Genomic DNA, 142,025 nt, shown 5'->3' on the forward strand with positions numbered 1-142,025 from the left:
ACTCTACCAATGAAATTACACTGGATTTTTTTTTATTGTTGTCGTGATTAAACTTGTTCCCCTTCAAACTTATTTTTCTATACACTCCATATTATTTAAAGTTGTGCAAATATATTTCTTGATAAATTATTCTTTCGAATAATATTAGATTCCAATCTAATATTGACTAATATTGTCCCAAAAATAGCATTTTTTTTGCATTAAATATTATAATGGGAATTACACGAATGACCGTTTTTAACCATGGTCAGAAACTTGCACTAACAAATTAAATTTAGTTCATTGATATTAAAAAGAGAAAGCGTTACAAATAAGTATGAACTTAAAAATAAAGGGAGTTAATGAAGAAATGAAAGAGGAGTTAAATTCAGGGATTTACATTGGTTTAAATTAATCTTTTCTAATTTTTATTTATTTATTTTAAGTTTTTCAATTTTATAATTCATTAAAACCTATGATGTTTTTTTTTCTTTTATCGATAATTTTTTTGTTTCAATTTTTCACATAACAGATTTGAGATTATAAAATTAAAGAATATTTTGATATATCCTACATATATATCTTTTCTTTAAAATCATAAAATTTATTTTTTTTATGTAAAATCAAAATTAGATAAATAAATTAAAATATATATTTTTTATTTCTTACTTACCCGACCTCATATCCTTATTTTCTATTAATTTCTAATTATATACATTGCGCTCCAATATGATATTATGGTGCCTATATAAATCAAAATTTTATTATAGTTCAATTCTGATTGAAGTAATAAATATTGAGATTTTGCAATATTTGATTTTAATTTTTTTTAAAAAGATGGAAAAAAAGTACACCTACTACTTTACAAATTTGGGAAAACGACAAAAGATGAGGCATTTGGGATATTTGTTTTGTCGTTTTCTTTGCTGTCGTTTTGTGTCCTAAAAGCCGCCAAAAATCACCGGATTAAGGTTGCTGCAATCGAGACACGTGTCTTCCTAGAATAAGATTCTTTCGCGTGGTGACACATTAATACATTTTTTTTCCTTGATATTTATATCACGATCTCGATAATTTAAATTTACGTCTGATAAGATTCATTTAAAAGAAAAGTGTTTCTTAATAATAAAAAGGGTTCATACATAAAACTCAAACCTAAGGTCTCACCTGACGATTTCCATTCATATTGAAATATGATTAATTTAAATTCGTATTGCACATGATTAATTTAAGAGAAAAAAATATTTTTGACTGAGTTTTTTCTTCATACGTAAGGTTCAAATATGAAGTATAACTGAGTATTTTATATTTGTATTGAGATCTCGACTAACTTATATTCCTATCGAATAAGATTCATTTTAAGAAAAAATTGTTCCCTAAAACAATCATATATAAAATTTGAATATGAAACTTCTGATTAAGAAAGATGAATCTTATGCATATCACTACCAATTTTATTGGCGAATTAAATTGAAATATCTAACTAAAACAACATATTATTATATATATATTTTAAAATGTAATTAAAAGCCTTTTTATCAAAAAATAAAAAAACTTATATGTTCAAAATTTTATGACATTTTATAAGATTCAAATTTCAATTTAGTTTCTTAAATTTTATATGATGCTAAATTATGTCACTTAAATATGTTTTTTTTTTTTGGTTAATCAGTCCAATGGATGGATGAATCCATTAATAATCTCAAATGGAACATAATCAAATGTACACTATAAAACCCACTCCATAGTCTAGTGCGTCCGTTTCACGTGATCAAATTGAAGAAGTAAATTACTCCCTCAATTTTCTATGTATATGTCATTATTTTAGATTTCACGTGCATTAAAAAATTAAGTAAATTTACCATTCTGCTTTTATTTAACATTTTTTTGAAGTCAAGTTATCTAAACATGAATTAATTTATTTTAATTAATTAATTTGATAAATGAACATGAATTATTTACTTAATTTTTTTATATTGGTCAAATGTATATTTTCAAGGTTAATGACTCACAGGGATAAAACAAAAAGAATAATGTCATTTATGCATTGATTTTGTGAAATGACAATTATTAAAATTATTTATTTTTACTGAGAATGACATATAAATAGAAATAAAGAGAATATTATGATTTTAAAATCTTATCCGATAAAACAAGTTTTTGACATAATTTTTTTGGTTTTGAATGGAGAAAGGTTTATGCTTCGTCACGACTATTCTCTTCTGCTAGAAGGAACGAATTCTTTGATGAATTATTTCACAGTATTATTAATTTCTCTTAAACATTAAAAGGACGTAATTTTTGAATTTTCTATCTTCATATAAATTATCTTTCATATCATGCCATTGCAATGTCCTTCAGCTAATAAGAAATCAATTCGACTATCTCTATCTCATGTGGATCTCATCAATAAAGTTTTAAAAATAATTTTTTCAATCTCATAAAGTTAAGATTATGATATCGTACGTTTATTTTCTCTCGAGCGGTTAAAACTTCACTCGTGAAATTATATTAAATATATTATTATTATTGTTATCATTAGGTAAAACAAGTGCAAGCGCGTGATATGGGATATTGAACAGTAAAGGGCGGCTAAGACTTTAGATTAGGGAGCTAATACTAGAGTTACAGCGGAGCTTACAGAGCTGATGATGACAGCCAAGGAAATTAATTATTATTACTTTACAAATGGGGACCCAATTAAGAAGAAAGAAGAAGCATTAAAAGATGATAAAGTACTAAAGACAAAACTTATAAAAGTGGTTAAAAGACTTGAAAATTGGTGTTGGTGATGCCATTAATGTGTTTCACTTGGGAAGCAAGAATCTTTTTTTTTTTTTTTTTTAATAATTTGGACTTTTTCTATAATTATAACAATTACTTTCTCCAACTTATATTATTGCACAATTTGCAACTTTGTAAGTAGTACTAAATTATGTAAAAAATAACAATAAGTAAATTTTCATTTACTATTAAAAGTATTTGGTTAGAATTTTATGAATGAAATCACAAAAATAATTTAGCTTCAATTTAATTTTTCATTAATAACAACATGTAATATATTCAAGATATTTCATAAGTGTGATATGAGAAAAATAAGATGACACACATTTATCTCTATTTTTCATGAAGATAATAAAATTATTTCGGATTGACCTTCGATTGAAAAAGTTAATAAAATTTTAAAAATTATTTTATATAAATTGATTTAACTTGACAAAAAATAAAATTTCAACTCAATTTATACTAGTATTATGCAAACATCATGTAAAGTTAGAAATGGAGCAACTTGAAAATAAAAATTGGATTCTTGAATTGTAAAAGTTGTCTAAATATATTACTAAAAAGAAATTTGAACATTTTTGAAATGCCCCAAAAAAGTCTGGTTTAAAATTAATGCAGAAAGAGAACAAATGTAAATTGTTGTCAAATGTTTGAAGTCCCAAAGTAGAAAAAGTAAAAATAAATTGAAGTGGAAGAAATTAATTGTTTACTACTCATCTTACTGTACTGTGTACACATCATAGCCAGCAAAAAGATGCACAGAGATTCTTATGCTATTTCTTACAAGGCAAAAAAAAAAAGATTTCTTTTTAGAGAGAAGAGAGAGAGAGAGAGAGAGTTTCAAGGAAGGAGACATGCTTGATTTCATCCCAACAAGCAACACTTGTGTTTATTTCTTATCTTAACTTTAGTGGATTCCACAGGTCCTTTTCTCAATCCATTCACATCTCTTTTTTTTTTTCTTTTTTTGTATTTCTTATGTTTTTTCATGTTTAAGTATTGGATTTATTTGTGTTTGTCCAATAGTTTCCATCTTCTTTTTTTTGTTTTGTTGTTTCATTTTGCTATTGATTTCTAAATTTTCCTTTTTGGGTATTGTGTATTGGTTAGATGAAGAATGTTCTACATAGTGAAAATCTTGAATGCATGTGGACTCTAAAGTCAATGATTTGTGTTTTTAATATGGTTCTGCATAATGGTAAGAGGAATGATGAGTAAAGTTGCAATCTTTATTGGTTTTCTTCTTCTTATAGTTCCATTTTGCTGTTGATCTCTAAATTTTCCTTTTTTGGGTATTGTGTATATACTTGTTTGGTTAGATGAAGAATGTTCTACATAGTGAAAATCTTGAATGCATGTGAACTCTAAAGTCAATGATTTGTGTTTTTAATATGGTTCTGCATATTGGTAAAAGGAATGATGAGTAAAGTTGCAATCTTTCTTGGTTTTCTTCTTCTTATAGTTTCATTTTTGCTATTAATTTCTAAATTTCCCTTTTTGGGTATTGTGTATATAATGGTTTGGTTAGATAAAGAATGTTCTATATAGTGAAAATCTTGAATGTATGTGGACCCTAAAGTCAAACTTTTGTGTTTTTAATATGATTTTGCATATTGATGAGGGGAATAATGAGTGAAGTTGCAATCTTTATTGGTTTTCTTCTTCTTATAGTCTCATTTTGTTATTGATCTTTAAATTTCCTTTCTTGGGTATTGTGTATATACTTGTTTGGTTAGATAAAGAATGTTCTACATGGTGAAAATCTTGAATGCATGTGGACTTTAAAGTCAAAAGTATGTTTTTTTAATATGGTCTTGCATATTGATAAAGGGAAAAATGAGTAAAGTTGCAATCTTTTATTGTTTTTCTGTATATTTTCTGTTTATGTGTTGTTATAGGAAATAAGTTGCAATCAAAGTTATGTCTTTTTAAGATGATAGTAACATTTGCAGAGTGGGGTTCTTGATGTAATAAAGATCTGCATATTTGGTTGACTCTTTCCTGATCTTTTGTTCTGAATATTTAGCGTAGCTGGTAAAGTTGTTGTCGTTGTGGAAACAACCTCTTGTAGGAATGCAAGGTAAGGTTGCGTACAATAGACCCTTGTGATCTAGCCGTTCCCCGGACGCTAAGCATAGCGGGGGCTTAGTGTACCGGGCTGCCCTTTTTTTCCTAATCTTTTGTTCCTTCATATTTCAGTATTGGATTTTATTATGTGTATGCCCAGTAGTTTTCTTCTTCTTATGGTTTTATTTTGCTAGTGATCTCTAAATTTCCCTTTCTGGGGATAAAGAATGTTCTACAGAGTGAAAATCATGAATGCATGTGGACTTTAAAGTAAAAGGTATGTCTTTTCCGATGGTTATGCATACTGATTAGGGGAATAATGTTTTGCATTGCATAAGCCTGGTTGTCCTTTTGTCTTTTATCACCTAATGGAGCTCGTATTGCAGTTCTACACCTCTTTCCCAATTCACACCTCACAATCTTTTCTCGGTGTTCATTTGCATATGCCATTGAATTGTTTTGATGACTGCATGTGACTATTTTCCACTAGTTCCCTTGTTAACACTTCCTACAAATCCATCTTTTAACATTGACAAGCTTAATAGCAGAATTGGGAGGTAGCAGTTCATGTAACAGGTCGATAACATTTTAAATGACTGCAATTCTAGATAGAGTAGCTGTATATTCGTCTTTGCCGTATAAGTCTCTGCAGTTTTAGATAGCACGTCTTTAGTAATTTTTGGACTTGGTATGTGTTATGCTACAATAATTTCTTTGCTTTGTATTCTTGAGGATTCATGTTCTACTCTTCACTGCCTGAAACTAGCTGGAATGTTTCTCTTATTTTTATCTTCCTTTCATCGACTTAGTTCGTAAATGATGAGGTAGCTTTGATGCAAAAAGTTATTATAATCATATTTTTTTTAAGGTTCTTGGTTTCTGTTCTTTTGAAAAGCAGTCTATGAACGAAAAGAGCGGATAATTCGCAATATACATACAAAATTTTGTGACGATTGCAATATAGCTTTAGTCATAAGCTACAATTGCAGGTCAACATGAATTTGGTAGTTATATGCGATCCGAAAGGCCCTTCTAATAAATCGTAAAGGAAACTAATGTATAGTGTGTCCTCGTGTCTCCCTGTGAGTGAAACAGGGAGAGAGAATCAGTAACAAATAGCACGGGTTTATTGGAAGGTTTTGTTGATGTTGTTATTGTTTCCTTTTTCATGTATGCTGTGTGATGCTTCTGCTAGTACTTGTTATATTTGTTTTCTTCTTTATGTTTTTTGATGTGCCTTACATGAGCCGAGGGTCTTTCAGAAACAGCCTCTCTACCTCCGTGCGGTAGAGGTAAGGTCTGCGTACACTCTATCCTCCCCAGACCCACCTTGTGGGACTAAATTGGGTATGTTGTTGTTGTTTGCTTTCAATGGCTAATCACGGTGGAGTTCCAATGAGCAAGAAACTTCACATAAAAAAATTGGAAAATTGGCCTTAGAAGTGGATTTTCCATCTCTTTGCTTTCAGGAGATATGAAGTCTTTGGATCCGCACTTACAAGGCAAGACATTGCAGTTGACACATTCAACTATTAACTCGCGAGACGAAATGACTGCCTCAGGGAAAACAAATTCTCAAGATCAATGTGCTTCCTCAGAATATGGTATAGATACTTTAAAGATCGTTAAACTTTCTTTGCAAGTGTTGTCTGTATATATTTTAATCTTTACTAGTTCAGTTTAATCAACTGACCAAGAACGTACTACTTATATTACGATAAATGGTAATGAAATGAATTTTGGGTGGTCCCTTTATCTTCGAAACACATCTCTGGTCCTTGTTTATACCAAATGATTTTCTTAGTCTCACCAAGCTGATAGCTTTCCTCCAAGATATAATATCAAAAACTCTTCTGTCCATTTGGCTACGTTTTTTATTATTTTTTTCCCGATACATAAATAGCCTCTCTTTCAACAGGCTTTAGTTTTTTTACTTGACGATATTCATTTGCGTATAATGATTGGTCATATTACATCTTACTTTTGATTTTCCAGTTCATGATGAAAGATATGGAAGAGATATGCAAGTTCAAATAAAGCCTGCTCTTTTTTCTTTGCAAAATGAAGTGGCCCATTCAACTGTATGTTGTTTCTTTTCTCGAGACTTAGGCCTTAGCTATTAGCATAATCTAATTTATCATCTTTTTCCCGTTGCAGGGTTTCTCTGCTTTTGATTACTCTGATCCCTATATCAGTGGCTTATATACTGCTTATGGACCTCAGCCTTTTGTGAGTGCTCTGCTTTGGTTTTTGTCTCTCGTATTGCTTGCTTTGAAGTTTCCTCTCTTTATCTCCAACTGGTGAGATGTTTACCCGATTTCGAGTATAGATGACTTGATTGCAAAAGTGTATGTCTTTCTCTTTATAAAGATATGACACTTGGGCTTAACTCAAGCCCACAAGCTAGCTCATGAGGGGAGGATTGTCCAAGTCAATATAAGCAGACCACCAGTCTATTCCCCAACCAATGTGAGACTCTAACCCACTCTAACAGCCCTTCACTCATAGGCCAAACTGGAGCGTGGACCGAGAGTCTATACGGGATGGAACTGGCTTTGATGCCATGTAAAGATATGACACTTAGGCCTAATGTGTTCATCAAGTTTTTATTATCAAGGATCATAAGTTATTGTTAATCTAAAAAATGTTATGGATTTGGTGTGTGGGAATATGCAATTTTATGATACATGAACACACAATATTTCATTTCCCTGAGTCACGCTTTAAACACTCAATAGAATTCGGCCATTCTAGTTGTAGCTGCAGTAAGTCTGCAAAGGAGATGGATAATGGTAACACATACTGACTCCCTAATTATCTTGTGAATGTTCCAATTTTGATATTTGGGCAATGCAGCCTCCAATGATGGGCATAGCACCTGCCCGTGTCCCACTCCCCGGAGATGTTGCAGAGGATGGACCAATTTATGTAAACGCAAAACAGTACCATGGGATCCTAAGGCGGAGGCAGATACGTGCAAAGCTCGAGGCTCAGAACAAACTTGTCAAAAATAGAAAGGTATTTGGGTACTTGCTGTTCTTCCCCAGTTTTAGTAATTCATTCACATCTCTGCCTTACTTCGTTCAATGAACTGCACTATGACTTGCACATATTGTAGAAATAGATGATAGAGAGATTAAAAAGTAACAAGATGATGGAAATTCGAAACAGTCCTATCCGTTATTTCTAACTTGTGCTCAACAATATTTCCTCCATTATAACTTAACAAAGGAATTTTTCCTCAGGAAAGAAAGCTCAGTAGGTGTATGTCATAAAATAATTCAGTAACAGTTGCCAATATTTGGTACTCACTCCGTTTCCATTTGTTTGTCTTACTTTTCTTTTTTGTCCGTTTAAAAAAGAATGTCTCTTTCTTTGATCTCTTTATTTCTAACTTTCCACATGGCATGTTTAAGATCACAAGATTGATGGGCATTTTGGTACATTCTATATATCTTTAGTTTAAGACCACAAGATTCAAAAGTATTCTTTATTTTCTTAAACTCAGTGCCAAATACAAACCAAATAAACAAATGGTTACAGAAGGAATAGAAAACATCCCCTGGGAAAGCCTCACGACCTGATGGTCGGTGTAACGATAATGACATTTGTCGATATGCTACTTCTTGTTTACTAAGATCATCATAGATTATTAATGCATGCATTCCATTATCCCGGAAATTTCCCCCCTCTGCATCTCCATGTTTTGGGGGAGAGAACAGTATGATGTACTCAAGCTAGTCTATAACACCAGTATCAACTTATTCTTCTTCTGGTCATTTGTTGCATGCAGCCATATCTTCACGAGTCACGACATCTTCATGCAGTGAACAGAGTTAGAGGGTCTGGAGGACGTTTCCTCAGCTCAAAGAAAGTGCATCAATCTGATCCAAATTGTTACCTTACCAACTCAACTTCTTCTCGAGACTCAGTTGAGCATGAAGGTTCAACTTCTGCTTTCTCAAGTGTCCGGCAAGATGTCGTCCACAATGGCATCAGCTTCCAGCAGCAGCCTGATCACATGGCCTTCAGTGTATCCTCTCATATGGATATTACCATGCAAGGCAATGGGACTCAGCAACGTGCTCCAGTTGTCCGGTGATTATAAGTTCTTAACTGGCCGAGACAGTCACCGGCAGGCAATTCATCCTTGGCTTTTACCCTTTCTATTTGATATCTCTGGTTTTTGCAAAGTGTCCACTTATTTCTACTGTTTATCGAACCTAGATTGAAGAAAAGGAAGTCTCTTGTTCTGAATTAGTTATCCGTTTTGTTGCATTTCTGCACCTATCATGGAATCGTTATGCAGTGATGTTGTTAATGATGAACTGAAAAGAAAAAGAAACAAAATGGCTGTTTGTTGTGTACTGAGTGATTCAAGAAGTTGATGTAATACTAAATTTACTCAAAAAAGTTGATGTGCAATGTTTCAGTGGACTTGAATTGAATCGAATCTATCTTTTGTGTATTGGAACTACTTTGAGAGCAGCCCCTCGACTAATTCCATGTGATACTTGTCACCTCCTACCAGCAACAAGTATCAGATAACTCTGTCCATTAATTCTATGACAGATGGGAAGAAATCTACTATTTTCGAAGTATTTAACTAGTTTTCCAAGTACCAGTTAACTCTATCAATCAAGGCTAGGACGTATGGGAAGAAATCTACTATTTTCGAAGTATTTAACTTGTTTTCCATTTCCTCCCTTGCATTCCAACAATAGAAAGTTGAACAGCATCAATGTATTGAAGGAGTAAACTGGCCTTAGCATAATTGATTTGAGATCTAACACAACAGGGAAATAAGACATGTGAATTCATGCCAATAATCTAGATATTGCTCCTACTACATGAGGAGGGGATAAATAGTCAATACTAAAATGATAATTCATTGATACAACTTCTGAAGTTCATCCTTAAATTTCGCCTTTAAGGGTTCGCGCTTCAATTTGAGAGCTGCAGTAACTAATCCGGACTCGGGCGTCCATGGCTCTGGTATCAACTTGATCTTTGCAGGAATCTCAAACTTGTCCAATCTTGCAGCTTTGCCTACCTGCATTTCAGTTACATTACCTACACTTTCAGCACACTTTTTGCAATGACAAAGGTAGCATTCTTCAATTACGTCGTCTGGGATGTTCTCTCTTGTCGTGCAATCTATGTCGAGCTAGCTAACACGAGGTTGTCACAGGCCAATATAATCCCATGAGTGAGGTCCGGGGGAGGGGGGGGGGAGATGTACACAGACCAATCTCTACCTTTACAAAATAGCAAATGTACAAAATAAATGTTACAAAGATATTAATACACATTGGGGAAAAGGGGACTACGTGATACCTAAATCATACTACTAGAAGTACGACAACACTCGACTATCTACTAGCCTTCTACCCTAATTCTCGACTCCATAACGTCCTATCTAAGGTTATGTCCTTAATAGGGATCATCATTGATGATAATTCGGATGAAAAGGAGACAAACCTTTGAAAGTGATTGCTGGACCTCATTGACTGCTTCAACTTTGTTGCACAGATCAGAAAAAGCACTGTGCTCGACGCCATTTTCTTGAGCCCATTTCTCAAGCACCTTTTGTGAAGGAACAACTAATGCTACACAATAACTGTGGAAGGGGTCTGCATAGGCCATTATGTTATCCACATAATTGCTTGAGGAAAGTGCTGCCTCAACCTGCAACGAGCATCGATTTGTCATTACAATTGCCATAAATCAAGACCTAAAGACATTCAGGATGAAAGAAAGCAAAGCAAAAAAGCCAAAATAACAATCCCAGTAAATATTATTACATCCCTCCATTTCACTTTCTTTGTTTGGTTTTGACTTAACATGTAGTTTAAGAAAATAAAAAAGACTTTTGAATACATATGTAGAATGTACCAAAAGTAAATACCTTTCCAAGCGAGATATACTCCCCATGCTGAAGTTTAACAATATCTTTCTTTCTATCAATGATTTCGAGGCATCCATCAGGATGAAACCTTCCAATATCACCAGTGTAGAACCAGCGCATGCCTCTCTCGTCAACCTACATTTAAGATATTAACAGCATGAACAAGCTTGCGCTATAAACAAATTCAGTTCAATTTCAAGCAGTAGCTCAGAACTACCTTGTACACCTCATTAGTTTTTTCGCCATTGTTAAAGTAACCAGCAGTAACACTGTTCCCACCAACAACTACTTCTCCCCGAGGCATCGGCTTATCGGTGATTGTGTAACCTCCTTCTTCCCAAGAAATAAGCTGTATTGTTAAATACAGAACATATTAAAAAAAATCACCTTGCACTGTCATAAAAAGCGGAAAATTCCTAAACTTATCCAAGTTAATAAAGTTTGCAAGCAAAAGGAATAAATGGGGAATAACGGTCTCCACATTTGAAATGTAATCAAGATTTACACAAAGAAGTATCACCATACCTTTATATAGCAACAAGGAAGAGGTGGACCAACACGACCAACAGAAGGATCATCCGACTCAGAAAAGGCTGCTCCTGCAAATGTCTCTGTCAAGCCATATCCCTGACCAATAGGCGCTCTGCAGCAGTAACAACAACAACTACGCCTCAGTCCCAAACTAGTTGATCATAAAAGTTGTAACATTAAACAGTCTATCCAGAAAGCAGTGTCGAAAAAAGTGTAAATTATATTCGGAACAATTTTCTGATGTCAAGAAAGCAGAAAAGTTACCCCATACAAATGTTGATAAATCTTTGTGTATCTCCTGACAGAGGAGCACCACCGCAAAGCATGAAACGTATATCTCCTCCGAGTACTGATCGCATCTTTTTAAAAATCATCACCTCCCATAATATTTTCTCTAGGCCCCATGCTCCAAACCAGCTACCTTCCATAGCCGCCAATCGTCGTTTAAAGGCAATATCGAAAAGTTTCTTGGCAGATCCTCCCTTCTCCTCCACCTACATTTAAGAAAAACATAATGAAGAAATTAGTACCTCATTTGAGGCCCTATACTCCCAACTAAAATATGCACTTTAGCTCAGAAGTACGGTTTAAACCTTCTTTATAACACCGTCCTTAACACGATCCAGAATGGCTGGAACTGCTGCCATTAAAGTAGGCTTTAAACCTGAGGCATCTCCTTTGGTCCCTTTCATGATCTTATTAGATGTATCTGTCAATGTCAGAGCCGAGCCATAACCAATTGAAACACCAGCAGTCAACATAACAGTCTGCAAAACCAGAATCACTCAGAACTACTTCATTGCTAGATAAAGACTAATAGTCTGTTTGGCCAACCTTCTAAAATAAGCTTACTTCTGAAAGTGTTTTCTGAAAAAGTACATTTGATGATAAGCAGTTTGTGTGGACAAGCTTTTTAAAAGACTTTCTAAATGTATTTTTCTCAAAAGTTCTTTTCAAGAAAATACTTTAGGGAAAAAACTACGTCTTTCAGCTTCTGAAAAACAACTTCTGCTACTCCCTAAGAGCACTAATTTTCTCCCAAAAGGTTAGCCGAACACCTCACATTTTAAAAAATTAAGCACTTTTGACCTCCCAAAAGCTTGGCCAAACAGGATATTAAAGAAACAAATGATGTAAAGTCTGAAGATTACCTCAGCCGCCAACTCAAAAACATGAGCTAAAGGTAGGTATGCCAAATAGACATCACTGCTTCCAAGTTTTGGAATAACAGTCATAACTGCAGCTGCTGTGGCTACAATGTTACCATGAGTTATCATGACACCCTAAAACATAAATAAAAGAGCTTAATTGAGAATCATTCAAGCTATTTTTTTAAACCAACAAAGAGAATAACATAAAAGAAAATTAAGTTAGTTTAAACTGAAAACCAAAAGAGAACAAATAATGCATTTTTCATTTCACTAAGGAAAAAGTATTGCATTGGATGAGACAGATATCTAATGTATCAAACTCATGAGATTACATCATGACAATTATTACTCATTTTCTTTTGTTCACTCGGTCAAAGTTTTTTTTTTTTTTTTTTATGTAATGGATAAATTGGAGAAGAAATGTTGTCCGGGGACACAGGTTGAACTCTTTCTTAGGTAAAATACCAAGCGTGTGCCATGATTACTTTGTCTTTCAAAAGGCAGAATGCTGCTATATAATCCACTAGTACAAAAATGAGAAAGCTTTATGTCCTAACAAAAGCTAGAAAAGATATCGCTTTTAGGGGGGGGGGGGGGGGTTCACATCAACTCTAGTACAGAAATTTTGTGAAAACGCCTTTAAAATCATTGGTTGAAGATGGATACAATAGGTGGTTTTGCTAGAATGAGATATTATTGTTCTACCATTACCCTATTCTTAAAATTTTATCACTACTGTTCTTTCTTTTACTTTGGTTATCTTTACTATTTTTGTTGTCAATACTTTGCTTTTCTTCGATATTTTCATCATAGCTTGTTTTACTCTTGTATTTTTCAAATCTGTTTTTCTTGAGCCAAAGGTCTATCGTAAACACCTCTCTGCCCCATAAAGGTAGGGGTAAGGTCTGTACACCCCACCCCACCCTCCCCAGACCTCACTTGTGAGATCACACTGTATGTTATGTTGTTGCAGGCAACACTAAGATTTAACTGTTTGGCTCCTGCAAAGGTGATCAGAAACCTCTCCGTCTCTATGTTTTTACGGAATTTCAATTTTATCATGAGCCATATTTTCTCTTGCATTCCACCTCAAAGTTAAATATTCATATCAGAAGGAAAAACTAAAAGCAAGTTGCATTATACCTTAGGCATGCCTGTGCTTCCACTTGTATACATGATCACCGCGATATCTTTCTTTATAGGAAATATTGGTTGAATAGGATTACTTTTACCAAGTTTTTCAACTTCCGAGAAAGATGTCACCCTCCAGCTGTCAATATTTGTAGAAGTGATTGAATCTACTGCAGTCTCATCATCTTCAAAATATATGACATTCGTGATGGTTTTCAGGTTAGAACCGATTGCAGCCAATTTTTTCAGTTGCTTGGCGTCACAAATCAATGTGGATGCTTGAGTCTGTCAAAGACCACAAGTGAATTCAATTCATCACATGTTACTAGCACCTTGCTAATCTAGATGAAAAAATATTAAAAACGCCCACCTCATTTAACGAGTGTATAAGGGCATCATCTCCCAAAGAAGCATAAATAGTAACGACAGTTATATTCTGGCGGAAACATCCCTGAGAACAATAATTTCAACTATAAAACTTGTTGTGCTCCTGTAGTAATCAAATAACAATCATATATATGAACTATTTTACTCCCTCCATTTCAATTTGATTGCCTGGTTTTGACATGGCACGGAGTTTAAGAAAGTAAAGAAGACTTTTGAATCTTGTGGTCTTAAACTAAAGATATGTAAAATTTACCAAAATGTGCTTTAATCTTGTGGTATTAAACATGTCATGTGGAAAGTTGAAAGAAAGAGTTGCCAATAAAGGAAAGAGACATTCTTTTTGAAACGGACTAAAAATGAAAGTAAGACAAACAAATTGAAACGGAGTGAGTATGAACCATTTTAGAATAATATGAGATTAACTCGAATACCTGAAAGGCAATGATCCACTCTGCACGAGTTTCAGAGAATATAGCAGCACGTGTCTCCACATCGTGACCTAAATTAACAAGTCCAGAGGCATAGTTGCAAGCCCGATCAAATGTTTGCCCATAACTCTCCCATTGATACTCGCCCAAATGAAGTTTCTCAAACTTCCTTCCGTCCTTTGCGGTTATAAAGTCCCTACTAACTAGTTTTCTAGTTCCAAGACAACGTTTACTTGAATGTTTCCTACAAGACTTTTCAAATAAAGCTGCCATCGTAGTAGCTCCTTCCCACGGAACTTCAATTAATTTGGCTGACTTAGCATTGCGCATTGCAAGACCTGCCTCACCACCAACTGTAACCGGAACACCTCTCTGTTTTGCTTTTTTCTTCCCCATAAGCACCACGGAGAGGAATAAAGGTACTATAATCGCAATTACAACAGCAACAGCAAACCCAAATGACCCCTGGTCTTTGAAGAAGGAGATATAACTACTACTGTCCATTCTCTCCACTACATTCGTATTCGTATTACTTCCTTCAGAACCTTCCATTTTATATGATGTTCGGTTCTACGCTCACACAAAACTCTTCAAAATAGAACAAAGAGATACCTAAGACATATTACATAAATCAGTACCATAGATTATCCCCTGCCCAAAAAAGTACGTTCAATGAACGATTAATGAGCTAAACCACAAAAATTAACGAAGACTTGTGCCTTGTTAAGTAAAAAATTTCATAAGATAAGCATCACGAATACATTCAAAGGCGAAAATGAGTAAACTAATGCTTCGAAACTCAATGTCATTACACAATATCCTCGGCCTCATTAGCTTAAACCCTTTTCATCTAGAGGCTATATTTTTCATTTTTCAGAGAGGATGGGATCAGGGCCGGAGCTAAAGCGAAAGGGGGTTCATTGCAACTCCCTTCATCTAAAATCACGCTATATATACAAGGTCAAATTTTCTTATGTAAGTATAGTAGATGTTGAACTCTCTTAATGAAAATCTAGCCTCTGCCACCTAATGGAACGTGGAAACATCAAAGAGAACCAACCTTTAATATGAATATTTCTGTAATTTAGTCAAGCAAAATTTGTCGTTCCACTATATGACTGGAGTACTCCCAATTACAGAGGTGGATCCAGAGTATTGTGCACGGATTCATGGAAACCCAACAACTTTTTCTCAAACCTTCTATATATATTAAAATATTTGATGGTAAACCTAATTATTATCGTATATTAACTTGAACTCATTGTAAAAACCCATAAAGCTTCAAATTTTGGATTGGCGTTTACTCCCAAACCTCTTCATTAATCACTATCCTCGAAATTTTCCCTATATGAAAATCACCTAAGACTATGCATTCCTATGTAATTAAATGTAAATGAAAGTATAGGGAAGAAGGACTCCCCTTAAAACTGAAAACTGAACCTGTAAATGACAAAATGAAACACTGAAATATCATCAATACACTATATAACACATACTCAGAGTAAAAAAAACATTAGGTGATTTATTCCTATCTGTCCAAACCTTGTCGAACAGAGTAATCAAGCACACGTGTTAGTGGGAGATAGAAAGTACCCGTGAAATTAGTCATGGCACAAAAACAACTCAAACACTACCAAATAAAATATGCCCAGTGTAATACCACAAGTAAAGTCTAGTCAGTGCAGGGTGCACGCGGACCTTACTCCTACCTCGTGAAGTAGGGATATGTTTCCAAAAGATCCCGCCTCAAGTGAAATGACTCAAACACTAACAAACGAACCATAGCCAGTGTAATCCACAAGTAAAGTCTAGTCAGAGAGTACATACAAACCTTACTCCTACATGGTGAAAGTAGGGATGATGTTTCCAAAAGAAACCCTCCTCAAGTGAAACAACTCAAACACTACCAAACGAAACATAACTAGTATAATCCCACGAGTAAAGTCTAGTCATCATAGGGTGTATACATACCTTACCCTAAGCAGAGACTATATTTCAAAAGATACTCGACTCAAGTGAAACAACTCAACCACTACAATTGGAGAAAATGGAAACACATCACCAAATTACAGAAAAATTACACTAACTTAGCATACACATAACTTCACAATTATAAGTTTAAAATTTATATATCCACTTTGAACATTAAAAAATACGATTTTTTTTAAAAAAAAACTAATAGTAAAATTACTAAATTCACTAAAAAAAAAAGGTACCTTGAGAAGTTTGAGCAAAAAGTTTTTTTGTTGGTTTTTGAAGGTTCATTCATGCAATGATGCTAAATGAGGAAAGTTGATGGAAAACTTTTTCAGTTTCTAGAAGAATATATAGGGGTAGATTTGTCTCGGAACTTTGTGTATTTACGTTTCAATACCAATAGTTTTGGGGTATTGTAAATTCACTCCTGAAAATTTTAACAGTCTTTCGACAAAACGGAGTTGCTCGGATAGTAAGCAACCCTCACTTTCAATTCGAAGGTTGCGAGTTCGAGTTACTATGGAAGTAAAAAGGTGGAAGCTCCTAGAGAGGAATTAAAAAAAAACCTAAAAAAGATAATAATAAAAAATAATTTTAGTATGTTCTTTTTCTGTATTAGGATTTAATTAGGACCACAAGCGGAAGTATTTTTGTTTTGTTTAGATAATTTCAATGTCAATTCAATAGCTATTCATCAAAAGTTTGAAGAAAATTTTCATATTATAGACTCAACATAATTTTTTAAAAAAATACGTGACAGTTGAATTACATAAAATATCTTATATTAGCAGAATTTAAGGAAGGAACACACTCTCTTAAGCGTGTGTGATGTAGACAACCTATGTTAATTTATTATTAGTAATTGTTTTTATAGATTGAAAGTAAGGGGTTATAAAGGAATAGTTAGAATTTTTACGTAATTCCACTGCTCAAATAAAAAAAAAAACTCTTAAAAGCAACGGCTTCAAAAATAAGTCTCCCAATGCATTAAATAATATCATCAGACAAAAAAAATATATTGAGGATGGCTTTTCAATTTAATGACTTTGAAATTGATGCCACCTTTGCAATTCTTAGGTAATATAATCAATATGAGACTGATATCTCTCAAAAAGACCCATGTCCATATTTATTTGTCTTGTCTACTATATTATTTTAGAATATTTAATAATATTTATTCAGTTTATAAAATTAATAAATAATTTATTATGATATATTTATTTTACTTTTGCTATTATATATTATTTATTTTTTAATATTTAAATAATTTATATTTAATAAAAATAATTTGATAAAATTATACATATTATTTACTGCTTCTTAGTTTTTATGTCAAATTAATAGGGGATAACTATTGTTGAAACGGAGGAGTAACAAGTTGAACCATTGCACCACAAATTGTAGACACGTGGCTTTCAATTTGTGAATTTTGAATTTTTTGGCAATTTTGGGTTGAGCTCTCAAAATTTGATTCCAAATGGGCTAATTTCAACTCAATATGGAAATAAACAATGTTGTGAAAATTTTTCTTCATCTCAAAAAATAAGTGTCTTAATAATATATATGTATATTTATATATATCCTTATACTTTATCTTCTTATTAGTATTCAATTTTTAAGAGACACTAATTAAATAGAGATAGTTTAGTAAACTACAAATTGTATCTATTAATTTTTTAATAAACTTAATTTTTGCTAAACTATGATTTATTTTAAAACGAAAAGAGTATACAACAAGAAACCTATGATATATAACTAGATTGTCGAACTCTTTTTCGCTATACCCGGCCCACTTAAATTGCCCATAAGGTAAATGAAGTTCAAAATTTCAAGGCCATTTATTTTTAAGATCATTAAATATAATTTTGTGTATAAATTTAGAACTAGTAGTTCTATTCATTTTTTATACTATTTTTTATTTGGAAAAATTACTAGAAAAATCACTTTTTAATAAATAATTACTGATTTTAACGATACTTTTTATTTATTACCATTTATAGCAATATATAACAATATTATGATATATCTACTATGTATTAAAAGTGAATTATGCATGCAATATAAATGTATTATAAGTGTTTTAAAATATATTATACTTGTTTGGTAAGAAATTGACACAATGTATTATAAGTGTATTAAAGTATGTGATAAATTAAGTATCCATGAATAAAACTTGTATTATATGAGTTTTATAAATTATTCTCGATAATATATATTAAAATTGTATTATAATTGTATTATAAGTGTTCAGTGAAAAAAAATATTATTGCTATAAATAGTAAATATTTTCTTAATGGTGTACATTTATGTAAATTTCCCATTTTTATTTTATGCAAAGGCCCACTATCCAAGGTTCAATCGAGCTTCTTTTTTATTTATTTATTTTATTTTATTCAATGAGAAATTAAAAGCTTCCACTTCCCAATTCAATTGTATAGTAAATGCAGATGAGAATTGCTTGTAATAAATTCTGAGTGATAGAAATTTTATTTTCCCAAAATAATAATTAAATTGTCTCACATTCTACTTCTAGAACTTATTGAGGTAGTTTACGTTGAATTATGAAGATTGTGAAGTAAAGGCGGATTTTAATTTTTTTTTTGAAGTTTATGAATTCTTATATTAATTTATATAATATTAACTGGTTCATAAATAAATATTTATAGATATTTTGGTGAATTTCTTGTTATATATATATATATGAGGTATCGACAAAAGTTATTGAGTTTCTATGAATCCGCAAATCGTAGTCTACATCCACCAATGTTGTGTAAGTTGTTTAGGATTTATCTCTTTTAACTCTCCAAGAACATGTATGTTGTGCTCTAAATTCGCCACTATGTCACTAGTTTGTGCATATCTCGACCATCGACTAACCCATTGGATTAGTCTTTCACCTCCACTAACAAAAAATCGAATAACTCTATCTACCACGACACACAATCTCTTTTATATTGATTTGAGGTGTAATTCTCCTAATTATCTTTTCCCTCAGCTGTATTTCTTACCTGATCACACTAGCAGACTAACCTAGTTAAAGTACCAACAACAGTAACATACCCAGTGTAATCTCACAAGTAAGGTCTCGAAAGGATTGTGTGTATACAATACAACCTTATTTTACCTTAAAAAGATAGAGAAACTGTTTTCGTCGGCTCAAATAAAGCAGCCTAGTTAAAGTACCACATCATGAAAAAAGAGGAGGAGGAATGAATTATACTGGGAAACACAATGATAAAAAGCAAACTAATATGCTTCTTTGGTTAAAATGCAAGTAATAGGAGTATTTGATAGTAGGGTGCCAGTGGTCTGATATTTGGATTATTTTCTGGAAACATAAAATTAAAACATGCAAAACTCCAAAATTGAAGGAAAATTCAGCTTCTAATTCAGTAGTTCAGTTCGAAAACTTCTGGGGAAGTATGAGCTACTACTAAAATGGAGACGCATAAAACTCAACGAAAGCACCAGGAAGGAACTCCGACAGTTGTCCCAAATGACGGGAAATAAGTATCTGCTCCATCGATAATTTATACAATAACGAAGAACATCAAGAAAGTGAGCATGCTCTGCTTCATAAGAGGTCAACCCTACTGGATATGAAATTGATATGTTTTCTAGAGATTGAATCAATAGCATTTCGTGTTGTATGACTCTGAAACCTAAAGTCATGCCATCGAAAAGAAACCAAATGTTTTCTTGATACATCCTACCAACATATAGGCATGCAATGGGTGATTAACCCACAACAATCAAGAGTACTGATAGAATGATAAACTCTTGTCATCAGACACGCTTGCAAGCATACAGGACCGAACATCAGTCCTTGATGTTGGTCCAAAAGCCACAGCCCAAACCTGATCTGTATGGCTGGTTAAAGTTTGTGTAGCCGCTCTCATCTTAAGATCCCACAGCCTGACCGTCTTGTCACTTGAACCTGTTGCAATTGCAGCCCCATCTGGGGAGATATCAACACTCAGAACCCAACTTGCATGACCCGATAAAGATGTGAGCAATGTTTTCCCCTCAGCATCGTACACATGCACATGACCATCATCTGATGCAGAGAAGAGTATTCTTGAATCGTGAAGTGAAGGTGAAAACACCAGAGAACGCACAGGCATGCTATGGCCATCTAAGAAGTGAAGGAACTTGGCACGAGCTACATCAAAAACAGAAATAGTCCCATCAACTGATCCACAAGCAAGAAGCCTACCATCAGGACTCCATGCAACTGAAAGGACAAATTTCTTGTTGGTGTTTTTATCAGATGGTTGTGGGGCTCCTTGACGAGGAATTGACATTGTGATAACAAGTTCCCACTGAGTAGTATCCCATAGCTTGACTGATGAACTACCACCTCCAGCTGCTGCCAGATTGCTACCCTGGAAAATGTGAGAACCGTAAGGGGACTGCCTAAAGCTTCCCATAAAGATGTGCGCCAAAAAGTTAAATAAAAAAGGAGACATTGCTCTTCCACAAACCTTGAAAACCAGAAGACAATAGATCAAGCAACATACATACTGATAGAAACAAGTAGTGATGTATGATGAGATAGATTTCAAAGTAAACCACAAAGATAAATGTGGAAGTGGCAAGTATAAATCTCAACGCCCTTTTAACTCTTAATAAAGGAAATGAATCCCAATTATTGAAGACTTCATTGAAAATAACAATTTTCTTGTTCTTTTTCTACTTTTTGATAGGTCAATTGACCCCAAACAATTTGGGACTGAGAGGTAGTTGATCAGGTTAGTCGAACAAATCTTTGTCTCAAACAAACCATAAAGATAAATGAATCACTCGTTAAGTATGAAAGGAGCACCAAAACTTCATATAGTGGCAACTAAGTGTTCAAATCTACTAAGATATCTTCAGATCGTATTTACCACAGTGCAGCAAGAAGCAATGGTTGATACAGAGTCTTCTTAATATCCCCCCACTTCATCAAATATGTGTTTGCTTACATCCAGATCTACATTACACCTCACAATCAGAAAGAATTCTCTTTGATGACCGACAAATCTGTCTAGGGCCAACCCTTAGGACCAACAACTGGTATTTGAAACTTGGGGATAATGGGCTAGTCTCTCTACCCTTCTCTAACTAAATATCAGGCTTAGTTCATGCGGCACAGCTTGAACCTGCGACCTAAGTCACGAGTCCCTCAATCTTTGTCACTTGAACTAAGTTGTGGGGGCCCTCAACCTTTATCACTTGAACTAAGTTCTGGGGGCAAAGAATTTGTGGAGCCAATCGTTCTACTTAGGAAGGACCTTAGGGCATTCTAACAAGATAATTTAAGGAGCCATTTCAGATATCTGTTTGAGTTCCATCCTGTAATTTGTTGTTCAAAAGGTATTTGCATTAAAAAATCTAGAGGAATTTTAGCACCGCCACTCAACAACTAAACAAGTAAAAGCAGTTATTCACTTGTTCCCTTTCGAAAACACTAAAATAAGGGAACCCATATTGTTACCTATCTTAAGCAATTTTTGAAGGAACAGGGTAAAAAGGTAGAAGTACAAAGGAGGATATTTTTCCATTGAACTTGTAATCAGGATTTTGTATAGAAATGCAAGATATATGAATATTCTCTCAGGCCCTAACCTTAAGATCAACTTCTAGGACAACCATTAACAGTTTGACTAGCACTAGAAGAACAAATAATACTTGTCAACAGCCAATCAAAAAGAAAAAGGAAAAAGAGAAACCACTAGATGATTGATTAACAGTGACAACCAATTTAATCAATCATATTTGAAGCCTCAATTCCAAACTAGTTTGGATCGCCCTACTTAATTCAGTGATATCCATTCTGCTCGGTACTGGACTGGACCAGAACATACCATTCAAATACTGGTGAATAATCTGTCTCTTAGAACAAATATTTAATCTTTCATGAAACTAAGGCTTCTCCCAGCACTAGCATACAAGTCTCTTAACCAAACCAATTAAAACCAAACAAACCTGTAAATTTATGCATAAAAAATCATACTAAATGTAAAACACTACAAATTTCCAACCTAGATATTTCACCACATTATCAATCATTAAAAAAGCTGAATCAATTCAAATGCATCTTCAAACTAAAGCTAAATTTTAACACCAATAACAAGCCGTTCAAACAAAAGGGCAGGCCGGTGCACTAAGCTCCCTCTAAGCCCGGGGTCCGGGGAAGGGCCAGACCACAAGAGTCTCTTGTTCGCAGCCTTGCCCTCCAGAAATTTCTGCAAGAGGTTGTTTCCAATGCATCTTCAAACTAAAGCTAAATGTTAGTACCAATAACAAGCAATTCAAAAAATGCCAGCTTGATGCACTAAGCTCCAGTTATGTTCGTGACCTCAGAAACGGTGGGAAATGCGAGAGACTTTTTTCCAATGCGAGAGACTGTTTACACAACTCGAATATGCGACCTACTGATAACATGAAAACTACTTTACCTATTATTACACCAAGGCTCCTTCAATAACAAGCAATTCAATGCAATCGAAATTTCATTTTCCTTTACTTACATTGGGACTAAATTGCAATTGCCAGACTTCAGAAGGAGGAGCTTCAAGAGTAGCAATAGTCTTATTAGTATCAACCTCAAAAACTCTAATAAAGCTATCTATAGAAGCAGATGCAGCGATTCTACGAGTAGGATGAGTAGCAACAGATACAACACCGAGACAATGACCGGTGAAAGTTTGAACACAAGTAAAGTTACTCGGGTCCCATAGCCTCACAGTTTCATCAAGACCTCCGGTGAGAAGTAACGCCGGAGATTCCTCCGTCGACCGGACCCACGCCGCCGACCAAATGGAATCGTCGTGAGCATTTTGTACACTGTCAAGTGAAGCTAATTTCATGGCGATTTTTGGATTGGGTAAGAATTAAACCCTAAGGAAAATTGAAGGGCTCTGTCGTGAATTTCGCTAACGGAGAAGAAGACGGTAGAATTTTATTTATATATTTTGCAATTGAGTCCTTCATGTTTTGATATTGTCGTTACACATTTTAAAATGTGAACCTCGTGAGAGGAAAATATTGTATGAGAAAATGCTGGATTTTTAATTATTTTTTTTAATTATGATGAAATAATATAAATACAAGATAAGAAATATAGAGAAATATAATATTTTATTTCTCTCCAAATTGATGATCAAAATAAATTAGTTTAAATTAAAAAAAAAGTTACTTTTCAAGAAGTTGTTGAAAAGTTGCAATCATTTCAATTTGCTTGAGTAAAGAAGTGGTATATATTTAAGATTACTCTTCTAATATAAAATTTGTTGATCTTAAGACTAATCTTTTACGTAGAATCGTGAATCATTAATATTAAAATCATTTGTCTAACGTACGTAAAAATACAACCATTACAAAGAAAAATATTATGATCAAAATTATTAGTTCTCTCTAATTCCAAGAACCATAGATAATTTATAACTATTTTAAACTCTCAAAATCTCATAATATTATTATTTCTCCCTTGCTTGTACATGTGACAATAATTAACATCAATATAAGTTATGGTGCAGTGATGAGACTGTTTTATTCTTTATTAAAAGTCTCGATTCGACTGAGTATGGAGAAAATCATGTTGGGAGCATCACCTTCGAATGAGTTTCCTGCCGTGTACGATTCAAATTTAATCAAAGCTCTACGGACTCCGAACACGTAATGAGAAATAAAAAAAAAAAGGAGACAATAACTAACAATTGAGAAGGAAAGATCAATTGATACCACTTTCACTTTTGTGTTTAGATAGACAAATAGGCATTAAGAAAAAATTTCTTTGACAATTCAACCTTGGCCAAATTGGTGCATTGATTATAATTATGACAAATTGTCAATATTTATTTATCTTTGTTGTCAATGGAAAAAGCATTTTACCTTTTAAAAAAAAGACTTTTATAGAAAGTATATGTGTAGATTAGTGAATTAAATTGATTTTAGTTGGTATGAAGAGTCAATTTGTGGTCCTTTTACCGCAATAGCCGGGCATGTGATGTTTTAATTTGAATAAAATAGAATTTTAAAATCGTCATTTAATTTATATTTTTTTAATCATATATTTTGTGTATATAATCACTTTATATGATTGAAATTGAGTTTTTTTTATTTGACTTTAGTTATTTTGTGTCGAAGTTCATGCATCTACGACTCAAGTTCAAATAGTTGAAGTCGAATAAAATGATTGAACTTCAGTCATGTATGAGTGAAGTTCAAGCGAAAATGATCTAAGCGAGATATAAATGACTCAACTTCAATTATATATAAATGAACTTCAATCAAATACCATATATCTAAAGTTATTTTAAGATAAATATATGTGTAATTTTTTTTTAAAAAAATGAAAAAACAATATCAAAATCGAATACCTGTGCAATTTGCCAAGCTGCTTCACAATATTAGTTTAATTGTGAATAAATCAAACGTTTACCACAAACTATGCAGTTAGTAAATGAAAGTGAGATTATGCATTAGTTAACTATACTTAATTAACAATAATATATATTAAAAGATTATATTATATGTTTATTGAGTTTATATAAACATCAGACATAAGCCTTTTTCTTTTAGCTTACATGACCTTTTTGATAACCTTATTTAATTTGATTTGTTTGATAAAAAAATGTTAGAATACAAAATAAAACTTTTGTAAATATATAAAGAAGATTCCAAGTGTTCTATTTTTGGTGAAAACTACCACAACATTTAAAAAATAATTATCCAAAGTTATATAGTTTTTCTAGAAAGTACTGTAAGGGTAGAGAAGATTTAGCGGTCCATAAGAATTCCTCAATCAAGATGAATAAGATCGTTCATGAAAGCTTTAGTTGGACTTTACACCGTAATGCATTTTACGTCGATTTAGATAATAACAAGGCTCTTTTTCAGCACTTTAAATTATTGATTAATCAATAACTCATTATCTTATAGATCTTTTCATTTTAATATTTTATTGGAAAGTTTTCAATATTTATTAAATCTGTTTCTATATAACAGAACGAATATTTCACTTAAAAAAAGAAGTTCAAACTTCAAAAAGAAGACCTATAAATATAGTAAAAAAGAGGAAAAGGGGAAGAAGGAACCATAAATAAAACATGGAAAAAAAAAAGAAAATGAAAGGTCCACACAACACAACAGAAGAAAAGTCAGCAAGTGTAATCCTTTGATTTAGATAGTGTTTTTATCATCTTTCCCACTCATTTCCCCCACTCACTTATTCACACAATTTAATTTTCAATTTATGGTGAGCATAATCATAAATAAAATATTATAAAAATAAAAAAATTAGAATAAAAAGTTTATAAATAGTTGAACAATGTCTTATTTGCTTGTAGGAGAGGCATGGTAACAATTTGGAACACCTTATTTACTCCTCCTTTTCCATATCAATGTTATTTTTAATATCCTATTATCTTTATTTTTTAAAAATTATTATATGTTGCTTTAATTATTCTATTATTTTGTTGTTGTTTACTATTCTTTCTCAATTATTTTCATCTTGACTTCTATTTCCTTCTTAAATTTGTTTAAAATGCTTTACTTAAATTGAGAGTCTATCATAAACGACTTTTTTATTTTTATGAGATAAAAATAAAATCTATATACACACTACACATCACAATCATCTCATTTATAGAATTACATATGTTATTACTATGATTTTTAATTTTCAAAGATCACAATTTTTGATGTTAAAAACTTTTCTTAATTTGTACAACCTACTTTTTCCTTCTCTTTAAATCACCATCACCATCTCTCTCTCTCTCTGTATGTATTAGGGGTATCAAATGGGCACGTTGGATTGAAATTGAAAATATTAAAATGATTGAAATAAAAATAGAATTGGATCATGACCCATCCAAATTTACTTTGGGCTCAAATGAGTTGAACTCAATTGGGCTGAAATTCGGATTGGGTCATAACTCGTTTAATTTGACCTGCTTAATCTCAATAATTTTAACATATTATTATTTACCTTTTATAATCACAATTTAAATTTCAACTCAAGAAAATAAAAATAAAAATTTACAAATGGATAGATTAATCCTAAGAAATATAAAATAGATAGTAATTTATATATTTACACCAATGCAAATAAAGAGCCTTAAAACGGATTGAAATTGGAGATTAAGTTGGGTTCAATTGAAGATTCTTTTAAAATGGATTAAGGCTTGAATGAATTGAGATTAAATCCAATACAAATTATTTTGAGCTCAATCCATAAAAATTTTGGGCGAATTGAACAAATTACTTATATTTGGACTCATTTAGACACCGAAGCACGTATATTTTTGATTTCTAGTCAAGCTAGTAATAGATACAACAACCACATAATTTCTGCTATTATTTGCAAGACTTCTGCACAGTGTCTTTCAGTTGACCCACCTAAGCAGAAATGCCCCAAAGCTCCCCAATTTTTTCCCATCAAAAAATTTTAAAAAAAATCATAAAGGAGTGAACTTTTAACTAAAATACAAAATAGCCAGTTGCCTGGAAGCAGTTTCAAACTTTGATCTTTCTCAAGATTTCTATAAAAGAGTGAACTTTAAGAAGAATTACCAAAACCCCAGTTGCCTGGAAGCAACTTTTATTTTGGGTGTTCAAGATTTCCATAAAAAAAAGTGATTTTTAAGAAGAATTCAAGAACCCCAGTTGCCCAAGAAGCAATTTTTACTGTGTTTTTACTAGATTTAGCTATGAAGAAAGGATCTTTTGCTCCTAATCTTAAACTTTCTCTTCCTCCTCCTGATGAAGTTGCTCTCTCCAAATTCCTGTACTTACTTTATACCTCTCTCCTTATGTGTTTGTGTGTGTAAATGTCTCCAGGAATATTCATTTATGCTAAATTCATATGTATTGTGTGTCTACTGAGCTAAAATCTTGGATCCACTTTTTGTATCTTTTGTTTCTGTTGCCTCTTTTTCTGTGCTTATGTATTTTGATGAGAAGTTTTTGGTATTTTGTTGTATAGGACTGAATCAGGGACATTTAAGGATGGAGATCTTCTGGTGAATAGAGATGGAGTTCGAATCGTTTCGCAGAGTGAAGTTGCTGCTGTACACTTTCTCTTTTGAATTCCTTATGCTATATTTGTTTAAGGAACTGTTTGGTTTGATTCAATTGCTTTTATCATTCTGTAATCTGGCTTTGGAATTTTGAAGTTTGAATTTGAATGGTTATCTGACTTTAGATAGGAGGGTATGGAGGTTGCGGATTAGGGTAGAAGTTAAGGAGGCAGATGAGTTTGACTCGCTTTTCGGCGGGTTTAGGCTTGGTGGGAGTCGGGAGCACCGTGCCTGTTGTAGTATTAGCCTTATACATGTATTTTCTTGCCTTTGTTATCTGTTACCATATGTTGTCTATTATATTTCAATTACCACATTATTTCATTGTTGTTAATGTTTCTTTTCTCCGAATGCTCTATACTGCTTTCCTTATCAATTGACATGTTTTCTTCACTGTTGTATTCCCTTTTTTGTAAATATTTTGATTTGCTGCACTTGAGCCTAGGATCTTTCGAAAACAACCTCTCTACCTCCACGAGGTAGGGGTAAGGTATGCGTACACTTCACCCTCCCCAGACCCCACTTGTTGGATTACACTGGGTGTGTTGTTGTTGTTGAACTCAAATGTTTAGCTAACAAATCTAAATGCACAAAGAATTGAATATTTTTAATGCTTACTCCGAGCCAGCTTATAAAGAATTTGAGATGGAAGCTAAATTAGAAGATCTAAATCTCTTGAGCTGCTTTTCTGAATGCTGATATTAAAGTGTTTAGGAACTCATCTTATATGAAAGGTCCAAATTACAATTTAAGCATTTGAATCTAGAGCCAGACATATTTTTGTATAAACGATACGAATTAGTTGGGACTGACTTTTTGTATATGGCGTTAGGAAATGTAGAGAAACTTTTGTTTTTAATAATATCAGACTAAGACAGACTTAAATGGAGCGATAAGGGCAGTGAGGATTCACTTAGCTGATGCCAACCTGCTTGGAATTGAGGTGTAGTTTTTTTAATCCATACCTGGACATTTTGTGTTCTTCATCTTCGTTTGTATCCACTTTCGCAATCCGTTATGACTATCATAGTGTATTTATTCTGGCATTTGCAATTTTTTCTTCAGCCTTCAGTTATACAGCCATCAGACAACCAGTTATGCTTAGCTGATTTTGAAGCAGTTAAAGTTATTGGAAAGGGAAATGGTGGTATTGTGCGGCTGGTTCAGCATAAATGGACAGGACAATTTTTCGCTCTCAAGGTATATTTGGCTTCCATCTCTATTCTGCTTATCTTGTTTATTGGTGATTCCTTTGACTAGCAGCAGATTGTTTACATATCGGTTTGATATGTTTCAATAATTTGGTGTGTATTCCATTTAAAAAAATAATAGAAGAGGAATTTTGAGGATTGAGACACAAAGAGTAGGGCTTCCATAGAGATGTTTCCTCCCTATTGATCCATTTCTTGTCTTATAGCTTGTACCATATTTGGCAGCAATATGTAAATTTTTACAGACTAGTGGTGTTGCAGTCTAATATGGCTGATGCAAGTACCAAATACTCCCCCCCCCCCCCCAGGGCCGAAAACCTGAAGAGTTGAAAGTAAATTACAATCAGTTTCAGAATATTGAAATTGCTATCTTACCGCTACCAGGGTGCTTTCGAGTCTCACCATTCTATTACACCGCCACTAAGAACCTTTGCAGATAGAATGCTTGCTTGATTCTCTATTCCATCATTGGAAGGTGTTGATTATTGACTTTGTCCATCTTCCTCTTGATTGGCATGATCACTAACAGTTACTTCTTTCACACTCAAGCCTTGAGTTCTTGATTGCATAAGTAGAGGAATAAAGATCATATTGCCTTGTTCTTTGCAATGCTGATGGAGGGGTTTGTCTATTGGACGATCCTTCGGAAGATGTCGACATATGCTTTAATTGTCAGGCTCTTATTCTCTTAAATATTTTAAAAACATGTCGCCTGCGATCTCCACCACTCTACTGATTAAACTATTTTTCAGTTTACTGTGTTCTTCGGGCTGTCTTAAGAGATTTGTCTTCTAAATGAATAAATGCATTATGTTCCCTGCATATGTCACTGCTGCCTTATTTTACCAGCTATACTTGTTTCCCTTTGTGACAAGCAGTTTTATATCATTCAGGTTATTCAGATGAATATTGACGAGTCCATGCGCAAGCATATTGCTCAAGAACTGAGAATTAATCAGTCATCCCAGTGTCCATATGTTGTCATATGCTATCAGTCATTCTTCGATAATGGTGCTATCTCCATAATTTTGGAGTATATGGATGGTGGCTCCTTAGCAGATTTTCTGAAAAAGGTCAAAACAATACCTGAACGATATCTTGCTATTATCTGCAAACAGGTAGCCAGTGAACAATTTGAATTCCGCAAGAGAAGAATTTGTTCAAGTACTAATGTTATCAACCTTGTTCCTTCACCAATTAGGTTCTCAAAGGCTTGTGGTATCTTCATCATGAGAAGCATATTATTCACAGGGATTTGAAACCTTCGAATTTGCTAATCAATCACAGAGGTGATGTCAAAATCACCGACTTTGGTGTGAGTGCAGTACTGGCAAGCACGTCTGGACTGGCTAATACCTTTGTCGGCACATACAACTATATGTCTGTGAGTATCTGTGACCTGATTTTTGTAAAAGCGAGTGTAGAACTGTTCTGCTAGATAATTTTCACTCATAAATATCACAGAGAGAAATATTTTGTAGCATATTTTTCTGCAACTTTATTACTCCCTCCGTTTCAATTTGTTTGCTTAGTTTGTTCAAAAAAGAATGCCTCTTTCCTCTTTTGGCAACTTTTTAATTCCGACTTTCCACATGGCATGTTTAAGACCACAAGATCATAAGACATTTTGGTACATTTGACATATCTTTAATTTACGACCACAAGATTCAAAAGTCTTCTTTACTTTCTTAAACTCCATGTCAAGTCAAAACCAAATAAACAAATTGAAACGGAGGGAGTACTACAATCTGCCTATGCTAAAAACCTCCAAGTTGCTGATATTCTGTTGTCTGCTACAGCCAGAGAGGATTTCAGGAGGTGCCTATGATTACAAAAGCGACATTTGGAGCTTGGGTTTAGTTTTGCTCGAGTGTGCAACAGGTCATTTCCCATATACACCACCTGAAGGAGATGAAGGATGGGTCAACGTCTATGAACTTATGGAAACCATAGTTGACCAACCAGCACCTTGTGCACCCCCTGACCAATTTTCTCCACACTTTTGCTCATTCATATCTGCATGGTAAGCGCGATAGTTCTGTACCCTCTGGAACTATTAATCCGATTGTCCATATGAGTGTCTGGTAGATGTGTTTTCTGGTTTGGAAGCTCACTACACAATAACTTGTTTCAGTGTCCAGAAGCACCAGAAGGACAGACTGTCTGCAAATGAACTCATGGTAGTGATAGCACCTTTTGTCTTTCTCGAAGTTGCCTATTGATGAATTACTAATGTAGTGTCTGTTTGGGATTTCATGTAATGCAGAGTCACCCTTTCATCACCATGTACGATGACCTGGATATCAATCTTGGATCTTACTTCACTAGCGCAGGACCTCCATTGGCAACACTCACTGAGTTATAATTGGTATGTTTGCTTAATTCTTTGTTTGATTCATTTCACGGTCTCAGTAGCAGGGGAGGGTGTTCACCCTGCCCCCCTCCCCCCCCCAAGCAAACAATTACATTGTATATATAAGATAATTTTTTTTATATATACATATATAGATTTTGAATTCCCTAAACACAAGCCTAGAGGTTGACTCAGTGGTTTAGGGGTTCAAAATTCACCTTGAGTTTCCAAGTTCAGAGCCCAGCCACTACATTTTTATTTTTCGAAACCCCCTGTGAGAATCCTGTATTTGCCATTGCTCAGTAGTAAACTCCTTTTGTAGCTTTTACAAAGAAATAATTTAAGGTAGGAACTTCTTGTGTGTCTATTATAAGTATATATTTGAGTGTCTTTGGTGCAAATTTTCTTTTCTCTTTGTCCCTTTTTTCATCATCTTGGCGTCAGCTCTTTTTCTTTTCCTTTTCCTTTTTATTTTGTCCTCTGATATCCTAGACCTTGCCTCTCAGTACAACTCACTCAACCCTGTAGCTAGTTCCATTTTTCTTGTATGAGCAAGATTGTTTATGTGTATTCCATTCACTTCTATTTACGTACCCATTTGCGTATAGTGAAGGTTGAAGAATATTAGTATGTTATTTATCTTCCTAATATCATTTACTAATATCTGTGTTCTGGTAGTTTCAAATTGTTAATAGCTGATACAGTTATCTCAGTAAACATGTTTGTTATCAACAATTCAAATTAAAGTTATTTTCTACCTGTGCTACGTAATCCAGGTTTTGAATACACACGTTGAATCATACTACATTTTCAAAAACTTCAGTATAGTCGTGTTGTCTCCATAATTGAGCTGCAAAAGTTGTGGTTAACCATTTATTTGTCCTTAAACATGGGTAAGGAATGGTGATGACAAAGAAAAAAAAACGTTCGATAAATCATAAATCACCTTTTATATATAGTAAATGGAATCATAGCGAAAAGTAAAAAACAATCACTCACTTTCTTTCTCGGGGAAGAGGGTAAAAACAATCACTCACTTAAATGTGAATCTGTTTCATAGTTCACAAGTTTGGTTTAGCCTCTCAATGTTCTCTCATAAGCCATATTTTGTTGCTTGGACTAACTCCTTGCCTGTATCTGACTATCGACAATTTATCATAAAACTAAGTGGTCAATTTTTTAATAAAAATATTTGTTTGTGGAGGACACACATTAGGGTAGTAGGTTAACAGGTGGTAGAGTGTGGTCTCGCTTATCATTCCATACTAGTAGTTTCCATACTAGTAGTCATAGTATTACTCCTGTGGTTTCGTGTTCCTCAATTTCGATTATTATCTTCTACTTCTTGTACTTCGATATTCGTATTTCTTTTTGTTGTAGTTACTGTTCAAAATGCTTCGTCATGCTTTCTATAGTATTTTGCCATGGCTTCTTCATTTCTGTTATTTCCTTTTCCGAACTGCTTTGATCTGTTTTTCATCGAGCCAAGGGTCTATCGGAAACAACCTCTCTACCTCCAGTGTAGTAGTTGTTTGTTATTCCCCATCTGTTGGATTTTCTGTTACTACTCAGATCCTACTTTAAAGTAATGATTAATCGTCCTCGACTGTTTATTGTACTTGTGCTCAATTTTTTTATTGTTTCACTTCACTTAAATATGTAACTGAAAGAGCTTTAGAATCTTTTCAGCTGGGGTGATTTCAGCAACATATTGTGACCAGCCTTGTTATGTACGTGCATTCCTTTCGCCAACTCTTATTGCAAGAAAATTAGATGATTTGTATGATATAGCAATTCCATCCTATTGCCCAAAAAGCATGTTTCTAGGTGTGTCATTCCTGAAATTTATTCTGACTTCTTATTCCCACAGGTTTTCTACATTGTCTTGCAAGTGATGCTCAATCAACCAGAATTTTGGTCAAATAGCTTTTCCAGTCACGGCGTTCCAAAAATTAGAAGCCTTTTAAGAAGGCATTGAGAATCAAATGAAGCAGATGGAGCCATTGTTGTACTTTTCAAGCCTCCGGTAGGTACTTGGGAGTGTAACTATGACATTTTCTACGATGCATTTGATTCAAATGGGATAAACTCCAGATATCCTTTTGATCTGACTTATTTTTTTACATTAATCCTTGGTGCTGCAAGTGTTTTTGGTTTACAATTTGACCTCTATCTATTAGCACATGAAGTTATGTATTGTCAGTGTTGAACTGAATGTAAAATTATTGAGCTCCCATTTCTCGTAATGATAAATTTAGAGACATTTCAATGACTCACCTTGTTGAGAATCTATCGGAAAAACCTCTCCACCCCCACAAAGGTCAGAGCAATGTCCGCATACATTCTATTCTACAAAGGTAGGGGTAAGGTTTACGTACATCTTATCCTCATATCCTACTTGTGGAATTATACTAGGTATGTTATTGTTACTGTAATGGTTATCATTATACTATACCCGATCAACACAAATTGTAAGTAAATAGATATAGCTAATCCCATCGCTTGGCATGACAAAAGTATGCAATATTTGCTTTTTTACTTAATCATGACTTCTAGGTTACATTCACAATGTGACTAACTGGGAATATTTAGTACATTTTCTTTTTGAACTTCCTTTGAGATTTCAATTAGACCATTTTTAGCAATTCATAGCTAAAAATGCCCCTACTTTGCTGGTGGTGCTTAATTTTTACCTCTCAAATTAATGGCATTTAATTTTCGCCCTTCAACACTTAAAAAAGTGGCCGCAAATACCCTCAACACGGGAAAAACAAATAATTTTTCACTAGGAATGAGTTTATATTTTTATATCTTACAAATTATGCCATATTGCATTACTTCATCCTTACGGAACTTATGCCGAGGCAAAAGTTCAATTGCAGAACCCACAAGTTATGTCGTAAAAGGCATAACAAGTTATGTCATACAACATAACTGAATTCCTAACGAACTTATGTCATGCCAAGCGATGCAAAAGTTCAGTTTTAAAACCCATAAATTATGCTGAGCGGGGCAAAAGTTCTCAAAATTTATGTCGAGTGAATTAGTTCATTGAAATACTTCACAAATTATCCCGCATGACTTAATTCCCACCGAACTTATGCCAAGCAAGACAAAAGTTTTTTAAACTTGTACCGAGCGATCAGATTATTGACAAGGGTATTTTGATCCACAAATTTTCATTAAATGAGCAGTAGGGACGAAATTAAAGACCATCATATTTAAGGACAAAAATTAAAGACCGGTCCCACCCCAAAAGAGAGGCAATCCGTGAAAAACTTGCCATTTTTATCCAATCAAACTTTAGGCGTATCAAACAGTTCAGGCATGGTCCATCCATTCTAATCCTGCTCGCCCATTTGACACCTCTGGCTGCGGATGAAAAAAAATACAAAATCTGATTTAGAAGGAAGCAAACTATTTGATTTCCTCATTTTCTTGGTACAGCTGTGTGAATGTACAAAATCTGGGGATAAGAACTGAAAGGGATCTAGACAGATACGATTGAAGTCATTCTTAGCTCTTCCTACATGGGTAGTCAAGTTAAATGCTCTCTTAATGTTTGTATACACAACTTTCAAGTTTGAAAAAGAAAAAGAAAACTCCTATTGATAGCTACAAGAAACCTACCCAGAGATCCTATTGTCACTTTTACAGTTAAAAGTGTAGTAAATGGCAATCTGCTTTTGTGGACAAAGGAGCAAAGGTGGGAACTCGAATTGAACACTCAATGTTATTACCTCCAGAAAAAACCATAAAAATGGCATGTTGATCAGTTAGTTTTATCACAGAACTTGGACGCTCATCACAGAGTTAAAGTATCTGCTGATGCAGCGCGGACAAGTATTTCATTGTCATCAACTGAACACTTGCCTGAGAAATCCACTGCAGAATCACCTACAAGGATGAAACGGCGGTTAAGAAACTTTTTATATACTAGCTAGAAGAGGAGAGAAATCAAAGTGGGGGCTCCAAACAGTTTAACCCCACTATCAGTGGCGGAGCCAGAATATTTAGTAAGGGGGCTCAAAATCTGAAAAAGTAGACACGTGAACTAGCCGAAGGGGGTTCTGAACCCCTCACTATAAGGTGGCTCCGCCCCTGCCCACTATAGAAGGCTCCAAACAATTGAAAGGGAGCCTTTGGAGCAACGGTAAAGTTGTCTCCGTGTGACCTATAGGTCACTGGTTTGAGCTGTGGAAGCAACCACTAATGCTTGCGTTAGGTTAGGCTGTTTACACCCTCCCCAGACCCTGCTAATATGGCATGCTTTGTGCACTGGACTGCCTTATAGGCAACTCATTCACAAAACCAGCACATACACAACATTATACATGAAAGTTAAAACAATCAGCAAGATAGCAAAGATTTCTGTTTCCAGCAAGTACATACAATGTCAAGTTTGAGTGCAAGACCAATCATCTACAAGAAATTCAAGCTGGTACACAGAAATCTAACAATGCCGTTAGTCAGTAAACGCTTTATTCATGTCATATACCTTTATGTCTTAAGTTCAATTAAGGCATTAAGACATACATTAACACATGTATAACAATTAACAACATACCCAGTGTAATTCCCACAAGTGGGGTCTCGAAAGGTAGAGTGTACACTGACCTTACCCCTACCTTTTGGGAGGTAGAGAACTTGTTTCTGATAGACCCTTGGTTCAAGTAATACATTAACACATGTGAGCATTATAAATCATAACCAGTAAAATTATAGGTCCTTCTGTCTTATTAATGATATAGAAGCTCAGAATTCATTCTACTTGTACATTATACATGTCACAGAATGCATAAGAATTAACAGTGACTTAGTAGATGATAGAGCATTCAACATGAGCTCCCTTCAAAATAAGATGACAGAACTACTAGTCCGAGAGTATATGGACGTCACCATACCTAAAGAATGTCTCAATCCCTTGACAGCCTCAAAATTCCTGTAGGTATAGCCAACAAAACTTAAATCTTCGGGAATCAGACGCTTCTGCCAAAATAAATATTACAACAGAAAAGATTTACTTAAGCACGTCATTATAAGAAAAGGTGTTCTGGAAAGGAATAATAGAAAAGTAGGCTGGAGAAGAAAATTCCAAAAACGATGATAGCAAGACACTCAGCAAAACATGATTACATTCAGTATGGGATGTAGAGATGCAAAAGATTTATCATCATGACATACATAAACACTATTCACCTATGCTATTATGAGTCTAAATTCAATTTCACATATCTGAAGCTTAGATGATCATAGATTCCTGACACATCTTATAAAACATATCTATTATAACTGTTAGACATTCCATAGACCCTATATTCTAAGCAAAATTTCATGTAAATTTCTCATATACATTATAGAAACCCCCAAAAAGATGAGCTAAAACTTTCGGGATTGCTCAAATAGGACTACTTTACTCATTGTAGCAAAAGAAAACTCACCTTTCTATGGGGTCCTGAACTATTTTTTGCTGGTGCTTGATTTGCCTGCAGTGAGTTCCAATTGTACATCAGTTGCGAAAGAATTCTCAACTAAGCGTTCTTGGTAACAACAGTTAAACATGAATATCAAAATGATCATCCAAAACGAAGCTTAAGTATATTCAAATGAGAATAAAAAATGCTAATTTTATCAGTTAATTTTCCAGAAAATGGTCCCATGTATTTTGGTGATAAGAATTATTAGCTTGATTCTGCTTTTCATTCTCATTTTGCTTTTAATTTTCCTCTTTATTTTTCACTTCTTCTGGGCTTTACTTTTTTTTCTCCAACACTTCGATGCAAACATACTCTAGATGAATTACTGTCCTGCATAGATGTAGATCTCATAGCAAGTTTGCAATCAAGTAGAAGATAGAAAAACTAAAAACAAGTCATCACAGTCATTGTTGATTGGTACCATAGGCTCATCTTTAGTAAAAGGGCAGCCCGGTGTACAAAGCATCTGGCATTAGTTTCATCAGAAAAGGAGAGTGAAACCGCTGAAATCCAAATCAAAACCCTGTGGATTGCGTGAAAGAAGGATACTCCAAATTCATGGGTCAAAGAGTTTTAGAATACGTTCTTGGTGGAAAACTATGAGTAATGGATCTTGAATAAATTCACCAGTTCTTTCTACTCTGATTGCCCGGAAAAAAGAAAGAGGCACCTTAACTTTTGTTTTATCATATGAATCTTTTGTATCTGGCTATTTGAAATCCCCATCTCCATGCCAACACAAGATGTGCTTACTGGATATAAGCGGAGGAAACTAAATGAATAGGAATCATATGGAAAATAATCTTCAGGGCAACAAAATTTTGATCTCGTCATGGTTGAATATAACCATATAAACTTTTAATAATCAAACATCGGAGATTAAGCCCTTTGTTGAAAGATAGCCACTAAAAATGAATCAGATCAATATGGAAGTGTCGTCAGAAAAAGGAAACATGAGAAAATGGGATTAGCTAGCCCTGCCCTATCTCGGGAATATCCCTAATCCGCTGAAAGAAAGAGGATTTAAGTAAGAAAATGTTGATAACATGTTCCACTGCAGAGGCGGGTCTACAATTTGAATTTTATGGGTTCCTACAACAATATAAAGTTAATATACAATTATGAAAGTCTACAATCAAATATTTGTAGTTATTTAGTGGATTTTTTTAATACATATATAGGATTTAGGCAAAAGCTGCTGGATCCCGTGAACCATAGGTAACACTTTGTATTCATATTGTATTCCCGTAGAGATGAATGTTAGGTAACAAAATAAACAGAGGTCATAAGATCACCTTAACTCTTTATCACACCATACCACTAAGATAGCTTGTGTAGTAGCGAAACATACTGTCACGATTAAATTACGAAGATGAATTATCACTTCTCACAAACTTCCTCTAAAATTTGGAAAAAAGAAAACAGAAATGGGATAAGATATAAATGGTAATTCACCTCATCAAACTTCATGAAATTTTGAGTGTCAAGAGCATCATTGACTTCTGGCTTATATGCTGCCTCCATGTTATAAAGTTTATCCCACTTTATGTCTTTGAACCAGGGGTGAGCCTGATTATAGTCATGAATAAAGTATAAGAATCTATAATTGATCGAAAAATAAGACTATCATTGTAACACAAACCTTTATTTGCTCTGCTCCTCGACAACCAAGACGATTTTCAGCATCACAAAGCAACCTACAGATCAGGTCTTTGGCTTCGGGAGTCAATCTTGCTTCCTCTGGAAATTTTATGTGATTTCTCCAATGAACAATCTATAGAACCAGAACAAGTGTCAAAGCACAGCATTGAAATCATGCTACATAAGCATCGTAACTGAACTACCATTAGACGGAAAAGTTGCACAAGCATTTCAAATTATTCAAAAGATAATTTGATTGTTAACTAAACAAAAGGATAAATGGATATCAATGTTGAACAGGAGAAAGTAGATTTCCTTTCCAAAGTTCTAAATTTTGTAGTGTCCCTCTAGAGGTAAGGTCTGAATACACTTTACTCTCCCCAGACCCCACATGTGGGGTTACACTGGGTATGTTGTTGTTGCTGTTGTTAATGCTGCTTAAAGTATTGGCACACACTTGTGCTAATCACTATTACCTTTCTACATGTTGTTATCGGGTCTTCAGAGTAGAAAGGGGGATAACCAATGAGCATCTCATACATGATGGCACCAAGTGACCACCTGGATGAAGCAAAGAAAAGAGGATAATGGATTAAGTCTACTAACTTACTTTGTCTATTCAAGGTGATCATACCTAAAAGAAAGAACATAAGCAAAACATGTGTGCTATGTTCAGCAACAAGTACATGGAACATTCACTTTTAAACTTTGAAAAGTAAAGCAATCAAAACCTTTAAAACATCAGCCAATTAAAATCCACGTTAATCACAAACAAGAAAGCTAACCAATCACATTCCACTCCATAGCCTTTCTTCAGTAAAACCTCAGGAGCAATATAGTCAGGTGTGCCCACTGTTGAAAATGCCTGCCATAGCAACAGGTAATATTAAAGGTTCTGGTAACTAATTAACAAACAAGACATGGAATTAAGGTAGCATCAAAAGATCATTTCTTGGAATAAATGATATTTCTAGTTCGTTTCCATTACTCGTGTGAAGCTGGAATGAGATGAAGAATGTGGCACATACTGGTTGGCAGTCACATTTTGTGTGGGAGAAAGTTCTGACATGTCATTCAAAAAGCATAAGGAGTATCTGAAAGCGAAGTTGTTAACTTGTTCACTAAGCCTTTGCAGTATGAGTGAAGTAGACTTGTAACAAACTTGGCATGCATGACATATGCATTATACACCAGCTTTGGGCAGGGGGAGCCATTCGGTGAAAAGGTTAGTCTTGTCTTTACAGTTGTAGACCAACATCTGTTACTTCAGAATATAAATAAGAGTAATACACAACACTAGTTATTTCCCCTATGCTTTATCTTCCATTCTTAACAAAGTTCATCTCTGTACTTCAGTTTTTTTCAGATGTCTGCACTGTGTAAATAATTTTGTTTTAACAAAACTTCACACTTTTAAGAAGCAACGCCTCAGTGCTAATTTCAACAAAGTCTTGTTTACTGACTTTGCTAAAATTTCTCCTGTAAAGTATCAGCTAGAGCCACGTATCCAACAAGGGCATTTGTTAGTTACAGCAATATTCTTTATGCATTTTTCAGATCCATATGCATAGGCTTATCTAAAGCAGACACATCGAACAAAAAGGAAAAAGACTATGTAACAAAGCTTACCAAGAAAAGAACAACTGGATTACAAGAAAGCAAAAGTGATTTTATACTATTTCTCAATCTTAAGTGGAAGGTTAAATCGGAAGTGGACTTGACTGATATGCCATTATCAACCCAATTATTGGAGCTATGTTTCCCTTATTACATTACAAAAGTTTACAATATCGAAAGCAAGAATACTGGTGGTGGATAGTTCTGCATATGATTAATTCAATACTCCAGGTCCTAAACTTATGGAGAGAAGTATGTTACTCTCCGAAACCAATTGTTCTGGTACAAGATATTACTCCCTCCGTTTCAATTTGTTTTTCTCACTTTCCTTTTTAGTCTGTTTCAAAAAGAATGCCTCTCTACTTTTTTGGCAACTCTTTGTTTTCAAGTTTCCATATGACCTGTTTAAGACCACAAGATTAAAGAACATTTTGGTACATTCAACATATTTTTAAGTTAAGACCACAAGATTCAAAAGTCCTTCTTACTTTCTTAAACTTCGTGCCAAGTGAAAATTAGACAAGCAAATTGAAACGAAGGGAGTACTTTTCTTCCAATTTTTAGTTTTTCTTCTCCACATCTATGATCCTTGAAAAATCAACCAAAATAAGGATTCTGGATTAAGTTTATAAGTTATGAGATAAGCCGTGTTTCTGTTTAGTATTCAATAATGTCCTACTTACTAATTTTCTCCTGTTTATTTGCCAATGCTGCAGTTGTTCAAGGGAGCTATTCCAACCAGTTCCCTTGTTAGCAGATCCCTTTTGCTCACCATCCATCACTTCATTTTCATTTATAGGAGATAAATTCGAACAGTCAAGGGGCTTGCATAGACCAAAATCAGACAGCCTCATGTGGCCATTTTTGTCCAAAAGAAGATTGTCAGGTTTAATATCCCTGCAAACATTAGGTAAAAGACATAAACCATTGATATCATTTCAAATCTTTCATAGAAGTCTCCAGTGTATACGATTATTATTTACATAGTACAGATTAACTACCTGTGAATGTAGTTATGTTTATGAATAGACTCTATGGCCAAAACACTTTGAGCAATGTAAAATCTTGCAACTGTCTCAGTTAATGTGTCCTCCCTCATCAGCAACGTCATCATATCACCACCAGGCAGATATTCCATTACTAAATACAAGTAGTCAGCATCTTGGAAAGAATAAAAAAGTTTTACAATAAAGTGGCTCGCTGCTTCAGCAAGCAAATTCCTTTCGGCCCTAACATGTTCAACCTGTAATGTAAAGATATGGTAAGAAAATCAGATCACTTCTTAAAACAAAAACTATAGCTTGTTCATTCATGCTCAAAACTGACGTCTAGACAACCTTAGTTTTCTCAGAGGCTTTTTTTGGTTAGGGTGGGGAAGAAAAATGGTGCAGGGGGAAGGAGTATAGAAGACGGAGTTTCATGTCTTCTCATTGTTCTAGTTAGGAAAATTATTTAGATGGAGAAAGAGGTTCAAGGTATTACATAAAGTGAAGGAGTGAAATCCCTATTATGACATTAATGACTTGAAAGTTGGAGGGGAAATACATAAATACTAATAGCAAAGAGTCTTCTACTGAAAAGTAGTTGTCTTGCAACATCGGGCGAGTTCAGAGGAATCAGCAGTGTCACATATTCAGCTGCATTTTCACAAGGGAAGAATAAAGGTATGCTGCATTTCCTTGCACATCTTGATATAAACAGTAGAGCAAGGTAGGAATAAAATCTTATTTAGCAAAGCAGATGGATACCAACTGGCCCCTTAAGCATGTTAGGAAGGATTTGGTCTCACCTGCCCCCTACTTAGCATTTCAGACTTCTTCAATTTTTTCATTGCATATATATTTCCAGATACTTTATCCCGGCACAATCTGACCTGCAAAATAGATTTGCATTTAAATCAGCAACTCATTATCAGGAGTCAGTGCTGGTAAACAGGAAACACATGGTCACAGGTTTAAGCAATATGGCACATCCCTCCCCAAACGCCTGCATAGCTGGAGTTTAATGCACCAAAGTGCCCTTAATGTTCAATAAAAGGACCAAATAAATTTGTCTTCCTGAACACTACAGAAGCCTTGGAAAGCAATTAAGATTTTCAAAATTAGGGCACTACAGTGACAGAAGTTATCATAACATGGAGCTACACAAGAATAGTGAGAGATACAAAAGCAAAAGCATCATGAGTGACTCCAATTATTAAATGCCTAAATAAATTTAAGAATCTAGTTATGCAAATTTTGAAGGTAGAATATGATTATGGATTTTGCATGAGAATGGAAGGAATCCATCAAATTTGCTCCTTCAGGTTAAACATATGAAGGAGATGATCATTGAAATGAATGGTGTCAAAACTAACCCCATAGAAGTTTTGATTATTTCATAATATATAATTCAGTCTTAAAGGTTGTTTGATCCAGATAACAAAAAAACACAGGGTGGAAAACATAATCCCCGAAGAATGAAACATTTTTCAATCTAAAGAGATACAGAATCTCAAACCTCTCCAAAAGCTCCTCGTCCAATGATCGTCAAAAGCTCAAAATCATCAACAGAAATCTTGTGACGCTTTAGTCGGATATACTCCGTCTCTTTTCTCTCCAATTCCTTTAGAAGGTTCATTTGTTCCTCCTTTGGTACAGCAGAGCCTTCCAATTTCCTTTCTAGCAGTAAACGCCTACAGTTTATAGACAATACTACATGAGGGGATAGAGAAAAGAGTTGTTGAAATTCCATCTAATATCACTCTCCTTCAGTGATTGGCTCAACTTATAAGTATGGGAGCCTACAAAGTGCATTTAACATAACTCGGTCCACAACAGTTTAGTTGAAAATAATTTTTAATCAAAAGATTTAGAGGAGTACAATATTTGGAGGACAAGAGGTGCTCCATTGCAATAACAACCAAGTAAACAAGATAAGACACTAGCTACATGCATCTCTCCGAGACCTTTGTTGATCAAAGGAAACCCCTAAGCATATGTTAGCCTAGTCCCTATACAGAAAATCATGACTTTATCCAACATTGGAGGAGATAAGAACTCTTAGCTCTAAAATATTGATGCTCTCTTCAGAGATAGAAACTCTTAACCATAAAAGATCCTTGCTCTCTTATCCATCCTGACACACCACTATAAGAAAAAGGAAAAATGCAGAAAACCTTTCCATTTTCAGAAGTAGTGAAGTCCTAAATCTTACAACAACTAGGGGTCAATACCAAGCTATTATGGGTTGGTATATGAATCCTCACTATCCACTTCCTCCATTAGAACCCCATTTCATTCTAATATTCATTAGTTTGGGATTCTCTAAAGGTTCTATTGACCTGCAAATATCTAATAGATCAAAAAAACTCCTAGCAACATTGGACCTAATATAAGCACAATGTCACAAGCAAGCCTTATTCCCAACTAATCGGTGTTGCCTACATGGACCTTTTTCTTTCAGTATGTCCTTATTTTTGTTAAATCGACATGAATTTTGAGAGATTCGAGGTCCTTTTGAGACAAAGTAACTCTATGTGATTTTAGATATATCTTGTCCATGTTTACTACCTTCAGTCATCAAGTTGCTTTCTTTTATTTCTTGGTAGGGAAAAGGAAATTTCAGGGAATAATCTTTCTAAAGACAAATGGAGAGAGTGACTCGTCTTTCTTGTCAGCTTAGAAGTTTATTTTGTCTTGAAAATAAAGAAGAATTAGGAGTTACATTGTGTTTCAAACCAATCACATAAGTTTGCATATCCAAATGAATGTGTGCATGTATGTATATAAACATGAAAAGATAGCATCTTCATAATTTAATCAATTTTTTGCTGGTTGTCAACCTAATACATTGTTACCAGCTACACTTTCCACATAAAGACTTGTCTAAGAAAATTTTGCATTCCAAATTTCCAATAAATGTTGTACATAAAAATTCATAATTTGGTTATTTCCCATTGGCTCTCAACCTACCATATTAGAACCAGCACATATTTCCCAATCAAAAGCCTAAAAGTTGTCCAAATCACATGTCACATTCCAAATAAATATTGTGTATGTACATCTACAAAACACGAAATCTAGAACAAATGCCTACACTAAAATATGTAATATGATGACTAATTCTACCTAGCTGTCAACCTATCACATTGAAACGATCGAGCTACATTTTGCACACATTTCCTATTCAAAATCTGAAGTTACCTAAAAATCACATGTTGCATCCCAACTAAACGTTTTATATATATATATATATATAACATGAAATCTAAAATAAACGCCTAAATGAAAACTCCTAATCCGATCATTTTTACCTAGCTGTCAATCTCTCTGTACCACATTGGGATGATCAAGCTACAGATTGCACACATTCCCAATTTAAAGTCTAAAGTTACCTAAAAATTACTTGTTGCATCTCAAATAATATATATATATATATATAACACGAAATTCTGAAACACACGCCTAAATGAAAATTCATAATCCAATCATTTTCACCTAGCTGTAAACCTCTCCATACCACATTGAGACGATCAAGCTACAAATTGCACACATTTCTAATTAGAAATCAAAATTTACCTAAAAATCCACGTTGCACATATAAAACACGAAATCCGAAATAAACGCCTACATGAAAATTCATAATAAACCGATCATTTTTACCTAGCTGTCAACCTCCGTACCACATTGAAACGATCGAGCTACAGATTACACACATTTCCAATTCAAAATAGTTTCGGCACAATCTTATATACATAATTATGAAAATTTGAAAAACTCATATAAAGCAGAAAAGAAATAATGAAGAAAAATACCTTTGTTTACGATCCTGGATGAGTTTCATGTGCGATTTATAATGATCTTCAATCAATTTCTTCGCGGCAGCGACTCGTTCTAGAGTTAAACTAGAACCTAATTTCTCCTCCAATTCTTCCTCTTCCTCCTCCGTCAACGCCACCACCGCGGCTCTATGTTGTTGTTGTTCTTCCTCCTCTCTGTTCTTCGCCATAATAGAAAAATCTTCGATCAATCGTCGACTTCCTTTATCGAGGCGACGATTGAGCGAATCGGCGAAGAAGAAGAAGCAGAAGGAGAATTTTGATAAAAAATTTTTTGTTGATATGAAGAAATGAAGATAGAATTGGACGGAGGGAACTTTGAGAAGAAAAAAAAAAACCAGAAAATGAGAGTGTTAAAAGAGGAAGGCTGTTAGCTTTAATTTTTTTAAATGGACTATAATTTTTCTTTATTGATGACGTGGAACTGTATTTTCGTGTGGGTCCCAGTTTTGTAATGTGGGCCCTTTTTATTGAGAAGCCACGTCAGACTAATGGGAACATTTTTGGCGGCAATTGCGAGGGGTTCCGAAGTCACTCGTAGGTACGAGCGAGTTGGTACGCTATTGAAAATTTTAACTCAATAATTTTAGTTTATGATTTTTAAAAAAATTATATTTTTATTATATTAATTTAATTTTGATATTTTACGATATAATAAATTGATTATTATAGTTTAATTAACTTCAACTTACATTCTTAATTTGTGTCAAATTTGCGAGTTAATAGTATTGGCCTTCAAATTCTTTAACAAATGAATTAAAAAAAGTTTAATTTATCTACATAATAATGAAGTTGAGAGTGCATAACTCAAATTACAAGTTATGTTATTGCATAATTACTAATCAAGTCTACCAGATAGAAGATGGAAATCCGAGAATTTCTAAGGGCACTAGCACAAGCTAAAATGATTTTTCCTTCGATCCATGAAAAGATATATTTTGCAGTTTTAGATTGAATTATATGAAATATGACTTTGAATAAATAAATTCATCAAAATGTTTCAAACTCCAATTGCACCGGAGTTATTGTTCATTGCGAATTTCAAGTCCCAACTAATTTAAATACCAAATTGCTTTTAAAAAATACTCATAAACTTATCCCAACTAATGTTGAACCAACTTTACAACTTTGGTGAACTCGTCTTTTAATTACCTTTTTGAATAATTTCAAATAAATATTTTTCTAAAAGCTCGAATATTTTAAATCTACCGATGATAAAACTTTTGTGTTATGTAAAATGAAGGCACGTTCTATGCAATGTAGCTGTCACGATCCAAGCCTAGGACCTAGACGTGACATGGCGAATGAGGAACTCAAACAAGCCTCTTAGCATTCTTTTAGTCTTTCATAGGTAATGACAATAAATAAACAAGCGAAAATCATAATAGTAAATCTTCAACTTACATATGTCCAATAATACCTCTAACTTTTAGATTTAACGGGGCTAGGACAAGTCCCTAGCTCACCCTCAATCATAATAGAAAGAAATGTCATAGTAAGTGTCTAAAGATCTCAACATAGCATAAGCTAGAAAAATAAAGGAGTATTATTTCCGGAACATGGGAACTCACCAAAAGTAGTATTCAAATGAAATCTCAACTAGCCACATGGAGGAGAACGAGGAGGAGCACTAGTCCATACATGGTGATATCATGTAGGCAAAAGAGTATGCATTAGTACTTTGAATGTACTAAGTATGTAAGCATGCATGAACATTGAGGAAACATTAAAACATTTATGTAATACGAAACATAATTCAATGCATACATAATCAATCATATAGATATCCTTTAAAACATTCATTTGTGGGAAGATGACCATAACCGACATTTAAGATCATGCGAGCTATTACATGGAATCTAACATAACCCCCTACGTTGGCCGAGGGACTACTTTTCAGATAGAACTCCGTCAACTTCATTCATTTTTTTAACTTTAACTTTAAGGGCTATTTGTGGATCCATTAGCCTAAGCCTACAATGGCTCATATGTTGGCACATAGTTAATGAGACAAAGGGTTGCTACTAGGATTCCCTTACCGAATCCCACCTCAATGACCCATTCGGTGCTAAGTCAATCCCACAGAATAGTTTAATACTTCAAAATAGTCATAGCATATAGCTTGGGAATTCAAAACATCATATTCGGTAAAATAGCTCAATAAAACATTTGGTAATTCAAATATGCAAGAATTGTTCTTATTTCATAAAGAATCTATCATTCATATCATTTCATCATTCTTTCATTTCATAAGACTCCCTTTTGATCATAGATATTGCTTTCATAAACATTCATTTGAAGTCAAAGCTTTCAAGTCAAACTTTATTGAAAACATAGTAAAACTAGGTGGGTTCAAATCACTTCAACTTTTAAACATGAATGTAAATGAAATTATATATAAATATTTTGAAATTCATCAATTAAAAATTATGCTTTAAACAACCCACCATGAATTTCAAAAATCTTTAAAGAGCTAAATAGAGAAAACACTTGCAAACCATCAATTCATACATATGAAATCATTTTGCATCAAAATAGACCAATAATCATTAGTTTAACCATGATTCATGCTATTAAGTAGAAATAAGAATTTACCCTTAAAAAAATCTTACTTAAAATCAAGAGATTTAGTTGAAAGTGTTTTGAACTACATGGGTGAAAGAATCCATGGATAAACACCCACATAACTTAGAGTAAAGCTTAAAAAAATAAACATAATTTATCATATAATCAAAATACTTTAGGCATGAGAGTGGAAGGAATACTCTCATTGAAGCCTTACATACCTGGAATCCGAAGCGTTACTTAGAATCTAAAGACTTAAAACACTCTTGAATCCTAGCCTTTTCTCCTTTCCGGAGCATTTTGTATATTACCTGGAGTATATGAATCACCGGAATAGTATTTCTACACTACTAAAAACTAAAACTATATTTTGAGAATGAGCAAAGGAGTGTATATAGAGAGAAGAGTTGCTTGAGAAAGCTTGATGAACAAAATGATAAAATTAGGTGGATATTTATAGGTGTGAAAGAGGGATCTAACAATAATTAAAATAATTATAAAGAAAAACCTGAAAATTTAATGGAAGATTGTGATGTCATGGGTAATGTCAAATGGATCTAGATCTTTCCATGGTTAGTGAGATGAACCTTCTTTTAACGAAATACCTTTTTTCGAAACTACATTTGAACAAAATAACTTCCTCATTAGGATTTGGTGTCTCATATAAATTGTTGCTCTAGAAGTCTACTTTCATGTCGTTCAAGAATTAGATTTCTTCTACAAATACTCCATTTCATCACAACACTATGTCTTGCAACAATTAATTTATTTGACCTACTTAATCTCCAAAAATAAAAATATGGTCTGCACAAAAATTGTAGGTAATGATGTTGGGGTTATTCAGAAATTTGAATCACCTAATTTGGACCATCCTATGAAAAGTTATATCCAAAATACAAAAGCTATATCATTTTCATCGAGAATTAAAACATCATATACAACGTTTTTAGGGAGTGTTATAGCAGCAATGTGAATGAGAAATAGAGAGATGTTATGATAAATCAGAATGTAATAGACGAGTGTTAATTGTTATAATCAAGACGAACAATGGAAAAAGGGTCTTCGGGTTAGGAATTATTGAGTGTGCATGAAGGAAGTATTTGTATGGTTTATGATTTAGAAATTGGGAAAATATCTAAATTTTCTTTTGAATTATGTGAAATTGTCAGATTTGCTTCTAAATTATGTATTAATGGTGGAGATTAGTCTTTAATCGTTAATCAATAAGGTCAAATCTAACCATACTTTGCATTTTGCAACCATAATAACAAATTTGACCTCAACTATTAATATTGAGCAAATTTGATCATTTTGCACAATTTAGTGACAAATTTTGGATAGAACTTTGCCCACAATTTGAGATCAACTATGCAATAAGTAGGATTTGGTTTGGTTTTACTTTCTTTCTTTCTTTTTCTCGAGGAGTAAAGGTAAAATTAGCCTTAACTTATGTGAAATGAAATAGATTTATTCTCTAATAATAGGTAACATCAAATGTGCCCTCCTTGCTGCTATTAAAATGGACTAAATTAGTCCGTACATTCAAATGACGAAAGCTTAGCACATGGTGATGACACATATTCCACACCTAAGAATTATTTTTTAAACGGAGGATAAATTTGAATCTTCACCCTAATTTTGATTTTTTTTCCGCCCCTTCTCTCTTCATCTCACTACCTTCCGTCAATCACTCTTTCGTTTTCTTTGACCCCACTTGTATTAAAATAGAATTTTATGTTCATTTTAAGTTGTTTAGGGCATTTTCTGTTGGTGGTAAAAGAGGTGGTGGAAGTGATATTGACAATGATGATGGAGAGAGACAAGGAAGAAGAAGGAAGAAAAGTTGAGGAAGATTCAACTTTGTCTTTGAACTATGTGAAATGTTCAGGAAATGTTCAAATTTTTCCTTCATTTTTAAAAAAATAATGTTGATTACAAACATGTAACACATTATCGAGTGCTAAATTTTCACCATTCAAAAATAAGATTAAACTTAACCTATTTTAATTTCAGTAAAGGCTTATTTGACTCTAATTATTAATGGAAAAACTACACAAATTGGATGCATTAGGTAAAGTATTTACTCAAATTAGATCTGACCCAAACTATTTATTCGAGTTGGACCCACGATTTAAACTATTTACCCGTCTGCCCCCTTGTTCAATTCACTGAATCACTGTTTCTTCATCCTTGATACCATTAGAACGTGTATGTATATATATATATTCTGATGGTATCTATAAATATATTGTGATGGTCATGATATCTATACATTCTGATAATATCTATATCCTTTGATGATATCAAATAGTAATTAAATAGTCTTCTCATTGAAACAATGTATGGTGTCACGGAGCAAACACGAAGTAGCAATTTAAAACAGGGAGAATATAAAAATAAGAAAATAGATGCTTATAAATAGTTTCTCTTTATTAATCAAGGATAAATCTACTCTGTTTCACACTTTTCAAGAGCAAATTTAACTTCTTCTTTTTTTCCTTTTCACTTGAAGGAATAGTTTTGGTTTATGTACTTGGGAGTTGGGACCATCTACAAGATAAGAAATGAGGCAGTCAAATGACAGTTGGAATCCTTAAAAAAATATTTCTTTGACTGTCAAAGCAGTTGGTCTATTTTTGGATAATTATCAATTTTAGTCAACTTCAACCAAAATTACATATGTCAGTCTATTCTAGGGTCAACAGATTTTGAGGAAAAAGACAATACTAGTTGTTATATCATCATGATGCAAGCATTACGTGTGGAAAAAATAGACTATCAATTGTTCCACAAAAGAAGTTAACCATTTTTCTTAAAATTAATGTATATTTAGTTTGTTATGGAAGTTATCTACCTATGTAGGTTAAAAAGATAATATATAGATAGACATTTTAATTTAACATGATCTTACTTTGGTTACTCAATATTTTAACTTTAAGAATGTATATTTATACTTCAATTTATCTATATTGTGTCTCGTGGATAGCCAATGTTGGTGTAACACATAAATTTTAGAGATGTTTATTATTTTGTAAGTTGAAATTTTCAGATAGTATAGTAAAGACGAATTAAGGTTTTTAGATGTGCATTCTCAAAAATAAAATATTTAATTGTCAGTTGAGGTCAAATTAAAACATATATTTATGTTATTATGCCTAAGTTAAACTTGTGCATCTTATTATGCCAAGTTGAGATTAAATTAAAGTGTATATGGAAAATCAAACATGTTGAACGATTATTACTAGTTCATTTCACAAGCAGGCAGGGAGCTATTCTTGTCCAAGAGAGTTAATTGGCACCCTTCGTCAGTACTGAAGGTTGATTCTCAAAATTTCTTTATGTCTATTTACTTATTTGTATTTTAAATTTCTTTACTGAAAATTCTGATTGTGTTATTATTCAATCAATTAGAAGTAATTACCTTATAATTGCATAAAGTCAGAGACACTTTCCACAAGTCATGCAGTCAACATGTTGTCGGTTGCAGGTGTCATTTTCTGAAATCCAAACATGAAGCAAGTCAACCTCATTTGCTCCCCTAGTCCTCCAATATGGGCCATGAGACTATTAATGAGGTCAATGAAAATGTTAATTAGTAACTAGGAACTTACAAGATCAAGTTAAAAGTTAGGGTTAGTTACATAAATACAAAACTTTGTACAAATGATGATGTCACAACTCTACTTGCCCATGAGTTTGATTTAAGATTATGCTCATTAATCAGCCTCGATGAGTGCGTGTCGAATCCTCCAGAAGTATTATATTTTTTGAAAGATTCAATATAGATGCGGCAACATTTTAATATATAACAACTTATGCGATGTACTCCCACAAGTGAGATTTGTAGAGGGTGACAACCTTACCCGGATCTTTGATAAGATAATGAGACTATTTCAGATAGATCCTCGACTCATGTAAAAAATAAGTATCGAGAAGAAACACACCAATGAAGAAATCATGCTAAAAACAAAGGAGAAAAGTACAGTGTAAACAACAAATAATAGATTAATTGAAGCATAATCAAAGTAAAATAAACAACTAGTAGTAAGAAAATCGAAAAAATAAGATAGTAGAAAAGTAATAATAACAATACTGATAAGAATAACCACGAGGGAAACTTCCATTTGTTTTTGCCAAATTTCTTTGATAAAGAATTGAGTCCCATCCATGTCCTAAACAATGCAATACTTGAAAATAGAAAAACAAATCTTCTATGAAGATTAATAATAAATTATTCTATAACATGACTTCTATAAGCCATGGAGAAAGAATTACCCCCAAAAAATCACAATATAAAGAACTAGATATTCAACCTCTAAAACATGTTAACACAATCTTGAATTTCCATATTAATCATAAGAAACTAGTCCCTGAGTGATTATGATGTAATAGCTTGTGAGCAATCTGATCTCTAGCCTTCATAGCATTCATTGATCTCACAACATTTTCTGGAACCATTTCATCATCAAACAAATCAAACCTTAATTCTTGACTTAATTCTTCACCTCTCATTTCACAAATATTGTGAAGTGTACAACAAGCCCCAAGAACAACAGGCAAATCTTGAAGTTTCACTTCTGCTCTTTTCTTTAAACAACTCCATCTTGCTTTCAATCTCATAAATGCTTCTTTAGCAACTTTCTGAACATCATTAACTTTCTCATTAAAAGCATGTTGTGTCCAAGTAAGATTCTTGTGAGTAAATGGAACTAAAATCCAATCTGTTAATGGATATCCAGAATTCCCAACGACGTAAATATCATTTAAATTTCCTCTGTTTGCTCTTTCGTAGAGTGCTGATTTTTCCAAGACTTGATCATCTGTCATTGAACCAGGCCATCCAATACAAACATCTGTAAAAATCCCTTTAGGATCAACAACCCCTTGTACTGTAACTGAGTAAGAAGTCTTTTGATTCCTCTCAGTATGTCTTTTGTTGAAATAACTCGCGACACTCTCTTTTGGTGCAATAATTGGTACATGTGTCGTGTACATTGATCCACCCACATTTTGTATCCTCGAAAGGATTTCAAATTCAACTTTAATTTCCTCCATCTTCATGTCATCAGGCCATTGTACGAATTTCGCCATCAACACACTTCTTATAGCTGTGCATACCTCGAGCACGAGCTTATGACAAGTAGATATACCTAACCCAAATCGCCTAGACACTTCACGGAGTGGCTCCCCTGTAGCCAATCTCCAAATGCATACAGCTACACGCTGGCGAACAGGTATCGCCAGACGTAGCATTGTGTCTTTTTTAGTCACTACTGATTCTAATTCACAACATATAAAATCAAATGTAGCTTTACTCATACGAAAATCTTTCTTGAATTCCTCTTCTGGGAAATCAGGACTGTTGCATTGTTCCCACCATGCATTTGATCTGTTTTTCACCCATAATCTCCTCTGCTGTAAAGGTTGCTCAGAAGAAGTATCCTCCTTCTCCTTCTCCTTCTCAGCGGCATTTTCACGAACACGTTTCGTTCCAGATACAACCACATGATCATTCATGTCAAAATCAACTTTTTGTTTCTTGAAATCAAAAAGGGTGTGATTTTCAACTGAATTTGATTCTGGGTATGTTTCATTTTCGAGACCCAGAAATTTATTTAGGATTTCCTCAACTGGGTTGTGATCAAAATCATTAATTTTATTCTTTTTCGACATGGATTGATTATCACAAGGAGGAAGAAAGTCGAGTTCTTGAAGGAAACTGAGGGAGGAATTGTAATCTTCTTGGGTAGGAAATGAGAAAGCAGAGATTTCCATTAAAAAAAACAAGTAAATAATGATTTTTATCTGTGTTTTTTTTTTCAGGTGTGAAAGTATTTGAAGATTTTTCTAAAGTATGAATGAAAGAAGAAAAGTGTGTGAACACACAAAGAAATAATGAATTGAGGACATGAAAATGGAGTAAAATATATAGAGAATTTTAATACACGCGGTGAAGGGTAAGGGGCTGAAGGAATTTACGCGGTGTGAAGGAAGATACTTGTAAGGAGGGGGTTGGGTTGGAGTGAGTGGGTGGGAGGTAAAGTCGACGGTGGATTGGGCATTTTATAAGTGAAATTTCGGGGAGGGTAGAATGTATTCAGATTGTTTTTAACAGATTTTTTATTCAAAAAAGAAGTATGTGATAAAAGATTGTGAGAAAAGAGTAGTAAGTAGTTGAGTGTTGTCATTTTCAATGAGTTTCAAAATGCAACAACATGTAATAATAATACATGATAACTGAATACTACTATTAAGAGAACACGCCATTTTTAATTATGATAGAAGGCTAATAGATAATTAGGTGTTGTCGTTTTCGACCAGTTTCAAGTTTGGAAAAGTGATTGTGTGACTAATTTTTCATGTGAAACTTTCTTCTTTTCACTCATAAAATTTCAAAAATAAAATAAATTTAGTTAAATATATGTCTAAATACACTACAACTATCGAATATCATTTTTAGTTTTTATTCAAATACTACTTTTCTCAAATATCACATTTTATGTCCAAATGTCTACCTAATTTTCAATTAACTAAAAAGTATATTTTGATACATTCATAAAGCAAATAGTATGTGGTAGTATTAAGATTATTTTTTAAATTAAATTACCTTGAACTATAAAGAGTAACATAAAACATAATACATTAATAATTTGAATAATTTACCACTTAATAAATCGTTAAATTTGTGAAGTTTTACGACCTGCAAGCCGAAATATTTCAGAAACAACATTTTTATCTTTTTTAGGTAAAGGTATGATTTGTGTAAACTCTACTTTTCCAATACTCAAATCTATAGGATTACACTGAATATATTGTTATCAAAACTCAAAAGTGTGCATATTAATTAATTAAAATTAAATATACTTAACCAAAGAGTACGAGGACCAAAATCATAATATATATATCTTTGTGGGACTAAAATGCTAATTTTAAGTGAAGGTTTTAATATTAAAAAGAGAAATACGCGGTTGTTAAGAATAAAAGCCATAGAAGGCCACGTTTCGAAATAGGGAAAATGGATTAAGTTAAGCAAACTTGATATGGAAAATTAATAACACTATGAAACTTTTGATAAACAAAAAATAAATTTAATTTAAATTACTTTAAATCTCATGTATTTGGATAAATATTTTAAGTGAAATTGAAAATAGGAAATTTGAAATTAAAGTTGAAACAACAGATGTGTTTGGTACAAAGAAAAATATTTTAAATGAATTTCTAACTTATTTTTTAATGTATGATAAATAAATAAAATAATATTATAATAAAAGAATTTAAACGTAATCTAACAAAACACGGGTGAAATGTGATGGAAGATGGGGTCTCGGGGGTGATAGGAAATGAATAGATATTTTTTTTAAAAGATAGCTGGAGAAATGATTCATTTTGTAATTTTTTCGATAAGACACAATAATATATGTTCACACTACGATTTGTCGGCTATAAATATTTGTATGTTTCCTCAGATTGAGAAAGAATGCAATTTTAACAACACATTTTCACACTGAATAGATTGTGACTTATCTAATAAGCGCAACACAACATGTTCAGACTACGCTTTATTGGCTATAAATACATGTATGTTTCCTCAGACTTTTACTTACGAAACATCTGAAATACTCTCTAAATTTCTGCACATTACTTTCTGCATCAAGCAATAAGTTCTAAGTGTAATTCGATTGATCTTTTGAGTTCATTGAACACTGGCGTTTGAAGTAACATTATACCAATAGCGGGTCTATTCTATCCTAATAGAAAATAATCCTATACTTAATCATGATTAATTAACATATATATATTCATCTTATTATATTATTTAATCATGTTAAATAACTTGCAAATAACGCCCGATGATAATTCCCATTAGCTTTTTACAACCAAAAAGTAGTAAAAACACATTAACATTGGAACAAATAAACAAAAGGGATTTATATCTTAACATTTCTTATTATTAATTACCATGTATTGCTCTTCCTTCTGGTAAGATGTGCACCAAGTTTTTTAAGAAATTATTGACAGATTAAACAATTGATTGTCTGTAGGTCATGAAGGTTAGAATTTTAGCCTATTCAGAATCGTATCTCACTTATGACTCGAGCCCCTTCGAAAGTAGGCCTTCTTCACCTTACGTTTAATCGACGATTGAAAAGGTCCTACATCTGAACCGAATTCTTTCTGGTTAAAGAATCTCGGATTGGTTTGAATAGCCTAGTTTCGTAGCCCCAAGGACCTAAGGAATAGTGAAGTTTCAATAGGGTATTTATGTCCTGGTGCAGGTAGTGGCGTAGCCACATAGAGTGAAGGGTCGTTAGCTAACACTTCTCATTGAAAATAATACAAAGTATAAAGAAAATTATACTATATATACAAGTCAAATTTACTTTTTATATACATATATTACTTTTTATACAAGTCAAATCCAAAACACCCTTAGTAAAATTTTTGGCTTCGCTAATGTTAGAATATGTGGATAGAGAAATCCTGAACAACTTTCTACTTTTATGCTTACAAAAAACTAGAATATATTTCAGAGTCGTTCACAACAACATATTCAGTGTAATCTCACAAATGGGATCTCGAAAGGGTAGAGTGTACAAACCCTATCCTACCTTATAAAATAGAGAAATTGTTTCCAATAAACCCTCGGCTCAAGGAAAAGCAATTCAAAGCCATTCGAAAAAAGAAATGAAAGAAGTGGAGAAGCCATGAAAAAACACTATAGGGAGCATGACAAAGCAGTCTAAAAAAAGGAGCAATAACTACAACAAAACACTACAATAATCGAAGTACAAGAAACAAAGAAATCGAAGGACAAGACACTACAACTAATTAGTATGTACGGAAAAATGAGTCAACGCTCAACTAACTACTAACCTTCTACCGTAATCCATGTCCTCATAACATCCTATCTAAGGTCATGCTCACGGTAAGCTAAAATTGTGTCATGTCATATCTAATCACATATCCTCAATACTTTAGATGTCTACTGCAAGAAATCATGAATCAGAATGTATGGTCTCACTCTTAGAATTATGTTACATTTTATACACATTTTCTACAGGTTTCCTACAATCAGGAACTATACAATACTTCAAAAGATTACAGTTTCTAATGTACACTCAGGTAATGTATATGAACATAACACTTGACGACTTTGCTCTCAAGGCACTTGTGTATACAACAGCCCTATTACTTTTCCTACTTTTCTTGTGGTTTCTCTAGTTTCCTTTTTGGCTTGATATCATCATGAATGTTTTGACCCTTTGCACTGAAAGTACGGTGGAGGTTGGTTGAAGAAATAAGGAAATGCGACGACTCTACCTTGAACTATCCACAGCAATCACTAGTTTTTCTTTATCTGAACGATGCTGAATGTTGATCTCCACTCTTGTATAGCAAGTCGCAATGTGCGGTTTGGTGTGACCAGCTTGTGCTGTAGTCTATGTTTTGTCACTGGTGATACACTGTATCTGTCAAGCCATAACTTTATCGCTCTATGCTCATACGTAAAGCCATCAGCTGCTATCTGTGGATCTTCCATTACTTCCTGCAAAAATATTGCATGATAACAAGAGCAGAAAGCAGAATGAGATGCATGCACAAAAATTGCACTAGAAATGACTAGGTCATCCTCTGGAATTTCCTGTTCTCACCTGAAGGATCGGGCATAAGTACGGAATAGGTGCCTGGATAAGGTTCTTCTCTACATTGGTATGCATGTCAGCATATTCAGAAAGTCTTTTCAGAAGTGGAAGAACTTCAGTCTCGAGGTCAGGTCTCTCTCGGCATCTAAGCTTGCAGCATTTTAGCGCCATCCTAGCTAGCTCCTCTGCTTCAATCAATGGCCAATCAGGAACTGACTTATCAAGTATATCCACCAATGAATTACTATTTACAGCATTTTCGAACTTCATTATAAGGCCATTAGGACGACGAGCAGACAATAATTGAAGTATTATTATTCCAAAAGCATACAGATCAGATTTTGGTCTGAGTGTGCCAGTTCTTTGATACTCGGGATCCATGTAACCAAGGGTGCCAGCAAGAACAGAGTTCCTGTATTCTGTAACATTTTCTGGTACAACGTCTGATATAATCTTTGCTAGACCTACATCTCCTATTTTGCTCACAAAATTTTTGTCCAACAATATATTTCCTGGTTTTAGATCTCTATGAACAATCGGCTCAGGCTTTGAGTTGTGTAGGAATGCAAGAGCACATGCCACTTCAAAAAGTATCCTGATTCGAGAAAACCAGGATAATGGTTTGCTGTTCCATTCCAAAATGTAATCTTCAAGGTTTCCATTCTCCATATACTCATAAACAAGGCAACCATTTTCAGGACAGGCTCCGAGCAGTAAAACAATGTGTGGATGATGTAACTGGCTAAGAACCTCCACCTACAAATGATTACTATTATTTCCACAGAAGTTAAATATATCTGCTATACACGACTACAAGTCTACAATTAGACTTGGGACTAATTATATCCGGTAAACAATCCATATATTCCTGAAACAAATAATAGATCAAATACATTATGTATGCTGTGGAGAGTTTCTAAGAATGCTTATGAATAAACAAATTATTTAACGTGAAGAGAATTAGAAGGACAAATAGAATAGCATGTGCCAATGTGATGGTACGGCATCAAACGGTCAGATTGAAAACCATGTCTAATGTTAATGGTATTTTGAGCCTATCTGATTTATTTTTTTATTTCGAAAAAGAAATAAATTAGTGAGATGACGTCGGTCTACATTGGTGAATTAAACGACTCCTGTTACCAGAGAAGGGACTATACATATTCAAAAAGGTCTTTGATTGGTGACTTCTCAGGAAAAAGGGCAAGGCATGTAAGGTGTGAAGTTGGAAGTCTTGTTATGAGCTTATAATTATACTACAAAGGCATTTGAGACTATAAACTACGGCACCTAGGAATACAAAAGGGGATTGTTCCTCTCTTATTAATTGATATGGTAAACTCCATCCCCCTACCAAAGAGTCAATAGAGGCCCTTTTTTTCACTTTGCTCCGTGGTGACTCGAACCTCCAACTTCTTGGTTGAGAAGGTGGAGGGGTCTTTCCACTACACACTGTGTAACTTTTCAGTGCCAGGAGGCATGTCTAAAATTGCATAACTTGAAATGAAAGAGAAAACAACTAAAGCTTGAAGAAACACCTCTTTTAGAAATTCCTCTTTCTTTGCTGATGCATTGGAATGAAGAACTTTGATGGCAACAGGGGTGTGATCAAGCTCGCCTTTGTAAACTTTCCCGGATGCCCCTTCACCAATCATCTTAGACTCGGAAAAGTAATCGGTTGCAACCTCAATCTCTCCTCTAGTAAACCTTCTATACCTGCCATCAGATGATAATAGTGCATCAACAATTTTCTTTTTTTCTAGGGACTGCTGAAGAGCCTTCAACTCTGCTATCTGCCTCTCATAAACCTCTTTGGAAAGCAATTTTCTTGCCATCTCAACTTCCTTCTCAGCTTCAATATGCTTCTCCTTCTCTTCAGCAGCAATTTTCCTTAGATTTTCTTCTCTTTTCTTGGCAAAATTCACTTTCTCAGACTCTTCAAGGTATTGCGAAGAAAATAACTGGACCTGAAAGACAGTGTGCAAGGTAATGTCAGAGCTTGCTGGTAGAAGTGGACAGGTTCCTGATGGGAGGCATCAGTGTCTTGCTTACTAGAGTTACCATATCTCACTAATGTTCTAAAGCCATTAACATTGACATGGAACTAAGCTAGATTATCGAGATCTTGATTCTAATCAGTAGCATATATTAGTTGTTTCCAGTATGTAAGACAAGCACTTCCAGATTACCAAATGATTTGAGGTAAAGTAAACAGATAAAGAGCTTTACCTTGTTCCGGGCATGGGTCAGGTCCTCACATGCTTGATTGTACATTGCTAAAGTATCCTGTAATTCTAGGCGCAACCTCTCTACTTCATCCTGAATGTCTAACTGCACATAAACAGAAATGCCATGATAAAAGTACCACATCAACATCAACATATATAGATTTTATTCTACTAAATAATGTTATACTTTAAAATGACATTTTAAAGATAAAAAAATGAAAATTTTACGAGGAACTTGAAGAAACACATTAGAGAAAAGCTATCAAGTCACCTGTTCTGAGTAAGTGGAAGAATGACATCCCTTGACTGCCTCCAGACCAGTGGTCACATCTTCCAGATTTCGATTAGTTCTGTGTTGAGGACTGACATAACTAGAAGAGTTCCCATGGACAAATTCTAGAGAATTCAGATGGTTAGCTGCAACCGACGATGATCTGTTATCAAAAATACTTTCTGCAGAGGCAGAAGATGCACTGGATTGTTGTTTATTGATTGTACAAAGGCCACCTTCTGTTTCACAGTATACAAGCACTTATTAGAAGTAAGAAGCTGCTTATACCTGAACGGCAGAACAGAGAGAACTTTAGGAAGTAAGACAAATGATTGAGAGACCAAAAGATTTTCAATGTACCAGCAGCCAACAAGGGATTTAACGAATTTGTCATAAGCTTATTTGAGGACACCACATAAACATCACAACAATCTGGAGCATGCTTGAGGATAATTGATGGCACACTTGATCCCATCAGCTTCCTAGTAAAAATTGATCTAAGGTTTAGCACAACTAGCGACTGGAAATCAGATATCCCCACCAAATCATGGAAAAATTACTTTATTCTACCAAAAATATCATCATCAGAAAAGGTCAAGTTGCAGCCAGAGATTAGAGAGCCTAGTACTCTAAAAAGAAAACATGACTGCTAAATGGACATTAAGCGACATTTAGAATTATGAAGTACAATTTGGGTAACAAATCTTCGGACATCCCAAAAAGAATATGAGGTGCTTTCATTAGTCATAGATAGTATCACCGCTGCGAGTTCGAGCCCTGTCAGTCCCGACGGATTCAATGAATATATTAATTCATTTTTCCATTTTCTCTTGATGAAATTTAATATTAGAAAAACAAGGCCTTGATATTATTACAAATGGAAAACTCCTACCAGCAAATATAATGTGTGAATAGTGATAAATCAATATCCAAGTCATCTTGATCCTACATACCTGGCAAAGTAACTGGGAGAGAAAGAACCCAGGACTAAACATTTAATCCCAGAGTCATCTTGATCCTACATACCTGGCAAAGTAACCGGGAGAGAAAGAACCCAAGACTAAACATTTAATCCCAGAGTCATTTACATATTTTAGGAGCACTGTTGCAGGATTATTCCCTTCCAGCACCAAAGTCTCAACCTACAGGAAGTTCAGACATAAATACACCTGAAAATTTAACTTACTTCAACAAACCAAAACACAAAGGAGGAGAAGAAAAAAAAGCTTACATTTTTTCTTTTGCATAAAATCTTAAATGGGATAAAGATTTCTTCACATTTAGCCCTCTTATCCCCTGTATAGAGTTTCACCACATTGGCCTCAAGCCCATCAACAGGAATGTACTCTCCTGCTATAATATTGATCAGACATAGACATTATTACCAAACAGACAAAACAAAAAAAATTAGCAACTTGTACATTCAAACTAAAACTAGGAATTCAGCCTCAACTACCTCACAAAAATCCAATCAATCAGCTCACTTTCATGAAAAAGCAAAGCAATTCAAAGGTAATATCTTTCTCCTTGAACAATTAAGAAGTACACATATTTGAATTTCCTTCCCAACATACTACTCAATCAATCAACTAATCCCAATCAACAATTAGTTTGGATATGCCATATGAATACTATATCCATTCCGCTCTTTTCCAGCCAATAGTGATAAATAAGCTTGTCTTATTTTGAGGAACATTAGGAGTTCTCTAATTTACACGTTTGGACTTATTTTTATTTTATCTTTTGCTTTTTTCAAGTTTTATTTTTCAAAAACCTGTTTGGTTATACATTGTGTTAATTTTTCACTCCAAACCATTTTTTTGTACCTATGGTATCCGGGCAGCCTGCACGAACCTCACCTAATTTCACGGAATACCTGCCCCTCCCATTGGCAACAGACCCACTGGCAACAGATACCAGATAACTCTATCTACCAAAACTGGGAAAGACGGTAAGGAATCACCTAGTATTTCCATCTCTGCTAGATTTTGACATGGTCTCAACCTACTTCCTTGACCACTAGGCCACATGCAACCCCTACTACTCCTAGCATTAGTATGAGTTCGTTGATCACGTAAAGGCAATCCATCTTGATCACGAATTCCACGATAACATGAAATCAAAATTAACTTCTCCTACTCAATTCCCAATGAACAACATGATCTTGACCTATCATTTGTTCAATTTAGGTGCTAATTTTTCACTCCAAACTTGGAAAAAAAGTTTTTAACAAAATTCTCTCACTAACATTTTACCAAGTGAAATGCATGTCCAATCACAACATAACTTCAAATACTATTTTTTTTCTTCCCAAAACACTCAATTCTTACCTATATTTCTCACAATAGACTATAATACTAACATATAATTTTCAAATAAAAGTACTATGCAAGAGAATTTACATGGAGTTGGAATTGTAGTGATTATAGGCATCACATGAATGAAAACAAAGCGATTCGCTTTAGGCAACAGCTTCTCCACAGCCCATTTCACCGCACGTTGACTTCCTCTCCCTTCATCACTCTTAACTGCTACCGCCACCGTTATATTCGCCGTCGCCAGCGCCGGAGAACCACCAGTATCTCCGTCAACCTTCACTTTCATTTTTCTCCAAACAGAGAGTGAGAAGAAAAATATTTTTTGGAGACTTTTGGGGTTAATTTTCAGTTATTTAAAAAGTTTGACATTTGGGCCATCAGATGGATTGGGTCGTTATAACACGGCCCAAAAGACGTGCAATGGTCATTCTGGGCCCACTTTGTCTAGATTCAACATTAATATTGTTTTTTTATAAAATCACTTCATTGTCAACCAAAATTAAAAAAGAAGGATCTTAATATTTTTAATCCTTGAGTTGAGGGTTCCTTGGAAAAAGTCTTTACCTTTCTGAGACAAGGCTAAATTTTGTGTATGCTCTACCCTTTCTAAATTCAGTTATGAGATTTCACTAGGTATATTATTGTTGTTGTAATAGTTTATAACGATCGGCGATGTATATTTCGTATATAATTAACATATAATGTATACGTATTTAGTGAGAACAAGGTATACAATAATTAAACTGACGAAATTTGTACAAAAAAAAATATATTGGTTTTTTTTTTCATTGTAGGTTATATGGGGATGCAATATTACGGCGTAAAAATCATTTAAAAACAATTAATAAGTGCACCTAATAGTATCATCTCGTAGTCGATAAAGTGAAAATAAAATAATATCAAAATTTAAGTTATCTAATATTTATATTACTTGGAGAATACAACTATATAAGTATGCGATAAATAGTTGATTTTGTACGAACTAACTCGATCACACACACATAGAGAGAGACGAAAGAGAATCTAAAAAATATACTTTGGTACATTAATTTATTGATTGTTTTTTGGTTGATTGATTCTTGAAGAGATAAGGAAATAGACAATGATAGAAATTTATGTTTGCTTTCATTTCTTGCTATGCTAGTTTAAATAATTGCACTTGAACTTAAATACAATTTTCCAATATTAAATACAAAATACAAAATAATGAACTCACCAATTAAGGCACATAAAAAGTGAAATGTTTTCCCTTTTATATTTCTCATCATTGACTTTGAGACCAACTAATTTTCTCATGATCTAGGAAATGAATAATCCTTAAAGGAAAGTCAAAGAGAAGATGTCACATACTATATACTAGTGTCCAACATACAATAATAAATTAATAATAATACTGAATCAAAATAATTTGTTAAAATACATGAAAAATGCTTCTTTTAAATGGCTTATATAAACTTTTTAAAAAATAAATAAATAAATGAAATGAATGCTTCAAACTTGAACAGCTCACATTCATGCACTACTAATTAACTTCTATATACATGGTACTGACCTGATAAAATAATTATTACACTAGCAGATTATCTGAAAGAAAATCATGAATAATAACAATATATTCATATAAGTGAAAATGGTAAAAACAAAGTAGGTGACTTAAGACAAATTAAAAAAAACTAACAATATAATAAAATTTACATATATTTGTCAATATATAAAAATCAAATTCAAGATGTACAATATCGTACATATATAAAACTCAACAAACAGTTAAGTGTGAGCTTAGTTTTTTAAGGAGGAAGGATTGGTGTGTGACAGATAGAGAGCGAGCACGCAAAGCTTTAAGCATGGAATTTCCATTCTAGACTATGTGTGCTCACTCTCTTCTGTCACTTTTTCTTAATTTCTCGATAAGTGAAGTGAACTTATTTTGTTATCTGTAATAAATATAAGATAGAAACAACAAAAATGAACCTAACACATGACTAAGCTCCTGTTATGTGTGCGAGGTTTAAAGAAGGCCGAATGGATCATATTTTAATCAGTTATACACAATTTTATGTTATATTTTTGCAAATGATTATTTTTACGAGTTTAAATTTATAATCCTAATCTTACCATAAAAAACTCTTACCATTGTGCCAAAACTATATATCCTTCTTTCTTTGTGACCTATATATAGAGCTATATAAAGTTAGAAGAAGACATCTACTACTTTTTGCTTCTATATATGATGAATGATATGTTCCAACTTGGAGGTTTATATAGAAGGTTAAAAGTGATACTTCCTCTTCCTTTTCATATTCTTTTTCCTCTCTTTTTTAGTTTTCAATTAATTAAATAGTTTAAGTTATAAATTCCGTCACTATAAAAAAAATATCATCATAATACCATAAAAAAGATATTTATAGGCAAATTCTCTTGAAATGTGGAATATAATAATAATAATAATAATAATAATAATAATAATAATAATAATAATAATAATAATAATAATAATAATAATAATAAGGTGATTTGATGATTTATAAAAATTTCTTATGTATATCTAAATTAAATTCTTAATTGAATACTAACAACCTGAACTTTCTCGTTTCATATTAGTATATTACTTGTCCATATTAATAAAAATATTTATCTCAAATTATTTGTTGATTTAAATCAATATAGGATTAATAAGAACTTTTCCATTTTGTCCTTAAACTGAATTCTTGTTGAATTATTAAATATCGTAAAAATTCCAAAAAAATATCCTCCATTGTGAATTTTGATATTGATGAATAAGACACATAAATAAAATTTATTAAAATAATAATAATAATAAATTAATAAAAATATCATTCTTATTTATTATTGGAATGGAGGGATTATTAAATGGTTATAAATAAGAGAATTTATGCATTGATTTCAGTTATCTGACGTGTGTATCTGTCTAATTATTCTTTAAATCTTTTTGTTTATTTTTAATCCAATCATACTAATCTAGAATCAGGGAAGCATTTTCAGTATTGTTTACTAATCACTTTCACTAATGCTAATTAAAAGTTTTATTTTTTTAATCCTTCCTTTTAACAGCACTAATTAACTACTTTGGAATCACTTGATGTGGTTGCAAGTTAGTCCGTGTATTGTTGTGTATTTCTTGAATTCAGAGTGCCTTACAAGTTAGTCCGTGTATTGAGCCGAGGGTCTTTCGGAAACAGCCGTCCTACATTGGTAGGAGTCAGGTCTGCATACACTCTACCCTCCCCAGACCCCACGATGTGGGATTTCACTGGGTTGTTGTTGTTGTTGTTGTTACAAGTAAATGAAGTAGACTATTTATAGGTTACTATGTTGAGAACTAAGCCAATCACCGCGTGCCATGTGGCGATGCCATCCAATTTCCACTGTCAGCCAATATTCTGGCTTTTTTCATGACGCCTCATAGCCTTGATATGCTTTTCCAAATACAAATTTAAGATGGTCATGATCGGTATGGCTTAAACATATATTTTTCATTTATTTATTGGTTCAGAACTGTTTTTGCCGTTAAAAATGGCTTTTTTATACCATTGTCACTAACAATTTCTATTTTTTTTTTCAGTATTCACTATCAACTAAGAATTCGTTACATAATTATTATTTTTTGCTTGATTATATATTATGTCAATTTTCGTGAAAAATTAATTCTTAATGACTTTTCAAGTGAACAAAATTCTCTTGCAAAACTTCAATAGATTTCAACTTTTAAATATATATATTTTTTCAAATATCACTAAATTCATGTCCAAACGTCTGCTAAAAAGAATGTTCTTTCTCCTCCATGGAAGACAGTTCACCAATAAAAGTTCGACAGACATTCAGCAATATTATGTTCCAAGAGCTTTATTATCCAATTAATATTTAATTTCACTAATTAATTAATCACAAAGCACATATGCTATATAGCTTTGCATTAAACAAAACTATTTTTACAAGAACCATTAAAACTGAGCATATTAATCTACTAGAGAGCATTGTTATTATGATGACCCATTTTTTTTTACCCGATGTCCGAAGTCCGCATTGAAATTCCGACTAAATTCATATCGCATACTGCAGAACTCATTCGAAGATAACGCTCCCAACAGGTATTATTTATTATGACCTCATATAGTTTTACAATACAACATTCATTAGAATATAGTATTAATTACTATTCCCTCCTTCTCAATTATGTGGCACTTTTTGCTTTTCAAAATTAACTTTGACTAATTCTTAAAACTTATCAGATTAGATCAACTTAATATTTTAAATTTAAATATTTAAAAACTATATAAAAATACTATAAGTTGAAATTAAAATTATTAGTCAAAATTTACATAAATCGAATCTCAAAAAAAGGAAAGGTGTCATATAAATTGACACGCATATATATATATATATATATATATATATATATATATTCTCAAATATATTTTTATCCTTTATATAACCTTATTTTTGAGCTCAGTTGCATTCCCAAGAATAAGATCTAGCAACAGCACAATGTTTAGTGATCAAGAATAAGATCTAGCAACAGCACAATGTTTTGTGATTGGTACCTTTATGAATACATATTATTGGTGTGTCAATATAATGAAGTTCTAGAATTCTTTTCCATAACTATTGGAGTGTTTATAAAGTAAGATGTTATATAAAGTAAAGTTTAGACAAATTACTTTCTTGATTTATTAAATATCTTATTTCAAGGGGTGTGCAAAAATTAGAATGACAATTAGCTCATGAAAATATGATTTGGTCAATCTTGTCAACCCGCTTATTTATTGGTTCAATCCCTCAATATTACTAATTAAAATTACTTGCAATTACCTTTTAAGTGACTTGATTGTATAAATATTTTTCGCTATTAATGCATAGAACTTAAATTCATTAATAAAAACCTATCAAGATACAACTCTCCCGCAATATGGCACTCTCCTTCTAGAGTTAGAGAAGTGAGTGATAGAGGGGATATAAGTAGTCTAGTCGAGTCGTCTGTCGAGTTGATATTTTGCACTCGATTTTTATACCAAATTCAAATAATTCAAGTCATGTGTCTATGTGTTGCATATAAACTTGAGTTAATGGTAAGAAATACACCTGAAGTATCACTGTTTCGTGAGTTTCACACCCTAACTATCAATTGTTCCTTTTTCTGCTAGAAGTATCACCGTCTATGTATTAAAACACACCTCGAAGCTGACTAGGCCAACTATCAAATATTCTCTTTTCCTAACTAAACTATCACCATCTACTCAACTAGGTGAGTGTGTGTTTTAATACACAGACGGTGATAGTACAGGTAGAAAAGGGATCAACTGATTGAGATGTGAAACTAGAGAAAAGTGATAGTTCAGATGTGTTTTTTACCATTGTATCTGTAAACTTTTATCACTTAACCACCATATAACTTATCCACAATCAGAAAACTCATCACTCATTTATTGATACTACTAAATAGAGTTTAATAGATCAATACATCTTGGACAAAAAGAAGCAGATACAAAAATTGCAGCTGTGCAACTTATTTAAGCATTTTAACCTAGTGAAAACGTTATATACAAGGCCTCGAGAGACCGCGATTTCTCTTATGCATCTGAAGTAATGAGGCCTCTGATTCAACAACTATTGCAGGAGGAATTTGTTCTAAAATGTAAGATAAGTTGTTATCATTGTTGCACCAGTAGGATCAGATAAAAGATGTCTGATTAGGCCTTTTCTCATGTCATTTGGTGCAATAATAAACATGTAGAAGGCAAACAACATGAGGTCTGCTGAAGAAAGACTTGAACCAAGAAATCCGTGCCACATCCTGAAATAATAACGCTTCTCGTTACCGAAAGATGTAACTTATATACACTGACAGTTTAAAGAATTTTTACACTATCAGTATTTTCTGTTAGTAAACTGTATAGTAAAATATTAAAACAGTAATAATAGTTTCTTCAAATAAAAGATAGAAACTGAAAATAAGAACAGTGTCAGAAAAATTATGTAAGAACAAAAAAATCGAGCCCATTGAATGTACAATGTTTCTTATTTTCAGTTTCTGTCTTTTATTTTCAGAAACTATTATTACTGTTTTTAATATTTTACTATACAGTTTACTAACAATCTTAAGGAAATTATTTCCCTCAACGTACCCGAGGTTTTGAAATCTTTTCTCCCAGGATAGAATGATTTACTCACTAGAATAGCGGTATAGCAAATTATGGTGACTGCGAACCACTCGAAGGCTATAACACACGAATTTTAGGAAGTGCAGAGAAGAAGAAGAAGAAGAAGATTGTTTTTCAGAAATTTTCATATGGAACAATTCTGAGGATCAACAGTAATATATAGCCTGTTTGCAGCTTTTCAAAGAAGGTTGCAATCTTTCTGAAAAATTCTACCTGTTGGGAAAAGGTTTGCAACTTTTCAGAAAAGGTTGCAATCTTTCAGAAAATTCCGTTGGAAAAATCGGTTGGGAAATGTTTTAAATTAATCCGGGAAAGAAAGAAAAAGAAAGGTCCAAAAAGATTATCAATCCGAATCGAGCGACGACGACGGCGTAAGGGGAGCCCTCTTCTTGACCCTTTAGCAACATGAAGGGGTGCTTCTACTTTTAAGTAGGAGACTTTTTCTTTCCACCGCCTATGTGGGACAAATGCTTATTTCATAAAGCAAGAGGGAACAACTCATTTTTCCCTCCACTTCTTTTCCCTCCATTTTCCATTCAACCTATTAATTAAACCCAACATTTTCTAACATGTAGGATGTTGCCTGCCTCACTTTCGATGTTGCTAATCCTAACTTATTATGAACGATTACATGTAGTTATCTTTCAAGTGGTTTCTCATTAGTACTGAAATTACAACATTCTCATTATTCTAACTGGAACCGTCTTTTGTATTTGAAAAAGATTTTAACTTAAATACACTGATAATCTTTCAAGTGATCTGATTTCTCATTAGCACAGAAATTACAACATTCTCACTATTCAAACAAAAAGTATCTTCTGTATTTGAAAAGGATTAACTCATATATGCTGACAGTTTAAAGAGTTCTTATGCTAGTAGTGCATTTTTAACTGTCACTAGGAAGTTGTCTTCCTTATTTTCTATGTTACTGATCCAACTTATATTAGAATGGAAAAGAGATGTAACTCCATTCCTTAGGACTCGGTAGTCAATCCTATTTCCGATATATCGAGGCAGTTGAGTTATGAATTCGATTTTGACCATTATTTTCGTATCTGTAATAGTGTGAAAAGAAGGCACGGCTCTGAGTTGTTCAAGAATAATGGCGTTGAGTTTCTCGACCCTTTAATCAGAGGATTATTCAGTTATATTTCTGAATGGGGCGGGGAAGAGATATAACTTGAACGGTCACATGTATTTATCTTTTCGGTGGTTTGATTTGTGTAAAAGCTATTAGTGTATAGAATTTAAACTCATTCAAAAATGATGTCATATCATCAAAGATAATGGGGTGAAGGAGCAAGATCAAGCCATACCATTTTGGCACACGGAAGAATGCACGAAAAAATGACCTTATCCCCTCAATATCCAGCTGCAATATCAGAGCCAGTCCAAATAAGAAAAATGATCTTTGTCGTTTTCGTTCTTGTGGCCAAAGAGTGTTCCAAGCTGAATAAAAGATGAACACTTGCTTAGTTCAGAAGGGTCAGAATCTATGTTGGTTGGACTCTCCAGAAATGTCGTCGACTGTGTCAGATTCACTAAAAAAGCACTACTTTTGGAGGATCCAACACGCGCTCAACGGCATTTTTGAAGAGTCCAAGCAACATAGGTTGAAATGATAGCAATGCAATCAAGAACGGCGGAAATGTATTTCATGTACCTTGAGTTGAAATACTCGGGGTTCTTGAACTCGTAAGCATGTTCTTGGTATGATTTTGTCGTAAAATATTTGCAAGTACAGAGGCGCATTTTGGAGCTTCAGACAGTGATCTAACAACTGAATAACCTGTTTATGCAGTAGAGGAAGTTTCAGAAAGCATTGCATTTTAAGAACAACATATTAAGGTCACAGGTTCGGGCTGTGGAAATAGCCTTTTGCAAAAATGCAGAGTAAGGCTGCGTACAATAGACCCTTATGTTCTAGATCCCCGAACTCAGCTCATAGTGAGAGCTTAGTGAATCGGACTGCCGTTTGTTTATATTAAGAGTAATGTATTTTCTTCTCTTATTACCTGTGGCTGGATGAACCATGCTAGCAGCAGCACCAAATGCAAGTGTTTTTTGCTCAGTATTTGGCAAAGATCCACCAACCGGTATGTAAGACCATTCCTGCGTATAATTTCACTAATGTCATGGTTGTCGTTCTCTAGACTAAAAACAAAAATTGCACATAATGAAAGGTGGATTGGATGGATTACCTCCTCGTAAATTTCTTTAATTCTTACACCGAGGGTGTTCAATCGTAACATCAGTTTTTTCTTTAACAGATCAAACGGCATTGCATCTTTTGAAGCCAAACAAGTTTCCTACAGATACGTCCTTTTATTAGTCACACATAGCCAAAGTAGTAAAGTTTGGAGCATATTACCAAAAACTAACCTCGAAAAAGACTCGTGTTGGAGACATGGGCATGGCATAGAGAAATGTTGGATATTTAGCTTCTAAAGATTGAGCGTCGTGTCTGACATAGTCTCTATAATCCATGAAAACCATCAGGCTCGGGTCATATGGATTGTTATCGACCTAAAATTCAAAAAACAAGAAACAATGATACAATTACAAAACCAACCAAGTTTAGATGTCATAATATAGCAGTAGCTATCCGATGAATAGGAAGTCCGATTCTAAGTTAACAATAGAAACAGAATGCCAAACTGAATGCATATATCCTAGACGAGCAGCAATCTGTTAAACCGGAAAACTAGTAAGGATAGACCAAGAAAAGGAAAAATGCAACAATTTGCTATCATAAACTTGTGACGTTAAAGTATTCGAGTGCATGACATGCAAAAACTTCAGAATAACTCGATGTTCGATGATCTTTCTCTACCTCAACTTCCACTCCATAAGCTGTTTGAACAGAAACTCTGGGACCTCCCAACTCATACTGCAAGAACTTCCCCGAGGCTGCTCCCGATGCAACAGTTACAAACCTGTTATTGTAAATTAGAAGTTTCAGAATGAGGAATCAGTTAAAATTTGAAGTCTGCAAAGTGACAAAACTATACCTGCAGGGAATCACAACATCGCCCTCGCACTCTACAAGACTGTGGCCACTTGTGGCATCAACTATCCTATCCACTTTCGAGTTTAGATATAACACACCTGCCTCCACACACCTAGGAAGATTAATGTGAATTACACCTTTAAGGAAAATAAAATGATGAAACATTTTGTAAAGAATAAATTAACGACTCGTAAGACATAAGGAACAAGTTCAGTGAATTTAACCTTTTCAGCAACTCCTCGTGCAGTAAATGGCGACTAACTCTTCCATAAGCACGACCAATAAGAATAGGATCAGCATCATCAAGATATACAATGGTATCCCGCCAAACATGTTCAATGCAGGCTTGAAGCCCAAGATCTGAAAAAATGAAAGTATAAACATCATTTGAAAGACTAATTCGAGTATCAAAAACCTCAAAACCAATAATGACAGGTCCCGTGTTCATGCATGTAATTAAAATAAAGTGATTCTTCAAGTATCATCATCTTAATTCTATTCAATTGTCACTCAACCAAGGTTAATTATTTCCCGATATCACCAAGTCTTCCTGTTGTTGGACCATTGATACCCCGTGACTTGTTTTTGAGATACTTCTGTAATTTCCGGTTATTCTTTATTACCACTTTTGTTCAGATTATTTTGCATTCTTGATCCATTTACTCATTTGGTTCTTGAAGAGAATTATGATGAAGTTTTCGACTCTTTGAACTACTAAAATATACCACATATTCAAATTCCCTTGCATACATATTTTCTTGTGATTACCATCACACTTTGTTTTCTATGACCCTTCTTAATACTTAACTATTAATGAAAGATAAACGCGAGGGTCTAATCATTTTAAATTAGATTAAGATAAAGGATCATATTATGTCTGAGAAATTAACAATCACTAGGAATCTCAAGTAGACAAATTGCTAAAAAGGGAGAATGTAAGTTCAATGTGCTCTTATCTAATTGCTTCAAGAAATCTCTTAGTAATAAGCCTACATGAAAAAGTCTGATTAAGGTCCGGAAAATAAGATATCCTCTTTTGTGAAAGTATATGTAGACACAAAAAGACTCTTCATGAAAATAAAATAAAGATTACAACCTTTGAACTCGTCCTCCCATACACCATAGTTGTTTGTGAAAGGAAGATCAGGCCCAACGAGCCCCACGTTCAACCCCAATTTAGCTGACTCCGCAGCAAGAGCAAGACCAGCAGGACCACAGCCAATAACCACTAAATCCAGTACAGTTTGTCCAGCTGATATTTGTCGCAACTGCAAGCTGAGATAGTATGATGAACAAAGCAATATAGGTTGCTGCAGCATAACAACAACAACAACATACCCAATATAATCTCAAAATTGGGGTGTGAGGAGGGAGGATGTATGCAGACCTTACCCCTACCTTTGTGAGGTAGAGAGACTATTTCCGAAAGACCCTGATAGAAACCAAAGTTTCATATTGGATAAAAGAGATAGAATCTCGTATCTCCAGAATAATCTTTCTGCATATAAAAGATATATTACAAAATACCTATACATTACTGGATCTATTATTTATACAATAGCTAACTATAACTACTTCATAACCATTTAGTATAAAGACACATAACTTCCGGTAACCATAAGGAACTGTCAAATAACTCCTAATAACCATAAACTTCCAGGAATTTGAGAAGATACAGATCACTATCTTCTCCTATATTTCTTCGCTTCTTCCTCTTTAAATAAGTACAGAAGATACGTGGCTTATCAAACCCTCGGCTCAAAAGGGAAGAATCCGACAGGACAATAAAGTAGCAAGATACGAAACAAATGCAGCAACATATAGCAATACACGAAGAATAAAAAACTACAAAATAACTAAATAATACTACTAAAAGGATAAGAATGTCACTCCATCTAAGTTCATGTCTCGATAAGCTGAGTGAAACGACTACTATATAACTTAAATTTATTTACATATGAGGGACCAAGAAAGTCAATCACCTTATCAGAAAGCTTAGATTGCTGATCCATATCTTTTTTCTGCTGCATTTGAACAAAAACAAGCTGTGAACCACCAGCTTTTATATAATCTTCTTCATCAGCAAAATCTTCTTTATCAACTACACAACTCTCACTTCCACTACTAATATTACACTTCACTTTCATACTCATAGGCCAAAAAGATTGCTTTTTTCTTGGCATAACTCTCCTCCCTCCTAATGGTTTCAATCTCGGACGCGTAAAAACCGCCATTGCTCCAAAGTTTTGAGCTCCAACACACTCCATTTTCAAGTATATGCCCTTTCTCTAGCTCCTTTGTTGTTGTTTTTTCCTTCAAAAATGTTCAAAATCTGAGATCTTTTTTCATTATTTTGGTCAATTGGGTGTTTGAAAATTGAGAAATCTTGAAGAAATTTGCAAGAATTGAAGATTAATTTGAAGTGTATTGTGTGAATTTTGCTGGTTTTTTTGGATGGACAAGAGGAGAAAACAGAGAGAATAAGGTATATGGATAGGGAGGAGGGAAGTTTTTTGCTGATGTGTACAATTGAAATGACACGTGGATGGATTTGATTTGCTGGAGTTATTTCGTCTTGACAATAATTCACACTCTTTTTTTGAATTTTTGTTTTTAACACACCATCCTTTCTACCCAGAAATAATATAGAGAATATGGTGAGTAACAAGGTAACAGTGCAAAGGCTATTAGAAAGAAGTCGAAAATAACAGCAAAATCATGTATTAGGCGAAGCACATTAAACAATATACGAGAGTAGATCATTGAAAACAAAAATAAACAATGATATAATCAAAAATAAGAACTATAATAATATAACTAGAGCCCGTTTGGATGGGCTTAAAAAAAATAATTTTTATGTATGAAGTATTTTTAGAACTTTGAAGTGCTGAAAGTTATTTTAATAAATAAGCAGTTGAGTGTTTGGATAAAAGTGCTTATGCTGAAGAAATGAGAAAAGTGGCGTGAATTTTAGGGTTAAAAGAATAAAAATGGTAGTTTGAGAATTTAGTTAAAATATAAAGGATATAAAAGCAATTTTTATGGTCAAAGAAAATGGCTTTAAGCACTTAGAAAAAAAATTAGAAATCCTAACTTTTTATTTTTGACTGACTTTAAGAACTTTATGGCTTAAAGTTAGCATTAGGCAAACACCACAATAAGCTAAAAAGGGCTTATAAGTTGGTTTGACCAACTTATAAGCCCATCCAAACGGACTCCTAGTATCATGGCAAAAATAAGTTATTCTAAGCAAGACAACACTGCACTACCTACTAATCTTTTTTCTAATACGTGTCCTTTACACCCTCTTATCTAAGGTCATGTCATCGGTAACCTAAAGTTCGTCATATCTTGTCTTATCACTTCTCTCCAATGCTTCTTTGGTCTACCTCTGTCTCTCCTCGTATCCTCTATAGCCAACCTCGCGCACCTCCTTACTGGTGCGTCTACGCATCTTTTTTTCACATGTCCAGACCATCTCAGTCTCGCTTCCCTCATCTTGTCCACTACATAAACCACTCCCACCTTATCTAGGATATCCTCATTTCTAATCTTATCACTTCTAATATGACCATACATTCACCTTAGCATCCTCATTTTCACAGCAATACCCTGTATCATACAATAATGTCGATCTAACTACCACTTTATAAAACTTACCTTTGAGTTTTGACGGTACCTTTTTATTGCACAGGACTCTAGAGGCAAGCCTCCACTTCATCCACACCGCACCAATATGATGTGTGATATCATCGTCGATGTCCCCACTCTCCTGGATTATAGCCAAAATACTTGAATCTGCCTTTGTTAGGGATATTTTGTGTGTCCAGCCTCACTTCCATGCCTACCTCATACATCGCATTATTGATTTTGCACTCCACATATTATGTCTTGGTCGCGCTCAATCTGAACCCTTTAATCTCCGAAGTTTGTCTCCACACCTCTACATTAACATTAACTCTATTACGCGTCTCATCATCAATTAGTACTATGTCATCCGCAAATAATATACACCACGACATCTCATCTTGAATGCTCGCGTCAAAGTTCTTTCTTTTTTTTCCTTCTATTTATTACGGTGACGTGTTTAATGCCATAGATAAACTCTAACACACCTAAAGTTTATTGTATATATAAGTAATGTACTACATAAATTTATGGCGGAACCCATCGGTGGCCCCGTAGAGTTAACACCAACTTTCACTTAGACACCTCAACCAAGCTTTGTTCATTTTAGACACCTCAAGTAAGGTCTCGATGTGTCGTTTTGACGCTTTGTGCTGACTTGGCACATTACGTGTTCTGCACCCATTTTGAGAGCGTGAAGAATATTTTTTAAAAATATATATTTTATTTTTAATTTTTTTTCTTGTTCTTCTTCTTCTCCATTTTCTAGGTACCATTTTTCATCCATAATGAAATAGATTTGATGATACCAAATATAAAGTGAATTATATTAAATAGAATTTCGTTCTACCCCTCATCATTGTCCCCAACCTCATTGTTAATACGAGCTCACTTTTTTTTCTAATAATAAATTATATATAAAAAAAATTATAGATTCAAGTGCTAAATAAAAATTATGAACGAAAAATATTTTTATTTTAATAATAAATTATATTAAAAGAAATGGTGATGGCAGGGTGGTCCGATGATGGCAAGCAGTCCAGTATGGTAGGAAAAGAAGAAGTTGATTCATGAATCTTTTCTTTTGCATTTGTAAACAATAAAAATAAATAAAATAGCAAAGAAGCAAAAAAAAAAAAAAAGAGGTACAGAGAAATGAAGAAGATGATGACCTAGGGGTTGTGTTGCTTTTTTTTTTTTCAATTAAGAAATTATTATTTTCAATAATAAATAAAAATTTAGTTACATAGTGCCAAGTGTCAATAAAAGAAAAAAAAGTAAGCTTTTTCAAAAAAAAAAGAGTTTTTCCGCCACGTGTCTTCGTTTAATTCGCCATTTTGACATGTCATCGGTGAGTGCATTACACACACTTTAGATATTTGGGTGATTGTAAAAAAGTGTCAAAACGACACATCGGGACCTTACTTGAGAGGTCTAAAATGAACAAAGCTTAGTTAAGGTGTCTAAATGAAAGTTGGTACCAACTTTAGGGGGTCACCGATGAGTTCCGCCTAAATTTATAGGATGTTTTTATAACATAACGGAGAAAATAAATTTTAAGACAAGATTGGGGCATTAAATTCATTTTTGAAATGTCCATTATTTAAAGGTATACTCATCACCTATAATTAACAAAACTAGTGGAAACAAATATTATTAATTGAATTGTTCCTTCAAATTTGTATGCATCATTAGCATGTGATATGAACATGACAATTATTGGTTCAAATCAAAATTTCGTTTCTTTTTCCAAAAAAGTTTTTATAAATATAAAGAGTGAAAATTCAAGTATATATTAAAGTCATTGAGTTGTCTTCTTTATATCCATGTCTAGAGTAAAACACTTTGGTAGGCAAGGATCATGTGATTAGGTAGCCTTATGCCTATATTTATTTTGTAATTTTTTTTAATAAAACAGAAAAATAAAATAATAAAAATCCATGAATATGGCCATTTTTCAATTTTTAGAAAAAATTCAGATAAAAGCTAAAAGGAAAAATGTAAATCATCCAAATAGTAATATTTAAACCTTCTGACCTAAGCATTTTTTTTTAATATGTTATCTCCTTTGATTATAGATTATATTATTGAATAAATCGTTAGTATAAAGTTAAAAAATTAATATACTATCATAGACAACTTTTTTTTAAAAATCTTTGAGAAGGGATAAAAGCTGCATATGTTTTATCCTCTTTAAATTTTACTTTATAAAATTACACTGAATATGTTATTGTTATTACACATATACTTTATTGTTAATCAAATAAATCAAAAATTAACCATAAATGTATATATTATTAAATAATTTATCTTTATTTAATTTAACTTTAATATAAACAATCATCCTCTGCAAACAATATTTCATGAAATATTCAAGTTTTTTCTTTAAATCAACTTTTTTTGTTCAAGTTTTCTTTTGATCCCTTCATAAAAGTTTCCATTGTGTTTCTTTTACTCCTTTGTAATTCAAATTTCATAACTTTAGAATTGGAGGTAAAGGATGATTATCATTTGAGATTTCATTTATATTAAAAATTAAAATATTTAAATTTGAATTCACATTTAAATATAGGGGTGGATGTTTGGTGTTCGATTCAGGATTTTTAAATTTTGAATTTGGTAATTCGATAATTGATAGTTAAAAATAGATATCAAATAATGATTATTTTAATTTCAGTTTGGTAATTCGGTACGTAATCTATAAATAGAACTTCGATTCGGTATAGTATTCAATAATACCGTATTGAAGTTGTAGCTGATTGTATTACAAAACTAATATTGTTGCTCCAATTAATTTTTCTACGTGGATGCACAATATAATAAAAGATTAATAAGTAAGACATCACGAAAAGCAAGTCGACACAACTAAAAGACATATGTACTTGGGTTGTTTATGTTTAGTTTTTAACTTTCTCTTTGGACTTGTACTAATAAGTAATGAGCCAGTTGATATATGATCTTCATTAATTATATAATTCGGTATTGGGAAAATATCGAATACCAAATGATACTCATATTTCATACCTAATCCAAAACTCCCGAATATCAAATCGAATATTGAATTACCGAATACCAAATTATCAAAAAATTCGATGTGATTCAGTTCGATAATTCAATTTTTGATATTGTCCAGTCGTGTTTGAATGATTATAATTTACTTCTAGATCTTAACACAAAATACTTAAGATTATTTATTTCAACTCTTGATTGTGCATAATGTATTTAATTATTTATAACTAATAGTAAATATATAATTTAAATAAAAAATAATTAAATATGAAAAATATATAAATTTAATAGGATAAATAATTATGTTTGTCAATGATGGTGGAGATTCGTTGTAAGGTTGGTGGTGGTAATGATTGATGTTTCATCCTAAATCTTATCTATTGAAAAAGAAATCAGGTGTAGCACGTTCTTTTTGAGGGCACATAGACTATTAGAGACACATCAAAAAAGACGTTTTGAAGCATGGAATCCCATAATGGAATTATTGCAGAAGAAAGGTATATTGCTTGAAAATCAAAGTGGTAAGTAATAATGGTGGTGATAGTTTTGATGGGAAATATAGTTGTTGTAGGGAATGTCATGATAATGACGGTTGATATTGCTTGTGATGGTAAAATTGATTGATGTTAGTAGTTTATGGTGTTGATGGTAGTGTTGAAGAATGTGTGGTAATTGACTATGTATTGGCGAAAGTTGACGATGGTACTAATTGTGATGAATGTATGGTGCTTGACGATGTGTCGATGAAAGTTGACGGCAATACTAGTTGTGATGGTGAAAGTGATTGGTGGTAGGAATTGTCCGCAATGGTTGTAAGGACTAATAGTAATTGTAGAGGTGAAGACGATGGCGGTGATGATCGGAGAATATGTAATAGTTGACTATCTGTTGGTGATATTTGGCAGCACTACTAGTTATGACAATAAAGATGATTGGTAGTATGAATTGACCACAATAACAATATGTCTAATAGTGGTGGTGAGGTGACGACGATGTCATCGATTTTGATGATACTAAATATAATTATAATAATAAACATGGTATGTGTTGTAATTACTGAGTTGACAATGGTGATGGTTATGATAACAAATCTGATTTGTAGCGACGGCCAATAGGTGGTGACAATAATGGCGATTGACAATGACATTGATGATTGAGTTATCAAAAATAATTAGATTAGTGGTGAAAATTATCTACATAAAAATATATGCTAATTACATTAAAATTATATTTAAGATTTTAATGATTGATATTTATTCAGATTAAATAAGTACTTAAATCTCCGCAATAACAATATCTAACGAAATCTCATTACTTAAATCTCAATAAAAATAAATATATTTAATAGCCTAAATTATAAAATATTTAGAAAAATTTAATTTTATATATAACAATCAACGTACTTATATTTTCGGTCGGCTCTGAGTGGAGGGAATCTGTAGCAACAATTTGACCATACCGGTTAAGAGAATATCTTACGCGAGATGCTCGTCTTTTTAGTGTGAATTCAACAAACAAATCCTTCGTCACGTTTATCTTCAAATCTCAACTTTCATGGCGGCGGGAGGCTACATACGAATATTCCTCAATAGTATATTTGAACAGTTGCCTATATAGAACGGAATTCGGTACTTTTCTTCTTTTTACTTTTTTTTTTTTCATTTCAATTTGTGGAAAGTTTCAATACTTTCTAGTGATTTCTAGAAGTGAACCGATTAAGCTAGATGAAGATCAATGAACCGTCGCCGGAGAGTATTACATTGTCGAGCGACGAAAACAACAACAACCTCCGAAGACGGCATGGCGGCAGTGGTGGTGATGAATCTGTGGATGCTGTGACGAAGCTGGATTCGAGCTCTGCGGAAGCTTCTAGTAGTACAGATGACGTAACGAGTGACGTCAGGGATGGATTGGATAGGGTGAGTGAGGTTGTGAGTACGACAGTTGAGAAGATCAGTGATGGAGATGGAATTCAGGAGGAGCAGAGAAAAGAAAATGAAACGACGCTGTTGAAGTATGTTTATAGAGCGTCGGCGCCGGCTCACCGGCGAAACAAAGAAAGTCCTCTCAGCTCCGCTGCTATTTTCAAACAGGTATGCTCTTTTTCTTACTGCTTTGACTTATCTTATGAGCGATATCTAGCATGATTTGTCTGAATTCACAGTAAATAAGTGGCTGTAGAGCGCTTTTTCTAATTTAGTTGGTGTATCTTGTTGTAGAGTCATGCTGGCCTACTCAATCTCTGTATAGTGGTGCTTATTGCCGTAAACAGCAGGCTGATTATTGAGAATTTGATGAAGGTATGTATCTTTCTCTAATATCAGTTCTCTGTTCCAGTTGGCTAGATAGTTGAAATCTTCCCATTGTATTCGTCATCTTTATTGAGATAGAATAATCACTCTTAGGGGTGGCAATGTGGCTGGCCGAAAAAAGTGAATGGCTTAGAATTGTAACGTTTTTATTTTTTTAAAAAGACAATAGAAAGAAATCATGGGGTATGTTCCCCGAGGGCCCTGCATGTTGATGAATATGCATATGATTAAACACTTACGAGGAATCCATATCACATTTGAGGATACTGTGTTCATGGAAGTCTAGGGAGTATTTCCAGCCTTAAATCTAGGGGAAATATGAAATTTGATAAAATTGCAGCTTCACCTTCTTTCCAAAGTGCTATGCTGTTGCCAGAAGATTATGGTTTCAAAATCCAAATAGTTACCATGAAAATGTGGAAAGGGGATGGGGAAAATGAATTTCGGAAGAATCTGATGGAATGAGAACTTGTGGATTGCAATTAGAATCACAAATTTTAGGGATTTTTTAAAAAAATTGAAAAATGTTAGAAAATTTTGCTGGGGAGGAGGAGAGGAACAAGGTGAGACGGGGCACATTATCATGGGGAAAAGCACATTGGGCTGTGGCAGGCCGTGACAGTTGAAGCCTCATCCTGTCTGAACTTGCTCAACTTGCCTCATTGCTCTCTCTAATTCCTTTAACGTTTTAGCAGCAAGAGGGTTATAAGATATGACTATTTCAGAGGGTTCTTAGTATTCATGTTGCACATGACAATCTCTTGACTACAATTGCAGTATGGCTTGTTAATTGGGTCAGGCTTCTGGAGTAGTTCAACATCAGTAAGAGATTGGCCACTTCTGATGGGCTGGTAATGTTCTTAAGTCCTTTCTTAATCTGGGTTTTATGCCGACTTGCAAAATAAAACATTGAGGTTTTTTACGTGCTTGCAGTCTTAGCCTTCCAATTTTCCCTCTTGCTGCTTTTCTTGTTGAGAAAATGGCACAGAAGAAGTATATGACTGAACATGTAAGTCAGAGTAACCTCTTCTTTCTTCCCTTCCTCTTTTGTTAATTCTTCCATATCAATGAAATGTGACTGCTCAGACATGGACTAGTCACAGTGTTCAAGAAGGTTTACCCCAGAATAATTCTGGCTCTCATGACTTGTCTGAACTCGTGTTACTTTTATTGTTTGACTTTAAGTTTAGCAAGTAACTTTTTAACTGATCCTGCAGGTATTCGTCACTTTTCACATAGTTATAACAACAGCTTCCATTTTGTATCCAGTTTTGGTCATCCTCAGGTTTGTTCTCATGCTCTGGTCATGAAACTTTGATAAATACATCATCCTAAGAAGGTGCTAAAATTGAGACACTGTTTTGATAAATACATCAGCCTTCACTGGCGGGATCTGTGTGTGTGTGTTTTGTAAAATTGAGGCATTGTTATGGTAGAACTGGTGATATGGATGTCAAAGGTGCACTATTATCTGGGTTTTAGTAGTCGCGCGTATGAACTAATTTTGATTCCTAAGTTGAGTTTTGGGTCAAGAGATCATCTTTAAACATTAACCTGTTGCATTATTAGATTGTAAGGGAACTTTATGGATGAACTAGATTAAAAAATTAGAAAAGTAGTAAAGAAAATTAGTCATTGATCTGAATTAGAAATTTGTTGCATGCCACAATGTCCATATGGACAAGGGAACAAGTGAAGCATTGCTAATTTAGAGATTAAAAATCATATTTGAACTTAAACTTACATGGTTTTTACTTTAGATATTTCAATGAATTGCAGTTTTTATTCTTGCGTCCAATATAACGATTGTTTGTGTAGAATTATTATTTGTGCGTTGCATGCATATGTTTTTAATTTTTCTTCATTGCTCTTTTCTTCTCTATAGATAGTGGTTGCCTAAAGTCTGATAAACGGTTCTTTTCTACGGCTTTTGCCTTTGATTACACTGGGACGGATAGCTGCTTGTTCAAACTTTGTTGAAATTTCAATTATGAGGAGAGAATTCAATTATGTTTGCAAGCTCTATTTTCTTGCTCATATACATTGAAACAACAACAACAACCCAGTGAAATCCCACATTGTTGTTGTATATACATTGAAAAAACTAGTGAGTCTGAGGTATTTTCAATTTCACAGGTGTGATTCTGCTTTTCTATCGGGTGTCACACTAATGATGTTAGCTTGCATCGTGTGGATGAAACTGGTTTCTTATGCACATACAAATTATGATATGAGACAGCTTGCAAAGTCTGTGGATGAGGTATGACTAGTTTATTTCTTTGTCGTGGATCCACATCTGATCTTGATTAAGGCTTCTCCTGAAAATTTTATAGACAAACCAACTTTTATATTTAAACTTCGGTACTTGCTGGTATTTTGCTCATCTGAGATGATTTTGCGAATATGGAGTCTCTAATTAAGCTTTAAATGCTTTCAGGGTGAAAATTCCGAAATCAACTACTCTTACAATGTTAGTTTCAAGAGTTTGGCTTACTTCATGGTTGCTCCAACTTTATGCTATCAGGTAGGATCAGTTGACCTTTCCAAAGTTGTCAGTGATTTCATTCCATGGTAGAAGAGATAAGCATCTTGTGCTAGATTCACCAAGATTTCATTTAAATAACTCTATCGAGCAATTTCGTCCGATTTTTGGAAAATTCCATTATCTTTTGTTCAGCCAAATGTGCACAAATTTAAAGAAATTGTAGGTCTTTGATACTGCTACCTTCTATGTGATTTTATTGCCAAGTATGCGGAACTTTTTCCAGCATTATCTCTGTGCTACTATAGGGAGACTATGCTTTACAGCTTTAGACCCTTTTTTCTCTTCAAGTTTTTACACTGGAGCATGTCCTGGCCTGAAGTATTCATATGCATGTTAAATGGTGAAGCAATTGGATGTATTTAAAATTTAAATTATGGTAAAAAGATTAAATTGGAGCATCAAATATTGCTATGGCCCTTGGACAAATTCTTTTCAGTCACGTGCTGATACTATTATGGAGATGTACTTGTATTATTGCGAACATGTTCAGATCCTACTTATGTTTGGAAGTACTTGTATTTCATACCGTATAATACTTGTATGTGGTGTGCGCAGATTCAATGGGGCTACAGATAGTGAATTCTACAATTGAGGCCCCTCCGGGTTTTTTTCCCGGTGGATTATAGTCCCATTCCTTTCATAGTAATAGGAAATCAATTATCATCAGTAGTCTAAAAATGAAAATTTTGTGAACTTTTTTACCAACTCTCTTACTATTTGTTTCATCAACTCATTAGTTTTTGGATATGTTTATTCTGTAATTTGAAGCTTAGCTATCCTCGCTCTGCATCCATTCGGAAGGGTTGGCTAGCCCGCCAACTCATCAAGCTGGTAATTTTTACAGGATTAATGGGCTTTATCATTGAACAGGTAACTACTCTTGAGCTTGACAGTTCAACGTGCCTTCACTCCTGGCAAAGTAAACTATATTAACCTTTGCATCTTAATGCAGTATATTAACCCGATTGTGCGAAGCTCACAACATCCATTGAAAGGAGACCTTTTATACGCCATCGAGAGGGTATTGAAGCTTTCAGTTCCAAATTTATATGTCTGGCTCTGCATGTTCTACTGCCTCTTTCATCTTTGGTATGTCCTCTAAATTTGATTTATAAATTTAGTATGCTTAAGGATTTTATTTGTAGATCATTGCCTTTCTTCCCATGTTTTTTGATGTTCCAATCTTTTTAGCGAGGTATTTATACTTCATAGTAAAACAAGTGAACATTCTTTCTGTGTATTTTTCATCATGGTTTACATTTTTTCATTTCATATATGTTTAACTAAACTTTTCTGTGTCAATTATTAACCATATTAAGTGCAAATCACATTATACTTAAAACTGGAATATCTAACTGCCACGAGTACTGAGTTGAGGAGGAGAAAAATTGAAGGACCAAAAGGTGCAAAATTGGGGGTGCTTAATGAATCTGAATGGTTTTAATTCAGTAAGGTTATATTCCTCCTCGATATCTATCCAAAGACCAACACATGGGTAGCGCCTGTTAAATGCTGGAGCCAAAATTTGAATGGGTATACTGCAAGACTCTTGTGTTAGCTTATAAAAAGCTTCAGATTTCAGGATGAAATGCTAGAACTTATTTTATTTTATATGGATTATTTTCATATATGGATTATGTGTTCTAGCACTGCAACAGAATGAGTTCTATTTACATAATACATCTCTTTGTAGGCTGAATATACTTGTGGAACATACTGCAACAGAATAGTTCTATTTACATAATACATCTCTCTGTAGGCTAAATATACTTGCGGAAATTCTGCGATTTGGTGATCGTGAGTTCTACAAAGATTGGTGGAATGCAAAAACAATTGATGAGGTACATTAAAACATCAAACTGTCTTGTTCTTTTTGCTTCTGCATCCCAACAATTTCAGAGCTTGCTAGGGTTTCTCATTTATTTCTTTTCTGTGGTTGCACCACTGTGGCTGCTGTTATCAGTATTGGAGACTCTGGAATATGGTATGTAATTCTACCTTCATGTCATTACTGATTCTTATGCATGCAAAATATGTGTTTGTCTTCATTACGTAGAAGTAGAACTTTCAGAAGACTATTAATATCTTTGTATGCACTTGTTTCGGTCTGGTTTGGTCTTTGTCGATCTTTTTGGACATTAGTAACCCAATTGTTGGTTACAATTGCAGCCTGTACATAAGTGGATGGTTCGTCACATTTATTTCCCATGCTTAAGGAATGGCATACCAAAGGTACTTTGGAGTTCTCTCGTCCTAGATTCTAATTTGTTTATGAGTTGTCTTCTGTCTGCTTAATTTATAATCTTTTGTGCACTATTACAACAACATACCAAGTATAATCCCACAGGTGGCTGGTTTGGTGATGAGGTGTACACAGACCTTACCGCTACCCTTAAGGGGTTAGAGAGGTTGTTTCCCATAGACCCTTGGCTCAAGAACATGTTTGAAAGAAGTGCAAGCAATGATGAAAATAATGAAGAAAGGAAAGTAGTGACAAAAGAATAGTGTATATAGACAAAGTAAATGAAACAATTAATAATAAAATGGAAGGATAAGTTAATTTATCCTTAAGCATCCTCAGGTCATTGAGGATGGTCAAAGAAATGGAGTTTTCCGAGGGGGTTGAGGTTAAAGTTTTATCTCACTTAGCCAAGCTAGAGGAATTTACACAAACATATTTCTCCTCTTTCTTTTTTTTCTGATATAAGGTAAATACAAATATTGCTTTTAACCTTAGCATACTTGTTGAAATTGACCAAAAAAAAAGACAGCAAGGGATATACGTACTTACATATTGAAGGAACAAGCTTCGATGTGATTTCAACACTTCAACTCTAGCGGTCTTGCTAGATAACAAAATGTACTTCAAAGTAGAGCACATTAGTTATTCGGACAGATAAGCTTTTGTGCGCTATTAGTATCTTGCTATACGCTAGACATGGATGAAAGTTTTTTGTTTTTGATGAAAGCTTGAAGTGCTATTAGTATTTATGTTTTGTAACAGAGAACAGTGTAATATACAATCAAATAAGTGCTTTTTGGGTTCATATTTTACTTCATATATTTCATGTCATTATTTTTATTTGTCAGTGTGGTATGCCTGGTATTAAGCACCAGTTGCTGCTTCGGATGTTTTTTCCACTTTCTACTTTGCAGAAGTTTTGGCCTTACTATCTCTGTATACTAGATCTTATTTAATGATCTATTAAATTAGCTTAATTCCCACTGGATTCTTGGTGCAGGGAGTTGCAATGGTGATCTCTTTCTTTATATCTGCTGTTTTCCATGAGGTATGTGGTTTTTGTTCCCTTCCACCTTCTATTTTTACACCAGGTATGCGGGTATATACGCTTATAAAAGCAAACAACAACTACAAGTCAACAAAATGACTGGCTTTTGATGACATGTGGTGTTGTTGTCTTCAGCTGTGTATTGCTGTTCCTTGTCGGCTATTCAAGTTTTGGGCATTCCTTGGAATCATGTTTCAGGTAATGGTGTTTATCACGTGTGTGTAGTATATATAAATATATACAAACATATATGTATGGATATATATATATATATATTCGGGGATCAGAAAAGAGCTCTAATCATAAAATAGTGACACTTGAGCCAAGTGCGTGTATATCTTCATTGACAGTACGAAGATTGACATGTAGTGATGTTTTTCTCTGAGCAGATTCCCTTGGTCATACTCACGAATTTCTTGCAAAACAAGTTCAAAAACTCGAATGTATGTCTTTCTGCCTTGTTCTCATGAGCTTAAGATGATTTTTTTCTCTTTTTACTGGTATTGTTTATGTAAAACGTCAATCAAAGATACGATATTTTATGATGTGCGAACTTTTTTCAGGTGGGCAACATGACATTCTGGTGCTTTTTCTGCATTGTTGGTCAACCAATGTGTGTGCTTCTGTATTACCATGATGTGATGAATAGAAATGGTAGTGCAAGTTAAGCTTCATCGTCGATCATTTTGTTGGACGCGACTCGCGAGTGAGTGAGTGTTGCAGCTTTGAGCTGTCCAAGTGGTAAGCTATGCCTATAAGTCTACATGAATTCCTGCCTTTTTAGTTATATACTGAAATGGAGAAAATTCTGTTTTAAATTTGACAAAATGGAATTGAACAGAATTGTTGCTTTGTATTATATCTTTCATTAATATTTAAGAAATGTATATCATTCTTTGTTGAGGTAAAATGTAATAGCTCAAATTAGATGTCAATTCAAAATTTCCCTATTTCCTATTTCACATGCATTATTGTTATACATGTTTGTTATATACGACGTTGTTTGAACAAGTGTTTTTATGAAATTAGATATTTACATGCAAGGTTTCGAGTTTCAACTATAAATAAAAAACAATGAAATTACTTTCTCCAAGTCCAAATTATGTCAAAGCTATTAAGAAATTTTAATTTTTACACATAAGAGATTTAAAATTATCTTTGTAGATCTCTTCTTTTATTCCAATCGTAAGAGTTTCTAATAAAAGGAGAAATTATAATTAATTACAATATAATGAAAATGTATAATTCTTTTTTTAGAAAAATGAGGCATATTAACTAAATTTCCATTCAAATGGCATTAATCATTGGTCACCAACTTCAGGCTTGTTTCATAAATACAGTCATTTTTAGCTTCATTAATTGAAAAATAACTATTATTAGGGAGTTTCAAATTTTACAAATGAAACATTAAGATATTATAGAATTTCTAAAAGCGGAGTCAGGATTTAGGAATTTGGGGTTCTAAAGAAGAAAAATATTGTAGAGCATGTTTCCTTTTAAAAAGGAAGAGAAACTTTTGATGATAATGGGGTTCGAGAACCCACAACTAAAAACTTTAGTGTGGAAAAGCGTTTTCATGGCCCCTTCCTTATCACTGAGCTGTCAATTAGTTTTGTTAGAGGTTTCACAAGTTAATATACATATATATTTATTTAATTTTCTAATACAAATGTAGAGTCTACAGAAAAGCTATTGGGTTCATCCGAACCCCACTTAGCTCCACCCCTGGATTTCTTTCGTGGATTTAAAACTCGGTGACAATGATTATCTTTTAAAGACATGATGTAATACTCCCTCCGTTTCTATTTATATTTCACCATTTTAGATTTCACGTACATTAAGAAACTAAGTAAGTTTACTATTTTACCCTTATATAATGTTTTTTTGAAGTCAAGTTTTCAATTAATGAACATGAATGAATTTATTTTGATTAATTAATTTGACCAATGAACATGAATTATTTACTTAGTTTTTCTATGTTGGTAAAATGTATATTTTCAAGGCTAATAACTCACAAGGGTAAAATGGAAAGAATAATGTCATTTATGCATTGATTTTGTGAAATGACAAATATTAAGGACCAACTATTTTTAGTAAGGATGACATATAAATAGGAACAGAGGGAAGAGTAATTACGAATGAGCAAATAGGGGGTGCGGCAACTAAAAAATTAGCGAGACTGACGGCAATTTCAAGAATAAGTTGTCCTTTTTTCATTTTTGCGTTATGGAAAGTGAAAGTCTTTTCGTTTAGTACGAGATCACTTCACACCTCGCGATTTTTACACCTCTCACTTATCGAGAAGTTTTGTTCAAAAATCTCTTCCGAAAACTTAAAGAGAAGAATTTCATACTGCACGCCAGTTCTTATATACCAACTTAGTTGTCAGACACTGTTAATTTGTGCTATATCATCGATTTAACCTCTGGTCCACCTTGTAAGTACCACTATTACAATTAAAGTGACCAAAAGTTACAAAACCAAATGAATAATAACATCCTAAGATAACTCAAAACTAATTCCACATTACAAAAAAAACAATAGGTGGAAGAAATTAAGAAATTTATGTTTGTCCAAATGGAAGACTTGAAATTCAATTCATATAAAGAGTCAAGAACACAACTAGAAAATTTCACTTATGTTGCTAGTGGAACTTATGTCAACCCAAGTTCTTCATATATGTGTAACAAATTTAACAAAATAGAGATGTTCAAAGAAGTAAAATTCAAGAAATCAAAGTCAACTTCAAAGAATTGTTGCTCCATTGTTGACCCGGAGTTACAAAGGAATAAGAGGGTGGCTAGTTATAAGGTTTACACAATTCAAGGAAAAGTGGATAAAGTAAAGTGCACATACGGAATTTTTTTCATTTTTAGGTGCTCGAATCAGAGGTAGCTAATTAATAAAAGGGGGAAGGATTTCGGCCATTTCACTGTAACTCATGTTGGTGACAATATTTGAGTTGATACGGAGAAAACAATATTTCTTGCTTGGATGATTGTCGATGTTTACCTTGAAAGAATTCACACGCGTGATGCTGCCACCTGCTTTCCCAAATTAAGGGGGGGGGGGGGGGGTTGTTGCTTATACAATGTTTGATTGGATTTTTACTTAAATTTTATTTTATCATATTGTTAGATACATCGCTAACGTAACAGTGAAAAGTGTCATTTTGTGTAACTTGGTGTGGTCCGTGTTAACTTATTTTTTTGGATGTGGTTTAGTTGTAAGTTTATTTTTTTCATCCTACCTTTGCTTATTATTTGATAATCCTATTTTATCCTTGCTTTAACTTCTTCACTTTTTATAATAGCTTTACGTATATAATATCTTTTCTTTGTAATATTATAAGTTTATTTTTTAAATTATTGGTGTGTAGACAATATAAAAAAAAGAAAAAGAATACAATCTATCAAAACATTAATATAGTCATAAAAACAAATATCGTGCAGATCAGTTTGAGAAGAATTTGAGTCTTGACTAGCTTTTCATTCAAAGTTATTAAGTCAAAATTATAAAACTATAAATAAATGAATAAGGATGTGTTCTTGACTAGATTGGTCCACTTTTGACTGGAATAGTCCCAAGAGAAACAAGAAAATTAAGTGTTGTCCAGGGTAGGTAGGATTCATGGTTAGGACTAAAGAATTTTAAATGCTATAGAGTTTGACACATTTTCGATCTTGGAAGGTAGGAAAGACAAGTGTTACAAGTTTTCAATAAAAACAATGCCAAGCGGTGGCTTATAATTATCTTAAGATAGTGAAATTTGTATATACAGAATTTGACATGTGTCTGATATTGAAAGGTCTGAAGAAGAAGTGTTACAAATTTCGGATGGAAACATTGGTAAAGATGTAAGATGTAATATTGAGTATTCAATTTATGTGGTGTAAAATTTGTTTTGTTTCTTATCTATGCTCAATGGGCTTCTTTGCAAAGATAAACAACAATAAATTTAGTATAATTCCTCCCATAAATGGGATGGGGAGTGTAAGATATAGACTGCCTTACCCTTACCTTTATGGAATGAATATGTTGTTTTGGATCAACTCGGTAATCCTCCTCTTTTATCTGAACTTGAGACCGACAATGTGAACAAACTTAAACAGAATGAGCGAAAATTACAAGATTGGAGATAGAAACTTTGCTACTGAATTCTGATAGAGAGCTATCAACTCAACTTCAATCCATTGGAGCAAAAAATATGAAAAAATTTGCATAACTGTTGATCAAAGCCAACCTTCAATTACAAATGATGAGGCAAAAACTTTGAAAAAAGATGATCAATTAGGCTCAATGAAGCCATCTTGTACAAATAAATGATACACGAATGAACGAATAAATAACGATTTTAGTTAGTTTGTTGCATTGACTTCTCTATGTGTAGTCAAAGGTTAGGATACCATAAACGAATGAATGTGACTCATGGTCCTGATCGAACTAGAAATTCCAACAACCCGGGGAATCAACCTAAAGAGATTGGTCGGATAGTGAAATCAGTTGGTGCAAATGGTAAAATGTTGCTTTAGTTAGCTGCTGAAATAGGTGTCCTTGGACTAGGTAGTCCCATATATGCAATCCTAGGAGAAAGATGAATCTTCGGGCTTGGCCTTGGTGAGGGGATCGGGCCATACATGTTGAAACCTCCGTTAGCAACCCGAGGTGACAAGTTAACTTGTTCAAGTGCTCGGAATTGTAGTTCTGTTGGGTATTCCCTAACACATCCAATACGAGGTCCGTTACCTGTTGACCATTTTCGAGACATTCGTTTAGCAAAGCTAAACGATGTGTCTTCTTGTTTCTTGTCTTCGCGTTCATCATCCATTGTGACTACTGCTTTTTCCTCTGTTTGATCATTTGCATCAGAAGTGCTTCTCTTGGGTGATTCTTTAACAACGGGTGGTTGGTGATTCGAGCCCTCATTGTTAGCTCTAAACGACTGCTCATCATCGTCAACAGAACATCTCTGAAAAGAAGAGAAAAAATCATCTTTTGTTAGCAATGTATTTCTCTAGTACATTCCATTTTACGCCACGAAGATGCATGTTGAAGACATAAATTTGAACAATTACCTTAACATTTGTAAGATCTACGCTATGCTCCTCGAGGAAACTAATGAATTCCCGGAAGTTCTCTTCTGTCGGGTGATAGTGTCCACTGTATGGCCAAATAGCCTTCAAAACACCACCATGAGCGACGAGTCTTCCAGCAGCAGTGGTTGCACCACCCGATAAAAAACTCGAGTGTTGAAACACACCTTTCTTTTTTTGTCCTACATACAATGTTCTTGTTGTGCTAAGAACAAAGATCCATTTTGAACCCTCTACCGTCTCCACAAAGACACCGTTTTGTTTATAGACAAGTTTCCCGTCCTGGATAACTACTTCATACGATTCTCGTTCTTTCTGAAACAGTAAAAGAACCATCATAAGATTCATTATGTTGTAAAATGGATCCATTTGTTGTTCTTATCATTATTATGGTAAAAATCACAGAATCTGGAATTCTGGACTTACCGGTCCAAGATACTTGATGCATTGATGCTGCAGATTGGTCCTCGGACACTTCTCAAGATTTATCTCTTTCCCGTCTCCAACATCCAACCTTCAACGCAGAAATTGATAACGTAAAATGTCAGGTATGTTATATTTCAATGAATGGATACATTTACTAGACGTATTTATTCATATAAAGCTACACGTTCAAAATCTTGAAACGAAACACTCACCAGTAGAAGAAAGGTTGAGAGCTTTCACTTTCAAACCAAATATCATAATAGAAGTGTAAGTTGTGCCCATACCGGTGTCGCGGATCAATCTACACAACATCAGAAAAAGAAATAAACGATCAGTTTCATCATGATCATCGGAACTCTTCAAGAATAAAGTGACTGAAATAATTCAAGATTTCGGAAAAAAATTCAAGAACTTACAGCTTCTAGCCAATGTTGCAGAGCAAGTTTTTGAGCCTTTTCATCTTTTGACAATCCTTTACCAACTTTGGCAGCTCGTGTACGCGCTCTAGCCCACCGCGATACAGCAGTTTCTGGTTTCTCCCCATTGAAGAAAGAAACAGAACTCCGTTTGAGAGCTGCAAAATCCAAAGCCTTCCACCTACATACATATGTAACACAACCACTTCAATAAACCGGACAATACAACAACATATTCGGTGTAATCCCACAAGTGGGGTTTGGAAAAACCGGACAATACAACAACAACAACAACGACATGCTCAGTGTAATCCCATAAGCGAGGTTTGGAGAAACCGAACAATACAATAGACATTAAATCAAGATTCGATTTTTCAAAAAAGTTAAGACCACATTAACCGGACAATACAACTGAGACATTACAAATCAAGATTCGATTTTTCAAAAAAGTTAAAGACCACATAAACAGGACAATACAACATAGACATTAAATCAAGATTCGATTTTTCAAAAAAACATAAGATCACATAAACAGGACAATACAACAAAGACATTAAATCAAGATTGGATTTTTCAAAAAACTTAAGACCACATAAACCAGACAATACAACTAAGACATTAAATCAAGATTCGATTTTTATAAAAAAGTTTAAGTCCACATACCATAATTCTTCAACCACAACAGCACAATCTGCAAGATTTCTTCTTGTCCTGTAACTCTTATACACTTTCTGAAGCTTAACAGCAGCAGCATCAAGCTCGCTAACAGGTCGTGGAGAAAACCGAATCGAAGGCTCGGGTAATGAATCTGTTGCTCTAATCTTTTTTTCATTCCATTCTGATATATCTAAGTCTTGAACCAGATTCTTAAATGATAGACTTGTCTCTAACATCAGTTTCTTTGGTTCACAGTTCCTTAAATTTATCGAATTCTTCCTCATCATCTTATTGACCCCATTTGATTGGACTTTAGTTTCCAAATGTATTCCTTTAAAACTATTCGATCGAACAGTCATCTCCCAAAGTTTTTTTAGCAAGATACTAAAAAGCTTTCTTAATCTGCAAAATTGTTTGATATAACTCCATTAAGCCAAAGTTATCAAGAACTAAAAATAGAAAACTACTACTAACAAATATAATCAAATCATCATCGAGAAATCTTAGTAGCTCAATTGGTTGACTAAACTTTCATTTTATTGTCGATGGTTCGATTCTCACCTTGAAATCCCCTTCCCCATTTACCTTACCCCAAATATAAATTTAAAAAAAATAAAAAATCATCTACATATTTTCTCTTAAGTAACTCTACTTAGAAGAAAAAGAACTTCCATTATTTCAAGTACTTAAGCTAAATTATCAAACTTTATGTCCAAAATTGAATTAAAGTATACCAGAGGCGGATTCAAGATCCAAAACTGAACTGTTCAATCTTTGAGATTCTTAGCTCTAAACTCAGAGTACAACTAAAACTATGTATTCAAATATAAGATGTAGAAGCAGTATTTTCAACATGAAATATAGATATATGTGTGGAAAAAAAAAATTAAAAAAAAACTTTCTATTCCTAACTCTACTTAGAAGCAAAAATCTCCACTATGTCAAATTTCTTGAGCTAAATTATCAAACTTCTGGTCAAAACTTACAAAAGATTGAACTAAAGCTCATCCAAACAGAGCAAAACTTAGTATTTTCGACACAAAACAAATGTATTAATTTCAAGAAATACAATGTATTCAATACTAAGAACCTTAAAAGTCGAACACAAAAGCCAAAAACACAAAACCCCATGTCCTAAAACAACATCAAATTAACAAAGAAAGATTTGGAAATTAAGTAAATTACCAAAAAATCCAATCTTTTTTTTCTGTTTTTCAACTAAACATCATACAATTAAAACAAAACTTACTATTTTCGATACAAAACATTGATTCAACGTGTTCAGTGCTAATAACCTAAAAATCGAATACAAAAGCCAAAAACACAAAACCCCATGTCCCAAAACAACATTAAATTAACAAAGAAATATTTGGAAATTAAGTAAATTACCTCAAATATCTCAAAGTTGTAAAGAGGAAAAAAAATCCCAAGTTTTTTTCAAGTAAATCACAAAGATGTCTTTGAATATGACTTACTATATCCCTTTGGTGTACTTTATATATGAAAAATGAAAAAAAAAAAAAACTAAAGCGTGGATTTGTAGAAAAATAAAATATTTTAAAAATTGAGTCAAATAGTTCGTCTAACTATGGAATAGCACGTGGAATGGAAATTGTACAGTGAATTGCAGACAGCTTAGCTAGGTTTACTGAGAATTTTCTTGAATAACAAATAATATATGGTGTAATTTCATAAGTAAGATAAGGTATTCAGAGAAATAATAAGATATAAAGTAAATGAAATAAAGGAATTTTTTTGAATTACAAATAATATCGACAATGTATGAGTATAATTCGATAAATGGGATCTAATGAAGATAGAGTATGTACAGACATTATATGTATCTTTGTGGTATAGAGAGTGATTTTTTTTAAAACAAATTGCAAGAAAAATATGACCACAAGATTAAAAAAAATGTTTTCTTTTCCCACAATTTACGTGACACACTTTCCATATTAATACTCTCGATTCAAACAAAAAAAAATTGAGAGACCATCAATAACATATTGAATATAATCACACAAGTGAAATCTTATTCGTACTTTTGTAGAGCGTTGTTTCTAATAGATCCTCGACTCGGAAAAAAATTTAAAAAAGATTGCAACAAAAATATGACCACAAGATAACAAGAAAAACACACTTTTTGTTAGTTTGTTTCAGGAAGAATGTCATATTTTTATAATTAAAAAATAATTTTATTTTGAAAAACTTTTCTAACCTTTAATGACACGATTTGTTGTCTCACAAATATTTAATATTTTTTTCGACAATAAATTTTAAGAGTCTTTTTTATTTTCTTAAATTTTGTGAGGCGAAATAATGTCACATAGGTTGATACGGAAAGCAAATGAAGGGAAGAATTTTCTTGAATGTGAATAGAAAAAAAAATTGAAAAGAAAATTTGGAATTTGTGGGTTGATTTTTATAAGTTTCGTAATGTTCAAGTTTGAACCCCACGACTTAATATTTTGATCAATTCAAAGATTTGGAAAATTTGAAACTATACTTTTTGTTATGAAAAAATAAAACATAAAAGTTTTTTTGTCCTCCTTTGTACTACAAAAAAATCAGAATATAAAGATTGGAATTTTAGGTGGTCAAAGAAAGTAAGCTTTCTATGTGTATTCTTTCCATGAAAAAACACATTGAGAAAATATGGTTCGTAAGTCTTGGAATTTACTTTTTGTCTTAGTTAGAACTTCAAAAAGTAAATCACGGATAATTGAAATTTCTTTCTTTTTTAATTAAAAATCTCGAATTTCAGTTATTAAGATGGAGAATCATTCGACATGGAGTGTTTTATTCCCTTAGTTGGCTCATTTAATATGAAGGAAAGTCATGACGTAATTAATAAAATTATTGTCATGTAATCGTGAGAGTTATGTGTTCGAAATGTGAAAATAACTTCTTGCAGGATAAGATTATATACAATAGACTCTTATAGTCTGGTTCTTTTTGAACTCCGCGCATAGCGAAAGCTTAGTGCGTCAAGTGGCTCATCTAATGTAAATTCGGATTAGCTGGATTAATGGGTAATTTGAGCCAAATGGCTAAATTCATCTACATAAAATTATCCCATTATTTTTAAAGGTGAAATTTAGCTTGTTTGATTAATAGGTAAAATTGTAAATAGTAACATTTGTTGCAACTAATCCCCACCTAATGAAAATCGCATAAATATTGATTTTATTTATATTTTTTAATTATATGAACATAAAACTAGTTATTTATGGGGGTAAATCATATAAATACGATTTGTTATATCAATAGATATCAGATATCAACAATAATATATTTAATGTAATTTCATAAGTGAAGTCAAAAAAAAATTATATATGCAATTTCACCTCTACTTTTTCATAATAAAAAAATTGTTTTCGATTTATTCTCGACAACTCTTTTCCTTTATTCGAATTTATTAGAATAGACAATATGAATAAACTTACAAAAACTGATATAAAATTATTAAAATTACAATAAAAAGTGTCAACTACTTCTGCGGTCTTGGGTGATGAAAGGGGCCAACACGTTATTATGTATTTTGTATTTTTATTTGAAAATTCTCCATGTCGATAATGATTGAAATGACTGATTTACCCTTACTATATTTGACTCTTATTTATTTACTATAATTTATAATAAAGTAGTAGTAGTAGTTGGTGAACTTTAATGAAAACAAAAAAAAAATACTATTTCCTTTAGGGGTTCATTTAATGTGCAATTGGGGGAGTTGGTAGTTGCAAAAATAAAAGTAATGGAAAGAAGTACTTTTAGTACGATTTGGTGGGAAATTCAAGTTGTTTTGTTTATGTGGTACCCCATGAGATGTTAAATATTTAAATTGAAATTCGATTAATTTTAAATGGCGAAATTTATTGGTGGTCCTTTAAAGTTGTCATCAATTTTTACTTACACGTTTTAACTAGGTTTTGTTCATTTTAGATACCTCAAGTAAGGTCTTAATATGTCATTTTGACACTTTTTTTACAATCATCCAAATATATAAATTGTGTGTAATGCACTCGCCGCTACTGATAGGAATATTAGATGAGTGCACGCGCAGGAAAGAATTGTTCAATATATATTCTTACTAAGCCATCAATTTTTGGAAGTATTTACTTTATATTTGGCTCAAATCTATTTCACCAAGGATGAAAAATGATAGCTAGAAAATGAAGAAGAACAAGAACAAGAAAAAAAAAATATATTTAAAAAAAAGCGCTTTTCACTCGCTCAAAATGCCAAGTCAACATAAAGTGTCAAAATGACACATCGGAGCCTTACTTGAGATGTTTAAAATAAATAAAGTCTAGTTAAGGTGTCTAAATGAAAGTTGATACCAACTTTAGAAAACCATCGATAGATTCCGCCAATTTAAATTTATACATTATAAAATTTATTTTGTAAACCAGCACTCCCAACAATCCAAGTTGTTCTTGAATGTCACATGTGAATGTACTTATCATCTTATGCATTTTTACCATAATATATTTTCTGTTTAAATTAATAGTAAACCATAATATATTTTCTGTTTAAATTAATAGTAAACCAATGAACATATGCTTAACTAGATTGCTACTGATAGGAATATTAGATGAGTGCACGCGCAAGGAAAGAAGAGTTTAATATATATTCTTACTTAGCCATCAATTTTTGGAAGTATTTACTTTATATTTGGCTCAAATCTATTTCAACATGAATGAAAAAAGGTAGCTAGAAAATGGAGAAGAAGAAGAACAAGAAAAAAATGAAAAAAATATATATTTTTTTAAAAAAAAACGCTCTTCACGAGCTCAAAATGTCAAGTCAGCACAAAGTGTCAAAATGACACATCGGAGCTTTACTTGAGATCTCTAAAATAAACAAAATCTAGTTGAGATGTCTAAGTGAAAATTGATACCCACTTTAGAAGGTCACCGATGAATTCCGCCAATTTAAATTTATACATTATAAAATTTATTTCGTAAACCAGCACTCCCAACAATTCAAGTTGTTCTTGAATGTCACATGTGAATGTGACTTATCATGCATTTTTTTTTTAATGACAATGGAATTCGCATTCGCCAACCGCTAACCTGTAAGTATGTATATAATAAATTTCACTACGATATAAAAATCTTCAAACAACATATAAAAAATAAGCCACGTGGGAGCGCAGCAACCAAGATGGATATTATCAGAAAAAGGCGAAGCGTAGCGATTCGGCAAGTTTTTGCACATAATTCATTCAGAATAAATTAATCTTATTGGAGTTAGTTTTATGATTGACCTGTTTTTATTTATTATATAATATTCATTTATTTATTTCATAATTGTCATTTAAATTCTTTTTATGCTCACTAATATATATATATATATATATATATATATAATATAGTTTATTAAGCTATTTCTATTTAATAAAAATAGATTAATATTACTGATATAGTAAAAAACATTTGTCAACTTTTAATCATAAATATCTAAAGTAACAATTATTATAAAATAACATATTTTAGATAAAGTGGCTATTACTTTGAGATGGTGGGAATAAGTAGTTGATGAACTTTAATGACAAAAATTAAAGATTTCTTTTATTTTTCATTTAATGTTCAATTGAAAGGTTGGTGGTTGCAAAATAAATGAAGTGGAAACAAGTAATTATTCTAGTAGCTTTGCTTTTGATGGATAAATATTGAGATGAGTTGAATCTATTACTTATATGTTCCATTCTTTATCCGTACTATTTTTAATACACGTATTTGATTTAATTATGTAAAATTTTATAATGACAAAAGGAAAATATGAATTTTAATATATCATACTGGAATTTTAATATATCATACTGTAGCTCACCGAGTACATGACCTTAAATAGGAGGCTGTGGAGGACTCAGACTAAGATAGTGGGCTAGGTGGCTTATTTTTTCTCCATAGTAGTCGTAGTTTTGCTCATTTTTTTTATTAACATTTGATTTCTACATTTGATTATTGCTTATATTTGTGGGTCCGGTTTACTTTGGGTATCCTATTTATCTATAGTAGTTAATGCTCCTTTCTTTCCGGTCTTTCCTACCCTGACTTTCTCGCTCTCATTTCTCATATTTTTATATTGTTTTCGATATGCTTGGCTCTATTGACTTATGTCTTGTTTTCCTTGTTTCTCCTCTCTTGTTCTTCTCTCTTAAGCCGAGGGTCTTTCGGAAACAGTCGCCCTACCTTTCAAGATGGGGATTAGGTTTGCGTACACTCTACCCTCCCCAAATCCCACATGGTGGGACTATACTGGGCTTGTTGTTGTTATACTGGAATTTTTTGAAAGAACAATCCAAAGATTGAAATAAGGAAAAGAAAAAAAAATACTTAATTAAAATATAAGAAAGGTATGCATGCACGTATATATTTTATAAATATTTTTAAAAAAACATAATATTACTATACATGAACTAGGGAGGGAAGCGTGAGTGCACGTGAACTCAAGCCCGATTCGTACCCAAATACGCTACTGAATATGGTATTTGCAATTTAATATATTGATTGATTCAGATTTTTATTGCATAGATCATATTTAAAGGTGAATAACTCTTTGTTATTAAGAATTTTTCTATTCTCAAAACTCAAAATCCGAACCCTTTGATCAAGCGCAAAAAGTTCTATCTATTTCACCATACTCCTTAATTTGATTGTTGGTAAGTGATATCTGATCTTGATTAGTAAAAGTTATAAAGTAAATAATTAGATTAGTTTTAATCTCAATTCCTACATATATACACAACAATAACATACTTTACTATAGTTTCAAAAATGACATTGGAAAAAGATGGGGTGTATTATTTTTATGAGAAAAAGTCATAGAAAAGTTAGTTTCGATAAATCATCGATTCAATTCGTATGCATGCATAATAAATATATTATATTAATGGTAATTTCATACTACCTCCTTGATTAATCCATTATTGATTAATATAAAAGGAATAGGGTGCCAAACCTAAAATCTAGACTTTGAAAATTAATGGTCAAAATCAAACAGAGATTGGTCAATAACGAGGACAAATGCCATTCTGGATTTTCAATATATTTGGATCAAATTGACCATTTGAAAGTTGGAAATAATTATATTTTAATAAATCTTAGGTTACACTGTCAAAACTTTATTTAATTAATCTTTGGCAAAACTATATATAAGAGAATATAATATTAGCAGTTGCTTGCACAGCACTCAAGATTCAAATTATATAAATTTTGATTAATATTTTAAAATATATTTTTTTATTATATTGATATGCAATGAATTATAAATTTTGAATAGTTTTTAAATATTTAAATTTTATTTTAAAAGTATTGAGTTGATCTTATTCAATATAGCTTTATAGATTAGTTGGAATAATATTCGAGAAATAAAAAATATCACATAAATTGAAACAAATGAAATCATATATATTAATCCATGTACTTCAAATTCTACTATTTATTGGACTGAAGAATCGATTACTCCATATTAGCTTATATTATTATTTGTTTTCCACTAGGTATTTAACATCAACTTTGAAATTTGATTAATTAAATAAATCAAATTTACTCTTCAAAAGTCTTATTGTGGAGTAAAACGCACTATATCATAAATGAATTAGAATTTGAAGATCAAGTCAGAGACTACTAGACGTCTCTCAGAGCGATTTTCAAAGAGGGCCAATTCACGTTGTCTGCTTGACAAACGTCAGCGACAGAAACAATTTTATTCATAAAACTCAATTCGAGACTTTTAATTAAGAGTGGATAAATATTTAATTATAACCCCCACCCCCAACCAACATAGATTTTGGTAATCCATGTTAATTAGCCAAACTCTTTAGTTACAACTAAAAAGTGGTCCTTTGGACTATATATACATGTTAGCCACCTCTTGATTTCTCTCACCCTATAGTTGAATAACTATTGTTATTTTTTATATATTTAATCATACTAAGAAAAAACTGTTCTTTGTTAGCCACCTCTTGGTGGATTTAGACTTTTATAATACTATGGTTTTTGTCTCATAAAAGTCAATATTCTATAGTGATAACATTTTATCAAATTTTCCCCAATGATATTACATGATTTAATTAATTACCTCAGCTTAGAATTACTACTAAAAAAATGGTGAAAAAACGACGAAGAAAAGCTATGGATTGTGTCGATGGTAAAAAGCGACGAACAAAAGGATAATGTTTGTCATTTATATTTTTTATTTTAAATTTTAAAAAGCGAAGGACAGTGACTCTATGTCCGTCGCTTTTTTGGCGGTTTTTTGCGCCAAAAATATTTTTAATTAATAATTAATTATTTAATATAAACGGCGACGCCTTCGTCGCTTTCAATAAAAATAATTATTTTTAATTTAAAATAAGCGACGGAGTTCTTCGCTAATTTTTAATTTTAATTTATAATATTTTTTTAATAAAGTTTTATTTTATTATTTATAATTTTTTAATTTTTTTTAAAAAATAGCGAAGGACGGCATCGCTTAGTCCGTCACTTCTTTAGTCAAAATTTGGTCAAATTTTTTTAAATGAAACGATGGACTTTGCGACGCTATCTATCACCCCCTACTAAATATCAGCCACAACTTCTCCCATTTTTTTAATTTGTATACTCTCTTAACTTTCTCTCTCTCTTCGATCCCCTCCCCTAAACCCCGACGCCCATCCCCACCCCGCCGCAGCTCGCTGGCGTCTCCACCGTCGTCGTCCCTCCCTCTCTCTCAGGTACTCCGTCCGACTCTCTCTCTCTTCTCTTTTTCTCTCCTTGTTAAACTTAGTTAGGGTTTTATTTTTTTGTAAATTGAGAAAAATTTGAATTGTTAGTTAGTTTATTTTATTTATGTTGTTGAATATATGTTGTTAAAATAGTCAATTTGTAACATCGATTGAGAATTAGTGAACAAAAAATTATAGTTTTGATTTTAGGGTTTTACATTGAATTGAGGTATTTTGAATTAGTTTGTGATTTGGTTTTTTTTAAGCTGGAATTGAAGTGTTTTTGAAGTTATAAAGTTATTAACATTGTTAGTTTGTATATTTAATTGTGAATTAGTGAATGAAGATTTTTGGGTTTTAGTTGAATTGAGTTTTTTGAATTAGATTGTAAATTTGGATATTTATTAGTTTGAATTGAAGTGTTGTTAAAGTTAAAAGTTAGATTTAAAAAGTAATTATAGAAGTTAATTAGAAGTTAGAAACTTAGAACTTATTTAGAGCTTCTAATTATAACTTAGAACTTACTCATAACTTGTATTGAATTTAGAACTTTGAACTTGAATTTAAAACTTGAACTTTAGGCCAGATTTTTTAAGTTGAACTTAGAATTTTTTTGGGTGTAGCATTTACTTATTTGAACTTAGGTTGTGAACTTTAGAAATTGTGATTTTTTTTTTCATGAAGTTAGTTATTAACTTTGGTTTCTTGAATTGTGGTTTTTAAGAATTAATTAAGCTTAAACTTTAGAAATGTCGAATTATTGTAGGATATATGAACTTTAAGTTGTGAACTTTCAACTTAAATTTTCAACTTGAAATTTAGGATTTTTAAGTTGAATATTAGGATTTTTTAACTTGAACTTAAATTTTAGAACTTGAACTTTAGGATTTTTGAAGTACTTAGGAATTTTTTTGGTTTGTATAAATTCTCAACTTTAGATATTTGAACTTTAATTATACTTGAAATTTGAAAGTTTGTACTTTAACTTAGAAAAAAAACAACTTGAACTTTAGAAATGTTGAACTTGAGATTTTTTGCATTTTTGAAGGATATGCATGTAAACTTTAAGTTGTGAACTTTGAACTTGAATTTAAAACTTGAACTTTAGGATTTTTAAGTTGAACTTTAGAATTTTTTTACTTGAACTTAGATTTTAGAACTTGAACTTTAGGATTTTTTAATTAAGTAGTTAGAAATTATTTTGGTTTATATAAATTCTCAACTTTAGATACTTGAACTTAGGATACTTGAAATAATTAATTAAGGTTGAATATTTTTGTACAAAATTTTAAGTGCATGAGTACAATCTAATTAAATATTTCAATATTCGATGTTGCCCAGCCCACTGCCACCAACCTCTCCATCTCAGCTCTAATTGAAAAAAGTTGAGGTATTTTTTCCTCTTAAATTTTAATTATTGTATATATTAATTTTTTTATTCAATGTACAACACTTGCATTTTGCTTAGAGTTTGTTTGATTTCTTTAGGATATGTTTGAATTTTTAGAGAGTGCTTTAGTGATAAAGTGTTAGTTTAGCATAAATGACAACATTAGTTGATCTTATTGATAACAAAATTGATTTTCTCGCAGGATTAATTTGTGTTCATCCAGTGTTGACACTTAGCTTTGATTTAGTTTACTTGTTGGAATTAGTTTGTACTTTAATTGTCCAAAAAAATCCAACTTGCACTTTAGAAATGTTGAATTATTGTAATAATATATGAACTTTAAGTTGTTAAATTTGAAAGACTTTAAAATATTATGACTTCATTCGTTTTGAGTGTTTAATTATGTTCATTATGATGTATATTGTGTGTTTTGTTGGTTAATTAGTTGTGTTGGATTGGATTGGATTGATTATTATTGAATTGTATTTTAATTGCATCTATTGTCAAAATTGTTACGGGAAAAGCGACGGACATGGTCCTTTAGTCCATCGTTTTTCTGATTTTTTTTTTTAAAAAGCGACGGACAGGGATCCTATGTCTATCGCTTTTTTGAAAATTTTCAAGAACACCATGAACAAAAACGACGGATAGGGACCCTTTGTCCATCTCTTTTCTGGGGAAAAAAAATTTAAAAATAAAACGACACCGTCCGTCATTTTTTATTTATATTTTTTTTAAGAAAATAAATTTAAAGGCAACGCAGCCCGTCGCTTTTTGCGATGCAATCTGTCGCTTTATTAAAAGCGTCGAGCAAAAAAGCGACGGAAGTGACTGCATCGCTTTTTCGTCGAGTTTGAATTGAATTATTTTTTTACCCCCCCTTTCACTTATCAACTCTCTCCAATATTATTCTTCGTCAAATCTCAAGAAAGATAATATTAAAAAATTATTAAACGGTTGGCTCTATTAATCTTGTATATTAGATATGTATAAAATTTACATTTTAATTTCAGTAACTCAAATGATCAGTAAGCTTAGTGACATCCTGAATTCATTAAACTTAAATTCGAAGTGTGCTTATGATAAAATTGAAGGCTAAATATAGCAATTAACATGCATAGAGGGAACTAAAATACAAAATAAGTGCTTCTTTAATTTATTAATTTTCCAAATGTTTCTAATATTATTTAAAATAATAAAATTTTGGACGTGCCAGACAAGGATTATAATTAATTGGAGGGTCAACATAGATGGAGTAGTTCAGTAGTTGATAGACAGACGTTGTTGTGGGGCAAAAGAAGGTGATTTATATGAAATTTTATGCAATTTTTTAAATACATAAAATTAGATTTATTTGTCTTTTGTACTTTAAAAAGTTTGGGATTGTTTATTTTAGATGAATATTTTTTTTTATTTTTTTCACTTAAAAGAAAATTAAAGTTTGAAAACATATGATGTTTTCCGCGTCTAACACACGTTTAGTGCTATACCCATCGACAATGACACCATTATACAAGTGTGGTTAATTGTTATCTAATATCTCATTTCTTAATTAATCAGAGGTTTTGAGTTCGAATTTTTGAAAATAATTTTTTTTCTGTTGAGAGCGCCGACCACAAACATAAGTCCTATAATGCGCTAATCTGAATTTAATTGGGTGTCAATATGGATATCAGACTCCAGGTGGAAAATCAAAAAGAAATAAAAACATCGTTTCATCATAAGAAATGACAAATATATTATAATAAATAATTTATATGTAAAATAGATCAACATGATACTTTAGGCGAATGTTATATCGAAATTAATTTTATAAACCATAGCATAAGTTCATCTGGTACGCATGCTTTTGACGCCCCCTTGAGCTAAAATAGATAATACGTGTCATGTGCTTAAACTGTAACAAATATGGTGGTAGTAACCCATATGTGATGCCCATGAAAGCTTTTGAGAAGAGTACACATGATACCTTCAACGAATTTCACATTGAAACTCTAAGTGGTTAAATGTGATATCCACGAGAACTTCTGAAGAAGGGTTACACATTATACCTTAGACAAATCTCACATTAAAATTAGAGAGGAAAGTCACAAGCTTTATAAAGCATAACACAAGTTTACTTGATGTGTAGCCCAAAAAATTAAATAACCCGTAAGGTCTATTCTGTCAAAACAAACAATACGTGTTATTGACTTGGATTGTGACATGGATATACAGTGGTAGCTCTCCTAGTAAAATATTTTTCTCATGAGCATTTGAAATCCTAATTTTCTATATATGTTTTATGAACAATATTTTTGGTCACTTTCAAGTTCTAATGGACATGTCCAGTTTTACAATGAAGACGAAATGCAGTATGGTATGGCCCAAGCCCAAATAAGTCTTCAACTAGAGTATATGAGGCCGTTTGGATTGGTTTATAAGCTACTTATAAGCTGTTTTCAACTTTTTTTGAGTGTTTGACTGGTTAACTTAAAGTCATTTTGTGCTTAAAATAAGCTCCAATAAATAGTTGAGTTTATTTGAATGAATTTATTTTAAGCAGTTTATAAGTTGAAAACAGCTTATAAGTCAAAAAAAAAAGTTGGTCTGCACCTTTTTTTTTTGGAAAAATTACTTGATTGAGTGCTTTTTAAAAATTAATTACCGATTTTAGCGATATTTTTTATTTATTACCATTTATAGCAATATATAGCAATACTATGATAAATCTACACTTGTATTAAAAGTGAATTATGCATACAATATAAATGTATTATAAGTGTTTTAAAATATATATTATGTTTGTATAGTAAGAAACTAACATAATGTATTATAAATCTATTAAAATATGTGATAAATGTATTATCCATCTATAAAACTTGTATTATATATGTTTTATAAATAGTTCTCTACAATATGTATTAAAATTGTATTATAAATGTATTATAAGTATTCACTGAAAAAAAATATTTATTGCTATAAATGGTAAATATTTTCTTAATATTGTATATTTATGTAAGTTTCCTTTTTTTTTTAACTTATAAACAGTTTTCAACTTATAAATTGCTTAAAAATAAGTCAATCGTATATTCATTTGCAATCAAAGTCTCAACTACAATTCTCAACAAAAACCACAATGATGATTCTAATAACTGTGATATTTGGATCAATTTGCGGGCATTTGGCACACTGTTAAATAAAGGGCGAAAAATCGACCATCTAAACCAATCTCCATTCATAAATGTGACATTTTTTTTTGCAATTTTTTTTTAAAGAAACTGTCCGAATTCAGTCAATTGTTTTCATAAAAAATGAGTCTGAAGAGTATAAAAATACAAAAGTTTTGAAATCAACAAGCACCAATGATCTAATGATAAAAAAGTATCCTACCATGATAAAGACGGGGTTCTATCCCTTGATGGAGCGATTTTATAATTGTGTAAAATTACTTTGGTCAGTTTTTGGTATCAACCTTCTTCATACCGACCAATGATTTGCGACTCCTCAAAAACCAAACGATTGCGGTCGGATTCAAAGGTCAATTTTTGCCTTTTTTTAGTAATGATATATGTTATTTTTTACTAATACAAATACAAGTAACTCTATTTATCAAGATTTCGATTGATAAAAAAATGTTAGAAAATATTACCATTAAGAACGTGATGGAGATCTTTGTACAAAGATTTTTCATATTATAAAGAGGCAAAATATTTGATGTTAAAATAAAGAGAATATATCTGCAATAAAGGGAATATATCTGCAATTTTTAATGTTAAAATAATAAACCGACCAAGTAAATATATTGTCCGAAGCCTTTTAAATAATTCCACGTAGGACTTGCATTGAACATATCTCAAATTAGAGAAAATAATAAAATGGTCCTTTACATTTAAGGTAGATTCATAATAGTCCCTTAAATATATTTTGAACAGTTTTAATTTTTTCAAATTTATGACAAGTTAATATAATTTTTTATCTCAAATATTTAACAAACTCTATTTATTAAATTTGAGGTAAACTGTGAAAATAAATTTAGCAGTAACTCATATTTGAAGATACAATTTTCACAATTTTTGCTATTTCTGGATACTAGTGCAATGTTTAGTATAATTTTTGGTATCGCAGTTTCTAGGATTTGATATGATTTTTCTAGTGTTTTTGTTTATTTTTTCCTCATAATTTCCGTCTAGTCAAACAAACAGAACAACAGAAACAACGACAACAATATACACCAACATTGGTTGTGGTACAGTTGTGAGACTGTTTCATCGTTAATTAGAGGTCTCAGGTTCGAACCCTGGGTATAGAAAAAATTATGTTGGAAGCGTCACCCCCGAATGAGCCATGCAATGCGCGATTCGAATTTAATTGAAGTTCTAATCGGACTACAAACACCGGATAAAAAACTAAAAAAAACAACAACATACCGATGTGATCTCATAAGTAGGGTCAGTGGAGCGTGATGTGTCTTATGCAAGATAGAAAAATTATTTTCTGTAGACCCTTGACTCAATAAAAGAAAGCTAACAGACCGTTAAAAATTTAGATAAAAAAATATTGTAATTATAAATAAACTTAAAGACCAAAAACTGTTCAAAACATTTTTTGAAGGGACTATTTTGAACTACCTAAAACATAAGGGACCATTTTTGTTAATTTTCTCCACAAATTACCTGTTCAAGAATCTTCTCTAGTTGATCAACAAGTAGTCTCCAATTTTTCCACCACTTCCATAAATACAAAAAAAAAAAAAAAAAAAAAAAAATCTCCCAGAAATAATGTCTGAAGAAAAATCAAAACCAAATTCAATTTCATCATCAGGTAAAACATTTCACTATTCCAATTTTTGCTTTTTGGGTTTTTGAGAACAATTTTTCAGTTAATTTTAGGAACCCCACTTCAGTTAACTTTTTATTTTTATTTTTATGTGATCGTCGTGTCTAAGTCAGCTTATCGTATACCTTAATTAGAGTTTAATTTTAATCCTTTTCATTTCAAGTGATTAATTATTACTGCATCTTCAGTGATTTAGAGTTGTATTTATTAGGTCAAGTTCAGCTAAAAGTTTGAGTCTTTTTTTAATTTTTGTTACTAATCTTTTGTGTTTAATCATTGGGACTGAGTTAATTTGCATTTGAATCGGTTTAGGATTGAATATTTTGCAATAATGATCACATTTTTAGCTCTTGTTTAGCATCGGATTTTGAAGTTGAAATTTGAAAATTCGAGTTTTTGAAGTTTAGATTTTTGGAATTTAAAGTTGTGTTTAGACTTGCATTTTATTTGGATTTTTTTTGAAGTTTTGCTAATGGAAGTGAAGATTCTCCCCAAAATTGGTGTGAGCCATTTTTTGGATCTTGAAAATATTTTGAAGATAAAATTTCAAAATTTGATCAAATTTTATGATGAAATAGATATTTTTGAAGATAAATTTTCAAAATTTGATCCAAAATCTATGGTTGAACTCTATCTTAGTATATTTATCTTTTAAGGGCATTTCAATTTTTAACCATTTTAACGGAAAAAGAAGGCCTCTTGCAGAAATGTAGGATAACATTGCGTTTAATAGACCTTTGTGGTTTGAGTCTTCCCTGGATACCATGCATAGCGGGAGTTTAGAGCACCGGGCTGACCTTAATAGAAAAGAAACATGCTAGTACAAACCATATCAATTGTTTGTTATTAGTTACAACATGTCTAGCCAAAAGAGGCGGATTCAGGATTTTAAGTAGGCATTTGGACATGAATCGAGTGATATTTGAAGCTAAGTTGAAAAAGGGTATTTGGAAGTAAGTTTATGGTTTCTGAACCACAACCTTTTTTGTTACTGGGTTCATACATATTAGGTTGATACTTTTTGCTACAAATACAGGGTTAGGGCCAAAACTATTGAGTTCTGCTGAATCAATAACTTCTATTGTGGTTCCGCCACTGCAAGCCAAACACTTGACTGTTTATTGATAAAATTAGCTTCAGCTGTTGATGCTTAGTAGCTAGAAGTACTTTCAATCAGTTAAGCCAACTTCCTTGGTTTCGGTCACTATATTTTTTTTTTTTGTTGTTGTTGTTATTGTTCTATTCTCCATTGTTTTCAGTATGGATTTCTGCTACTATATTTGCTTTACATAATTTTTGATGTGCTTTACTTGAGTTGAGGGTCTATTGGAAACAATCTATCAACCTTTCAAGGTAGGGGTGAGGTTGCGTATCCACCTCTCTCCCCACTTCTGAGATTACACTGGGTATGTTGTTGTTGTTGTAAGGTTTAAAAGGCATAAAAAAAGAGAGCTTTATAAATTGAATTGCTCTACCCATTTTCATATGTTTTTGGGTTGAAGGCTTAGATTTTTTCACGAGCCAAACGAATCCCATCTTGTCCACTCGACTAATTTTCTTAAGATTTTACTCGAAATGCTCAAATTCTTTCACAATTAGATTCATTTGGAAGTTTGGTATAGTTGGTTGGGGTCTAAGATTTGGCGTTGGATAGTCAACTGATTATGATACTCTCATATTGGCAGATAAAGATGTAAAGGCGCCTAATGTGTTTGAGAGAGTTAAAGAAAAATTTGAGGCATTGTTGCATGGTGAAAGACACCCACATCACCATCACAAGGAAACTCACGGGTTGCGTAAGGATATTAATGAGAACACACCAATTAGTGATGTGAAAGCACCCAACGTGTTTGAGAGAGCAAAGGAGGAAATCGAGGCTCTTGTTCAAGTAATTCATCCAAAAAAGGAAGATCATTGTCATGCTTCAACTTCAGATGACGACAACAGGTTTCAAGAACGGGATGTTCTATTAAAGATAGAGAACAAATGTTTCTGAGGATGTTACGTAGTTAATTTTGCATTACTTTGTTGATGATCTGCAGGACTAGTGGTACAATGGCTGAGTTGAAGACACATAATCCCGATTCTCTTTCAGGTTTGGACTCTATGATTAATCTTTGGCGGATTGGTTTAACTTCCAAGATTTGTGATTATAAATTTTAATCACTTAACAAGTGAAACATAAACAGTGTCATGTGACTCTGTCACGTTAGACATTTTAAGTTGTGACTTGTGTGTGCTTGTGTGCCTTCTTTTACAGTATTTCTTCAAGTGATTGCGTTTTTCCTGTACAATTAGGGAATTAGGTGAATTTTTTGAAAATTCTCTTTCATTTCCATTTATGTCGGAAAAAACAAGATGAAGTTTGGATCACAATATTAGGAGCATTATAAAATCTATGTACATCACATGGAGATGGGAACACGTCAAAAGAGACTTGCCAGGAGCACTAGCACGGTAGCACCATTGAGTGATAAGTTCTGGAGAAATTCCATTTCCGTTTAAGATTCATCTGCCTCGGTGGAGTGTGTTCTGTGGAGCAGGTTGCCTAACTTCTGGTGTTTGTTGACCATATATTATAGAAACATGGATGAACGATTTACTCCTGGGGAGAGAAATACCTTAAATTCAAAATTATTTCATATGAAGAGTACAGTTCTCCTTGAAATTCCAAACTAAAAGAGCTGAAACCTAACTTCAATTTATCCACCGGAGCTCCTCTGATGGGGAACTTACCTTGATTACGAAGTAGGAGATGAAACTCTTGAAAAGCAAGGTGAGGTGCTGCAATCTTTGGTGCTGGCAATGGTTATTTACATCTGCCATCTTCGACTAGAGTTTTGTTGGATAAAGAATCAAAAGTCCAAATATAATGATTCTATCTTCTTGTGTCCTTGGCCAGTATTTGCTCAACTCATTCTCGGTGAGAGACTTTAAACTGATAACATTTGATGTTGCAGAAGTAGTAAGTTCAATTAGTGGTATATCATCTATGTCTTGACTCATTTTGAATTTGAATCAATGCTAATCTAAACTCTATACAATCTGGTCGACACTTTGTGACTTTTCTGACCTATACCATAAAGCTCAAAGAAGATTTAAGTTTTGTCTTTACTCTGATACTGGTGCCAAAAAGTTATAACGGTGGTTATGAACATAGGGACAATTATGTAGGACAATGTCCATAGTAAAGTCGGTAAATGGGAGCCTAATGGGACGGTAAAGTTGTTGCCATGTGACCAAGAGGTAACGGATTCGAACTATGAAAACTGCTTTTGGCAGAAATGCCGGGTAAGACTACTCTTGTGGTCTAGCCCTTTCCTGGACCCGGGAAATTAGTGCATCGGGCTGCCCTTTTAAAGTCCATAGTCAAGGAAAACATTATAGCTATTACAAAGGCAGAATTGTTTTACTCCCCGTGGTTGAATCGTGGGAATGATGAAGGTCTTCTTTCACTTCCATCATATACACTGAACAGTCAGACTTTCTTCCTCTTTCGCGTAGAACATCTTCTACGACAACCATTATTTGGGGCAGTCGAATGGATCCTTTGATTATTTGAAAATGACTGGCTAGCTAGTGGTATCAAATTATTTTACAGGATCTGGTACTGTCATCTTCCACATCACACTTTTCGCTTAGATGTTTGAATGAATATTCATTGTCTGATCATACTTGTGTATTCTGTTTACGCAGAAAACAAAGCAAAGGTGCCTACTAATCAAAACGAAAGGGTCGAGGAATCAACAAGAACACATTTCCCCGGACAAAAGTCTCCTCAACGTCATCACAAAGAAACTCACGGAAGGAGTGATGACATTGATGCTAAAACACCAATTAATGAAGTTAAAGGTCCAAATATATTCGAACGAGCCAAAGAAGAAATCGAGGCACTATTTCACTCAATTCATCCAAAGAAATAATACTAGCAGTGCTATTCAAAGAAGGAAAATTGATTGGCAAATGTTTTCTTACCTCAAGATCACAAGAGAGATTGCTTTTCATGGTGTTTTAATTGTTTTTGTACTATTTTCATCCACAATGAGTTACTTCTCTTGTATATAAATTTGTGTTGAGATACTACAATATTTCCTGGTTTTCAATTATTTTTCTGATTTTTTTCTGCTTATTTCCATATCCTGATCCGTGTGGATCAAAAGGTAGACTGGACTGGACCAACACGGTCCTCCTAATAATGAGCCCGTTTGGATTGGCTTTAAGTTGGTCAAAACCAACTTAAAGCCTCTTTTCAGCTTTTGGACGTGTTTGCCTAATGCTAACTTTAAGCCAGAAAGTTCTTAAAGTCAGTCAAAAATGAAAAGTTAGGATTTCTAATTATTTTTTTTCTAAGTGCTTAAAGTCATTTTCTTTGACCATGAAAATTACTTTTATATCCCTTATATTTTAACTAAATTCCCAAACTACCCTTTTTATTCTTTTAACCCTAAAATTCACGTAATTTTTCTCATTTAAGCACTTTTATTCAAACACTCAAATGCTTATTTATAAAAATAACTTTCAGCACTTTAAAGTTCTAAAAGCACTTCATACATAAAAGTTACTTTTTTTAAGTCCATCCAAACGGGCTCAATATCCATAAATGACTTGTTTTTGGTAATAGATGAACATTACCATATTTAAATTCGGGTGCATGATAGATATCGGTACTCCCGTGCATTTTCCTCTATTTACTCCTTTTCCTTTTTCTTGTTGTTGGATATCTTGTTCGTACACATCATCTCTTTGTATTTCGGGCCTATAGTGAGTTGCAAACAGAGTTGGAAAATGTCAAATCTTTGATGATTCCATCATCTATGATTGAGTTGCGAAAACTTCTGGAAGAAATCCCAAGTATTCTCTTTCGAATTCAAGAAACAACTCTCTGAGATCTTTTTTCCTTTGAAAAAAAGTGTAGCATACCTGAATCTAATTGGAATTCGCGTTGGTGGAGGAACTAAATCCAGAAAAAAAAGAATTCTAGTCGTAAGATATCTAATGAAATTGTCGTTAAAATTGAGATCTTATTTAAAAAGAAAAGATAAGAAAAAATAATTTAATGGAAACAACCTTCCTACTTACTCCACAATTTAGACAAATTAATTTAAAATGAAGAGAGTAAACCAACTTGTTATTAGGTTTTATTAATCTGATTAATATTTATAATAAAGTCTAATATGACTTGGAGGCTCATTTTCATTTTTTTTTTTCAAAAAACTAATTTGATAGTATCCTCTCTTTGTTCAAACATACATTCTCATATCTTATCTTATTTTTGCGAGGTAAAAAAGATATTCGAAAGAAAAGCAAAATTAGAACATTACGTATGAAACTTGATTAAAATTCAAGTATTCATTTTGAAATTTGATTTTAATATTTAAAGAAATCATTTTTTTTGACTTTAATATTCGTTATTCATTTTGAAACTCAATTTTCACAAATAATAATAATAAAACTAGTTAAGTATAAAGAGGAACAAATTAATTGATTAAAAATTTACACAACAATAACAACATACTCAATGAAATCTCACTCCGTGGGGTCTGAAAATAGTAGAGTGTACGCATATCTTATTACTATCTAATGAAAGTAGATAGACTATTTCTAAAAAACTTTCGGCTCAAGTGTGTCAATCCAAGAAGAAAACACTAAAAGAAATATAGCATTTAATAAAAAAAGCGGAGTGAAGTCTATAGAAAAGAAATAGTAACAATCGCAAATAAGCGAAAAACACACACACACAAAAAAACCTATGGCAAGATAACATCCTATTTCTTTTAACCTTCTAACCTTACACGCTATCTTCATTCTTTTCTATCAAAAGTCATGTCCTCGATAAGTATGAAACTATGTTATATTCTGTCTAATCACTTTTTTTCAATACTTTTTCGACCTGCGTCTACCCCTCTGCATGCCGTGATTAGACTTTTACACACATTTCAAAAATCCCCCGCCCCCCCACAGCACACACCTGCATGATTATTTTTGAACCCAAACACGGTCTTGCTGACAGTCAGATACAGCTTGCTGCTAGGTTTTCTCTTTTTAGAGAGAGAAAGTGAAAAAAGGGGGGAACTTTAGAGAGCTTAAATAGGCCCATTTCTTTCTCTCTACCTCTCTCTTCCCTTATTGTTCTTCCCCTGTTTTAGGGTTTTTTTATAGGCTTTTTCATCTGATTTTTACTTGGTATAATGAGCAACATCAAAGACAACTTCAACGTTGCCGATCTCAGCGCTGGTAAAAAACCTATTCAATAGATTTTACGACTTTTATTTTGTTTAATTTTATGTATTTTGCATGTTTAATTTTCTGGGTTTCTTCTAAAGATGAGACTTTTGATGGGTTTTTACTTAGATATGTAAAAATTTCTGGGTTTCTTGAAAAAAAAAGGCAACTTTTGATGGGGGTAAGAGTTGAACCCTACCCACAAAACCACTTTATAAGTTACTTTTATGTGTATTTTACTAGTGAAAAGTTGTGGGTATTAATCTTTTAATGTTTATCTTGTGAAATTTGGTTTCCTAAAAGCAGAAACTTTTGATGGGTTTTTAGTCTTATAGTTGTTTGATGTTTGTTGGTTCCATTTTAGGTGTGGGTTTTTATCAGATGCTGTTATTATTACTCTCCTACTAACTTATTCGTCGATTTTAGTTTTTTCTGTTGTTTTTCAGTTTCCTTGCTTCAATTATCTTATTACTTGTTGCTTGCTATGACTTCTTTAACTACTATAGTTGCTTTGATTGTCGATATGTGTTACTTGAGCTGAGGGTCTATCGGAACCACCCTCCCCAAACCCCACTCCTGAGATTACAATGGGTATGTTGTTGTTGTTGTATTCATTTGTGTTTTTCTAATTGAAATTTGTTTTGTAGCTTTGAATGCTGGGGACAGAGCAGACCTTGTTAATGTGCTCAAAGTGAGTTTGTTTTCCTTGTTTCTTACATGTTTGTGTTGTGTGGTGGTTTTGTTACATTTATGTAGTGATTTTGTTGATTGTTTTGCAGAATAAACTTCAAGACCTTACTGGGAAGCACACAAACTTGCTTGAAAATTTGTCGCCCAATGTTAGAAAGCGTGTTGAAGTTCTGAGAGAGATTCAGGCATGTTTAGCCTACACACTACTGTTTCTTGAATATGTATAATTGGTGTCTTTTGGCTGATTTATTTGCTATTCAGGCATGCTCAGCCTATTGCTTGAATATGTATCATTGGTGTCTTTTGGCTGACTTATTTGCTATGCCTTGTTTTACCTCTGGATTGTCTTTTTCAAACTGCCTTGCTATGTGTTATTTGAGTCGAGTGTCTTTCGAAAACAATCTCTCTATCTCCATGAGGTAGGGTAAGGTGTAGGTTCACTCTTACCTGTGGGGAATACACTGTGTATGTTGTTGTTGTTGTCTTTTGGCTAATCATCTAATATTTGTACGCCATGTAACTGGATTAGTGTTTATTTTTGGTTTTGTACACTTACATTATGTTCTTGTAGGATAATAATTAAATTCAAAGCTTCCCTAATTTAATAGAACCCTTTGTTTGGCTTAGAAATTTAACGAATGGCGTATTTGAATAAAATGAACTCAAATGGAATAGATATAGAGGATTTATATTGTCAGCTTCAACTGGTTTTGGATTTGAGGCATTTCTCACATTTGTTGTTTCTAAGTTCTCTTTTACTATAAACTTTGGATGCATGATTCATCTACATTCAAACAACTTCTAAATGATTGCGACATTTGGGAAGTTGAGTGTTTTAGTTGCTTGGTGGCATCTGATTAGAAATGACTCAATGATACAGTGAACACAGAAATGATATTATGGCTCGTGATGACCCTTGTTCAAGAGCCTATTTTCACTGGAGAACGTTAGTAAGAATTTTACCATGATCTTTTATACTGTTTGACATCCAGGGGTTGTGTATATAGCTCATGAAACAGTCCGACTATTTCTTTTATTTGAATAAGCATCAATAAAATTGTAACAAGTCAAACTACCTTTCTATTAAGCTGATAAAACATGAAAGATCTTGGATTTTCTCAAGATTTTTGTACTTCAATCTTTAATTATTTTCTGGTTCTGTTCGTAATGTTATATCAACATATTCCTCTGTTTTTTGAGCTAAGAAGTGAAACGTAAATTTTTCTTGCTAACGTGAAGTGGAGATATTATTTTTCCATCTTAAGGGGGTCATTTAGTATGCGGGATAAGGTGGGATATCCCAAGATTAAGCTTGGGATTGATTTATCCCATGATATATTTATACTGCAACCAAACATTGACAACACAATATAAGTTTTATCCCAAATTTATTATTGGATATCCCAACATATTACCATCTAGCTTGGGATTAATAAATTAGTCCAAGGATTATAATCCCATGATAATTTAGTCCGCGAACAAAACAACCCTCAAGTATCTTCCAGATTGATAGTATATATTTATGGGTAGTGACATCATTGTGAGTTATTTAGGAAATTATCTCCTTGATTTACAAAATACTATGTGCATTAGTTGCCAAATTAGTTGTTAAACTTCTTTTGAGTTAATTTTAGTATCTGGGAAATTGCCTATGTCTTTCTCAGTTTCCTTGCTGTTTGATCTAATTGTTTATCTCTGCAACCTTGGATGTTGAATTCTATTTCTCTTTTATCTTAAATTCAGTCTCAGCATGATGATTTGGAGGCAAAATTTTTTGAGGAGAGAGCTGCGCTTGAAGCCAAATACCAAAAGTTGTATCAGCCTTTGTATACTAAGGTCTGTGATGCCGCTGCATTTGCTTTTGTGCCTTGCATCCATTGATTATATGCACCTTTATCTCAAAGTAATGTTAGCAAACTCTGAATATATGCAGAGATTTGATATTGTGAACGGAGTTGTTGAGGTTGATGGTGCGGTGACAGATGCAGCAGCAGCGGACCAGGAAGAGGATAAAGTTGCAGCGGGTATGTTAAATACTCCCCTCTGTCCCAATTTATGTGGCCTCCATTCCTTTTTAGTTTGTCCAAAGAAGAATGTCACTTTTCCATACAACAACAACCAAAACATACCCTGTGAAGACCTTACCACTACCTCGTGGAGGTAGAGTGCCTGTTTTCGTAAGACGCTCAGCTCAAATGTAGCAATTCAAGATACAAAAAAGAAAATATAGCAAGTAACAAGGAAACAATGCAAAGTCTACTAGAAGGGAGCAACAACAAATAGTGCAATAATCGAAACACAAAAAACAACATACTAGAGTAGATTATTTGAAAACAACAGATAATGATGGATTTCAAAAACAAGAACTACTGTAATACAACTAGTACAATGGCAAACACCAACCACCCTAAGCAAGGCAACACTGTACATAGATTGGGATGGAGGGAGTATGAAGTTAGGGTTTATGCTTTCTTCCTTGTGATAAGTATTCTTGATATTGGCTTTGATAGGGAAAGGTGTCCCTGATTTCTGGTTCACTGCAATGAAGAATAATGATGTGCTAGCTGAGGAGGTTAGTTGTTAATCATCAAGTGCTCCATGTTACTTTAATTTTCTTGTATCCTGCAAGTCCTCCAATTGTAATCTGATCCAATTCTGTAAGTACAGATTTCAGAGCGAGATGAAGGCGCACTCAAATTTCTCAAGGATATAAAGTGGGCAAGGATTGATAATCCTAAGGGATTTAAGCTTGAATTTTTCTTTGATACTAATCCGTACTTCAAGAATACTGTGCTGACTAAAACATATCACATGATTGATGAAGATGAACCGATTCTGGAGAAGGCCATAGGGTATGTGACATATTAATCTGCATACAAGTTTTTTGATTTGATATTTTAGCCTGCTTTATTATCCTTAATGACTTCTCATTGCTGACAATCTTTAGGACCGAGATAGAATGGTATCCAGGAAAATGTTTGACACAAAAGATTCTAAAGAAGAAGCCAAAGAAGGGCTCAAAGAATGCCAAGCCTATTATGAAAACAGAACAATGTGAAAGTTTCTTCAACTTCTTTAGTCCACCTCAAGTTCCGGAGGATGAAGAGGATATTGATGAAGATGCTGTAAGTATTTCATTTTCTTCTGTGTCAATGTTCTTGAGGTTCAGTCTGAATAACATTTTCTCTCTACTTCTTGGACAGGCTGAAGAACTTCAAGGTTTGATGGAACAAGACTATGACATTGGGTAAGTTGATATGGAAATATCAATCTGCATGACCATGATGTATTTTCCATTTAAAGTGAATATTGTATCATCCAGAATATAAATTACTGAAGGAAAATTATACAAAACAATTACTGAAGGAAGATGCTGCTGATGATATCTGTACTTGTTCAATTTCAAACTTCCCATTTAGTTGCTGAGATTCATATCCTGATTTTCTATGCAGATCAACAATCCGAGATAAGATTATTCCTCATGCGGTTTCTTGGTTCACTGGGGAAGCTGCTGAAGATGATTTTGCTGACTTGGAAGATGAGGATGACGAAGATGATGACGAAGAGGATGATGATGAGGACGAGGAAGATGATGAGGATGATGACGATGAGGATGAGGAGGATGAAGATGATAGCAGTACCAAGAAAAAGGTACTTGCTTCCTTGTTTAGTGGTTAAATACTTATTTGTAGATTGTCATGAATGCTAACATTTTCCCCTTGTTTCAAATGTCACTACAGTCATCATCTGCTTCTCACAAGGTATGAACGACACACTCGTGTTTCTTCAATGATAGTTCTTTCATATGCGCTTTCTCTTTCGTAATACTAGAAATACTGAGTTGTTTATATTCATGTCACAGAGGATTGCTAGAAGAGCGCACACAGCTGATGGTCAGGCTGGTGAGAGGCCACCAGAGTGCAAGCAACAGTAGTCGTACGTTGGAGCTGGCTATGTGATATTTGTCTTGAAAAGAATATGGATGCAGAGAAGTGATCTTGCAATTTTTGTTTGCTTGTTTGTCAAGTAATGCTAGAACAATCTTTTCAGTCATTTTTCTTTTTATATGTTTTCAGGTTTACATTCTTTGCCTTTGTCAGTTTTTGCCTTTATATTCCTGTGGCAGTAGTAGTAGTAGAGAGGAATTGGAAGTGTGATGAGACTTATTGTACTCTTATTGATCTGGTTGGAGATTCACAAATCTCAAGTATAGCTTTAGTTACAAGATATTTCTCTAATCTTGGGTAAGATGCATTTGTTCTCTTCTTCCTTAGGTCCCAAATATGCTTGTATAATATAAAGTTGGGATACATTTTGGGAACAACTTATATACCTTCATACGGTATGAGTAAGGTTGACTGCATGCTATCCTTTTCAGATCTCAATCTTACTTGAGGAATGTGAGAGTGTCCACTTTTCTTGTGATTTTCTCCTTTGTTGCTGATCTTTCTTATTTCTAAAGGCCTTCATCGGAATGATCTATTTAGTTGCTAGGATTAATTATTCTGGGATTAGCAATTTTGGAATAAGTTATTCTACTATTTATTATGGGATAACTTATTTCATTACTATGATATAAATGGTGGGATACATAATCTCAAACTTGGCAATCAAACAAGATGCTAAAATTCTATTCCTAGACTATCTTTTTTAATTTCAAGTTTATTTATTTTTATTCCTCACACCAAATGACCACTAAAGGTCGTTAGTTGAACATTGTTTATAGATAAATTATATTGTGTATATACGTTAAATATTACTTTGTCCATCTCAATTTATATATGACATTTTTTTTGGCTAGTTTCCTAATGAAATTATACATTTTTTATTGATAATTTGGGGTCAAATATAGTCGGTCAAATCATATTTCAAAAAATTAATGAATTAATACACATGAAAAATTGAGATAATTTTGAATTCTTGTTTTGTGATTCGTAGACTACAAAAAAACGTCGATCCTTGAGAAATATTCAATATTGTTCACTAGGTCATTTCAAATTGATCCACAAAATTTGGGGTCAAATGGTATGACATATAAAAAACTTAAATAATCCTTAAATACTTGGGAGATCAGTACGTATAGCCTCAGAATGATCCACGATGCATTCATAGCATTTAGGTACTGCACAAGTAGAATTATGTGATTTTCTCATTTTTCATGTGTGTTAGCCTATGAGTATTATGGTGAACTGGCTTTCGGTCATTTTTTTCCAAAATCGTTATGGAACCCTCCATAAGTACTCGGGAGATCAGTACGTGTAGCCTATGTACGATCTACGATGCATTCATAGCATTTAGGGGCCGCACAAGTGGAATTAGACAATTTCTCATTTTTTGTGTATGTTAGCCCATGAATATTTTGGTGAACTGGCTTGTGATCCTTTTTTTCGAAATCGTTATGGAACCCTCCGTAAGTACCTAGGGGATCAGTATGTGTAGCCTCGTCACGATCCACAGTGCATTCATAGCATTTATGTGCCGCACAAGTGGAATTAGGTAATTTTCTCATTTTCCGTGTGTGTTAGTTAGCCCATAAATATTTTGGTGAACAGACTTTCGGTTAAATTTTTCTGAAACCGTTATAGGACCCTCCGTAAGTACCCGAGGGATCAGTACGTATAGCTTCGACATAATCTGCGGTGCATTCATAGCATATAGGGGACGCACAAGCTGAATTAGATAATTTTCTCATTTTTCATGTGTGTTAGCCTATTAATATTTTGATGAATTTGCTTTCGATCAATTTTTTTTGAAAGCATTATTGGACTCTCGTAAGTACCCAGGGGATCAGTACGTGTAGCTTCGACACGATCCATAGTGCATTCATAACATTTAGGATCGGCACAAACGGAACAAGACTATTTTCTCATTTTCGAGTGTGTTAGCCCATGAATATTTTGGTGAACTGTCTGGGTCAATTTTTTTCTGAAACCATTATGGGACCATCTGTAAGAACTCATGGGATCAGTACCTGTAGCCTCGACATGATCTACGGTGCATTCATAGCATTTACGGACAGCACAAGTGGAATTAGACAATTTTGTTATTTTTCGTGTTTATTAATCCATTGATATTTTGGAAAACTGTATTTCGGTCAATTATTTTTCAAATCCGTTTTGGGACCATCTGTAAGTATTCAGGAGATCAGTACGTGTAGCCTTGGGATGATCCACGATGCATTCTCAGCATTTAGGGGATGCACAAGCGAAATTAGTTCTTTTTTTTGTGTGTTAGCCATAAATATTTTGATGAAATGTCATATCGTAATTTTTTTTCCTGAAAATCATTATGTGATCCTCCATAAATAACTGATGGATCAGTACGTGTAGCCTCGAAATGGTCCAAAAGGCATTCATAGCATTTAGTGGAGGCACAAGCAAAATTAAGCGATTTCTCATTTTTCATGTGTGTAGCCAATGAATATTTTGGTGAACTGATTTTTGGTCAATATTTTTCCGAAACCATTATGAGACCCTCCGTAAGTATCCTTGGGATCAATACATGTAGCCTGGAAACGGAACAGTGCATTCACAGCACAAGCAGAATTAAGTGATTTTCTCAATTTTCGTGTGTGTTGTTAGCACATAAATATTTTGGTGAACTGACTTTCGGTAATTTTTTCCCAAAACCATTATGGGAGCCTCCGTAAGTATCCGAGGGATTAGTATGTGTAATCTCAGCACGATCAATGGTGCATCAATAACATTTAGGGGCAGCACAAATGAAATTAGGTAATTTTCTCATTTTTCATGTGTATTAACCCCAAAAATATTTTGGTGAACTGACTTCTAGTCAACTTTTTTTCGAAACCATTATGAGACCCTCCGTAAATACCTAAAGGATCAGTATGTGTAGCTTCGGCACAATCCACAACATATTCATAGTATTTGGGGCCGCACAAACAGAATTAAGCATTTTTTTCATTTTTCGTGTATGTTAGCCCATGAATAATTTGGTAAACTGGCTTTCGATCAATTTTTTTCGAAATCATTATGGGACCCTCTGTAAGTATCCGTAGGATCAGTACGTGTGGCCTCAGCACAATCCACGGTGCATTCATAGCATTTAAGGGCCGCACAAGCGGAATTTTGTGATTTTCTTATTTTTCGTGTGTATTAGCCCATGAATATTTTAATGAATTGGATTCTTATAATTTTATTTGAAACCATTATGGGACCCTCTATAAGTATCCGAGGGATAGTATGTCTAGACTTAGCACGATCCACGGCACATTAATAACATTTATGGTCCGCACTATTGAAATTAGATAATTTTTTCATTTTTCGTGTGTGTTATCCATGAATATTTTGATAAACTGACTTTCGATTAATTTTTTTATCGAAACCACTATGGGACCTTCCGTAAGTATTTAGGAGATCAGTAGCTGTAGCCTCAACACGATCCACGATGGTATCATAACATTTAGGGACCGCACAAGAAAAAATAGGTAATTTTCTCATTTTTCATGTTTGTTAGCATGTTAATATTTTAGTGAATTGACTTCTGATCAATTTTTTTTCTAAAACCGTTATGGCAACACAAACAAAATTATGCGATTTTTCTCATTTTTCGTGTGTGTTAGCATATGAATATTTTGGTAAACTGGTTTTCATCAATTTTTTTTTGAAATCATTATGAGACCCTCCGTGAGTATTTGAGGGATCAATACGTGTAGCCTCAGCATGATTCACGGTGCATTCTAAGTATTTAAGGGCTACACAAGCGGAATTAGACAATTTTTTCTCTTTTTTCGTGTGTGTTAGCTTATTAATATTTCAGTAAACTAGCTTCCGATCAATTTTTTTTCTGAAACCGTTATGAGACCCCCTGTAAGTACCATTTGATCAGTATGTGTAATCTCGGTACAATCCATAGCGCATTTATAGCAATTAGGGCCTGTACAAGCAAAATTAGATGATTTTTTTTAATTTTTTTCATGTATGTTACCTCATGAATATTTTGATGAACTAGATTTCGGTCAATTTTTTTTTCAAAACCATTATGGTACCCTCCGTAAGTACTCGGGGTATTAATACGTGTAGCCTCGGCTCGATCCATAGCACATTCGTTGCATTTAGGGGCCGCACACGCGGAATTATGCAATTTTTTCATTTTTCGTGTGTGTTAGTCCATGAATATTTTGATGAACTGACTTTCGGTCAAATTTTTTTCGAAATCATTATAGAACCCTTCCGTAAGTACCCAAGAGATCAATAAGTGTAGCCTCGACACGATCCACAACACATTTATAACATTTAGGGGCCGTACAAGCATAATTGTAATATCCCCTAAAAACGTTGTATACGATGTTTCAATTTTTGCCTAAACATGATACAGCCTCTGTATTTTAGTCATAACTTTTCATCGAAATATCCAAATTGAGTGATTCAAATTTCTGAGTAACCACAAGATCATTACCTACAACTTTTATGAAGACCATATTTTACGATTCGGAGGTTAAGTAGGTCAAATAAATTAATCTTTGTAAGGTAGGATGCTGTTACGGTAATGAGTGTTTATAGAAGAAAAATCATATCTCACTGTAGGTTTATCCAAATTGGTTGATTCTTAAACGATATGAAACTAGACTTCCATATCTACAATTCTTATGAAGACACCAAATCCTAATAAGGAATTTATCTTATTCAAACGCAGCTCCCAAAAAGAGTATTCTGTCAAAGATAACTCATTTCACCTACCATAGAAAGATCTAGATACATTTGACATCACTAATGACATAAATTGTCCTCCATTTAACATCATCCATGACATCAATATATTCCACTAAATTTTCAGATTTTTATTTATAATTATTTTATTTATTGTTAGGTCATCTTTCCCACCTATAAATACCCACCTTATTTCCTCATTTTATTCATCAAGCTTTCTCAAGCAAATCTTCTCTCTATACACATTCTCAAATATAGTTTTAGTTCTTAGTAGAGAAGAAATACTATTCCGGTGATTCATATATTCCGGGTAGTACACAAAACGTTCCGGCAAGGAGAGAAGCTAGGACTCAAGAGTGTTCATTAAGTCTTCCGGTACCAACTAAAGCTTCGATTTCCAGGTATGTAAGGTTTCAATGAGAGTATTCCTTCCACTCTCATGTCTAAATTATTTTGATTATATAATAAATTATGTTTATTTTCTTTAAGCTTTACTCTAAGTTATGTGGGTGTTTATCCATGGGTTCTTCCACCCATGTAGTCCAAAAACTCTTTCAATTAAATATCTTGATTTCAAGTAATATTTTCTTATGTTAATTCTTAATTTTACTTAATAGTATGAATCATGGTTAAACTAATGATTATTGCTCTATTTTGATGCAACATAATTTCATATGTATGAATTGATGGTTTACAAGTAATTCTTTTATTTAAAAGTTCTTGAAATTCATGGTGGGTTGTTTAAATCATGATTTTTAATTAATGAATTTTAAAGTATTTATGTATATTTATTTACATACATATTTGCAAGTTGAAGTGATTTGATCCCACCTAGTTTTACTATGTTTTTAATAAAGTTTGAATTGAAAGCTTTGACTCCAAATGAATGTTTATAAAAGCAACATCTATGATCAAAAGGGAGTCTTATGAAATAAAAGAATGATGAAATGATATGAATGATGGATTCTTTATGCAATAAGGAAAATTCTTGCATATTTGAATTACCAAATGTTTTAATGAGCTATTCTACCGAATATGATGTTTGAATTCTCAAGTTATATGCTATGAATATTTTGAAGTATTAAACTATTTCGTGGGATTGACTTAGCACCGAATGAGGCATTGAGGTGAGATTCGGTAAGGGAATCCTAGTAGCAACCCCTTGTCTCATTAACTATGTGCCAACATAGGAGCCCTTGTAGGCTTAGGCTAATGGATCCATAAATAGCCCTTAAAGTTAAAGTTAAGGAAATGAATGAAGTTGACGGAGTTCTACCTGGCAAGTAGTCTCCCCGGTCAACGTAGGGGGTTATGTTGGATTCCATGTAATAGCTCGCATGGTCTTAAATGTCGGTTATGGTTAGCTTCCCACAAAATGAATGTTTTAAAGGATATCCATATGATTTATTATGCATGTATTACATTATGTTCCATATTACATAAATGTTATAATATTTTCTCAATGTTCATGCATCCTTACATACTTAGTACATTCAAAGTACTAACACATACTCTTTTGCCTACATGATATCACCATGTAGGGATCAATGCTCCTCCTCGTTCTCCTCCACGTGGCTAGTTGATATTCCATTGAAGACTACTTTTGGTGAGTTCCCATGTTCCGGGAACAATACTCCTTTGTCTTTCTAGCTTATGATATGTTAAGATATTTTATTATGACATTTCTTCTATTATGATTGAGGGTGAGCTATGAACTTGTCTTAGCCCCATTAAATCTAATAGTTAGAGGTATTGTTGGACATATGTAAGTTGAAGATTTATTATTATGATTTCCGCTTGTCTATTTATCATCATTACCTATGAAAGGCTAAAAGAATGCTAAGAGGCTTGTTTAAGGTACTTTTGGGTTCCTCATTCGCCATGTCACGTCTAGGCCCTAGGCTTGGGTCGTGACAACTCCAATAGCTCCGGCGGTGCTTTAGAGGGGTTTAGGAGTATTTTATTTGAGACGCAATATGAATTAGGCAATTTTGCCAGATTTCTTGTGTGTTAGCCTACAGATTTTTTTGGTGCCAAGGGTTCGGGTCAAATTTTCTTGGATTATTCCATAGTAGTGTCAATAACGACCCGGAGAACAACTTCAGTAGCCCAACGGTTCTTTAGAGGGGTTCAAGAGGATTTTATAAGCGACACAACAAGAATTAGGCGATTTTGCTAGTTTTTCATCTGTGTTAGCCAACACATTTTTTAGGTGTTGGGGGTCCGTATCAAATTTTGTTAGATTCTCCTCTAGTAGCGTCCGTAACGACCTGGAGAATGACTGCAGTAGCTCCGGCGGTGCTTTAGAGGGGTTTAGTAGCATTTTATTGGCGACACAACAAAAGTAGGCCATTTTGTTAGTTTTTCGTGTGTGTTAGCCCACAGATTTTTTCAGTGCCGGGAATATGGGTCAAATTTTCTTGGATTCTTCCATAGTAACGTCTATAATAACCTGGGTAACAACTCCAGTAGCACCAACGATGCTTTAGAGGGGTTTAAGAGCATTTTATTGGCGACGTAATAGGAATTGGGCGATTTAGTTAGTTTTTCATATCTGTTAGCCAATAGATTTTTTATGTGCCGGGGGTATGGGTCAAATGTTTCTTGATTTCTTCCATAGTAGCATCCATAACGACCTGGGGAATGAATCCAGTAGTCCGACGACAGTTTAGAGGGGTTAAGGAGCATTTTATTGGAGACACAAAAGGAGATAGGCGATTTTGCCAGCTATTCCTGCGTGTTAGCCCATAAATTTTTTAGGTGCTGGAGTTCGGGTAGAATTTTCTTTGATTCTTCCAAAGTAGCATACATAAAGAGCTAGAGAATGACTCTAGTAGCCTAGAGGCGCTTTAGAGAGGTTTAGGAGCATTTTATTGGCGATGCAATAAAAATTAGTCGATTTTGCTAGTTTTTTCGTGTGTGTTTGCCCTTAGATATTTTAGGTGTTGCGAGTCTACATTGAATTTTCTTGGATTCTTACATAGTAGCATCCATAACGACCTAGGGGAATGACTCTAATATTCCCGACAGTGCTTTAGAGGAGTTTAGGAGCATTTATTTGCAATGCAACATGAATTAGGCAATTTTGTCAACTTTTCTTTTGTGTTAGCCCACGAATTGTTGAGGTGCCGGGGGTCCAGGTCAAATTTCCTTTCATTCTTCAATAGTAGCATCCGTAAAGAACTGGGGAAAAATTTAGTAGCCCCAGCGGCGCTTTAGAGTAATAGGAGTTAGGCGATTTTGCTAGTTTTTCGTGTGTGTTAGCCCACGAATTTTTTAGGTGTCGGGGCTCTGGGTCAAATTTTCTTGGATTCTTCCATAGTAGCATCCGTAAAAACCTAGGGAATGACTCTAGTAGCCCTGGCGGTGCTTTAGAGGGGTTTAGGAATATTTTATATGCGACGCAACAGAAATTAAGCGATTTTGCCAGTTTTTCGTGTGTGTTAGCCATAGATTTTTAGGTGCCGGGGGTATGGGTCGAATTTTCTTAGATTTATCCATAGTAATATCCATAATGACCTGAGTAACGACTCTAGTAGCCTCGAAAGCGCTTTAGAGTGGTTTAGCAGAATTTTATTGGCGATACAACATTAATTAGGCAATTTTGCCAGGTTTTCATTTGTGTTAGCCAATAGATTTTTTTGGTGCCGACGGTTCGGGTTGAATTTTTATGGATTCTTTCATAGTAGCATTCGTAACGAACTGGAGCATTTTATTGGCGACGCAACAAGAATTAGGCGATTTGGCTAGTTTGTCATATGTGTTAGCCCATGGATTTTTTAGGTATTGGGGTCTCGGTCAAATTGTTACACCCCAAACTTTTGAACCTTGAAATGTGTCCCTAATCTTCTTGAAAGTAGCCATGAGACCCCTACTATCAACACACATTAAACAACTCGAAGGAAAGAAGAATGTGATACCTCGTGAGAGGGAAGGTTGGAAATAGAGTCGTGAGAATCCGGAAAGAGTTGGAGGCTAAAAAAATGAGTTGTAGGACTCGATTTACCTATGTAAGCTACTAAGTTAAAAGTCTTATACACTTGAGCTACTTAAGGATATATCAAGCTTATGTAGTACGGATTACATCGACTCTTAAAACAAGACGAGATTACGAACCCACGAGGAAGAGGATTCGAAGATACGTGGCAGCCTAGGAAGGAAACATGTGGCAGAACCTCAAGCAAATAGGTGATCTACCTGCTTGGGGTCAAGTAGGTGACCCACCTGCTTGGGGGAGGTGGACCCCACGCCACGTGGTAGCCCCTTATTGGCAGCATGTATGTGTTGGCCCAATGGGGGCCGAACATGTGTCACCCTTAGGGGATGACACATGTCACCCCCCTAAGGCAACATATATCTACATGTATTGTGACTAAGGACTTCATTTTTTGTCCAAAACTTCAGCCAAAGAGAGGAACAAAAACTTGAAGAACAAAACAACAAGGCAACCATGGTTTAGAAGAATTAAAGGTGAGTTCTTAACTTTTCCTCCGTGAATTAATTATCTATGGTGTTCCCTAAGCAAGTGGAGGTGTATATATGTATCTTAAGATGTCTACGAAATTAATTCTTCAGCTTGGAACTTGAGGGAAAGTTGGAAGAACAAAGAGGGAAAACGTTAAAAACTAGTTAACAAACTCATTTTTTGAGGGGAAAGTTGTTTGTAATATTGGTATAACATCTTGGGTATAGCGTCGTTTCGGGTGATTCAATATGTTTTGGAAAGGTATTTTATAGATATATAACTTTTATTTAGACTTTAAAATCCAGTTTTGCTTTTAGATTCTCGAAAAAGGGTGATGAAGTGTAGATGAAAAACTGGCGATTTTGCCAGTTATTTTTGTGTGTTAGCCCACAGATTTTTTAGGTGCCGAATGTTCATATCAAATTTTCTTAGATTATTTCATAGTAGTTTCCGTAACAACTTAGGGAATGACTCCAGTAGCCCCGGTGACCCTTTAGATGGGTTTAAGAGCATTTTATTTACGACTCAATAGGATATAGGCAATTTTGCCGGTTTCCTTCCATGTGTTAGCCCATGGATTTTTGAGGTGCTGGGGATTAGGGTTAAATTTTATTAGATTATTCTATAGAAGCATCCGTAACGACTTGGGAAACGACTTTAATAGCTCCGACAGAGCTTTAGAGGGGTTTAGGAGAATTTTATTGGCGACCTAATAGGAATTAGACAATTTTGCTAGTTTTTCGTGTGTGTTAGGCCAAGGATTTTTTAGGTGCTGGGGGTACGGATTAAATTTTTTTGGATTCTTCTATAGTAGCGTCCATAACGACCCGGGGAACGACTCAAGTAGACCCAGTAGTGCCTTAGAGGGGTTTAAGAGCATTTTATTAGCAACACAACAGGAATTAGACGATTTTGCTAGTTTTTCGTATGTGTTAGCCAACGCTTTTTTTAGGTGCTGGGGATCCGTATCGAATTTTCTAAGATTCTTTTATAGTAGCGTCTGTAACGACCTGGGGAACGACTCCAGTGCATTAGTGGCTCTTTATAGTGGTTTAGTAATATTTTATTGGCGACGCAATAAGAATTAGGCAATTTTGCCAGTTTTTCGTGTGTGTTAGCCCACATATTTTTTAAGTGCCGGGGGTATGAGTTGAATTTTCTTGGATTCTTTCATAGTAGCGTCTATAATGACCTGGGGAACGACTCCAGTAGCACAAACAATGCTTTAAAGGGATTTAGAAGCATTTTTTTGCGACGCAATAGGAATTGGGCGATTTAGCAAATTTTTCGTATTTGTTAAACCACAAAGTTTTTATGTGTCGGGGGTCTGGGTCGAATTTTCTTAGATTCTTCAATAGTAGAATCAATAACGACCTGGGAAACAACTCTAGTAGCTCTGGCGACACTTTAGAGGGGTTTACAAGTATTTTATTGGAGACACAATAGGAATTCGGCAATTTTACCAGCTTTTCGTGCGTATTAGCCTACAAATTTTTTAGGTCTCGGGTTCGGGTAGAATTTTCTTTGATTCTTCCATAGTAGCATACTTAAAGAGCTAGAAAATGACTTTAATAGCCCAGTGACGCTTTAGAGAGGTTTGGGAGTATTTTATTGGCGATGCAATAAGAATTAGTCAATTTTTTTTGGATTCTTACATAGTAGCGTCCGTAACGACCTAGGAGAAGGACTCCATTATCCCTAACAGCGCTTTAGAGGGCTTTAGGAGTATTTTATTTGCAACGCAATAGGAATTAAGTAATTTTGCTAGCTTTTATTTTGTGTTAGCCCACGAATTATTTAGGTGCCGGGGGTCCGGGTCAAATTTTCTTTTATTCGTCAATAGTAGCATCCTTAAAGAATTAGGGAATGAATTCAGTAGCCCCGGCGGTGCTTTAAAACAATAGAAATTAGGAGATTTTGCTAGTTTTTCATGTGTATTAGCCCACAAATTTTTTAGGTGTCGGGGGTCTGGGTCGAATTTTGTTGAATTCTTCCATAGTAGCATACGTAACGACGTAAGAAATGACTCCAGTAGCCTCGGTGGTTCTTTAGAGGGGTTTAGAAATATTTTATTGGGGACGCAACAGAAATTAGACGATTTTGCAGTTTTTCTCGTGTGTTAGATTTTTTAAGTGCCGGGGATCTGGGTCAAATTTTCTTGGATTCATCTATTGTAACATCAATAAAAACCCGAGGAACGAATCCAGTAGCCTTAGAAGCGCTTTTGAAGGGTTTAAGAGAATTTTATTGGCGACGCAACATTAATTAGGCAATTTTGCCAGGTTTTTGTTTGTGTTAGCCAATGGATTTTGTTGGTGCCGACGGTCAGGGCTATTTTTTCTTGGATTCTTCCATAGTAATGTTTGCAATGACTTGGGTAACGACTCCAGTAGCCCCAGTAGCGCTTTTGAGGGGTTTAGGAGCATTTTTCTACAACACAATAGGAATTAGGCAATTTTGCTAGTTTTTCGTGTGTGGTAGTCCACCAATTTTTTAGATGCCGGGGGTCTGGGTTGAATGTTTTTAGATTCTTACATATTAGTGTCCGCAAGGACCTAGAAAATGACTCTAGTATCCCCAACGACATTTTAGAGGTGTTTAGGAGCATTTTACTAGTGACGCAATAGGAATTAAGCGATTTTGCTAGTTTTTAATGTGTGTTAGCCTTCAAAATTTTTAGGTGCCAAGGGTCCGGGTCGAAGTTTCTTGGATTCTTCCACAGTAGTATTCATAACGACCTGGGGAATGACTCTAGTATCCTTGATGGGGCTTTAGATAGGTTTAAGAGCATTTTATTGGCGATGCATAATGAATTAGGTGATTTTTCTAGTTTGTCGCGTGTGTTAGCCCACATATTTTTTAGGTGATGGGGGTTCTGGGTCAAATTTTATTAGATTATTCCATAGAAGCATCCGTAATGACCTGGGGAGCAACTCCATTAGCCCCAACAGTGATCTAGAGGGGTTTAAGAGCATTTTATTAGCGACACAATTGAAATTGGGCAATTTTGCTAGAATGCCCACATAGATTTTAGGTGCCGGGGTTCTGGTTGAATTTTCTTTGATTCTTCCATAGTAGCATTCATAACGGTCTGGGGATTGACTACAGTAGATCCGATGGTACTTTAGAGGGTTTTAGGAGCATTTTATTGGAGACGAAACAAGAATTAAGTGATTTTGCTAGCTTTTCGTGTGTGTTAGCCCAAGGATTCTTTAGGTGCCGGAGGTCTAGGTTGAATCTTCTTGGATTCTTTAATAGTAGAGTCCATAACGACCTAAGGAACAACTCTAGGAGCCAGGAGGTGCTTAAGAGGGGTTTAAGAGCATTTTATTAGCAACGCACTAGGAATTAGACAATTTTACCTATTTTTCGTTTGTGTTAGCCCATTAATTTTTTAGGTGCCGGGGGTCCGTGTCGAATTTTCTTGGATTCTTCTATAGTAGCATCCGTAACGACTTGGAGAACGACTCCAGTAGCCTCAACAATGACGCACCAGGAATTAGGTGATTTTTCCAGTTTTTCGTGTGTGTTAGCACATGGATGTTTTAGGTGCCGGGGGTACGAGTCAAATTTTCTTGGATTCTTCCATAGTAGCTTTTTTTAATGACCTAGGGAACGATTCCAGTAGCCTCAACAACACTTTTGAGGGGATTAGGAATATTTTATTGGCGACACAATAGGAATTAGGCAAATTTGCTAGTTTTTTTTGTGTGTTAGCCCACTAATTTTTTTGGTGCCGGAGATTCGGATTGAATTTTCTTGGATTCTTTAATAGTAGCGTCCGTAACGACCTAGGGAACAAATCCAGTAGCCCCAGCAGCGCTTTAGAGGGGCTTACGAGCATTTTATTGGCTACGCAATAGGAATTAGGCGATTTTGCCAGTTTTTCGTGTGTGTTAGCCCAGACAGTTTTTAGATGCCGGGGGTCCAGGTCGAATTTTTTTGGATTCTTCCATATTAGCATCTGTAATAACCTGGGGAACGACTCCAATAGACCCAGCAGCGCTTTAGAGGGGTTTAGGAGCATTTTATTGGCAATGAAATAGGAATTAGGTAATTTTGCAAGTTTTTAGTCTGTGTTAGTCCATAGATTTTTTAGGTGCCTGGGGTCTGGGTCAGATTTTCTTTGATTCTTCCATAGTAGCGTCCTTAACGACCTAGGGAATGATTCCAATAGCCCCGACGGTGCTTTAGAAGGGTTTAGGAAAATTTTATTGGCGACGCAATAGGATTAGGAAATTTTGCCAGTTTTTCGTGTGTGTTAGCCCACGAATATTTTAGGTGATGGGGGTCTGATTTAATTTTCTTCGATTATTCAATAGTAGCATCTATAACGACATAGGGAGCGACTCCAGTAGCCCCGACGGTGCTTTAGAAGAGTTAAGGATCATTTTATTGGCAACACAATAGGAATTAGGCGATTTTGCCATTTTTTTGTATGTGTTAGCCCACAAAATTTTTAGATGCCGGATATTCGGGTTGAATTTTCTTAGATTCTTCCATAGTAGCGTCCATAACGAACTGGGTATGATTCCAGTAGTCCCGTCGGTGCTTTATAGGGGTTTAGCAGCATTTTATTGGCAATAAAATAGGAATTAGGTTATTTTGCCAGTTTTTCGTGTGTGTTAGCCCACAGAAACTATAGGTGCCGGATGTTCGAGTCGTATTTTCTTGGATTCTTCCATAGTAGCATTCTTAACGACCTAGGAAACGACTCTAGTAGCCCCGTTGGTGCTTTTGAGGGTTTAGGAGTATTTTATTGGCGAAGCAATAGGAATTAGGCAATTTTGCGAGTTGTTTGTGTGTGTTAGCACAAAGATTTTTTGGGTGTCGGAGATTCGGGTCAAATTTTCTTGGATTCTTCCATAGTAGCATCCGTAATGACTTAGGAAACGAATACAGTAGCCTCGTCGACCCTTTAGAGGGATTTAGGAGCATTTTATTGGTAACACAAAGGAATTAGGCAATTTTGCCATTTTTTTGTGTGTGTTAGCCCACAGATTTTTTAGGTGCCGGGGTTCGACTCGAATTTTCTTGGATTCTACCATAGTAGCGTCTGTACCGACCTAGAGAATGAATCCAGTAGCCCCAGCTGCGCTTTAAAGGGGTTTAGGAGCATTTTATTGGCGATGCAATATGAATTAGGCGATTTTACCAGTTTTTCGTGTGTGTTAGCCCACAGATTGTTTTGGTGCTAGGGGTCCAGGTCTAATTTTCTTGGATTATTCCTTATTATCGTACGTAATGACCTAGGAAAGGACTTTAGTAGCCCCGACGAAGCTTTAGGGGGTTTAGGAGCATTTTATTTGCGACGCAATAGAATTAGGCAATTTTGCCAGTTTTTTGTGCGTTAGCCCACGAAATTTTTAGGTGCCAGGGGTTTGGGTCAAATTTTCTTGAATTCTTGTATAGTAGCATCTGCAACGACCTAGGGAATGACTTCAGTAGCCCCGGCAGTGCTTTAGAAGGGTTTAGGAGCATTTAATTGGCGACGCAATAGGAATTAGGCGATTTTGCCAGTTTTTCGTGTGTGTTAGCCCACAGATTTTTTAGGTCCCGGAGGTCCGAGTCGAATTTTCCTAGATTCTTCAATAGTAGTGTCCGTAATGACCTGGGGAACAACTCCAGTGGCCCCAGTGAAGCTTTAATGGGGTTTAGGAGTATTTTATTGGCAACGAAATAAGAATTAAGTGATTTTGTCAATTTTTCGTGTGTGTTAGCCCACAGATTTTTTAGGTGCCGGAGGTCCAAGTCGAATTTTCTTATATTCTTCTATAGTAGCATCTGTAACAACCTAGTGAATGACTCTAGTAGCCCCGACGGTGCTTTTGAGGGGTTTAGAAGTATTTTATTGGCGACGCAATAGGAATTAGGCAATTTTGCTAGTTATTTTTGTGTGTTAGCACAAGAATTTTTTAGGTGTCAGAGATTCAGATCGAATTTTCTTTGATTCTTCTATAGTAGCGTCTGTAACGACCTCGAAAAGGACTGTAGTAGCCCTGACGACACTTTAAAGGAGTTTACGATTATTTTATTGGCGACACAATAGGAATTAGGCGATTTTGCCAGTTTTACGTGTGTATTAGCCCATGTATTTTTTAGGTGCCGAGGTCTGCGTTGAATTTTCTTCGATTCCTCTATTGTAGCATCTGTAATGAGCTAGAGAATGACTCCAGTAGCCTCGGTGGTGCTTTAGAGGGGTTTAGGAGCATTTTATTGGCGACGCAAAAGAAATTAAGTGATTTTGCCAGTTTTTTGTTTGTCTTAGCCCATAGATTTTTTAGATGCCGGGGGTGAAGGTATAATTTTGTTTGATTCCTCCATAGTAGCATCTGTAACGACCTAGGAAACAACTTCACTTGCCCCGGCGGTGTTTTATAAGGGTTTAGGAATATTTTATTAGCGACACAATAGGATTAGGTGATTTTGCTAATTTTTCGTGTGTGTTAGCCCACAGATTGTTTAGGTGCCGGGGCTTCAGGTCGAATTTTCTAGGATTCTTCCATAGTAGCATTCGTAATGATCTAGGTAATGACTGCAGTGGCCCTGGCGGTGCTTTATAGGAGTTTAGGAGTATTTTATTGGCGACGCAATAGGAATTAGGCAATTTTGCCAGTTTTTCGTGTGTCTTAGCCCGCAGATTTTTTAGGTGCTGGGAGTTCGGGTTGAATTTTCTTAAATTCTTCCATAGTAGCGTCCGTAATGACCTAGGGAATGACTCTAGTAGCCCAAGAGGCGATTTAGAAGGGTTTAGGAGTATTTCATTGGCGACACAATAGGAATTAGGCGAATTCGCTAGTTTTCTGTATGTGTTAGCCCACAGACTTTTTGGTTGCCAGGGGTCCAGGTCGAATTTTCATGGATTCTTCCATAGTAGCGTCCGTAACGGCCTGGGGAACGTCTCTAGTAGCCCTGGCGGCGCTTTAGAGGGGTTTAGGAGCATTTTATTGATAATGACATACGAATTAGGTGATTTTGCCAGTTTTTCGTATGTGTTAGCCTACCGATTTTTTAGGTGCCGGGGGTCCGGGTCGTATTTTCTTGGATTTTTCCATTTTAGTATCCGTAACGACCTAGGGAACAACTCCAGTAGCCTCAGCGGTGCTTTAGAGGGGTTTAGACGCATTTTATTGGCGACACAATAGGAATTAGGCGATTTTACCAGTTTTTTGTGTATGTTAGCCCATGGATTTTTTGGGTACCGAGGGTTCGGGTCGAATATTCTTGGATTCTTCCATTGTAGCCCCGACGACACTTTAGAGGGGTTTAGGAGTATTTTATTGGCGATATAATAGGAATTAGGCAACTTTGCCAGTTTTTCATATGTGTTAGCCCACAGATTTTTTAGGTACCGGGGTTTGGGTCTAATTTTCTTGGATTCTTCCATAGTAGCATCTGTAACGACCTAAGGAACGACTGTAGTAGACCTGATCGGTGCTTTAGAGGGGTTTGAAAGCATTTTATTGGCAACGCAATAAGAATTAGTCAATTTTGCTAGTTTTTCGTGTATGTTAGCCCACAGAATTTTTAGGTGCCGGAGGTTCGGGTCGAATTTTCTTTGATTCTTCCATAGTAGCATCTGTAACAACCTAGGGAAACACTCCAATGGCCCCAACGTTGCTTTAGAGGTGTTTAGAAGTATTTTATTGGGGACGCAATAGGAAATAGGCGATTTTGCCAGTTTTTCGTGTTTGTTAGCCACAGATTTTTTAGGCGCTGGGGGTCTGGTCAAATATTTTTGGATTCTTCAATAGTAGCATTCGTAACGACATAGGGAACGACATCAGAAGCCCCGGAGGAGAATTATAGGGGTTTAGGAGCATTTTATTGGCGACGCAACAGAATTAGGCAATTTTGCCTGTTTTTCGTGTGTGTTAGACCACAGAGTTTTGGGTGCCGGGGGTCCAGGTCAAATTTTCTTGTATTATTTTATAGTAGAATCTATAATGACCTGGGAAACAACTCCAGTAGCCCCGACGACGCTTAAGAAGGGCTTAGGAGCATTTTATTAGTGACGCAATAGGATTAGGCGATTTTGCCAGATTTTTGTGTGTGTTAGCCCCCAGATTTTTTAGATGTCGGGGGTTTGGGTCAAACTTTCTAAAATTCTTTCATAGTAGTTTCCGTAATAACCTAGGGAATGACTGCAGTAGCTTTGGCGGCGCTTTAGAGCGGTTTAGGAGCATTTTATTGGCGACACAATAGGAATTAGACAATTTTGCCAGTTTTTCATGTGTGTTAGCCCACAGATTTTTTAGGTGCTGGGAGTCCGGGTCGAATTTTCTTGGAATCTTCCATAGTAACGTCCGTAACGACCTAAGGAACGACTCCAGTAGCCCCGACGGTGCTTTAGAAGGGTTTAGGAGCATTTTATTGGCGACGCAATAGGAATTAGGCAATTTTGCCAGTTTTTCGTGTGTGTTAGCCCACCCATTTTTTAGGTACCGAGGGTCCGAGTCGTATTTTCTTGGATTCTTCTATAGTAGCATCCGTAACAACATAGGGAATGACTCCAGTAGTCTCGGCTGTGCTTTAGATGTGTTTAGGAGTGTTTTATTAGCGACATAATAGGAATTACGCGATTTTACTAGTTTTTTGTATGTGTTAGCCCACAGATATTTTAGGTGCCGGGGGTTTGGGTCGAAATTTCTTGGATTTTTCCATAGTAGCATCTGTAATGACCTAGGGAAAGACTCCAACGGCCCCAACGTTGCTTTAGAGGTGTTTAGGAGCATTTTATTGGCGACGCAAAAGGAATTAGGCGATTTTACCAGTCTTTTGTGTGTGTTAGCCCACGACTTTTTTAGGTGTCGGGGGTTCGGGTAGAAATTTCTTGGATTCTACTATAGTAACATCCATAACGACCTGGTCAACGACTCTAGTAGCCCCGACGGTGATTTACAGGGGTTCTGGAGTATTATAATTGTGACAAAATAAGAATTAAGCGATTTTGCCAGTTTTTTGTGTGTGTTAGCCCACAGATTTTTAGGTGCTGGGTGTCCGGGTCAAATTTTCTTTGATTCTTCCATAGTAGAGTCTGTAACGACCTAGGGAACGACTTCAGTATCCCCGGCGGTACTCTATAAGAGTTTAGGAGCATATTATTGGCGATGCAATAGAAATTAGGCGATTTTGTCAGTTTTTCATGTGTGTTAGCCCGCAGATTTTTTATGTGTCGGGGGTCTAGTTAATTTTTTTTGATTATTCCATAGTAGCGTCTGTAACGACCTAGGTAACGACTCCAGTAGCCCCGACAATGCCTTAGAAGGGTTAATGAGCATTTTATTGGCGACGCAATAGGAATTAAGCGATTTTACCAGTTTTTCGTATGTGTTAGCCCACAGAATTTGTAGGTGCCGAGGGTTTGGGTCGCATTTTCTAGGATTCTTCCGTAATAGCATCCGTAACGACCTAGAAAATGACTCCAATAGCCCAGGCGATGCTTTAAAAGGGTTTAAGAGCATTTTATTGGCGATGCAATAGGAATTAGGCAATTTTGCCAGTTTTTCGTGTGTGTTAGCCAACGAATTTTTTAGCTGCCAGGGGTCTGGGTCAAATTTTCTTAGATTCTTCAATAGTAGCGTCCGGAAAGACCTAAGGAATGACTCCAATATCCCCATCATCGCTTTAGAAAGGTTTAGGAGTATTTTATTGTCGACGCAATAGGAATTAGGCGATTTTGCCAATTTTTCGTGTGTGTTAGCCCATAAATTTTTTAGGTGCCGGGGGTCTGAGTCGAATTTTCTTGGATTCTTCAATAGTAGTGTCCGTAACGACCTGGGGAACAACTCCAGTAGCCCCGGCGGCGCTTTAGAGGGGTTTAAGAGCATTTTATTGGCAACGAAATAAGAATTAGGTGGTTTTGCCAGTTTTTTGTGTGTGTTAGCCCACAGATTTTTTAGGTGCCGAGGGTTCAGGTCAAATTTTCTTATATTCTTCCATAGTAGCATCCGTAAGGACCTAGTGAATGACTCTAGTAGCCCCAGCGGTGCTTTTATGGGGTTTAGAAGTATTTTTATTTGTGACGTAATGAGAATTAGGCAATTTTGCCAGTTTTTTGTGTGTGTTAGCACAAGATTTTTTTAGGTGCCAGAGATTCGGGTCAAATTTTCTGGGATTCTTCAATAGTAGCGTTAATAACAACCCAGTAAATGACTTTAGTAGCCCCAGCGGCACTTTAGAGGGGTTTACGATTATTTTATTGGCGACACAATAGAAATTAGGCGATTTTGCCAGTTTTACGTGTGTATTAGCCCATGTATTTTTTAGGTGCCGAGGTCCAGGTTGAATTTTCTTCGATTCTTCCATTGTTGCATCCGGAATGACCTAGAGAATGATTTCAGTAGCCTCGGTGGTGCTTTATAGGGGTTTAGGAGTATTTTATTGGCGATTTTGCCAGTTTTTCGTGTGTCTTAGCCTATAGATTTTGAGATGCCGAGGGTGAAGGTCTAGTTTTCTTTGATTCTTCCATAGTAGCATCCGTAACGACCTAGGGAACAACTTCAGTAGACCCGGCGGTACTTTAGAAGGGTTTAGGAATATTTTATTTGCGACGCAATAAGATTAGGTGATTTTGCCAGTTTTTTGTGTGTGTTAGCCCACAGATTGTTTAGGTGCCGGGGCTTCAGGTCGAATTTTCTAGGATTATTCCATAGTAGAGTTTGTAATGACCTAGAGAATGACTGCAGTAGCCCTAGCGGCACTTTAGAGGTGTTTAGGAGCATTTTATTGGCGACGCAATATGAATTACGCAATTTTGCCAAATTTTCGTGTGTCTTAGCCCACAAAATTTTTAAATGCTGAGAGTCCGGGTTGAATTTGCCTGAATTCTTCCATAGTAGCGTCCGTAACGACCTAGGGAATGACTCTAGTAGTCTCGACGGCGCTTTAGAAGGGTTTAGGAGCATTTCATTGGCGACACAATAGGAATTAGGCAATTTTGCCAGTTTTTTGTGTGTGTTAGCCCACAGACCTTTTAGTTGTCGGGCGTCCGGGTCAAATATTTTTGGATTCTTCCATAGTAGCGTCCGTAACGGCCTGGGAAACGACTCTAGTAGCCCTGGCGGCGCTTTAGAGGGGTTTAGGAGCATTTTATTGATAATGAAATAGGAATTAGGTGATTTTACCAATTTTTTTTGTGTGTTAGCCAACTAATTTTTTAGGTGTCGGGGGTCGAGTCGTATTTTCTTGGATTTTTCAATTGTAGCATCTATAACGACCTAGGGAACGACTCCAGTAGCCTCAGCGATGCTTTAGAGGGGTTTAGGAGCATTTTATTGGCGACGCAATAGGAATTAGGTGATTTTACCAATTTTTTGTGTGTGTTAGCCCACAGATTTTTTAGATGCCGGGGTTTTGGGTTGAATTTTCATGGATTCTACTATAGTAGCGTCCAGAACGATCTGGGGAACAACTCCAGTAGCCCCGGCGGTGCTTTACATGGGTTCTGGAGAATTATATTGGTGACAAAATAGGAATTAGGTAATTTTGCCACTTTTTCGTGTGTGTTAGCGCACAGACTCTTCAGGGTGCCGGGTGTCCCGGTAAAATTTTCTTTCATTCTTCCATAGTAGCGTCCTAACGACCCGGGGAACGACTATAGTAGCCCCAGCGGTGCTTTAGAAAGGTTTAGGAGCATTTTATTGGCGACGCAATAGGAATTAGGCGATTTTCCAGTTTTTCGTGTGTGTTAACCCATAGATATTTTAGGTGCTGGGGGTATGGTTTAATTTTCTTAGATTATTCCATAGTAGCATCCGTAACGACCTAGGAAATGACACCAGTAGCCCCGACGGTGCTTTAAAAGGGTTAAGGAGCATTTTATTGGCGATACAATAGGAATTAGGCAATTTTGCCAATTTTTGGTGTGTGTTAGCCCACAAAATTTTTAGGTGTCGGGGGTTCGGGTTGAATTATGTTGGATTCTACCGTAGTAGCATTCGTAACGACCTGGGGAACGACTCCTGTAGCCCCAGCGATGCTTTACAGGGTTTATTAGTATTTTATTGGCAATGAAATAGGAATTAGGTGATTTTTGCCAGTTTTTCGTGTGTGTTAGCCCACAAATTTATTACATGCCGGAGGTCTGGGTCGTATTTTCTTGAATACTTCCATAGTAGCATCCGTAATGACCTAGGGAACGACACTAGTAGCCCCAGCGGTGCTTTTGAGGGGTTTATGAGTAGTTTATTGGCGACGCAATAGGAATTAGGCAATTTTGCCAGTTGTTTGTGTGTGTTAGCCTAAAGATTTTTTGGGTGCCGGAGATTCGGGTCGAGTTTTCTTGGATTCTTTCATAGTAGCATCCGTAACGACTTAAGTAATGAATCTAGTAGCCTCGTCTGCGCTTCAGAGGGGATTAGGAGTATTTTATTGGCGACGTAATAGAAAATAAGTGATTTTCCTAGTTTTCCGTGTGTGTTAGCCCACAGATTTTTTAGGTGCCAGGGGTTCGGGTTGAATTTTCTTGGATTCTTCAATAGTAGCGTCCGTAACGACCTAGGGAACGACTTTAGTAGCTCTGGCGGTGCTTTAGAAGGGTTTAAGAGCATTTTCTTGGCGACGCAATAGGAATTAGGTGATTTTGCTAGTTTTTCATGTGTGTTAGCCCACAGATTTTTTAGGTGCCAGGGGTCCAGTTGAATTTTCTTGGATTATTCCATAGTAGTGTCTGTAACGACCTAGGGAACGACTCCAGTAGCCCCAACGACGCTTTAAAAGGATTAAGGAGCATTTTATTGGCGACGCAATAAGAATTAGGCGATTTTGTTAGATTTTCATGTGTGTTAGCCCACAGATTTTTTAGGTGCTGGGTTTCCGGGTTGAATTTTCTAGGATTCTTCCATAATAGCACCCGTAACGACTTAGAAAATGACTCTAGTAGCCCATCGACACTTTAGAGGGGTGTAGGAGCATTTTATTGGAGACGCAATAGGAATTAGGCGATTTTGCCACTTTTTCATTTGTGTTAACCCATAGATTTTTTTAGGTGCCAGGGGTTTGGGTCGAATTTTCTTGGATTCCTCCACTGTAGCGTCCGTAACGACCTAGGGAACAACTCCAGTGCCCCGGCGGTGCTTTAGAGGGGTTAAGGAGCATTTTATTGGCGACGCAAAAGGAATTAGGCGATTTTGCCAGTTTTTCGTGTTTGTTAGCCCACAGATTTTTTAGGTGCCGGGGTTCGGGTCAAATTTTTTGGATTCTTCATTATTAACGTCCTTAACGACCTAGGGAACGACTCTAGTAGCCCCGGAGGCATATTAGAGCGGTTTAGGAGCATTTTATTGGCTACGCAACAGAATTAGGCAATCTTTCCAGTTTTTCGTGTGTTAAGTCCACAGATTTTTTAGATGGCGGGGGTCCAGGTCAAATTTTCTTAGATTATTTTATAGTATAGTCCGTAACAACATGGGGAACGATTCCAGTAGCCCCGGCGACGCTTTAGAGGAGTTTTAGAGCATTTTATTGGCGACACAATAGAAATTAGGAGATTTTGTCAGTTTTCGTGTGTGTTAGCCCATGAATTTTTTAGGTGATGGGGGTTCGGGTCGCATTATCTTGGATTCTTCCATAGTAACATCCATAACGACCTAGGGAAAGACTCCAGTAGCCCCGGCGGTATTTTAGAGTGGTTTAGGAGCATTTTATTGACGACGCAATAGGAATTATGTGATTTTGCCAGTTTTTCGTGTGTGTTAACCCATGGATTTTTTAGGTGTCGGGCGTTTGGGTTGAATTTTTTTGGATTCTTACATTGTAGCATCCGTAACGACTTAGGAAATGACTCCAGTAGCCCCGGAGGCGCATTAGAGGGGTTTAGGAGCTTTTTATTGGCGATGCAACAAGAATTAGGCAATTTTGCCAGTTTTTTGTGTGTGTTAGCCCACAGATTTTTTAGGTGCCGGAGGTCTGGGTTAAATTTTCTTGGATTCTTCCATAGTAGCGTCTGTAACGACCTAGGGAACGACTCCAGTAGCCCCGACAATGCTTTAGAGGGGTTTAGAAGCATTTTATTGGCGACGCAATAGGAATTAGGCGATTTTGCTAGTTTTTCTTGTGTGTTTGTCCACGGATTTTTTAGGTGTCGGGGTTTTGGGTTAAATTTTCTTAGATTCTTCCATAGTAGCATCCGTAATGACCTAGGAAACGATTCCAATACCCCTAGCGGCGCATTAGAGGGGATTAAGAGCATTTTATTGGCGACACAATAGGAATTAGGTGATTTTGCCAGTTTTTTTTGTGTGTTAGCCCATAGATTTTTTTGGTGCCAAGGGTTCGGGTCGAATTTTCTTGGATTCTACCATAGTAGCATCTGTAACGACCCGGGGAATGACTCCAGTAGCCCCGACTGCGCTTTATAGGGGTACTAGAGGATTGAATTGGTGATAAAATAGGAATTAGGTGATTTTGCCAGTTTTTCATGTCTGTTAATCCATGAAATTTTTAAGTGTCGGGCGTCCAAGTCGAATTTTTTGGGATTCTTACATTATAGCATCCGTAACGACTTAGGGAATGACTCCAGTAGACCCGGAGGCGCATTAGAGGTGTTTGGAGCATTTTATTGGCGATGCAACAAGAATTAGGCAATTTTGCCAGTTTTTTGTGTGTGTTAGGCCACAGATATTTTAGGTGCTAGGGGTCTGGGTTGAATTTTCTTGGATTCTTCCATAGTAGTATCTGTAATGACCTAGGGAACGACTTTAGTAGCCCCGACTATGCTTTAGAGGGGTTTAGGAGCATTTTAGTGGCAACACAATAGGAATTAGGCAATTTTGCCAGTTTTTCGTGTGTGTTGCCCATGGATTTTTTAGGTATTGGGGGTCTGGGTCGAATTTTCTATGATTCTTCCATAGTAGCGTTTGTAATAACTTGGGGAAGTACTCCAGTAACCCCGGCGGCGCTTTAGAGGAGTTTAGGAGCATTTTATTGGCAATGAAATAGG

At 34.1% G+C, this 142,025-nt stretch overlaps 12 protein-coding genes across 24 annotated transcripts; 5 read left to right on the top strand and 7 right to left on the bottom strand.

Moving 5' to 3' along the window:
* The first annotated feature begins 3,492 nt into the window (after window positions 1–3,492).
* LOC129871347 (nuclear transcription factor Y subunit A-7-like) lies at window positions 3,493–9,278 on the top strand. Of its 3 annotated transcripts, none has more exons than XM_055946243.1 (6): window positions 3,493–3,686; window positions 6,300–6,434; window positions 6,826–6,911; window positions 6,988–7,059; window positions 7,687–7,848; window positions 8,624–9,278. In XM_055946243.1, the coding sequence occupies exons 2-6, from the start codon at window positions 6,305–6,307 to the stop codon at window positions 8,930–8,932; spliced, it is 759 nt and encodes a 252-aa protein (XP_055802218.1). In that variant the 5' UTR covers window positions 3,493–3,686; window positions 6,300–6,304; the 3' UTR covers window positions 8,933–9,278. The 3 variants fall into 3 exon arrangements, with proteins under 3 accessions (XP_055802218.1, XP_055802216.1, XP_055802217.1); XM_055946241.1 differs by lacking the exon at window positions 3,493–3,686 and adding an exon at window positions 3,823–3,961; XM_055946242.1 differs by lacking the exon at window positions 3,493–3,686 and adding an exon at window positions 4,498–5,107.
* A 264-nt stretch (window positions 9,279–9,542) lies between these two features.
* On the bottom strand, window positions 9,543–16,651 carry LOC129871525 (long chain acyl-CoA synthetase 8-like). Of its 5 annotated transcripts, none has more exons than XM_055946456.1 (12): window positions 16,583–16,651; window positions 14,370–14,978; window positions 13,922–14,002; window positions 13,564–13,836; window positions 12,421–12,552; window positions 11,863–12,036; window positions 11,534–11,763; window positions 11,264–11,381; window positions 10,956–11,087; window positions 10,739–10,873; window positions 10,312–10,518; window positions 9,543–9,883 (listed from the first exon to the last, which is right to left on the bottom strand). In XM_055946456.1, exons 2-12 carry the CDS (start codon window positions 14,916–14,918, stop codon window positions 9,719–9,721), a joined length of 2,196 nt encoding a protein of 731 aa, XP_055802431.1. In that variant the 5' UTR covers window positions 14,919–14,978; window positions 16,583–16,651; the 3' UTR covers window positions 9,543–9,718. The 5 variants fall into 5 exon arrangements, with proteins under 5 accessions (XP_055802431.1, XP_055802435.1, XP_055802430.1 ...); XM_055946460.1 differs by lacking the exon at window positions 16,583–16,651 and adding an exon at window positions 16,338–16,360; XM_055946455.1 differs by lacking the exon at window positions 16,583–16,651 and adding an exon at window positions 16,198–16,276.
* Window positions 16,652–19,798: 3,147 nt separating this feature from the next.
* Window positions 19,799–23,314, bottom strand: LOC129871177 (WD repeat-containing protein VIP3-like). Its single transcript, XM_055946058.1, has 2 exons — window positions 22,859–23,314; window positions 19,799–20,728 (listed from the first exon to the last, which is right to left on the bottom strand). The coding sequence occupies exons 1-2, from the start codon at window positions 23,195–23,197 to the stop codon at window positions 20,096–20,098; spliced, it is 972 nt and encodes a 323-aa protein (XP_055802033.1). The 5' UTR covers window positions 23,198–23,314; the 3' UTR covers window positions 19,799–20,095.
* A 3,425-nt stretch (window positions 23,315–26,739) lies between these two features.
* LOC129870073 (mitogen-activated protein kinase kinase 2-like) lies at window positions 26,740–33,245 on the top strand. 3 transcript variants are annotated; one of them, XR_008762030.1, is made up of 10 exons: window positions 26,740–27,117; window positions 27,316–27,400; window positions 28,475–28,609; window positions 29,514–29,738; window positions 29,822–30,004; window positions 30,420–30,643; window positions 30,755–30,800; window positions 30,887–30,988; window positions 32,652–32,703; window positions 32,844–33,245. XR_008762030.1 is itself a non-coding variant. In XM_055944655.1 (10 exons), exons 1-8 carry the CDS (start codon window positions 27,041–27,043, stop codon window positions 30,983–30,985), a joined length of 1,074 nt encoding a protein of 357 aa, XP_055800630.1. In that variant the 5' UTR covers window positions 26,740–27,040; the 3' UTR covers window positions 30,986–30,988; window positions 32,663–32,703; window positions 32,844–33,245. The 3 variants fall into 3 exon arrangements, 2 of the variants coding, with proteins under 2 accessions (XP_055800630.1, XP_055800629.1); XM_055944655.1 differs by having other exon boundaries at window positions 32,663–32,703; XM_055944654.1 differs by lacking the exon at window positions 32,652–32,703 and having other exon boundaries at window positions 26,743–27,117.
* A 775-nt stretch (window positions 33,246–34,020) lies between these two features.
* Window positions 34,021–44,859, bottom strand: LOC129871149 (uncharacterized). Of its 3 annotated transcripts, XR_008762194.1 has the most exons (13): window positions 44,504–44,859; window positions 42,208–42,382; window positions 41,498–41,581; window positions 40,710–40,951; window positions 40,392–40,605; window positions 38,877–38,956; window positions 38,568–38,652; window positions 38,093–38,224; window positions 37,906–38,019; window positions 36,415–36,459; window positions 35,878–35,962; window positions 34,714–34,870; window positions 34,021–34,345 (listed from the first exon to the last, which is right to left on the bottom strand). XR_008762194.1 is itself a non-coding variant. In XM_055946035.1 (12 exons), the coding sequence occupies exons 1-12, from the start codon at window positions 44,695–44,697 to the stop codon at window positions 34,779–34,781; spliced, it is 1,542 nt and encodes a 513-aa protein (XP_055802010.1). In that variant the 5' UTR covers window positions 44,698–44,859; the 3' UTR covers window positions 34,476–34,778. The 3 variants fall into 3 exon arrangements, 2 of the variants coding, with proteins under 2 accessions (XP_055802010.1, XP_055802011.1); XM_055946035.1 differs by lacking the exon at window positions 34,021–34,345 and having other exon boundaries at window positions 34,476–34,870; XM_055946036.1 differs by lacking the exon at window positions 34,021–34,345 and having other exon boundaries at window positions 34,821–34,870; window positions 35,878–35,915.
* A 6,326-nt stretch (window positions 44,860–51,185) lies between these two features.
* Window positions 51,186–52,985, bottom strand: LOC129871653 (protein ALP1-like). The gene has a single exon (XM_055946608.1). It carries the CDS (start codon window positions 52,865–52,867, stop codon window positions 51,446–51,448), a length of 1,422 nt encoding a protein of 473 aa, XP_055802583.1. The 5' UTR covers window positions 52,868–52,985; the 3' UTR covers window positions 51,186–51,445.
* A 3,071-nt stretch (window positions 52,986–56,056) lies between these two features.
* On the bottom strand, window positions 56,057–62,038 carry LOC129870928 (U-box domain-containing protein 34-like). Its single transcript, XM_055945803.1, has 9 exons — window positions 61,638–62,038; window positions 60,467–60,588; window positions 60,262–60,377; window positions 59,596–59,717; window positions 59,236–59,474; window positions 58,966–59,067; window positions 58,275–58,703; window positions 56,746–57,492; window positions 56,057–56,639 (listed from the first exon to the last, which is right to left on the bottom strand). The coding sequence occupies exons 1-9, from the start codon at window positions 61,837–61,839 to the stop codon at window positions 56,436–56,438; spliced, it is 2,283 nt and encodes a 760-aa protein (XP_055801778.1). The 5' UTR covers window positions 61,840–62,038; the 3' UTR covers window positions 56,057–56,435.
* Window positions 62,039–66,974: 4,936 nt separating this feature from the next.
* Window positions 66,975–73,338, bottom strand: LOC129870770 (lycopene epsilon cyclase, chloroplastic). Its single transcript, XM_055945632.1, has 11 exons — window positions 72,725–73,338; window positions 71,839–72,010; window positions 70,967–71,102; window positions 70,744–70,854; window positions 70,566–70,668; window positions 70,115–70,258; window positions 69,934–70,041; window positions 69,748–69,844; window positions 69,396–69,521; window positions 69,049–69,181; window positions 66,975–67,365 (listed from the first exon to the last, which is right to left on the bottom strand). Exons 1-11 carry the CDS (start codon window positions 73,007–73,009, stop codon window positions 67,200–67,202), a joined length of 1,581 nt encoding a protein of 526 aa, XP_055801607.1. The 5' UTR covers window positions 73,010–73,338; the 3' UTR covers window positions 66,975–67,199.
* Window positions 73,339–78,783: 5,445 nt separating this feature from the next.
* On the top strand, window positions 78,784–86,491 carry LOC129870953 (diacylglycerol O-acyltransferase 1A-like). Of its 3 annotated transcripts, none has more exons than XM_055945820.1 (17): window positions 78,784–79,006; window positions 79,083–79,471; window positions 79,598–79,678; window positions 80,468–80,541; window positions 80,624–80,699; window positions 80,908–80,975; window positions 81,827–81,950; window positions 82,128–82,214; window positions 83,004–83,105; window positions 83,188–83,324; window positions 83,995–84,076; window positions 84,199–84,219; window positions 84,405–84,467; window positions 85,478–85,525; window positions 85,661–85,723; window positions 85,915–85,968; window positions 86,089–86,491. In XM_055945820.1, exons 2-17 carry the CDS (start codon window positions 79,103–79,105, stop codon window positions 86,191–86,193), a joined length of 1,554 nt encoding a protein of 517 aa, XP_055801795.1. In that variant the 5' UTR covers window positions 78,784–79,006; window positions 79,083–79,102; the 3' UTR covers window positions 86,194–86,491. The 3 variants fall into 3 exon arrangements, with proteins under 3 accessions (XP_055801795.1, XP_055801796.1, XP_055801797.1); XM_055945821.1 differs by having other exon boundaries at window positions 79,086–79,471; XM_055945822.1 differs by having other exon boundaries at window positions 79,103–79,471.
* A 3,227-nt stretch (window positions 86,492–89,718) lies between these two features.
* LOC129871337 (IQ domain-containing protein IQM1-like) lies at window positions 89,719–93,613 on the bottom strand. Its single transcript, XM_055946234.1, has 7 exons — window positions 93,507–93,613; window positions 92,124–92,519; window positions 91,461–91,641; window positions 91,257–91,345; window positions 91,045–91,132; window positions 90,601–90,933; window positions 89,719–90,494 (listed from the first exon to the last, which is right to left on the bottom strand). Exons 2-7 carry the CDS (start codon window positions 92,474–92,476, stop codon window positions 90,054–90,056), a joined length of 1,485 nt encoding a protein of 494 aa, XP_055802209.1. The 5' UTR covers window positions 92,477–92,519; window positions 93,507–93,613; the 3' UTR covers window positions 89,719–90,053.
* A 13,330-nt stretch (window positions 93,614–106,943) lies between these two features.
* Window positions 106,944–111,124, top strand: LOC129871386 (uncharacterized). Its single transcript, XM_055946294.1, has 4 exons — window positions 106,944–107,023; window positions 108,724–108,985; window positions 109,081–109,133; window positions 110,735–111,124. The coding sequence occupies exons 1-4, from the start codon at window positions 106,981–106,983 to the stop codon at window positions 110,959–110,961; spliced, it is 585 nt and encodes a 194-aa protein (XP_055802269.1). The 5' UTR covers window positions 106,944–106,980; the 3' UTR covers window positions 110,962–111,124.
* Window positions 111,125–113,077: 1,953 nt separating this feature from the next.
* Window positions 113,078–118,188, top strand: LOC129870585 (nucleosome assembly protein 1;1). The gene is made up of 12 exons (XM_055945401.1): window positions 113,078–113,272; window positions 113,908–113,951; window positions 114,040–114,135; window positions 115,694–115,786; window positions 115,884–115,974; window positions 116,461–116,522; window positions 116,618–116,802; window positions 116,898–117,075; window positions 117,154–117,197; window positions 117,403–117,601; window positions 117,691–117,711; window positions 117,813–118,188. The coding sequence occupies exons 1-12, from the start codon at window positions 113,227–113,229 to the stop codon at window positions 117,882–117,884; spliced, it is 1,131 nt and encodes a 376-aa protein (XP_055801376.1). The 5' UTR covers window positions 113,078–113,226; the 3' UTR covers window positions 117,885–118,188.
* The last annotated feature ends 23,837 nt before the right edge of the window (window positions 118,189–142,025 follow it).

Source organism: Solanum dulcamara, chromosome 10 (assembly GCF_947179165.1).
Source record: "Solanum dulcamara chromosome 10, daSolDulc1.2, whole genome shotgun sequence".
NCBI lineage: Eukaryota > Viridiplantae > Streptophyta > Magnoliopsida > Solanales > Solanaceae > Solanum > Solanum dulcamara.

What these genes read in the sequence shown, in the direction of transcription:
- LOC129871347 (XM_055946241.1), top strand. Translation starts at nt 3,874, where the DNA reads ATGAAGAATGTTCTACATAGTGAAAATCTTGAATGCATGTGGACTCTA. An exon ending in TAATATGGTTCTGCATAATG is followed by an intron (nt 3,962 to 6,299) that starts GTAAGAGGAATG and finishes CTTTGCTTTCAG; the next exon opens with GAGATATGAAGTCTTTGGAT. An exon ending in CTTATGGACCTCAGCCTTTT is followed by an intron (nt 7,060 to 7,686) that starts GTGAGTGCTCTG and finishes TGGGCAATGCAG; the next exon opens with CCTCCAATGATGGGCATAGC.
- LOC129871525 (XM_055946456.1), bottom strand. Translation starts at nt 14,918, where the DNA reads ATGGAAGGTTCTGAAGGAAGTAATACGAATACGAATGTAGTGGAGAGA. An exon ending in TTTTTGAGTTGGCGGCTGAG is followed by an intron (nt 12,037 to 12,420) that starts GTAATCTTCAGA and finishes CTGGTTTTGCAG; the next exon opens with ACTGTTATGTTGACTGCTGG. An exon ending in TTCCTTGTTGCTATATAAAG is followed by an intron (nt 11,088 to 11,263) that starts GTATGGTGATAC and finishes TTAACAATACAG; the next exon opens with CTTATTTCTTGGGAAGAAGG.
- LOC129871177 (XM_055946058.1), bottom strand. Translation starts at nt 23,197, where the DNA reads ATGAAATTAGCTTCACTTGACAGTGTACAAAATGCTCACGACGATTCC. An exon ending in AATTGCAATTTAGTCCCAAT is followed by an intron (nt 20,729 to 22,858) that starts GTAAGTAAAGGA and finishes CACATTTTCCAG; the next exon opens with GGTAGCAATCTGGCAGCAGC.
- LOC129870073 (XM_055944655.1), top strand. Translation starts at nt 27,041, where the DNA reads ATGAAGAAAGGATCTTTTGCTCCTAATCTTAAACTTTCTCTTCCTCCT. An exon ending in TTGCTATTATCTGCAAACAG is followed by an intron (nt 29,739 to 29,821) that starts GTAGCCAGTGAA and finishes TTCACCAATTAG; the next exon opens with GTTCTCAAAGGCTTGTGGTA. An exon ending in GCACATACAACTATATGTCT is followed by an intron (nt 30,005 to 30,419) that starts GTGAGTATCTGT and finishes TGTCTGCTACAG; the next exon opens with CCAGAGAGGATTTCAGGAGG.
- LOC129871149 (XM_055946035.1), bottom strand. Translation starts at nt 44,697, where the DNA reads ATGGCGAAGAACAGAGAGGAGGAAGAACAACAACAACATAGAGCCGCG. An exon ending in ATCCAGGATCGTAAACAAAG is followed by an intron (nt 42,383 to 44,503) that starts GTATTTTTCTTC and finishes TATAAACTGTAG; the next exon opens with GCGTTTACTGCTAGAAAGGA. An exon ending in AAACATAACTACATTCACAG is followed by an intron (nt 40,606 to 40,709) that starts GTAGTTAATCTG and finishes TAATGTTTGCAG; the next exon opens with GGATATTAAACCTGACAATC.
- LOC129871653 (XM_055946608.1), bottom strand. Translation starts at nt 52,867, where the DNA reads ATGGAAATCTCTGCTTTCTCATTTCCTACCCAAGAAGATTACAATTCC.
- LOC129870928 (XM_055945803.1), bottom strand. Translation starts at nt 61,839, where the DNA reads ATGAAAGTGAAGGTTGACGGAGATACTGGTGGTTCTCCGGCGCTGGCG. An exon ending in AAATCCCTTGTTGGCTGCTG is followed by an intron (nt 59,475 to 59,595) that starts GTACATTGAAAA and finishes ACTGTGAAACAG; the next exon opens with AAGGTGGCCTTTGTACAATC. An exon ending in CTTCCACTTACTCAGAACAG is followed by an intron (nt 59,068 to 59,235) that starts GTGACTTGATAG and finishes GTTTATGTGCAG; the next exon opens with TTAGACATTCAGGATGAAGT.
- LOC129870770 (XM_055945632.1), bottom strand. Translation starts at nt 73,009, where the DNA reads ATGGAGTGTGTTGGAGCTCAAAACTTTGGAGCAATGGCGGTTTTTACG. An exon ending in AATCTAAGCTTTCTGATAAG is followed by an intron (nt 72,011 to 72,724) that starts GTGATTGACTTT and finishes CTCAGCTTGCAG; the next exon opens with TTGCGACAAATATCAGCTGG. An exon ending in GATGTTGTGATTCCCTGCAG is followed by an intron (nt 70,669 to 70,743) that starts GTATAGTTTTGT and finishes TTACAATAACAG; the next exon opens with GTTTGTAACTGTTGCATCGG.
- LOC129870953 (XM_055945820.1), top strand. Translation starts at nt 79,103, where the DNA reads ATGAAGATCAATGAACCGTCGCCGGAGAGTATTACATTGTCGAGCGAC. An exon ending in TGGCCACTTCTGATGGGCTG is followed by an intron (nt 80,542 to 80,623) that starts GTAATGTTCTTA and finishes ACGTGCTTGCAG; the next exon opens with TCTTAGCCTTCCAATTTTCC. An exon ending in ATGCAAAAACAATTGATGAG is followed by an intron (nt 84,077 to 84,198) that starts GTACATTAAAAC and finishes TGCTGTTATCAG; the next exon opens with TATTGGAGACTCTGGAATAT.
- LOC129871337 (XM_055946234.1), bottom strand. Translation starts at nt 92,476, where the DNA reads ATGACTGTTCGATCGAATAGTTTTAAAGGAATACATTTGGAAACTAAA. An exon ending in TGCAACATTGGCTAGAAGCT is followed by an intron (nt 91,346 to 91,460) that starts GTAAGTTCTTGA and finishes GATGTTGTGTAG; the next exon opens with ATTGATCCGCGACACCGGTA. An exon ending in GCATCAAGTATCTTGGACCG is followed by an intron (nt 90,934 to 91,044) that starts GTAAGTCCAGAA and finishes TTACTGTTTCAG; the next exon opens with AAAGAACGAGAATCGTATGA.
- LOC129871386 (XM_055946294.1), top strand. Translation starts at nt 106,981, where the DNA reads ATGTCTGAAGAAAAATCAAAACCAAATTCAATTTCATCATCAG. An exon ending in ACTTCAGATGACGACAACAG is followed by an intron (nt 108,986 to 109,080) that starts GTTTCAAGAACG and finishes GATGATCTGCAG; the next exon opens with GACTAGTGGTACAATGGCTG. An exon ending in TAATCCCGATTCTCTTTCAG is followed by an intron (nt 109,134 to 110,734) that starts GTTTGGACTCTA and finishes CTGTTTACGCAG; the next exon opens with AAAACAAAGCAAAGGTGCCT.
- LOC129870585 (XM_055945401.1), top strand. Translation starts at nt 113,227, where the DNA reads ATGAGCAACATCAAAGACAACTTCAACGTTGCCGATCTCAGCGCTG. An exon ending in AGAGGATAAAGTTGCAGCGG is followed by an intron (nt 115,975 to 116,460) that starts GTATGTTAAATA and finishes TGGCTTTGATAG; the next exon opens with GGAAAGGTGTCCCTGATTTC. An exon ending in ATAGCAGTACCAAGAAAAAG is followed by an intron (nt 117,602 to 117,690) that starts GTACTTGCTTCC and finishes ATGTCACTACAG; the next exon opens with TCATCATCTGCTTCTCACAA.